The sequence below is a fragment of the Ursus americanus genome, chromosome 19 (assembly GCF_024610735.1).
Source record: "Ursus americanus isolate L20-20 chromosome 19, mUrsAme1.1.p, whole genome shotgun sequence".
NCBI lineage: Eukaryota > Metazoa > Chordata > Mammalia > Carnivora > Ursidae > Ursus > Ursus americanus.
In genome coordinates this window covers 41,428,932-41,573,110 of record NC_142145.1, presented here as the reverse complement: position 1 = coordinate 41,573,110, position 144,179 = coordinate 41,428,932, and the positions used below count along the sequence as shown (strand labels likewise).

Genomic DNA, 144,179 nt, shown 5'->3' with positions numbered 1-144,179 from the left:
CAGATTATGAGCCAAAAGATTTTAGACTGGGATGTTTCATGTCCGTGTGCTGCCAGTCAACGTTGGAAATGACTTACATATGAGATTGAATTGTTCAAATAAGTAAATGCATTGTCTATATAAAGTCTAAAGGAAATGGTGCTATGGCATGTTTGACCCTGTTTCCTTTTTATGGGCTTCTCAATTTAATATTGAGTGTCTCAAAAATCAATCTTTCTTTTTTTTTTTTTAAGATTTTATTTATTTATTCGACAGAGATAGAGACAGCCAGCGAGAGAGGGAACACAAGCAGGGGGTGTGGGAGAGGAAGAAGCAGGCTCATAGCAGAGGAGCCCGATGTAGGGCTCGATCCCACAATGCCGGGATCACGCCCTGAGCCGAAGGCAGACGCTTAACCGCTGTGCCACCCAGGTACCCCTGCTCATGTTCTTCTAAAACAGTTACAATTTTAAATAAAATAAGTAAATAAAATTTTGAAGAAGAATTTATTTGTTTGTTTTATTCCCCCTCCAAACCTCAGGCCTATTCTAATTTTTTAGTTTCCTCTTTTCATTTTTCTGTGCCTAAAGTAGATTAAATATTTGTGAATTTTGATATATGACTGATTCATCTTACTGATAAGCATTATGGTTGTACTAGAAAAGAAACCAAACCCTAAATATATGTTGTTACTATACACATGTAACTATTTATGTACTTTCCTATGTAATTAAGACTCCTTTCATTGTAGTCCAAGAGTTATTTCTTGGGCTTTTTCTCAATCTTTTCTTTCATGTTCCGTCCTACAGTCCTGGCAATGCACAGGTAATTATAACAAATATTAGCCTATTCATAAAGAATTTTCCACGTATTCTCTTTCAAAAACTATCTCAAGACAGTTTTTAGTTTTAACTTTATTTTTTGTGGGGGAGAAGAAGCAGAATTTTTAGAATTCTATATGAAGCCCTTTGATGGTAAAAAAAAATTAAATTATATGTTAAGTCAGCCTATATTTTAGTTTTTTACTGTTATATAGCAATTCTAACCATTCAAGTGGCTTAAAATAACCAGCATTTTCTTGTCTCTTCTGATTCTGTAGTTTGACGTCTGATGATTTTTCTGCTCGAAGTCATCTGGGGAATCAACTGATTTGGAAGGTCAAAGAAGATGCCTCACTTGATTTGCAGTTGGTGCTGGGTGCTCTGTGGGACCTGCCAATAGGAGCACCTTGGTTCTCCTTCTCCTGTTATTTTCCCATCTCTTGGGCTTCTTGCAGTTGCTGATTTGGTTCCAAAAAGCAGAAAGTGGAGACTCCCTGTTTTGTTAAGGCCTAGGCATGGATGTCCCCAAACACTACTCCCATTGTGCTCTACTTGCTAGAACAAATTTTGAGGCCAGCCCTGAGTCAAGGGAAAGGTAAACAACCTACACCACTTGATAGGAGCTGTCTCATGCACATACCGAGTGGGGAAGAATTATTGGAGTCTATCATTGGAAACTCATGGAGAGAAATATTTTAAAGTGTTGAGAGAAAAAAAAATCCCACCAACCTAGAATTCTGTATCATGCTAGATTAGCCTTCAAAAATGAAAGAGAAATAAAGACTTTCCTCGGAAAAAAAAGTTCCAGGAAATTATTGCTGCTAGATCTACCTTGCAAGAAATGTTAAAAACTCATCGGAGAGAAGACAAATTATACACATCAGAAACTCTGGTCTATATAAAGGAAGAACATCAGCAAATAGATAAATGAAACATCAGGGGGGCTTTCTCAACAACTGTTCAAACGTGGAGTGCAACATGGAATAGGAAGTTTTATCAGCTCAACCAGACAGTCCACTGAATAGCACCCCCTCCTCCCCAGTGTTTATTTGATACACAGAAATTGTCATAAGTGGATCTGTGGGAACAGGGGGACACATGACAACCCTAGGAGGAGAGTTTCTGCAGCAGCCTTGTCAGCTGTGTCCATAGAATCTCAGAGAAATCAGGGTGGCCAGTATGGGCTATACTAAGAGCCACCTTACCCTCTTGACAATTCCCTTGAGAGTCCTGCTGGAGAGTCAATCACTGATTAATTAGCTGGGCACCAAAAGAAAAGTTGGGTGGTGAGTAGGGGCTGTGCTGTATGAAACATGGCTATTTTAAACACTAGCTTCATTTTCAGAGTGACAAGGTTTTTTCACTGATTTGGGGCAGATGCTAATGAGGGAGAGGGATATGGCTGAGAATAGGCTTAGCATTTAATTTCTCATATAAATTTTAAAAGTATTGACTATATGTGAAGAATTATACATTGCATCTCATGCATATGTAACTGATATTAAAAAATAATATTGCTCTCAAAGAAGGAAATCTTTTTTTATTGAATTTTTAAGGAGGTCTTTTCCTCTAAGTATGCTTAGTAGTCATTTCAATGCATAAATAATAGCAAAAGTTTATTATTTTAGCTTTCTAGGAAGTACTGAATAAAATATGCTTTGACTTTTGCAAATAAAAGAATTGGTGAATTTCTTTAAAAAATTAAAAGATGATAAAGGGCATATTATTAATAACTTTATGCCAGTAAATTTGAAAACTTACATAAAATGAACAAATCTCATGACATACACGGTAACCAGTCTCTCTCTAGAAGAAATAGATAACACAAATAACCATATATCTATTAAAGAAATTGAATTTAGATAAGTGAAAACTTTCCTAAAAAGTAAACTCTGGGTCCAGATGCCATTATTGGTGAATTCTACAAAATACTTCTATATATGTGTGATACATATATCTTACTGTTTCTGCTTCTATGGTTAAATCCTACTAATCCAACATGCGATTTAATAAAGACATGTTAGGATAAGATGGCAGAATTAGATACAAAACTGGTTAATGCCAAGCATTAACAGGACAAAAAACTATAGTTTTGGGTGTTATCAGTTTCACTGATAATTATTTTCATCTCTCCAGATGAAGTTCTACAGTTTAACATGAAACTCCTCAAAATCTCAGACCTTCAAGTAATGGTAAATAGTGGGTTTAGCTAATGACATATTCTCCTAGATAACTATTGAGTGGTCTTTGCCCCTGTTGATATTGGAAGGTTATGCTGCCCATATTTTTGCATTATTTCTAAATTTTGGATAATTTATGCTAACACTTTAAATAAATTAAAAATATAATTTACAAGCTGAGATAATATATTTATGACTTATATGATTGACAAAACCTTATGTCAGGAATATACAAGTAAAATCTTTAAGTTAATGGACATATCAAGCTGTAGGAAAAAAAGCAAAAGATGTGAACATACATTTCACAAAAGGTAAATTGCATTTGGCCAGTAAATATGTGGAGAGATGTTCCACTTCATTTGTGATCAGGAAAAGGCAAATCAAGACTGTAAATAGATCCCATTTTACACCCATTTAATTTGCAAAAAATTACTAGTCTGATACTACAACACATTGGAGAGGATATGGATTAAAAAATACTTCTTGTAAGTTGTTATAAATAATCATTTTGGAAAATATTTTGCCGTTATCTTATAAAGATGAACAGCCACAGGCCAAATGACTCAAAAGAAAACATTGCACATATATACCAGAGGTCATATACAAAAATATTTTACCAGAGATATCTTTAATACAAAAACAAGAAAAAATAAAGTCAAAAAAGGAATGAATAGCCAAGTATATTCAGACAACTAAATATTATTCAACAGAGAAATAAATACACCTAGCTATCTGCAACAATATCAGTGAAACGTAACAGATTAATATCGATTTTAAAAATCAAGTCCTAGAAAATTATACCAGAGCCACTGTGTTGGGAGCATTCTGAGGGCACTATCCACATTGAATTTCATATAAAAATAACCCTCTGGATGTCTGGCAAGTATGGTTGAGTCCACTGACTACTGTATTTATCAATATGAAGGTGTTGGCTTCCTCAGTGAAAGTGATCTGCGGAATTCTGGAGACAAAGCCTGATTAGATGAGACTCAAGAAAAAAATGGGAGATGAGAAAATGCAGACTGTCTATGCAAACAATGCTTGTGAGGCATTTGCTGTAGAGGAATGCAGATATATTTCAGAGCGAGAGGCCGATGTGTTGTTATTTACGGCATCCAGGAGAAAGTTGGGAGAACTGCCAAGGGAAGACAAAAGCACTATCAGCCTGAGGAGGGAAGCCCCAGCTACTTTCTTGACTACAGCCTTACCATACCGTAGATGTTGAGAAACTCGTCGTATTAGAGAAAAAGCTTGAGTGTGCTGCTTTCAGTGTTGGGAGCCGATTGTGAGCAAAGCAAAGAGTCCATGAGAGATGCATATGCTGGTCTTTAGGACAGCCCCACTTACATGGATCCATCTAAAGAACCAGGTGGAGAGGAGTACTGTGTTTCTCCAGACAGGAGAGTTTAATTCCTTAAATGGGTAAACGGTGTATCTTTTTTTTTTTTTTTTTTGACTAGGTACAGTATACTTTATTGATGGTACATGACAAGGTAGGGATCCTTAAGCCCTTCCCCTTCATCAGGGGGTCTGGGATGGAAACCGTGTAGAGGTCAGGAGATTCTCAGTGTGTTAGTGGATGAATTGGTGCAAGGACTCCCCAGGAGCTGAGGGGCCTCTCTCTTCCTCTTGTGCTCTCATTGACATAGGATGCATCTTAAAAGAACGAAGTAAGTACAGAAACTGGAATTAGATCCTTCACTGACCCATCTTGAATGGCACAAGGACTCTGAGATCTCATCCAGAGCAACAAAGCCTGACGGCTAAGCACCATGCTTATTCCATTATACTTTCTATAACAGATATTTTCTACATTGTAGAAGTTATATCAGACATCAGGCTTGGTTATATATAAGGATTCCAGCAACTCAAGCAAGACCCAGAACTGAGGAAGATATACTTTAGCTGGTTCACCCAGTGAGTCTTAAATGTGTGAAGTATTTTACATTCCTACAAGTACAGATGTAACCCCTTGAAGGCTTGAAACAAGCTTCCAATTTAGATTCTTAACCACCTGGATTATTAGGCTCTGTAGAAATCATTTTTCTTTCTAAGACCATCTCTCTCATTAGTGATCTCTCTTCTTATCTTCTATTTATGCCTTTTAATGTCTTTTCATCTGGCCCCCTACTTTAGTTTCTTTTCTTGGCTACTTTTGCCTTTGGTTATTAACTCTAAAAATACCATTCAAATAACATTTAAAAAAATCTTGATTTGGGGGGCACCTGGGTGGCTCAGTCAGTTAAGCATCTGCCTTCAGCTCAGGTCATGATCCCAGGGTGCTGGGATCGAGTCCTGCATTGGGTGCCTTCTCAGCAGGGAGCCTGCTTCTCCCTCTCCTTGCCCCCTGCTCATGCTCTCTCTCACTATTCCTCTCTCTCTCAAATAAATAAATACAATCTTAAAAAAATCTTTATTTGGCATGTAAACTTGTCAGGAATTGCCCTTGGTGCCCTGCACCAGAGGACACCAGTGAGGAAGGTGGTGGAGCCATCCAGCTTCGCCAGGGTACAGAAACAGGATGAACACCAGAATCGAATCTGTGGTGTATGTTAGGCTTTAGATCAACCTCCTTATCAAAGCAGAAGGCCCCTTAGGACACTATCAGAAGATGGCCTGCAGGTCAATATGACAAGAGTGAGATGCGGGGTGGAAGACAGCAAAACGCAAAAGACAATGGCAAAGACACAGTGGATTGGAATTGGCGCACAGAGCTAGTCCAGTAAACATTGGAGACCATAGCAGAAGCGCATGAAATCAAAGTGTCTGAACACTCTTGATAACCAGTCAGAGTTAGCCTTATAGAATAAACCATATAGCAAGGAAGGGGAAACAAAATTTAAAGCATCTTGAGAAGATGAAGTTCAAGGGTACAGAGAAGGACATGATGTCCTCTCGGCCCTGAGCAGAGTTCCCTGCCATATAGAATAAGCAGAGGGAGAACAGGGGGATAAAATTTAAGACCAACACCTGAGGGGGCCTTGCTCACAGTCAGCATGGAACATAGTCATGGATTCCAGATATCTGGAAAAACTGCCAACCTGTGTAACAGAAAAGTTGGGCTGGGCTCTCTTCATTAATGTGTATTTATGCTTCTTCTCTTCCTTTCCTTTGAGAAATTTTTTTTCTTATTAGTATTTTCTTTTTCTTCTCTGTATCATCATCATCATCTTCTTCTTCTTCTTTGGTTTAGACTTATATAATTCAGCCTCATTATAAAGAACTCAAATTAAAATGCAAACAAAAAGAAAAGCAACCCTCAAAATAACCCTGGTTATTATTAAGTTAACAACGTTCAGACATTGGTCTCTTTATATGTGTAGTTAAGATTAGACACATGAAAAGACATCATCTGATAGTCAAAGAAAATGTTCCTAAATGGGAGTGCACCATGAAGGCTCATCTAAGAAGATTATTCAACTTATATTAACTTGATAATTGAAAATGAAAAAATTAAAGAAATTGCAAACACTTTGATAAATATTTTCTATGGATACCTCTAAATTTAGAGAAAAAAACATGAGAAAGGCTAAAAGGTTGAAATCATTGTGTTTCATTTCCTGAAACACATACTTCTGTTTTAGACAGGCACTGAAGGACATTTACTACTTTTATACATTCTCCCACCTCCCCTTCCAAAACTCTCGATTTAAAAAAATTGCAATATATGTTAATTGTCCAATTTTATAGCATTTATATTCTGTTCTATAAACATAGTCCTTGCATTTTTTTCTTATTACATTTGAGGCTTTGATTGGTTCCATTTTGTGTTAAGGTTGTTTAATTAATGAATTACTATTTAATTAATTTTTAAAAAAGATGACCTTATATGTGGTGAATTGCCTCAAGGTTAGAGTGTTTGAGAATGTCTGATGTTTACCTGACCAGAATCAGGACTCTGTCGTATGCAAATATGAGGCCACAATTTCTTTTCTTAATCCGTTACAGATCTGAGCCTTTCTTCTACCAGTCCTGTGTATTTTCTTTCTGAAACATGAAGAATCTTTTCTTTATTTAATTATTTCTTTAAACAAAGTTATACATGTAAATAATTTTAAAAGTCAAATAGCCGTATTGTGCTTACAGTGAAAGCCTAAGACTTCCTACTGACCTCTTTTAATCATTGAGGCCATATATTGAACCCTGAGAGCTGTTTCTTCTGCCAGTTGCCTCCATATTGTAAATCATGTTTAAAAAAAAATTGATTTGAGTAGAGTTGACACACAGTGTTAACATTAGTTTCAGGTGTACAACATAGTGGTCCAACGTCTCTATACATTATGCTGTTCTCAGCACAAGTGTAGCTCCCATCTGTCCCCATATGATGCCATTACCATAGCATTGACTATATTCCCTATGCTCTGCCTTTATAAGTCGCATTTTTATATTATCATTTCTTGGTCTTTCTGTTTTAGATATTATTTAATAACTTTCTATTATGAAAGATCTATATTTGCTTCTCTTTGAGGTAAATACTTTCTCTCCTCTGATGTTCTTAATGTAGTTTATATATCACTCTTTTTTTGAATTAATTTTTAATGTTCATGAATTTATGACAATGCAAATATTATTCACAGCTAAGAGAAGTATTGTACTGTGATTACAATGACTTTTCTTAGGCAATGTTTTATTTGTCGTGGAATTAATGACTGCCTTGATTTTTCATTTTCTCTGTTTCCTGTATAATTTATTAATCACCAACCTCTTTGACCTTACTGATGACCTAGAAAATACACTGAAACACCTTAGTTGCTCTATCATGAACGTTAACTTCTTGGCAGTATCCTTCCTGGAAGTCACCACCTCTGGACTGATTGTCCTCTAGGACAACTGTTTTGCAACCGTTGTCTTAGGATTTGCCTTCACCATGTTCCTATTAGTTTCCTTTGTGTATTTCTTGTATTGGATTCTGTGCTTTCTGTGCTGTCTATGTCTACCTTAGTTTAATTATTTCAACTGTAGTCAATTAATTATTTTAACTGTAGTAAATTAACTATTTTAACTGTAGTAAATCTTCCAGTTAACTTTTTACTGATAATGGATCAGAAGAGAGATTTTTTGAGGCCTTTATACATCACAAATGTTATTGTTCATCCTTCACAAGTGACTAGCAGTCTGCATAGAAAATTCTAATTTGAGATCATTTTCCCTTACAATTTTAAAGGCATTACACATTGCTATAGGTAACAGTGATTTGGATATAAAGCCCATGGGAATTCTGTATCCTGATCCTTTATTGGTTACCTGTTTCCTCTCACTTTCTCTCTTTCTTTTCTTTTCTTTTTTTTTTTTTGAAGACAAATCAAAGTTTATTGTACAAAATTAAGGCTTTCATATTTCATAGTTCACTAATGCAAAACAAAGACTTGGTATTGTTTTAAACCATTCACAAAAATTTAACCTCTCCCTCACCCCCAATTAGTAAAATGGCCCAACCAAATGTTATCGAAACAAACAGTATAAATAACACCAACTCCTATAAAGACCACTATCTCGAATGTGATTTCTTGGCATAGCTGATCTTCATGGCGTGGTATGGTGTGATTTTAAATTCCTGCAAAGCATCTCAGCAACTCCAGCCTGTTGATCATTTTCAAATTCCATGAAAGCAATGTCATGCCTCCAGGTACCAAAAGGACTTCCTTGAAACCAGGAAACTGATTACACAGCATGGATCACATCATCTCATTAGTCTCTTCTGAGAAAATATTAAGGAATAAAATACAGTGTGGAGCGTAACCAGGGACCTAAGGATCTGGTGTTCAATTTCCTTGGGTATTTGCTGCATTTGGTGTTTCTTGATCAGGCTTTTTGTGTGAAGTTGTTGCAGAGAGTTCTACAGTTTTCGCTTTTTTCTTTCCCTTGTACTTTTTCAGCAGAAGTGCCACGGACTTTAGATATTGTAACAGAATCTGGATTTTCATTCGTTTACCATAAAATGGAAATCCTTGTAACTGTCTGAAGGCATTTGTGGGTGATGCCAGTTCCTTAAAAATAACAAAGTCTTACCCCCTCATATTCACAGCCTTCAAAGCTACAATATCTACCACGTGGCCAAATTGAGAAAACAGGGCTTCTAGGGAGCTCACCAATTCTTCTTTTTTAATTTTGTCATTCATATTGTTGATATCAATTATATGATTTGGTCTGATATCCATATTTTGGATTCAAATGTTCAAATAGCCTGAAGCCCATGGTGGTCCCTCAAAAACTGAAATCCCCTCTTCTTCTTTTTTTTAAAGATTTTATTTATTTATTTGACAGAGATAGAGACAGTCGGCGAGAGAGGGAACACAAGCAGGGGGAGCGGGAGAGGAAGAAGCAGGCTCACAGCGGAGGAGCCCGATGTGGGGCTCGATCCCATAACGCCGGGATCACGCCCTGAGCCGAAGGCAGACGCCCAACCACTGTGCCACCCAGGCACCCCCCCTCTTCACTTTCTTAAGGCCATTAAGATCTTTATTTTATTCCAGAGATTCTAAAATCAAGTTATACCATCACCTAACTGTGAGTCTCTTTTCATTCATTTTGTTGCCTTCTTGGTGGAGACTTTTCATTCTGAGATTCCACATTCTTCGGCTTGATGAGATTGCATGAATTAGTTCTGTGCCAATTTTCCCCTGTCCCATTTCTCTTTTCTGAACTTTCAAACCCCGGGCTGATCCTTTATTTATTTTTTTTTTTACTTAAATTTTTTTTTCATCTTTTGTGTTTTTGCACTTTCTGGCAGGTTTCCTCAATTTTGTCCTCTGGTCCTTAGAGTTCCAGTAAACTAATCCTAATTCATGTTTTCCTTATTTCTTTCCTTGACTCAGATCATTCCTCTTGGCTGACATTCCACCTTCCTACCCCTCCCCTTCTCCGTTCAGTTCCCATAGTGGTGCCATATTGATCTTTCTAAAATTTAAGTCAAACTACGTCATTCAAAAAATGTGAAGACTTCTGGTTTTATCTCATATTAGTCTTCAGAGTATTCCTTGAGTGCAGAACAGAGGACTAGTTAATATTTTCCAAACATCCATAAACCAAGTCCTACTTTTTCTGTTTATCTGCTTCTCTTCCACCTCAATTCTTGATCTCTTTAAGACTTATCTCAAATATCATTTCAGCATGAAAAAAATATATGAAATAATGATCTCTATCTCATCTGAACCTCTATATGCATTTAGTAAATATGTATCTTATGATACTTATCATATTCTATCCTGCAATTTAGTTATTAAAACACGTGTCTTATTCTTCTCTTTGCTTTCCTCAGTGACTCTAGTTCCTTGTCTTTGTTTTCTCCATAATGCCTAGTAAAACGGTCAGTGAGCAACACATATTTATTGACTAGAATTGAAACTCAACCTATAAAGGATAGTACACTAAATATCTATTTTATTCTGAAGCATGAGAAAAAATATATTAACATGACTTCCAAAAGAAAATACCTTATAGATCAACCATGCAACTCTATCATCTATAATTAAGAAATTTATGATCCAAAAAATTGACCCTCTAATTACAGGACGTGTACCAACGAACAGCAGACTAACAGGAACCCAAGCCTGCTTTCTCTCAGGATAATGTTCAATCAGGTAAGTAAAACTGCTTCGACACAGCTGAAAATGCAGAAATGGGATCTTAGCCGTGCTGCAGCTTGCCCTCCCCCCTTCTGTTGGTCACGTGTAATATAAATCCTTCTCAGTAAATCATGTTTAAAATGCTATCAGCACACTGCTTAGTAAAGGGTGGTAAAATAAAACCAAATCACAGAATCATTTTCATCCAATTTCCTTCCAAATTAATAAAAATAGATGGGAAAGGCATTTCAAGCTTAATCAAAAGAAAGAAGCACAACCTCTTGTCTTAAGCTTAAAAAGGTGAGGGCCACAATAAACACGAATGTTTGGTGAGGCCCCAGGGGATCGTAAATCCGCTCCAATCTCCATTAGAAATGGCAAATCTATAAAATCTGAGCAGTTTTTACAATATTCCAATATTTGAAGAACAACATATGGTGTGATATTCTCTGGTATAGGATTGGTGCACTACGTGTCTGTCAGAGGAAGCTAAGTTGTAATGAGAACAATTCTGATTATTAACACAAAATTTCTGTCATCTTAATTTTGTTTCATATATTTTCAAGAGCTTCTTATCTTGTGAAAGCATCCATCATCTCTTACGCAGGTGAAGCTTAGTCACGTCAAGGGAAACAAATTTGAATTTCTTTCCATTTCACCCACACCTTACAAGTCTCTAATGGTTAGAAATATTAAATATATAACTAAAGACAAAAGAATCTTTTCACAAAACAAAATATGCAAATATATTTAAATGATTAGTTTTTAATATTTATATTTTTCAGGAATATCTGCAAAGCAGTTGAGTATAATGGTTAAAAAAAAACAGCATTTGGAATCATATATTTGGCTTCAAATCATGGTTGACCATTAATTATTGGCAAAGAAAGTTCAGGCCAGTTTAACAGCTTCTGTAGAATTCTGTTTCAGAAGAGCAATGGCTTTCTTACAGTAATGTAAGAATGAGGTGAAAGAATGTAGCAAAGCGATTAAAACAGAAAGCAGAATTCAGTAGGTGCTCAATAAATAATGGTGACTGTGATTTTCCCTGGTTAGAATTTCATTATATGAATAAAGAGTTATGCAGAAAAAAATAACTTCTTTTTCTACAGTGGACACATAAATAAAATTGTCTCAACTAACTTGGCATATTCAAATAAAAATTACCTTAAATGTTGCAAATTTTTGTCCTATTAGTATACTTTCTGTTTTGAGTTGCAGGGAGTTTGAGGTAGGAAATCCATTAGGAGCTGTTACTGAAGTCTTCCTGAGAGATAATGAGCTTCTGTTTAAGGAAGTGTATTTATGTTGTTAATTGTAAATGTTTTCAATTGGTTAATTTTAGATTTTGAAACAATCCTCGTTCAGTGGGATAAACAGGAGCTGTGTTGAAGATGGATACCATTAAAAACTTCAAGAACTCCCATCTGAAATTGTTTATAAACTGTAATGTCAGCTTAACAGCAAACTGCATTTTTTAACTTGGGGATAATTTTTGTATCTCGGTAATGTTTTGAACATTACATTATAATGAAGTTCTCACTGTATTACATTAAAGTCAAAGAATGGAAACTTTGAAAGCTTAGAAGTTCCACATTTTAAGCAGATGACAAATATAGTTAATTTTAGAGGTTTATCATTTGCTAATACCACTGAGTTCAATGCAGATTTAACATCCATTTATGATAAGCATGTTTCTAAAGCTTCTTTTAAAATATATTTTTGTCCTGAGACATTTTCATATCTCAGATAATGAATGTTTCTAGCTCCTCTAAAGTTATCTTGCTACACTATGAAAATTTCTGTTACAAATAAATTGAAATATATATGAAATAAAGGAGAGAATTGGACAGAAAACCCAAAATTACTGGGCATCAATGTGGACTTTTTCAAAATTAAGACTTATTTATTTATTTATTTATTTATTTATTTATTTATTTATTTTCTAGCAAAATTGAGGGGAAGGTACAGAGATTTTCCACGTACACCCTGCCCTCACACATGCATAACCTATCTCATTAGCAATGTCTGGTACCAGAGTGGAACCTATGTCACCACTGCTGAACCCTCCCTGACACATCATTATCACCCAAAGTCTAGCGTTTACATTATAGTTCACGCTTGCTGTTGTATATTCCATGGAGTTCAACAAATGCATAACAACATGCATCCACTTTTATAGTATTTTTACCGCCCTAAAAATACTCTCTGCTTTCTCTACTCCTCTCCCCTGGTCCTCAATCCCTGGCAACCACTGATCTTTATACTGTTTCTCTAGTTTAACATTTTCCAGAATGTTCTATGTTGTGCTTATACAATATGTAGCCTTTTCAGGTTGTCTTCTTTCACTTAGTAACATGCATTTAAGATTCCTCCACATCTTTTCATGATTTGATAGCTCATTTCTTTTTAGCACGGTATAGGATGGTTATTTCTCAAAGTCAGATTTACCTTATTAGTTCAAGTGAAGTTAAAAGTTTTTATAATTTTAAATAAGATATTTTTATATTTCATAAATATTTCTTAAAATGTACTGGATAGGAGAATTCATACTATAGTACAGATTTATTTTTAAAAATAATTCATGAGGGTGCCTGGGTGGCTCAGTCAGTTAAGCATCTGCCTTCAGCTCAGGTTCAGGTCATGACCCCAGAGTCCTGGGATTGAGTCCCGTGTTGGGCTCCCTGCTCAGTGGGGAGTCTGCTTCTCCCTCTACCCTTCCCCCCGCTCATGATCTCTCTCTCATTTTCTCTCTCTCTCTCAAATAAATAAATAAAATCTTTAAAAAAGAAAATCCAATTCTTAAAAATAAATAAATAATAAATAAATAAATAAAAATAATTCATGAAATGAATAAAACAAAAATTAATGGCTTCTTCATTAATAAACTTTTAGATGACTGATGTCTTCTAAATTAGTGTAAATTATTAAAAAGTATTTTACCTGAAAATGTTAATTTTTAAAGATCTATTTATTTATTTGATAGAGAATGTGTGATCGAGGGGAGGAGCAAAGGGAGAGGGAGAAGCAGACTCCGTCCTGGATGTGGAATCCAATGCGGAGCTTGATCCCATGACCCCGGGACCATTACCCCAGCTGAAATCAAGAGTCTAACACCCAATCGACTGAGCCATCCAGGCACCCCTGAAAATGCTAATTTAAAAAAAATGGATACATTAAAATGCTTTCCTTTACCACATAATCATTACTTTTGGAGGAAAGAAACTCAAGTTTTTTTTGTTTTTTTTTTTTCTTTGATAATCATGGGTATAGGCACATTGCAACTTAAGCAGTAGCAAAAGAGTCACACTAGGGAAGAAGAATTACCAACCAAATAGACAAAATGGCTATCTTGAACCTTATAAAACAATCTTATATTTTAGATCATTGTTCATGTGAATGAAGGGTGGCAGAACATGCCATCTTCAAATTATGTCTCCTTGGCATGAGGATTATTTTGAGGTTGATTATTTTGAGAAAGAATTCGCAGAATGATCTCTGAGAAAAAAGTAGAAATTACTTGTAAGGGAAATTTCCATTTATAAGGGAAATCCCCATTAGTAAGGATGTCTCCGTCTCTGTATCAGGCAGAAAAGGATGACTAAATCACAAGAAATTCTTATCAGTGGAGAAGACACCAACTTGAAATGTGCATAATGAACCTTACTCTTGTTTACCATACTTTTCCTGGTTAGCTCCCCACAACTGGTCCCCACACTCTTCTCTTTTTTGCTGAAGACAGTATTTAAAGCTGAATTCTAAGATACCTCTGACCATTTTCATTTTCCCCTGAGTATTTCCCATGAATGCATGACATATACATGTTAACAAACTTTCTTCCCTTGTCGATTGGTCTTTCGTTATAAGGTTCCCAGCTGAAAAATTAAAGGGTAGAGGGCAATTATTCTTTCTCCTCTATAGTTTAATGACTTCCATTGAAACCATTTTGAAATGAACTATTCTCCAGCCAAATAAATAAAAAAAAATATTTTCTGTAAACCAATGACATGGGTTTGTAAAAAAATGAAGAATGGACTACCTATAAATATTTGATCTTATTAATTAAATATTGCTAGGGGAAATATCTTACTATTTTAAAACCAGCAGAATTATCATTAACAGATGGTTTTCAAAACCCAAAATAATCTATGTCTAATCACTTCATGTGACAAGTCAATTAATTTGGTTTTCAAGGCGAGAGTATGGTATCTGAAGCTAGTTCATCTTGGTGGGTATGGTGGAAATCATATTTCTGACCATCAGATCGACTGAGAATTTTTTGACATTTCCAAGTGTCTCTTTGGATTACTGATCACTCCTGTTTTGAAAGCTTCACAGGGAAAAATAATTCTGGTCCTACTTTATGATATAAAATGCTGGGAATTTAGGACTATATTTACTCAGGTGTTGAAACAAGCCCAAAGTTATTTTCTAAAGAAAAGTCTGTATTTGAGTGTAGTCACCTGTGGCTGAAGTGCTAATCCAGTATTCTTTGCCCCCTTCATTCCAACTAGAAACTCAATTTCTAAGTGGGCATTTTGCCCACCAGCTGAAATATTTTATATCTCAGGATCACTTGAGGATAAATATAGCCAATGACCAAGTTTTGGCCGATGAGGTGTAATTGGAAGCATTGCGTGCAACTTCTAAAATATCTAATTCTTAGATCCCTTTATTTTTTCCTTCTTACTGACTAAAATGCCACACTTATACCAGAAAAATAAGCACTAATCTTGAACCACGAGACAGTACACTAACGATGCTTAGAACAGTCGAAGGAGTCCAGGACCCTGATGAACACCTCAACTGGACCGTCTACTAGGCATTTCTTTTATCTAAGAGGGAAATAAACAACCACCTTATTTTATTAACTGTTAGTTGTTGTCTCCGCATGCAGGTGAACTTAACACCTACTGAGACTATACTATTTCTGCTCTAGACTTTTACTGACACGAAGGAAAAAAAAAAAAAAACTCTGGTAGAGTATGTATGTATATGAAAACTATAGAGCTTAATGAAAGTTAAAGAAGATGAAAAAGGCCTATACAGACTTCTCTATCTGCAAATGTTTTAATAGATATTTTTAAACCTGACCGCTTCGTTCCTCGAGCTATCTTCTAACTGATGCCTGACATAAACCCAGCTGAATGTTTCAGATTTGTATTCAACTAACATTTGTCAAGTGCCCATTATGCATTAGGCACATTCTGATTCTTTAATCATATGTATTCCTCACAACGACCCTGCAGGATATGTGGTATTTTTACTATTTTACCGTGAATAAGAAGCTCAAAAAGAATATAAAGCATCTTAAATGTTCCTGCTGGTGAGCGATGGAGCTCCTTGGATCAGGTTGGAATGCATTTCCTCGACAACACTCAGAAAAGGGGTCATTCAGCTTTCCTTGAGCTTTCAGAAATGTGGTCATGAATATCACATGATGCAAATCATTTCATTCATAGAGGCAATTTTCTTAAAAAAATTCTACATATTTTATTGTAGCAAAGCAGTTTATAACTGCCAACCACAAACTTATTTTACTCTTCGGGGTCATATAAAGTACATAATCCCAGCTACTGACTAAATCATTTCAAATATGCAAGGTCAACTACCATGTCCCCTTGTAAACTTCTCTGCTTGAGTGTTTATCTTTAGTGCAATATCTTTAGTGTTTCACGATTCAGCATGTCACATGGCTTGAGTTTCTCACACTTCTAGTTTTGGTGATATAGACTAAAAGCATCTCCATTTCATTGTTGTTGGTAAGATTGTTTATTGAATCAGTTCACATTTAACTTCTTATAAGTATGATATTTCCATATAGAGTCTCCACTAATGAAAATATAATTAGATTTAACCCAAAAGAACAGCAAAGACAATAAATATGACTCTTTGTAAAAAGTAGTTTAACGACCACTGTCATGGTAAACGTAACACTTGGGAAATTAATGTGTCTGTCGGTAATTTTATTTCAAAGACTAGATCTATAATTATAATTTGAGTTTGATAGAACTCATTAAATAAGTGAATCTGTTATTCCAAGACTTGATACCTACTTGAAGCTCTGCTTGGTTACCTTTCACTTGCCAAGTATCTTTGCTCAGAATGACCAGTGCAAAATAACTTACTTCCCCACCGTTGGCAAACCCAATATAGCTATTGGGCTATATTATGTGAACTCGTGTTTCAGTGCATCCTTTCCTCACAATATTTTAGGTTACCCCCAACTCTTTCCAAACTGTGGTTTGGCATATAGGTCTCCCATCCAAGTACTAACCAGGCCCGATCCTGCTTAGCTTCTAAGATTGGAGGAGATCGGGTGCATTCAGGGTGGTATGGCCATAGACTGGTTTGGCATATAGGAACCACTAGCTGTCTCCAGTCGTCTATGAAATCAAGTGTAATATAGATAAATACATAAATAAATACACACAGGACTATCTGATGACACTCTACTGCACAGCTGTGTCAATCCAGCCTTGCACATTTATGCTGGAATCCATCTGATGACTTCATTTCACTGATCACCAACGTGCATCTTATTCGTGTATCAAAGATAGCTCAGGATCAGCTTCTTCTAAGAGGACATCTCTCCTCTTGCTCTGGCTTTCAACAACAACTTCCAGCCCTGGGTTATATAACCCTGGTACTTAGAACCGCATAACAGTCTGTAGTTTACGATACTCTATTTTGTATGATTATCCATTTCTTATTTTATCGAGTTGCTAGATCCAGACATTTGGAAGTGTTTCTGGACTCAGCATGCTCCCTGCCATCCTCACCCCCCTCTTTTCCCTTCTCAGGCAATCATTCACTAAGTCCTGTGAAGATTCTACCTCAATCTACTTTGATGTGCATGTCCTTTGTTTGTGTCTCTCATTATTTCAATGGTGTCTTTGCTTTCCCTCCCCACTCTTACGTGTTTACTTTGCAAGCTGCCAGTGAAGTTAAATTTCTAGAACAAAAATCCGATCACATCTCCTCTCTGCTTGAAGTCTTACATAGGCGCTCCTATCTGTTACCACAAACACCCAAATACCTGGTATCCCGATGCTCATTTGTCACAGTACCTACGTACACTGACCTCTCCTGTCGCTTTCTACTTTTATTACCTGCTCCAGTAGGGGACCGGAAGAAGTATTTGGAAGGCAGAATCATTACAGAGGATGTATAAAATATATTACATTTTTATCTCATTTAATCTTTGCTCAACTTTAAGAGGGAAATATAATCATTATCTCCATTTTAAAAGGAAAAAACACAGAGGCTTTGAGAAACTACCTAGTTGTCCATGTTGTCAGAAAGAATAAGTGGATGAGGTTGGAATGAAAGTCAAATCTTCTTCCTCTTAAGCTTATACTTTCATCTCCTCAGCCTTTGTGTTTTCCATGGACTGCTTTCTTTGCTCAGAATTTCTTCTTCTCTACATCTTATCTATCTAATCAACTACAATGACTCTTCCCAACTCAGCTAAAATATCATTTGTAAAGCTTTCCCAAGAAACTCTCCTTCCCACCTTAGCAGAGTTGAGGGCACCCAACTTTGTGCTCTAAAATGCCTTACAGTGATGTACTATATGCTGGCTAATTGAACATAATAATAAAAAAATTATATTAAAGGAAAAAATAAAAATAAATAAAAACACACCTTACATCTGTCTTCTGTAAACTGTATTATATTGTATTATAATTATTTACCCAGCCATCCGGTCTTCCTCACTGGATTTGATGGAGGTTGCATCTCCCTGTATTGTTTTGTTTTCTTCGTAAAACTTGCCAATATATGCATCCAGAAACGTTCTGTAGTTTATTCACTAATGCTACATAATTTGACTTAGAAGTGGTCTAAGCATCTAGAAGTAGTATCCATAAATGTTACTCAGTCAGATGGACCTTTAACATTTAACATTGCTCCAAGCAGTGATTTCCATCTGTGAAGTTAAACTCTCTCCTTGGAGGAAATAGAAGAACATCAGAATATTAGCAATATGTGCAACTTGGGCAATTTATTAGTATGATAGGTGTTTGGGAAAAGTACTATTTTCTGAATACTAGTTAGAGAATATAAATGGTAAACATGTAGTTTCAAGCTGGGGAAGGTCTCGATATGTTGATGTATAACAGGGTTCTCAGTCTATGTGTATTATAATCGAACTAAACATATTGAGAGGGGTGTGGCTGTAAACAAGTAAGCAAGAGCAACATAAAGCTCAGGTCTTTTTTGGCTGCATATTAAGGTCCCATAAAACAGGACTGACTAACAAGATTACCAACTATTCCTATGAAAAAAGCCACCAAGAATGTCAGGAATCATGTCCTAAAGAATAAAATTAACTCGATAATGTAATATTTTGATTGAGTTAAATATTTGCTACTTGCCCTGAGGTATATGCTGACACGAATGTCATGAATTTGGAGTTTAGTATTCAGGAAACATCCATAGAAACAAATCTTAATGTAGCAGTTTCAAAAAATGATTTACCAGCAATTTGGGGGAAATATGTCGTCTTTCACCCTCTTAAATGGGAACTGGTATGTATAAATGAATAAGAAAGATCTTTTGTTAACTCACCAGTCACGCTTTCTCACACAGTCTTGAAAATGCTTTCAAACATCTTTTGGTGTTGTTTTACGGTTTGATCAAGAAAACCAACATCTGTACATACATACAATGTATGTTCTTTGGGGATGGCATCTTTTGATTTTATTCTTTCTGAAACCAGCACATTAAAAAAAAAAAAAAAACTTCCTAAAACTCGGAACTTTCAGACTATGCAAAAGCCACCCCGAGTCTGGGTTGAGATTTACTTTTATAACACTGGGTATTAGCTTTCTTAGCATACTGCATTTTCCTGCTGGTTTTAAAGGCACACTGTGACTATGCTGAACCATGGGCTATGGATATATTAAAACTCTCTTAGATAAAATACCACTCCAATTCCTTTTCTGAATTGGCTTTTCACAACATTCTTTGTTTATTTTTGTTCCTAGATATCTTCCCTTCCTAGAGCATATTTCACAAAGTTTATGCAATCTCTCCTAATACCTATAAGGGTCACATTTCTATTTTCCGTGGTATTCCACACAGCCTCATCTTCATAGATAAGTCCTTCATAATGCAGTTTATATGATGATGGGGAGGATCGGTGTGACCCTGGATTTTGTTTTTGTGCAGTCTCTAAACTCTAGGATGCATTGTCTACAGAAATATTCATTTCCCCTCCAACTACTAGACCAAGGATAATGATTAGCTGAAAGGAATTTCCACCCTTGTAAATTATAGTTTTACCTAATTAGTGACAACACATAACAAGATAAATTATAAATTTAGAAAATCATTATTCGGTAAATGAATGCTTGTCAGTTGCTCTGACGGCAAATTAATCTTTGAGCATCTGAAGAAATCTTAAACAACAAGCAGTAGAACCGTTGACACCACGGTTGGACGTAGTCTCTTCCCCCTCAAACGGGTGTCCTGCCCATCAAAGTGTTTTGTTTGGCATGGTATTTGAAAAAATCCTGATTCTGGGGAAAATGTGTACATTTTGGAAGCTGCTGAAAATCAGAAGTGAACAGCATTTGTTTTGTTCAGAAATTCCAATTTTATTCTATTTTATTATTTTTAAAGATTTTATTTCTTTACTTGAGAGACAGAAACAGAGAGAAAGAGAGAGCACGAGCTGGTTGGGGGGTGGGCAGAGAGACAAGCAGTCTCCTTTCAGAGTGGGGAGCCCCATGTAGGGTTTGATCCCAGGACCCTGAGATCATGACCCGAAGGGAAGGTAGATGCCTAACTGACTGAGCTACCCAGGTACCCTTAGAAATTCTAATTTTAATAGGAGTAACATGCCATAGGTAAATGATTGCCTAGAGTAAGACATCAGGTTTCTGATTATTCAGTATGTAGACATACAGAATGTACCAAAATCTACAGGAGACTGCTTAGACCAGAACCCACTTAGATACAAGGGAATAAATGTCAGTTACTTTTCATCAGGATGGTCCGTTCTTCAGTATCATGTAACCGCCTGTCCTAGGCATGGTAGCCAATATTTGTGGTGTCCAGTAGGGTCCCCTGGTTGCCTTGCCTACAGCGCTCCATTCAGACAGACTGCCAAGGTTATTCTTTGATCAAGGATCACTATTAATTAACCCAATTTGACCCATTAGGATCAAGCTTGTAAAATAGCTTAGTACAATAATTCTGTACTTGGAAGTTCTGATCTCTGAAATAATAATAAATAATTCTGTTCTCTAAACCTATAGTAAATTACTAAGGCAAACAGAATGCATTTTTCCATAATTCTGACCAGAGAATTCAAGATGGGTTGGCCTGTTTGAGAACAAGAACTAAATCTTCAGATAGAAGATAGATGCACAATTAGAACAAATCGGTGAGGATAGGGGATTCTAGAACTGCCGTATGTGTTCATGGCTCTCTGCACCTTACGTATCTTTGCAATAATATCATTTTTCTCATTGTACATGGCATGACTCTCATTTCCATGAAACCGACATATCATATGGAGAATATCAATGATGGCGTGATGAACACTAAAGTGATTTGAACAAATATTCTCATTTGTCACATTAGGCTGAAAGGTAAGTGCCAGATTACAAATGCTTGTCTGGTCTGCACTGTTTTACAATTATAATCCAGAAGTGTTCTTCTCTCCTTATTGGCATAAATTACTTAGATCTCTCTTTTTAACTTCTTGACATGCATTTTCCCTGAGTTCTGATCACTTGGGGCTGCTGTTCTGTGTCGTGTCACCTGTGTGGACAAGGGCAATTCCTTTAACTTTTCTGGGCCTCTACAGAATGGAAGTCATGCCATCTCCTATGAAGCGTTTTTGTGAGGATTAGAGAGAGCATATGTAGCAACATTACTCTGCTTCTTGGAGGCAGTGACACGTATGGGAAACAAAAGCATTCATAACGGGTAACTTGAAAGAAAATTTCTGATCCAGAAGATCAGTAGCCATAATTTTTGCCTATATTCTTCTCCTTTGAAATTTATGACTCAGTCACCTTTTCTAAAATGTTCTTTTATTAAAGAGCTATTGCTGCATAACAAGCAACTGTAAAAGTCTCAGTGGTACACAGAGCAAAACATTTATTTCTCACTCATGGGTCTGCAGGTTGGCTGTGGTACAACAGGTCTAGCTTGGGCTTGACTGCTGGGCATTTGGGCTATGCCATCTATTTAGGTCTGCTCCAAATATCTCTCAAAATTCTGGGACCAGCAAGCATCTGGGGCATGTTCTTTTTTACAGGGATGCAAAAATGCAAGGATACAAGCTCAAACACGCAAGGTCATTTCAATCTTGCTAATATTTTCTTGGCTAAAACAAATCTCATGGCCCATCTTTAAGGCAAGAAGCAGGGGAGTATGGAGGCGGGGTGGTTAGGTGAAGTAAGTATCCTCGTCGTAGTGATCTAGTTTACTACAGTTGTCATCCGATCTAGGGATGAATTCAAAAGGTTTCCAACATTTTATTTTTAAATATGCATTATATACGTGCACCATATACACTGAGCAGTTAATGAAAGACTTTTTAACTCCAACTTACCAACATCACTGAGGATAGGTCAGGGGATGGGGAAAACTTGATGAAAAGAAATTTCAGCGTGTATGATAACCCCCACTTCAAGTTCTGTCTTGGTCTTGAAATTATAGAGGCTGCAAGAAGATAGTTCTGTGTCTGTTTTTAGAGCTCTGTGTGTCACAGCTCCTAGTTTTGTCTAGAGAAAGCTTACAGGAGTTTTACCTGATTGAGGGATTTCAAGTTATGTTCATAACTTAGTTTTGCTGATGTTTCTGCTATTAGTATCATATATATGTTTCTCATATTGTATGTATTATACATACATGTTATATATATTCAGTCTGAGTAATAAGAATTGGCACAAAATAATTTAAGGTATTACTAGTCTTTTACTAGTTTTTACTAGTAAAAACATAATATATAACATTAACATAATATCTAATTCAAATTTATGACTTCCATCTTCCATCAATTACCATTTTTTTGTCATCCCAGTTAAAGAACATTTTTAAAAGAATAATATTTCAGGGTAGAAAAGGCAAAATATATTGGGAATTAAAACCATCTTTTGACCTAAGATTTGGTAAAAATCATCGCACAAGTCTATTTTTTCTTATAGCTGTCATTTTATGAAATATACAATTAGTACTGAAGGAGGATGCAATTATGGCAAACAAAAAAGCAAAGTGAAATGACATTATTTTAGGAACTCGTATTTCAACGAAAATAGTAAATATAGTAAAAGCAAATAAATCTGGCATGATTTATTTTCTTCAAATACAGTATTTCAAAACCAGCGAGAAGATTCTTAACAGGAAAAAGAAAAGAGCAGATGAAGTTGTTTACATATTCACTTCTTCATGTATTATTTTGAAAGACTTGGTAAGGAAGTAAAGTTTATGATATTAAAAACTGGAGATAGTCTGAAAATAACTCATTATTGTATTCCATTGAAAGTCAGAGTGCTGCTTTGAAATGTACTCTATTCTTTTATGGAAATGAATATAATCTGTGAAATCATAGTTACGTTTGGAAGAGGAATGTTTTTTCGAACTCTCTGAGGTTCCAGTGTAAAAAAGAAATCAGAATCTAAACATCTTCAGAAGTTTTTTCTATTCCTTAAAATGAAAAACTGTGACAAGGATCTAGCCTGAATCAGATAGGTCAAGAAACTATAATTCTAATCCAGAAAACCATAAACATTTTATATTACTGGCTATTTGACTAAAGCTTCACAGCAGATAAAGGAAAAATAGTGCTTCTAGAGATAAAAAGTAAATCAGTCACACATGGAATATTATCTATTTCTTATTTTGTCTTTGTTGCGATTTATCTCTTATAATTTCAACAATGAAGTAAAAAATACATTGTAAAACTGGCTTTCTAAAGAATTTTCTCAGAAACTTGTATGTTGAGAGCAGTGTATGAGTTATTGTTATGACATATTTTAAGTGTTCACTAATATAAAAAAAGATGTGAAAAAACAGTCCAAGCAATGTTGTTACATGCTGTTATAAATAGTCACTATTAAATATGAATATATATTCATGTTTCTATTATATACATATGTGTGTGTGCATGCCTATAATTTTAATACATGCCATCAAAACAAAATTCTTAGAATAAAACTATCAACTTGTTTGAATGGAATAGTACCTCAATGAGGTATTATCAAGATACCTTATTAAGGTACATACTGCAAAACAAATTTTAAACATTTTTTATTTCCTGATACTCTAGAGATTCAAACATGGTCTAATTGAAATGAAATTTGCTATAATGATAATGCCAGGAATTAAGATGCATGGCCAAAATGTTATAATGTTGGACAAATCATTGAAATGATTATAGCTTCACTATCCCCCTTTATAACTGATCCCTCTACAAGAAAAAGCAGTTTTGATATAGGATGGTGGGTAAGCTGGAAGATCATTTTTCCCCATACAGCCCCTCTTCGTCTCTCTTTAAGGTAGCAGATCATTTCATTCATAGCACTTACAATCTGTAATGATTTGTGTGTTTACTTACTGTTCTTTCTCTTTCACAGCTATGTCTGTACTCCTAACATCAGACACATGGTAGACACTCAAGAAATATTGGTGGGATCCCTAGGGATACCCAAAGTGAAACTGTCAAATTGTCAAAGCCTTTCTCACCCTCTGTTCTGCTCAGGTTATTATTATACTATCTCTCGCTTTCTATTGAGCAGGAAATCTTTTCCCCTTCCCAAAACTGCATTTCTTGCTTCCATTTCTATGTTTCCCAATCACTCTTGAACGTGCAAAAACAGAGGTTTCTTCTCTTGGCTCTCCTGAAGCTGCTCCCTGAAGAACCTTACAACTCCAGGCCCCTCGGCCCTCATCTCCTTCAGTCAGGACTTGCAAATGGCCTTTCAATATTAGTTAAGGAAGTCTCACTGCTGTCACAAAGAAACCCTACAATTACAGCGGCAGTTAAACACTGTAGATGTTTAATTCTCACTCCTGTCATGGACTCATGGGGACCCAGCGGGGGTTTGGGACTGGTGTGGTCTGCTCCACACTCTCGGGCTGGGCCCAGTGTAAGAGCAGCTCTGCTGTCTGCAATATTTACCATCTTCAACAAGTTGCCTAGATTGCTCTAAGAGTTGTCATTCAGTTGGGCAAACATAGAGAAACACAGGTGGCAGATTTTATGACCCAGGTGTGGAAGTCGTGTATACCCATTTGCTCAAATTCCATTATCCAGAATTCAGTTTTATGGCTACATTAAACTGCGAGGCAGAGAGAGGAAATGTGGGCCCATGAAGAAGAAACACGGGTTTAGAGATGCAGCTCCAAGTTTCTGCCGTGCCTTGAAAAATCTCTTTTTGCTTGCCTTCCATACCACTCGGCTCTTCTGCTTAGTTCTACAGTCTCTCACTAATATGCTGGATGCCTTGGATTACATCAACAGAATGCTATGTTTTCTCAATGGCTTTATTCACTTCTGTGGCTTCAAACAATATGTACATGTGACAATTTATTTCTTGCACTGATTGATTTCTTAGGATCCAGAATCCTGTTTCTTATTGCTGGCTGCACACCCCCATCATTGCTAATCTGAGGCTCCTAAATTCTAGTTCAATGAAGAACACACCCATCACCTTCTCCTCTGACATTTTGTTTTTATTCAAGCTTGAAACATAGGAATTATATTATTCTTTCTGCCTCACTTCTGTATCTTATCTACTTCTACCATGTCTTCTGTCACTGCCCACAAACAGACATGAATTACGTTTGATTGAAATTTTCTGATGACCTCCTACCTGGTGTGCCTTCATCCAATCTCTTTTGTTCTGCTACATCTTATTTACTGCCATAAGTATTGCCTTTAAAGATTACAGATTTGTTGATGTCCCCTTTTTACCAGAAAACTCAATGACTCACAATAAAATTAAAAGTTCAAACTCTTCAATCTGACAACAATGCTTCTTTATCTAGCTCTTGGGATGCAGGTGAACCTATCATTTTAAGACAAGGAAGAGTAAGCTAACTGTGGTGAGTGAAGAAGATTTGGGGGGGAGCTTCAAAATAAATAATTATAATAATAATAACATTACTAATGGTTGACATCAGTAGAAAACTTACTATGTGCCAGGCACCATACTAAGAGGTTTGCATGAAATAGCTCATTTATCTTCCCTACAATCTTACAAATAGTCCAAGTTATTCTTTCAAATGCATAGATACAGAGGTTACCACTTGTCCAAATTTATGCTTTTAGGAAGTGCTAAAGTCATTTTGTAATTTTATCTCCAGGAGAAAAAAGGTAATCAGGTAGAAACACTATGTATCGCAAGGGTGTCTAACACCGGGAGAACCACACTAGTAATTACTTTCCTGTACTGTCTTTCCATTCAACTTTATTCAGTGGAAGTAGGAGCTGGAGAGTGCATCCTAGAATGGCGGAAGGGGAGAAAAAGGAAAAGGACGACTTATTTAAATATTCTTTTTAAAAAAGCTTTGTTTATTTATTTGAGAGAAAGAGTGATTGGGGGGGGGAGAAGGAGAGGGAGAGGGACAAGCAGATGCCTCGCTAAGTGTGGAGCCCAGTGCTGGGATCCTTGAGGGGCTCAATCTCATGACCGTGAGATCCTGACCCTGAGATCATGACCTGAGCCAAAACCAAGAGTCCGAGGCTCAACCAAGTGAGCCACCCAGGTGCCCCTAAATATTCCTGATAGTTGAGTGTATTTGTGTATTTGAGACCAGAAAGGGAGACTGAAGCAATACTATGTAGGTGACACTCAAGGTTTTTTGCAAGGAAATAAAATTGTTGGAGATGCATTATTTGGAGAACTAGTGCGGTCATGATGTGAAGATGGAATTAAATGGGTAGAGACAGGACGAAGGAAAACAAGCTACTGTAAATCCAAAGGAAAAGGTAATCATTACCTCAATTAGTGTCAATTTATATGTGATTACTATGTCAATCTTCCTGTGAAACAGATACTTCCTGGGTCCCTAAGCTGCTGGCCGCTCTGACAGCGAGCTGTGGGTCTGGTATTACACATCGTGATCTTCAGAACTGGACACCGCCATTTTGGGCCATCTACATAGTTTACTGCTTCTATATTTCTACCTCAAAATTGTCCTCAGGACACTGATTCTTAGAAAGATCCTTCTTTTGAAAAACAAATCTTGGTGAAAACTATCAATATTTTTCATTCGGATCCAAATGAAAAAGACACAGAGATATATAAATTGTAACATTATTAAAATTTATCATGCTGTGGCTTAACTGAAATTTCCAATCTGATAAGAATAATTACATATTTGTTTAAAGCAGAATCTGTCTATAGATTTCCAAGTCCATGCAAATATAAATTAATCATGATTTCCGTGTAGGTTGGAAGAATAAATTTTTTCTTAATCAAATGTGTGGGGCCGTGGGCCTGCGGGCTGACTCATTCAGTAGAGCACGCGACTTTTAATTTCAGGGTCTTGAGTTCAAGCCCCTCATTAGTGGGCATGGAGCCTACTTTAAAAAAATACATTAAAACCTTTTAAAAAAATGCATGGGGCCTTTATTTTGATATGACGCTTTTATGTATCTTCTAATTACCTCCGTCCTTTTCTTAAATTACACTGAAAAATAATTGAAAATGGTGCTCAGACTGGCACTTGTGGTAGTGACGTGAGGGACAGGGGTGCGGATAGATTGTTCTGAAACAATTGTCTCCATGGTAGAGAGAAGAGGGTGGGGAGGAAAACACTACATACAGATATCTCGGTAGCGGAATGTTCCAGTTGGTCCATTAGCCTGCATGCCATGTTGGGGGTCAGCCTCTTTAATGTTGCCTGTCGTTAAGAACTTTCAGGGATGCCCTTGGATGTGGGGAGACAAGGAGAGTATTTTGAGTGCTGAGATGAATTTGTCAGACAAGACAAATACTGTGAACAAGTCTGATTTACGTCTTTGCTCCTCTTTTGAGGGTCCGCTCCACCTCTCTCTCTTCTTGATTTCACAGATCATTGTCCTGACCGCTTCCATTGTCCTGCTCTCCACTCCATCCGTGACCCTGATAAATCTAGTGATTACTACCATTCCCAGTAGGTTCCCTAGGTTCTCTACTGAGCCCTTTATAGGCATCATTTTATTTAATCCTCACAACAACCCAGAGAGGTTGATATTATTATACCTGAGGAAATTGGTGCTCGGGAAGGCTGAAGGATTTGTTCAAAGTCATACTGTCTTCAGGTGGCAAAGTTGGTATTCATATCCATTTGGTGTGACCCAAAGCTTGGGGTCAGGATTTAAGAGTCATGGATAAACTGCTCAGAAGTCAAGACAGAACATAGTTTTAAGAAAGAAAAATAGGCTGACACAAGTTACAGTTTGTGATCTTTCCTCAGAGACATAGTCAGCTGACCAGGGCCATCCTGGGAAAAACTGTGAAGCTAGCAAAGTTTATCTTCAGCTTTTGTACTGCTTTTCATTGTCGAATCTACTTATGCTCCCGTGACAGCTGGTGACCTAATGCTGCCCCTGTGTTTCCCCTGTCATGACAAGCAGTGCTACATAAACTCGTTTTTCCTGAAGTGTCAGTGACATGAGGTTTTATCCCTGCAGGAGAAATCTGCATTTTTAAAAAGAGGGGCTATTAAAAAATCATAGAGGTTAACTTAAATGAACTACTTCCAAAGGGCGGGGCTAGACTGTGGCTGAGAAGTGAAAATTCATGTTAGGTCGGGCCATTTTCCGTGGCTTTTCAAGGCACACCCTCGATGTGATGAGCCATTGCACCGGTGTGACCGCCGGGACCGTGGCCGAGGCTGCGTACGCTCTCCTTCTCATTGCTCACTTGTGGAAAACACACTTGCTGGTCGATATTTTTGGTTGCCTTTGACCGTCATCATTATGATCCAACACACAGATTGCTCTTAAGTTTCATATAAGTCACGGAAAGACTCATCGGGTAGCACATAAACTGAATGGAAAAGTACTAAATCCTCTCCTCTTTAGGAAATAATCTAACGAAGATTTTAAGGAAAAGAAAAAGTATCCAAATGAACATTTGGCTGTAGTTTAACTTATTTAAAACTTACTGCCCACAGCATCTTGAGGTTTATGGATGGAATAATTTTTTTTAAAACCAAGATATCATTCTATGTGTATATTTGTATCTAATTGCATTTGACCCAAAGTGTGCAATGACATTTTTGATGTCTGAAGAAATTATTGGATGAATTGGATAAATGTGGTCAAAAAGTACAAACTTCTAGTTATAAAATAAGTAAGTACTAGGGTTGTAATGTATGATGTGATGACTATAGTTAGCACAGCTATATGGTGTATTTGAAAGTTATTAAGAGAGTAGAACCCATGAATTCTCAGCACAAGGAAAACATTTTTTTTCTTTTTTGTGTGTGGATTTAACTAAACTTATTGTGGTGATCATTTCACAATATACATAAATAAAGTCATTATGCTGTACACTCTAAATTTACATAGTGCCAAATATCAATTATTTATCAGTAAAGCTAGAAAAAAATCATTAAAATTTATTGAGAACAAGAATTTATTCATATGAAACCTATATATGTTTGAACTAGGGGTCCTAGTAAAATGAGTGATATAAGCCAAATTTTCTTGGTAAAGGATGTTTTGCCAGGTGAGGAGATTGGTGTAGCCTCAAATTTGTCATGCTAATAATCTGATTGAATGTATATTTACCAGTAGAAACAGGAAGTGAAAGGACATCACCAACTTCTATTTTAAAGATACCTCAACTGTGTTTTGTGTCAAGGAGGCAAAATGAATTCCCATCCGATTAAAAGAAGAGCTTTCAGTTTTCAGAATAAGTCTTGAAAAGCACCAATGCTGTTTCAAAACCTCAACAAAACCCACCACCTGCTTCCACGGCCGCCTTTCTGATTAGATAAAGTGTATAACGTATCTCACCTAAAGCAGCCGAGATGCAGAGGTCCAACAAGGGTGAATCATCACCTGGCTCACCCAGCACCTACCAGACCGAGTGATCCGTTCCCTGTCCGTCATTGCATATAGTAGCACTGGCAGTAACAGACGATGTCACATGATCCATGGATCGGAGTCTGCAAAGGAAAACCCAGGTTTGCTTTTAAGATTTATGTGGAATGAGAAAAAAAAAATACTTTTTGGCTGAAAATGTTAAGCCCGCTGGCAATGAATCCGATTCCTGCCTTAGTGAAAAGATAATTGGTTTGGGAAAAATGTGATTAGATTGTATCCCTCTCGAAATCATAGAGGATTGAACGTTTTCAATTCAGTCCGTATAGTAGACTTGTGCGAATCTAAGAGACCCCACGGCCGTAAGCATGGAGTTCTTCCATTTGCAGGTATAGAGGCCAGGACAGAAGCTGTGGCCAGAGCTGAAGCTTTTCAGACCTGCACTGTCATGTGCGCGGCTTCTGCAATTAGTAGGTAGCAGGTTGGTCAGGAAAAATGGGAGAGGAGAGGCTGGGTGGCCGCAGTGGCCTGGGCAGGAATACGATTGACAAGAAGCTGGGCAGGGACGGGAAGTAAATATGAGCTTTGAATCTTGGCCAGGTCACGGTTGGCAGGCTGAATACAAAAACAAGTGAGCAGAAGCCTCATGATAAGATTAGCCTATATGGCTTGGGGCAGGCATCGTGGACTCCATACTCCTAGGTTGAACTGTGTAGAAAATATTTTTCCAGACCTAACTGTTTCTTAATTTCAAAACTTAGGAATAGAGAAGGCATCCCTTGGGCTGTTTCTATTATTAAAAAGCACTGTCCGGGATGCATGGGAATTTGAGTTTTATTTCAAACTACCTATTTATTGCATATACTCTAGTATGGTCTCTTACAAATGTTGTCTGACATTGAACCTTCTTTTGTCTTTTCTAACTGTGCAGCTGGCTTCAACAGATGAAGTATGGAACCAAAGCTGGTATGATAATGCTCTTATTAATTCAAAGAGTATGGCATGATTCACATTTAATCTCCACAATACCTCTCACAATGTGGATTTTTGCCATAATACCCCAAGAATGAGTCCTTCCATCCTCTTTCCCTCTGCCTCTCTTAGCCTGCCTTGAAGAGGGCCTTTCTCTTTTCCATAGATTACTCAACACCAACAAGATGATGCACAGGGCTATTGTCTGTGCCTTCGTCCTTCCCTGAGAACTGAGCCATGAAACCCACTGCTGCCTTTCTCTTAGGGAGGTCTAGTCTATCCTTAAGTGGGTTCCCGATTAACTGATTAGAGAAAAAGAGTAGCAATGAATTGTCAGCATCAAAGCCTGAGACAAAATTGGTTGTGGCTGTTATGTTAAAAGAAAATTTCGAGAGTGGGAGAGTAAGCAAGGTTACTCTTTTCTGATAACATCCACTTAATACCTTTACTGTTAGGTCTGTTGCATCTAATCCCTTGAGGAAATCTAGGAACGATCCAGTGATTACTTTCAGATAATATATTGTGTCCAGGTCCCTTTAGCCCTTGATCAATAATCATTATGTCTAGTAGAATATAATCAATATTCTGAACTTCGGTCAAAATTCCTCCTCTCCACTAACTTGGGCCAGCTACCGGCAGCAGGACTTTTGCAGTGGGTGATAGGATGTACATTTTGCCCTACCCTGGAATTCCATCTTGCAAACCTAGGTTTCTGAAGTTTAAGGAAGGGAACTGGAGGAAGGAAGGGCAAGTTAAGGGGCTGTAAAGGTCCAACATGAATGCCATAGATTTTTCTTTGACTTCTTCAGCCATAATGGATGTTTTACACTCTTTCACTCATGGGCATTTCTGTGAGGTTTTCAGAGTGTTACTTGCTGTTTTTAAAGAAAGAATTATGCCCTCTCTCTTTGCCCTTGGTTACTTGGCCGTTCATTATCACTCAGATTTCCTCAGAAGGATTCCCATGGCCATCTTAAGAAAAGCCTCATTCATAAGACTCAGTGCTGGTGCCATTGTCCTCTCTTTCTTTCCACATCTGTTCCATGGAAAACGTGCGCACTTGACCTGTTAGTGGGAGTGCAATTACTTCCCAAATTGCAGCTCTCAATTCTGGTACTAAGGGCCATTTCATCCAAGCTTCTACTCTTTACTAGTCACACAGGGCACTTCTGACACTTCTGGTCACCAAATGTGTGGTCCTACACTAAGCAATTCTCCATACCACCAGCTAGATATTCTATGATTTAACTTAATTCTGACACTGTCTCCTTGGAGATAGCATCAGATCCCACCGACTAAGGGCTTAGTCCCATGAGACTGTCCCTCCCTACTTCAGATGCCTGTCATAAGGAGTAGACCTCCAGGCTAGTCACTACTGTTGTCCAGCTTGGCTACCAATTGGAGGTTCCCACGGCTCCCTACTTAGGTTTGATTAATTTGCTAGGATTTCTCACAGAACTTAAGGAAACACATTTACCAGTTTATTAAAGGATGTGAGAAAGGATACAGATGTGCCACTAGATGCAAAGACACATAGGCAGAGGCTGGGAGAGTCCCGAGAGCAAGAGCTTCTGTCCCTATGGAGTTGGGTACATCACCTTCTGGGTACGGATGTGTTTGCCAACTGGAAGTTTTCCAAATCCTGTACTTTGGGGATTTATGGAGGCTTCAGCAAACAGCCATGGTGATCAGTAACTCCATTTTCAGTTCTTCTTCCTTCTCAAGAGAATGTGTTGTAGAGTTGAAAATTCTATCATGGCTTGGTTTTTCCAATGACCATCCCTCATCCAGGAGCCATCCAGGAACCCATCCAGAGTCACCTCATTAGAACAAAAGACACTCCTATCATCCAGGAAATCACAAGGGTTTCAGGAGCTCTTTGTCAGGAATCCAGGATGAAAGACCAAATATTAGAACAAAAGATGCTTCTAGTGCCCTTATCACTTAGGAAATCGCAAGGGTTTCAGGACCTCTGTGCCAGGAACCAGGGGCAAAGACTAATATATCCTTCCTATTATCTCATGAAAGCCAAATCTGTTTTCTATCCTCCCAGCCTTCCCCTCTTTGTGCCTTCCTTTCTTCCTCCTACCCTCTGTCCCTTCCTTTCCTAGCCCCAATGTGAGATTTGCTATCTTCCCCACAATTTCTCTAGCCTGGAGATGTGGGACCCTTGTCATGCTTCCCACATCAATACATATTATTAGGGAGAAGTTCTGTAGTATGTATGTAATATATATAGCATTATGTGATATATATATATATATATATATATATATGGAAAATGACCATAAGATGAATTTTAGTACGTGCTTCTTTCCCATCCCAATTCTTTAGTTATCATTTCTGAGTTTTTGTTCCTTCTATGAATAATTTCTGTAATTAGAAAATATACAAAAGAGATTCAGGAAATTCCCAAAGGGTCATTTTAAATTCCTTTGAAATCATATAATACAGGCCAACATCTATGTCCCTTACACATAAAGCAAGGCCTCCTGGTACCTGGACCATTGAAGATGGTATCTCTAGGGTTTTCATTTATGCTCACTAACAGGCTACTGGCATAAGGCCCTCAAGTCATTTTCAGTCTTGGCCAGAGGAGAGAAATTCCTGGGGTGAAGCCTGAGGAACTATGAATCAGGGCAGCTGGATTCCTTTCCTTTTTCTAAAAGGAATAGTAAAGTTGACAACTGTAAAAAGGTACATGTAGACAGCTGGAAATAGAACCAGAGGCATTTGATTTGAAATCTTTTGTGCAAGGCTATTTGTATTGTGTCTTCCTAAATCTCATTTAGCCATGTTTCAGCAAATGTGAACACTGAAATCCAAGCACGCAAACTGGCATCTCTGTTCGTCATCAAAATTTGGAGCTATATCTTGAAACAGAAAAAGAGTATTTTTGAAAATGCTTGAAATGCATTTACAATGCAATGTTACAGTGCATTCAGGGGAAAGCATCTGAATGTATTATTTCAGCACTTGTTGTGTCCACTTTTAGTGAGATGAGGAGAAGCTGAATTTAGACATGTGTAAACTGTCTTTTCGATTACACATTCTTGTCTTCAGACATTTGTTTTTAACATGAGGGTTTGTTTTACTAGCTCTAAAATCATTGCTAGTCGAGTGTCACTTCTCACAGGCTAGGGCATAGGATTTGATGTTGTAAATGCCCGTGTCATTGTCAAGAAATAAAATTAAGAGAAAACATAATTGAAGTCAAGGACATGAGCAACTCTAAAATAGAAATAATACTGTTAACTAACAGCTATTGAATATTTACTGTGCACCTGGAAATGTTCCAAGCACTTGATCACGCCTTAACTCATTTTAACCCTACAACAAATCAAAGATTATATCTCGTAGTTGGGTGTGACTTAGTCCATGGGAGTTATCTTTGGACTTGTGTGGTTCTCCTACTTCAAGGTGAGAGTACACTCTTAACAGAGGATTTCAGAGATGGTCCAGAATGTGAGCTTACATGCCTATCTCCAGCTGCCACCATGAAGGACCTTCTTCCACTCTCTTTCTGAATAAACAGGGGAAACACAGAAAACCCAAGGATTTGTCCAAGGATTATTAATCCATAGTGGATGGGGGGGACCCACAATGGGGGCTATCATGTACTTTTTCTTATATAGCTTATTCACCTTTTAGTACCATAGACATTCTTTCATTCCTTTTCGGTCTTGCCTTTTATTGAGTCTGAATTCACTGTTGGAGATAACTGCTCTTGGGGTTTTCCTCATTCTGTTTTCCCTTCCAAGCTTTTCTCCCAGATTGGAAGACAAACAAAGAAATAAAAAACAGTGAGGTGATAAGACGTAGCTTTTGCTCTTGAAGAGTTTTCTATATTTCTCTTAAATTGAGTCCTATGCTTAGTCTGCTGGTGACCAAATTGGGTTGGAAGTTTGTAAACATTTTCTGTATATTGGGTTTTTGTTGGTTGGGTTTGTTTTGTTTTTTATATAATGGTTTTTGATTGAACCCAGACTCTGGAGCAGAATGCAGTTAAAAAATATTTCCAATATCTCAAAACTCTTGTTTTTAGTTTTCTTTCTTTCCAAGGTTATCACTTTCCAAAGCTATGGCAGGAAGTGTGCCTTTCTCTCCATTAGGCAGGAGCTCCTAGAGACCAGAGACCATCAGGGGCCCTCAAGCCTATGATGAGCTACCTGCCTCTTCCAGAACTCTCATTCTTATTACACCCAATGGAGACTGTCTGATGACTGATGGTATATTTGTGATGGTATTAAACTTATCTTTTTTTTTTCTTTTCTAGTCTTCTTCAAAGTTTCTGTGATTCAGTAGAACTCTCTACTTGCCAACTGTGACTATAATATGTAATAGCTGACAAATTTTGGTATGATCAGATGGAATTATTTTTTTTTTAATTTTTTATTTTAAAGATTTTTATTTATTTATTCGATAGAGATAGAGACAGCCAGCAAGAGAGGGAACACAAGCAGGGGGAGTGGGAGAGGAAGAAGCAGGCTCATAGCGGAGGAGCCCGATTTGGGGCTCGATCCCATAACGCCGGGATCACGCCCTGAGCCCAAGGCAGACGCTTAACCGCTGTGCCACCAAGGCGCCCCTATCAAATGGAATTCTTAATTCTCACTTTATTTCCTCTTTCCATCGACATGCATAAAACCTGCTGTTCTTTTTCTTCTCCATCTCAATAAATGGCATTATTTGGCTCAAATCAAAAAGGGATTGCTCCCTTTTCATCATTTTCTGTGTTGAGGTTGGTATCATGTGATACGGCCTAATGAATATGTTTCATTAGGGACATTTCAAGGCAAAGTTTCACAAAATCCCCTTTTTCCTTATTATCCCACCAAGAAGCACAAAATACAACTGTGCTACTGGCATGTGCACTGGGGCCATGGTCCAGGGGAAGAGACCCTGAGTCCTTCCATTTTACATTTGTAGACGCAAGCGCAGGAATAGCCTTATTCTTGAGAGATAAAAATCAAAGTCCAGACGCTAACCAGTCTGGGTTCAGATGCTAGTTGAGCAAAGAGTTTTCTGAGAAGCTCAGTTTTGTTGTAAATTCTGCTTCTATTTCTTCTCTGAAAAATTTATGTGATGAGAATACATGTAGAAGAGATTTGAGTAATTCCCAAAAGGTCATTCTTAGTCCCTCTGAAATCATAAATATGGGCCAACATGTGTGTCACTTATACATAAAGCAAGCCCTGCTGGTAGCCTGGTGTATTAGAGATGGTATCTCTAGGGCTATTATTAACTTCAGCTTTGTTAGACTTAGACTGTCAGAGAAGGAAAGTCCTCTCCAGGAGAAGCGGAGTTCCAACTACTAAATGAGGAGTCTTGCATCTCAGCTGAGGTCACAGCGAAGCAAACCTGAGTTTCAAAAGTAATTCACTATGTAGTCTAACTTGCTTCTCCATACCCACCCCCCTACACACACACACACACACACACACACACATTAAGTCCTGCTGGCTTTATTTTCAAAATTCTTTTCATTCAATTTCTTTTCATCTCATCTGCTGGCACCCCAGTTGGAATCATCATTGACTCTTACCTTGACTATAGCAGTTATTTTACAATTGGTCTTTCTTTTTACCTGCTTACCATCTTCATCTCTGGCTAAATGCCCTCTTTATCTCCTCCACTCTAACCAAATAATCCATTCTCCATAACAACCAGAATAAGTTTTAAAACTGGGAGCAGAGAACTCCACTCCCTTATCACACTCTAGTGCCTTCTTATTAGGCTTAGAACAAAATTCCATATTGTCTGTAAGATCTATGTGGTCTGACCCTGTCTACTTGTTTGACTGGGTCTCTTTTTGGTCCCTTACCAATTATGCTTTAGTCACTCTTGTCTTCTTTCTGCCCCTTGAATATTCTAAACTTGCTTTTGTTTTAAGAAATAATGTTTGCTCTTTCTTTTTTCCTGATGTCTTTGGCAATCCTATTGTTTTGGAATTAGCCATTTATTGTCATCTAGAATGTTATCAATGGATCGAGACCCTCCCTGGACAAAAGTAGTCCCCCTCCTACCCATTCTGTTCACTCTCTGTTGTAGTACATATTGTTCCCCAAAATTATTATGTTCATTTTTTTGTCTTTGCATGGTTATTATTCACCTTTCACCCATGCTAACGTATATGTTCCTTTAAGCAGGGATTATATCTGTTTTGTTAAAGGTGTATTGTATATTAGAAGGGTTTAGTAAAATTTGAAGACTATATAAGTAATTCCTATGCCATAAATGTTTGAATATATTGTTGAAATGTTGCTGTGGGTTTATGGTGATTTTAAAACATAACCTTTAAATTCTTTGACATTCTTCTTTTTAAGAGATAGAAGTATGAATTCTCTTTTCCTTTAAACTGGATTATGTTACTGGTCAGGGTTTAAGAGACTAACTTTTCCCACTTCTTATTTCTTGGGGTGCTCACTTTGGGAACCCAGCTGCCGTGGTCTAAGAAAACCAAAGTGCTAGATGGTGAGGATTGTGTAGGAATTTTGGCCACAGCCCAAGCTGAGGTTCCAATCAACACCCAACATCAACCTCCAAATCTGCGAGTGAAGAAGCTTTTTATCTCAGAGGTCAGCAAATGGTTTTTTTCGTTTGTTTGTTTTTCTGTAAAAGGCCAGCTAGTAAATATTTTCATTGCAGGCCATATAGGGCTATGATTTGCCTGTGCCACAGATTCTCAGCTCTCCTGTTACAGTGCAAAAGCAGCCAGAATGAACAAACGAGCATGGACAAATGAGCAAGGCTGTGTTCCAATAAAACTTTATTTCCAAAAATAAGCTGGTAGGTCAGATTTGGCTCCTGGGCTGTAGTTTGTCAGCCTGGACATTAGCGGACTCTTGCCCCAATCAGAAAGTTGCTTCCAGCCTCTGAGCTTCTCCTCTGGTGACACATGGGACAAAGAGAAATTTTCCCACTGAGCTTTGCCCAAATTGCAGATTCATGAGCAAAATAAATTTTAAGCCATTTTTAGTCATTTTAAGCCTTTAAGTTTGGGATGGTTTGTTCTGTGTCAGTGATGACTGGAACAGGGTTAGAGCCAATCTTTTAAAATGGCCAAATTCAGTTATATTTTATATGGTAGATGAGAGTTAACTCTCCGATCTCTGAAATGTGTCGTGCATATGTTACAAGGTGAGGTCAAATTCATGTGGCAGATTTAAAACTGGCATCTGAGCATCTTATAAGTCACAATAGTTCAATGTTAATGATGTTTTATCAGTGTTTTTAAGATGTATGATATATTCAGAATATGCATACAAAGTGTGAATGACCGACCGCATCTTCCACGTCTTAGCTTTTAAATAAAACATTCAAAAATATTCAAAGTAGAATAATTGCAGAGAAATATTAATGAGTTGATTTGGGCTATGATGAAGTTTCATGTGATTTTTCTTCCAGGAAAATACCTATTTCAATATCCTGGTCTATGGGGAAGGATATGCTCGTTTATAGTCCAAAACAGAAGAATTGAAATAGTTCTTAAGGAGTTCACAACTTTTACATGGAATGCACGTCTGTATTAGGAAAATTCATATAACCTTTGTTAAGGTTATGAACAGACTAATACATTTCCATTCTAGTACCTATGTAAAGAAAAGTACAACCTTGAGAGAGAGTTTTTGTTGGAAAGATTTTTCAGATTTTTCATTTTATTTTTCCTACATTAAGAGACTCTCAATATGGAAATTATATTTTCTTCAATAAATTAAAGGCCCTATATGAAGAAAGCTCACGCTCTTACACTTCATTTTTATACCTGGCACAGAATTTCTAAGGTTTCAGGATAGCACGCACATCACATGGGCTTCAACTGGATTTAATGTGAATTTCACAAATACCAGTCAGTTTTCATTTTGTTTGAATATCCTTGGAATGCTTTGCCTTATTAATCCTATTCCATAATGTAGAAGTATTGTCTTCCACCACTTAGATACCTAGCGGAGCAAATGCATCGGTGTAAATGTTCTAACACACACTCTCCTTTCTCCATATAGTGACTGATATTAATAGAAGTAATACCCGACCTTCACATGTTCTGTCTAGAGAGATTAATGGCAAGTGCTTTGCTTTGTAAACTGTGAGGAAACAAAGAATAAAAATAAAAAAAAAGCTCGAACAGAAATACCATTATAAATTACAAGAATCTTGAACTTTTTCAACTAAGGTAGGAAGGTTGAGAATAGTAAAAATAAAAGTGGTGTTATTTACAAATACATAGTTTTTTTTCTGGGCAATTAATAGAAAATAATGTATTGAAATCAAAATATTAAACATTTAACACTACCTATGCCTTTTAAATTCCTGAGCACTGCACAAAAGAATATATTGCCCCATCTTAAAGGTATGCATGTTTCTCAAATTTCTTTAAAGGAAAATTCAAGTGACTTGGGAAATTGTGTCAGGATAACCTGATATTTTGCTTTTAGTCTGGGTCAAATATGCATTAAACGGACAATTCAAGCAAAACCGTTCAAAATCTCACCCCTGTAGTTCTCTTGAAGTGTCACCTTCATGGTTGTCTGTTCTGACGCTTAAGGTTTTTGTGTTGCAAAGGGAAGGTGCTAACAGAATATAGGGTTTTCTGAAGTGTCCCCCCCAACCCCATTCTGCTTCTGCCTTTGTTTCAGGGGAGCTGGCAGCTGCCTTTTCGTTCTGTGATAGCTTAGGAAAACCTGCTCCGTAAGCATGTTCATTTTCTTCCTTGTAGAAAAAGCTGGCTAATCTCAGGAGGTATTGCAAAGTTTAAATTGAAGTAAATAGAAAAATTGCTAAGTTGAAAAAAAAAAACCATTCCATGCAGCTCCTGATGAGTGGGAACACATCTGCCACACAATAGAATAGGACAGCGTTCAGCTCATTGGTTTCTGAGAATGCGTGGAAGGGTGGCTGCTGTTTAGTATACATCTGCTTTGGATCACCAGCAAGTAAAGGTTTAATTACTGATCTATGTGTTACTTGCCCTGTGGATTACATAGGAGTAGTTCAGTCCCATTTTCTGCTTTTCCCCCATAGAAACTACGAAATTACTCTTCCAAAAAGATATCTTCAGAATAGCAAGGCCTGGTGTCTTCTCCTTTGCTTTCGTTGTTGTTATTGTTTGATTTTTTATTTTCTAGGAGGCAGGCTGAGAGTAGTTGATGAACCATTGAAGGACATACCTGGGTCTTAAATGCTATTCTTTTCACAAGGGTCATGCCAATGAGATCGACATGGGTGTGTATATGGGTTTGTGTCAGGGATGGATGTTAATAGTGAAAAATACATCATTTGGGGCCACTTGGCCAGTCAAAGCAGAAGGAATCCTTCCCAGCATCTTGAAAGATATGACACAAGAGTGTATCCAGATGTGGATTGTTAGCTGGTGTGGGACAACAAATATGGGGGGACAACCCAACGATGAAGAGGTCAGTCTCTGGCACAAGCAAAAGACAAACCCATCTATGTGTCCCACTTGCCACATTGTAAAGATAAATTCACCTGGTCCTAAAAAACACTAGAACTTCCAACAGAAATGTCACTGCAAAAAGTAAATAGGAATGAAGGCTCAAACAATCCAGCCAGGGTTGTTATCATCATCTTTCTGGCTGTGCTATCATCATTTCACTTACAGGAGACTTTTCTACAGAAATCTTTTTTTTTTTTTTTCTCTCAGAAAATTCAAATAGCCAAGTCAATAGACTATCAGAAATGGAATCACATTTGCATTTTTAGAGAAATTACTGGTTTGCAGAAGGATGTCCTGGTGAAGGCTAATAACTTTTTTCTTTTTAAAATAATATTTTTTCTTCCAAAATAGACACTGTAACCAGAGTAAAGAATTAAAGTTCTACTGCCTTGAGAGAAGTTAATACTATGGATTATAAATCAGTGTCTTGCTCTGCAACCAGACAGATGAAGAAAATATAAAAACTACTGAGATTTTAGTGGCCCTTTAACATTGTTTATGACCCTCTTTCCTGAAGAGACGACAATTTCACATCAATTTTCTCCTTGCTATTAAAATCTTTTCTTATTGCCTCAGTACTTCAGTATGTTCCAAGTTTTCAAATTTCCAACTGGATTCATTGATTCTTTCCACCTGCAGCGTAAAAACCATCCATCCATCCATCCATCCATCCATCCATCCATCCATCCATCCATCCGATTCAGCAACCTGCATGGTACATATAAAAAGCACATACAAAGATGGGAAACCTGCTAATCAAGTTAATAGTGGCATGTATACAAGTAAATTATACTTAAAAATAATATTGCAGTTGCCATTGGAACAAAAGAGATTCAAGAGTATAGAAAAAGAAAGAATTTTACCTGAAAGAATTCTGTTAGGCTTCACATAGAAGACAATATTTAACATTTTACAGCCATTAAAGGCTTAATGATAGCTATTTATTAAATGTTTACTATATGCCAGATAGAGTTCTAAGTAGATGAAATAGATAGGCAAATTAGACTTTACAATACCTTATAAGTTACTACCCTAATATTGCTAAACTAAAGAAACAAAGATAGAGAGAAGTTAAATAACTCACTCGGAATTGTACTGCTTATATGTGGTGGAACTAGAATTCAAATCCACCAGTTTCATTCTTGTGTCTGAGCCCTAACTCAATATGCTATGTTACAGGTGGGAAGAGGTAGACTTCCTATTCTGGTGGTATAGCAGAGTAGAGACCCTGAAAGACAACAATTGCAACAATTTTAATTGCAACAATTAAAAGGTAAGATCAAACATCATAAAACATCTTTTAAAGTGTATTGCTGAGTTAACATGAAAAAAGGTCTCTGCAGAGACCAAAAGCCAGAGAAAGTTTCCACCCTGGAGATTATATTAGATGATCCAGAAAAAGGCACCAGCCCAAACAATGGAGCAGGTATCAACAGGTGACCAAAAATAGGGTCTGTTTTTTTGGTCTTGGTGTAACCATGGGAACCACCTCCTAAGACACAAATATACTTTCAAGTTTGCTCTTCTTCATTCAAATAACTTCATTCTCCCCAGCTTTAGCCATGCTACTTTTGATGTACCCCAACATCACCACCCCAAGGAAACTCCTTGTCCCACTGCTTATATAACCATTCTGTGGTGGCTAGCCATCAGGCTGATCCCAGGGATCCCTCCTTCGGATGTTTGCACCCTTGTGTAGTCCCCTACCACAATGTACCAAAGTTTGTCCGTGTGACTAATAGAATATAGCAGAAATGATGATATGTCACTTTCTAGATTAGGTTCTAAATCGCACCTGGGATTCTCTCACTGTCTCCCTGGGGAAGTCAGCTGCCATGCCTGAAGGACATTCGGCAGCTCTGGGAGAGCAGCAACATGGAGAGGAGTGAAGATTTCCAGCCAGTGAAGAGGTGAGCTCTCCGGCTGACAGCTGGGTGAATCAGTCTTCTTAGCAGCAGACTCACAAGGCTTCAGAAGATGCAGTCCCTCTTACATCTTGACTGTAACTCATGAGGGACTCGAGTCAGAACCAGCCAGCTAGACTGCACCCAAATTTCTGACCTATAAATATGAGATAATTAACGATTGTTGTTTCAAGACATTAAGTTGAGGTAATTTGTAATATATCACAGCACAATTATCCTATTAAGCAAAATGCAGAGAATAGGTGTGTTTCATTACTCATTGTTTCTTTTCCTCAAATATAAGCATGTCAGATCTTCCATGTACCCCACTCAGGGCTCTCTTTATTCCCTGTTCCCCATCCCTAAAGCCCTGAAACTGATCTGATTATACTGTAATGGATTATTGATGTATTCATTCAGAGCACATACAGAAATAGACATGGTAATGTATTATTTGATATATAATGGAAAAAATCCTTAAATCTTCTCAATATTTGAAAATTAAGATCACTTCCCTAAAGGGTGGAATGGAAAGATACCATGCTTATTAATGCCTAATCTTGGGCATGGTGCACACATTCCATTGGCCAAGTCACACAGACAAATTCATCATGGTGGGGGAGAAGGGTTGATAAATAAACCTCAGCAACTGAATTCATATTCTAAAATCTTGGTGGAAAGGGAATGGAAAATTCTAAACATTATTGTATTTCTCATCACCTTTCTCAACATGCTCTCTCTCTCTCTCTCTCTCTCTCTCCATTTTCTTTATCCCCCAGATTAATGCTTTTAATAACTGCCTTAAGATATGCTCATCATTTCTTCTGCATAATCCATTTGATATTGAATTATATTTCCCCTGATTTAAGTAGCTTATTATTACTGCTTATTTCAAGGCATAAAACACATAAAATATTTTGTATTTCTTTGTGGTATTAAGTCCAACAGATATATATTAATTTGTCTTTTCTAATTTTCTTGCAGTCATTCTTTTCCTCCATAAGTGAAAATAAAATGTAAGTTACCTCCTTCAGTGTAACCCTCTCTGAACCTTCTTAATATTTGCAACTAATTATTGGTGTAGTAGTCCAAGTCATATACTAATGCAGACGTAGGAGTCTAGTTTTTTGTCATATAATTGGAATAATCTATAAATAAGTTCTGTTCTCTATTTGGAAATTAAATTTACCTCCCTAAATAAAAAGTACTTCTGGGTGGTACTTTTCCCAATGAATCTAACAAAAACCTTTCACGTTGAATTAGAAGAAACATTTAAATGTATATGTACCCAGACATGAACTGGGGTCTTACCCACATGTAAGTATTAAAGCAGAGTTCAAACCCAACATTTTAAGTCTCAATTCTACCAGTAGTGTATGGTGTGTTGTCTGTCTCTCTCCTTTCTTCCTCTTCCTTTCCTTTCTTATTTTTTTCCCCTTTTGTTCTTTTCTCCTTCTCTCTCCTTTCTCAAAAACATTTATTGGCTACTCTAGAGCTTTTTCATTTTATTTATTTATCTATTATTATTTTAGAGAGAGAGAGAGAGCTAGCAAGCTCGCGTGCATGTGTGCAAGCTGGAGAGAAGGGAGGGGCAGAGGAAGAGGGAGAGAGAGAATCTCAAGCAGGCTCCACACAGTGTGGAGCCCCACCCAGGCTCGATCTCAGGACCCTGAGATCATGACTTGAGCCAAAATCAAGAGTTGGAGGCTTAACCCACGGAGCCACTCAGGTGCCCCACGTAGAGCCTTTTTAAATAACAACAAATGAAAATGATATATAACAAGGAGCATATATAGCCACTTAAATATCTCAATATACCACAACACACCGTCATTACTATTTGAGTGTCAATTAGTTGTTCGCATTAACTCCTGTGAGATCGGGGTCCTAGGGATGATGGCAGAGGTCTGAACGCAGATGACTCGGAGGTAAGAGACGCGGGGACAGCCCTGCACCAAAGAAGCATGTTACCCACTTTACATTTCTGCCTTGGCTTCCCAAGCCCACATTCTATTTCTGCAGAAAGATTATTTTATCACAGAACTGCATTTTCAAAAATACTTCTGAAAGGGTTAAATATAGCCCTTTGTCAGTGAATGATTCCTGGGAATTTTAATAAAGCCCAAGCTCCTGCCATCCAGCAGATAACAGCCACTGGGATTGCTACACGCCCAGAGCTGCACCGTGCCGTGTTTTCACGGCTGCACAATTCTTCCAGAAATTGCCCCTGGAGCGAGCCGGCCTCCCAGACGACAGATCCACAAGGGGTTGCAGGAACCACCACAATGCCGAAATTCTCACTGAAGCCATCACCTTTGGATGTGGGAGCCAACTGAACTGGAAGGATGACAGTCTGACTGAAGACTTGTCGTCTCTATCCAACGGTTAAAGACAAGTGTCCCTGTGAGATGGTAGCTCAGCTGTTCTCCTTGCGCCCCCGAACCATCGAACCCTCGCTCTGTTCAGCGTCCCCGAGGGTGTGGCTAGTGAAAGAATTCCCTTCATCAGAGCACATGATACAAAGAGCCACAAATAGGGTCACTCCGGTGCTCAGCGTCCCGATGCCCGGAGTAATTAACTCCACGTGCAGCAGCTGAGGGCTGTGCCTGCCTTCAAGGCAGGTGAGGAGGTGTCCAGCCCTGAAGCGCATGGCTGCTTGACTTCTTTATTATAAACACAATGAAAAAAGTAATCGTTTTTGCTACATGGCATCACAGTGCTTCCACTCAGGAAATGAATTTTTATGTATTGGATCTCTTATGAATTCTGTGTGATTTTTGTCCCAGGAGTCTAAGAAAAACTGCTCTTTTTGTACTACTAAGTGATGCAATGTGTAGCCTAAACAGATGGAAACAGCTTGACTTTAGCATAAGTGTTAGAATATGTAGCTTAAGTGTAGAAACCCACAAGGCACAACTAACAGAAAGTCTATATCCTTTAAAAGGCCTATTGAGTTTACACTGACATCAGGATTGAGGCATTCTTGCATGAGGTTTTATTTTTTAAGTAATTTTTGTGTGAAATTGAGAATTTTAAATATCTATACCTGTAAAAAAGATAAAACATAAAAGGAAAAAGTAGTAATTGGTACAAAGTAAGTGCTTATTAAACATTAGCTGTTGTTACTTTTATTATGGTAATTAAATTGTGCTTATCTATGCAGTGTGATTATATATTAAACACTGTATTAATAGATACCAGGAACTTTCCAGGAGGATATATCCTCATGAGCCTTCTTTCCACAAAATGCAAGTTTAAAATAGTTGGTACATAATCAATTTCTAACCATTCAAATTATGTCTTGCATCATGTTATTGTCATACTTATCAATCATGCTTGTATTCAGAAGAAACACCTACAAAAGGTAAAACGTGAAATCTTAAATATGGTTTTTAGAAATCTGGTTTTGAACAGTATATCTGGTTGAAATGAATATTAGCAATACCCAAGAGGACCGAAGGCACAATTGAGAAGTTGTGAGGTTCAACTTTAGCCCCATTGCCTTGCTGTTCTGGGTCTCTCTTCATCCTGCCTCCGCTCTGGTTTTTTGTTGCTTACTCCTTCACTCATTCTTTCCCCAACCCCTAATGTTAATTTAAGGTTTAGGGTTACCAGGCTACCCTCAACAGTTCACGCCAACAAGAAAAGCTCCTGACAAGTTGAACAGATTCTGAATTACTAATTTAACATTGCTCCCCACAGAGTTATTTATATTTTAAAAGAGGATTTAGAGAAATAGGAAATGTTTAATCCAAAGGTGTGACTCACTAATCACTATCACTAATGACAGGTCAAAGATACCCTTCCCACGCTCTTTAAAAATCTCACCATCAAACCCCCTGCCATTTCACCCAGGGGGGTAAGCCCGGCCCTTGGACCAATTCTGCCATCTAAGTGTGAGGCAGGTACATTTTAATGGAACAGTTTATTCTTTAAAGCTATTTATTCTTTTAGAGTATTTATTTTATTATTTTTTTTAAAGTATTACTTTAAATACAACTGTTAGTTGAAAGAGTCAGTATTTCTTTGCAGGACCTTACCATATCAGTGGAGAACATATTAAGCCAGTGAAACTCCATCTTATTTCCAAAACTTACTGAACTTGACTTACGTTATTCGTTCTACATTTGACATTGAGTATTCTCTTCATAATTTAACTACGCCATGCCTAAAAGTGGGTAAATGATGACCCCCTCCCCCCCAAAATAATCGCACTCTTCATTTATTTGCATATACTATGAACAAACACCTAAACTATAGATAAACTGTTCAATTTGTCCTCGGAGAAAACACTTCAATCATATTAATAATCCCAACAATTATATATCTTGTAATGTTGATATATACTGTCTCTTCTCTCTCTTGCAGACTGCGATCAATAGATTATTTTGATTCAGGCTCTGTGTACATTTTCCTATGGCAAGAGCCCTTCCTAAGAACAAAGCAATAACCAACGAAATAACAAAGAGTGTGCGTGACTATGATTTCCAATACTGAGAATCAGGCAAACATGGGTGGTGAGAAAATAATGCAAGAACAACATCATGGGCAGCAAAGGCTGGGAATCTACCTAACTCAGGTTCTCTTACATAAAGGGAGAGCTCAGCTAAGGCCCAAAACTAGGCAGTGGACTGTTTCAACGGGTTTATTTTTTAATATTTACCTAAAGATGGGTCAGATTTTTATATATTTAAATGAGTGTACTAAATCAAATTTTCACGAAAAGCATAAATAGAACACTAAATGAGCTCCTAACGATCGCATGGTGTTTTAAAGAAATATGTTTTATTCATTCCAAATATTTGGGAATATTTTTTAATCATGATTTTTGATTATTTAGAAACTCCTCTCCTTTTATGGCCTTGGTTTATTAAAACATGCCTGTATATGAACTTACACTAACCTCTTTCAGATGGTTCACAAAATAGTGTTTTTTATATATCCATATATTCTTGTTACAAATTATAACGATGTCTTTTTTAATGACTGCCACCAGCAAAAACCTCAGAAAAGGCCACTGTATTGATACATTTCAGGGCAATTTCTTCCTCTAATGTGTTCTGAGGAAATAGTGTTACCTAGATTTACACATTACTTCTCATTGGCCAATATATTTTATGTTATGGATCTATATTTCATTTTACTGCTTTCCCTACAGAGAAAACCCAATCTTAAATGATTGTACTATAACACAAAACTAATAGTATAACTTTTTAAATTTAGGGAAGGGAAAGTAGCTCCACTCTACTATCTGATACATATCACCTATGTTTAATTTAGAGTATCTTCTTAATGAATTATAATTATAAGGTTTTTATTAATGATTTGCAATGTATGTGCATCTTTTCTCACAAGATAAAGTATACAAAATATAAATTATTTTTTATTTAGGAGTTTGCATGGTTCTACTAATATTAATATCTTATACCTTTTCATTATAGAATAAATGGACTACTGTAGTTTCTAGGTGCCTGTTATTTATTCAACTTCTAGTATATAAAAAACATAAATGGCAAAAGTGCTTACTATAGTCTAAGAGAAACTGGTTAAGTGTTAAAAAGAATCATAGTTCAAGAAGTGTTTGATTTCTGAGAAACTAATCTTATTTAGGGTTTGCTTAAATGCGCAAGAACTCAAGTTTTTAAGCCAATTAGAATATGGATTTATGCAAAAACTGATCACTACGTATCATCGTTTGTCTTGTATGTCCATTATGTCTGCATCTAGCATATGCTAGAGTAGTGAGACTCCAGATTTAGTTTCTTTTGCATTGAAAATAAAAATCGTAGCTTAGTGTGAACTTTTTTCCCTACAAATACCTTTGGCTTGCCTTGGCATTTATGCAGCAGCAGGAGACCATTATCCAGTGACACATTCTATCCCACTGACATTATCACTCAAAGATGGTCGATTTCATTTTCAGGAAGGTCCCAGAGAGCTACAGACAAGTTACAATCAATCACACAACCTCAGTTGCTGGGAGCGTCACATCGCTATCAGAAAGAAAGAGTAAGGAAAACACAAATGTACTAATGCATATTTAAATTTTCTATTGAGCTCTTAAAGAACGGATAAGTGGTAGCTTATCTTCACATTACCAATATCATTGTTTAAGCCACGTTCCCCCCCCCCCCGATTTATATAAATACCAAAATGAGTTTCAATGTTTTGCTGTGTGGTTGTAAAACACAGCCAGGCCAAGTGCTACGGGAAGGGTTGTAATGGTTGTATACCAGGTAATATAGGAGTGGTCTTGAGTGGAGAGTTTTGAAGTGAGTTGAGTAAGGCTAGATATGGATCAGCCTAAGCTTGAGGGTTAGTTAGAGTTAAATAAAATGCGGGTTGGAGCAAGTGGCAGGTATGAAGGGTCAATGAAATCAGCACTGAGACCAAATCAAGCTGAAGAGCACCAGAACGTGAGGGGTCGAGTCAGGGATCCAGCCTCATAGGTCTGAAAAAGCTTCAGGTAGAGGCAATCTGGCTTTCCAGAGAGTTTTTAAAGGAGGAATTTCCCTGGGCATTGTGAGAATTTCTCCATAATGGACTTCAGACTCATGCAGTGGATCAAATCCTGTCTCCATCGCCCTTTTTATGAAAGAAGCCATATTCCTATGTGCCAGCTCAAGTCTTTGAGGAGCCTTGAAACGTCCATTCTTTCCCAGAAGATTTCTGTGTTGAAAGGTGACAGTATGTCTCGTGACCTGTTGTGGAATACCATGGGGCTGTCGGTTGTAGAGGCTGCTTTTAGGCAAATGCTTGAGCAACAGAATGTAGAAAGGGCCCACAGACAGGCCAGTCAGGTGACCCGCCTCAAAATATTCAGAGGCCATAACTAACCAATGGGCTACTTACAACCAAGCACAGTTACCAAAAAAGGAAAAATTCCATACGCCATATTCACCATACCTCTTCATCTTCCCCCCCTTAAAAACAGCCCCAACCCACTGCATCCTTGCAGAGTCTCTCCTCTGCTGTCTTCCCTGCTTTTCCTTTTTGGTGTATTCCATAAACTTCTATCGCCTTTGTTTTGCCTCAGGTGAATCCTCTCACCTCCCACACTACCTGCTTACACCCAGTGGTCGCCCCACATTTGGGGGCCCCCATCCCATTGGACAGACACCACATCTATGTCATGTGATGATGGAGTGAGCTGATGGCTATCCTCCACTTCTCATTACAGAGGAGGACGATCAGAAACTTATTAAATCTTCTAAAACAACTTGAGGTGCCTTGCGCATTTCACCAGTGATGAAACCAAGACTCAACAAAGTAAAAATGCTTAAGCCATGTGTAAGCTCATTAATAAGTGAGCTGATAGCGTAGGCCTGGCCTCTTGATGTTCAGGCCAGTGATCTTTCTACTTTATCAAATGACCTCTCTATGTAGCCTATTTCACTCATTCCAGATCAGAGGTTTGGCTGGTAATAAGGCACTTGACATAAGTTTTGTGGAATTCAATTGTAGAAACATTTCCTGTGAAATAGTTATCTTACCCTTTGTAATGTAAACAGAAAGCCATCAATCTTGATTAGCTGATTAAAGAAATCGAATTGTCACAAAGTCCTCCCATTCTTATCCACCTAATTGCCAAAGGAGTTCAAAATATCCGGAGGTAGGTGTTGCTTTGTTCCACGTCACTTTTCCATTTGGACGAGCTCTTTACTTCTACTAAGATGCACATAATTTTAGTCCTTCTCTGAAGAGCTTCCAAAGAACGTGGCAGCATTTGACAGCGTTTGCAGTGTTTACCAATAAAGTCACACAGTAACATACGTGCATAAAATGAATAACACAGAAATGTTAAAGTTCTTGGACAACTTGTCTGAACAAGAATTCAGTTTCTGAAATTTCTATAATTCAGTTTTTTTAAACTATAAGATATGGGAGAATGGGGGGGGGAAGTACTGGTTAGAACAGAGATGTTATTATCAGGTTTCCTGGTTGAAATTTTTGTCCTGCCACTTATTAGGTGTGTGTCTTAAGTGCCTTTCTGATACATTAATCCTTCTCTATGTAAAATGGGACTATTACAGAATCTAGCTGATAACGTTGTTCTGAAAATGAAGTGAGTTAATATGTGAGAAAGTACTTAGATTTGGGTATTATTATTGTAGCTACTTCTAATATATATTCTTGATCTATAATTTAATAATTCCATAAATATATTCCAGATGGTGATTTTTCTTAGAAAACCTGAGTTTTGTTGTAACTAGAGGCTAAGATTTGTAATTTTCAGAAGCAGAACACCTAATTTATTCATGATTTCTATAAAAAGAATTCATTACATTCTGTTGACCATAAATATATATAACTTTAAATCAGTGATTATTAACCACCCAGAACAGTTAGATATCTGTGTTGAACGTCTGACACTCCCCCCTTACTAACACTCGTTCTCTAGGGCAGAGATATTCAGCGACGATGGGTAGGATCCAAGTCTCCTCATGAATGTGGTAGTTGGAGGTGATACCAGTACTCATCTCTACCGAAAAAATAGGACATAAAACCGCCAACTATAATTGAGAATCACTGCTTTATCTCTATTTGCAAACCCAGTTGCAAGCAGACTATGTCCAAGCTATCCCATCAATTAGCTAGTTACTAAAAAACACAAAAATACAATAAGTGGATGTGGTAATTCTTTCCTCCTTTCAAAACCGTTTGGAGTAGGCAGAGAAGGAGCCACTGACATTATCCACTTGACACAAAACAGTGGCCTTACAATCCATATGATGAGGAGATATGGCGCTGTTAAAAATCCCCAGTCAGCAAGGTGCTTTCAGCATAACTTCTCACCAGACTGGTCAATATATCTCTTACAATAACACTTCTTGATTAATATTTAATTTAATTATGCAGGTGTTCTGATCTGCCTAATACTCTACCCCATTGTCAGAAGCCTTTTCTCTATTATCTGACATACTTCTGGGCAACTGGCCAACATCAATCATCAAACAAATGTTGATAGATCATCTATCTACATGGAGCCAGGCACTACAGTAAGCACTAGAAATACAATTAGAAAAAAAAAAAAAAAGACATTGTGTCTCCCTTAAAGAACATACAGTCTTACTTAGGGAATAGGCAAGTTAACAGGCAATTAACATACATTGTAATAAGTACTATGATAGGGGCATCTAGGGGAAGCACCTAATTCTATAAGAGGAGAGTGGTAAGTAAATCAGAAATGCCTTATGGAGGTGTTGACATCTAACCTGGAACTGAAAGATAGGGTAGTGGAAGTATGTTCTAGAGAGAAGGGACAGTTATGCAGAATCTCTGAAGCAAAAGTAAGCATGCTATTTAGAGAACAACCAGTAATTTACTATGGCTGCAGCACAGAAGCTGGAGTGAGGTGTGATAGGCTATCTTTAGTGGGTAAATGTGAAGGTATAGTTAGTAATGGAGGCGAATGAATGAAACTCAGAAATATTAGGAAAGTAGGATTGGCAAGATTTAAGGGAGGGAGAAATCAAATGGATCAATCAGAGCTCTCACTGGAACAACTGAATGAAAGTTGGGATCATTACTGAGACAGGGAACTTAGGATACAGGATAGGTTTGTGGAGAAAGATTCAGCTTTCGAAATGTTGTAAGATGCCTCCAAGCTGTAGAAGAGATTATATTCAATAGAATTAAGTATACAGGGCCAAAGCAAAAGAGGAAAGTCTGGAGTGGAAATGTAGATTTGGGAGTTATCAAGAGACAGTTGGTAATTAAACAGTTGGAGTAGAGGAGGTAAATCCTGACAAACATGGTCATTTAAGAAATAAGTAGAAGATCCTGGGAAAAACAGTTAAGAGACAGAAGGCAAAGAAATAAGACATTTGGAGAGTGTGATGCTGTAGCCTCATAGGGGGCAAGGCTTCACAAAAGATGATAATAAACCTTATCCATTAAATTTAGCATCAAGTTTATTGGTGATCTTAGCAATGGTAGTTTCAGTAAAATGTTGGTAAGAAGCTAGATTATAGAATTTGAGGAGTGAATGGAAGATTAAGAAGTGAAAACATTGGGGCGCCTGGGTGGCACAGCGGTTAAGCGTCTGCCTTCAGCTCAGGGCGTGATCCTGGTGTTATGGGATCGAGCCCCGCATCAGGCTCCTCCGCTATGAGCCTGCTTCTTCCTCTCCCACTCCCCCTGCTTGTGTTCCCTCTCTCGCTGGCTGTCTCTATCTCTGTCAAATAAATAAATAAAATCTTTAAAAAATAAAAAAAAAAAAAAGAAGTGAAAACATTGAGAGTATAGGAAATGTTTTCAGGAACTTTGGCTGAGAGGAAGAGAAAGCAAGACACTTGGATTGAGAGGAGTAAACAAAAAGGAGAGAGAAAGAGATTCAAGCATGTTTAAATGCTAAATTGAAGAAACTAGAGATAAGATGCTTCCAATAGAGGAGGAAGAAAGGAATTTTGATAGCAGTAAGTTCCTTCCAGAGGAAAGAAGAAGAGGAAAAAGGGAAGTAGAAGCTTTAACATAGGGAGAGACGTTCACTTTTGACAGGAAAACAATTTTGACGAAAGGAATGGAAGCATGATGAATATACATGCATGAAACTTGGTGAGATGAGAGGAAGCAGGCAGTCTTCTTCTGATGATCCAGTTTTCTTTGTGGGGTAGGAGACTACGCTATTACCTGTGAGGAAGCGGAAGGAGGTAAACTACATTTAATGGCAGTGGGGATAATACAGAAGAGCCACTGTGGGGGCCTGAAACAGAAAGAAAGCCAATGATGGAAGAAACATGGCAGAGTGTTTCGATCCCAGAATGGCACCGAAATGCATTGAAGGCCCAACTCAAATGGGAAACAGTGAATTTGTAACGCCTCCAATTTTCAAGGTTATGCATTTTCTTCCTCTAGGATTATCCAGCATCTTTTGTATAACAGTTGAAAAAAATCAGACTTTTTGAACTTTCCGGAATTGTGATTTTTACCAGTTGAATACGATAGAAAGTCAAAGAATTAGCAGACATGTTCAGAACATTGTCAAGGGAGTGACTGAGTGATTGACAGTAAAGCCTAGGCTTCTGAGGCAAGAAAAAGGAAACAATGAAGACTTAGAGACCCAGCTTCTAAGGAACAGATGAATTAGGGGAAAATCATGTTTTAGAAATTGAAGACTAGAAGGCTGTGATCAGAGAAGAATGTTTGAATTTGAGATTCTTGAGTTTGTGAACCTTGAACATCTTGTTTATAATAGAGTTAGGTAATTGAACGTTGACCAATTTTTGCAAATGATTCTACCACACAAAAGAAAAATCTCATACTGGCAATGTTTTGAACAATATACTGGTATAAACTAATAAAACAAATGGTATCTAGAAGTTAAGCAAAAGATTAATACTTGACTATTATTTTGAAAGATGAGAAACTTTATGAGGCCAAGCCAATTCTAGGCAACCTCATTTTTCAATGCCATTGACTTCTTTCCTTTTGACAGGATTTTGCCGATGCCAAAAATAAAAATGTCGAGTCGCAATTTTCTTCTTTAAGAGATTGCTAAGCATTTCTTTTCAGATACGTTAATAGGTAGGAGAGAGACTGGTTAGCCACTGTTCTAATTCAGGAGAGCTCAGGTTGATTCCATTCTTCTGCCCAATACAGATGCACAGATTTGTGTAGTTTATCCCATCACCATGAGGTCAAGGTATAGGGACCGACTTTCATTTGAGAGATGTGCTTAAAATGTGTTAAGTTGTAGGGGCGCCTGGGTGGCACAGCGGTTAAGCGTCTGCCTTCGGCTCAGGGCGTGATCCCGGCGTTATGGGATCGAGCCCCACATCAGGCTCTTCCCCTATGAGCCTGCTTCTTCCTCTCCCACTCCCCCTGCTTGTGTTCTCTCTCTCACTGGCTGTCTCTATCTCTGTCGAATAAAAAAATAAAATAAAATAAAATCTTAAAAAAAAATGTGTTAAGTTGTAGAAGGAGACATGCATAGGAATGAATCATGTGGCGATGGAAAAAAAGAAGTTTTTATTGACAAAAAAGTAAAAACAAAAATTAATAAATACAGAAACGGATAAAGAGGGAAATAAAAACCACATACAAATTCATTTTTCTATCTATTCTCTAAAAAGGAACCTAAAATATCTTATAAGATGTGACTCATAAATTTTGTTCTGAAACTTGCCTTTTTAACTCAATAAATGATGGAAATATTGAACATTGATAAATATTTACCTAAATGGGTCATTTTAGCAGCAGCAAAGAATCCTATAACATGGTAAACTTCTTAAAATTTTATTATTATTTTTAAACTAATTTTCTATTAAGGACATTTAGGGTAATTTCATTGTTTGACATTACACATTTATGGGAGTTTGTATACAATAAGGATAATGTTTTAAATCAGTGGGGAAACAAAAAATTATATAATACTCATTAATGGGGTTGATTTTTTAAATGATGATATTCCTTTCATGTATAATAATAAATTATACATGGACCAAATATTAAAGAGTAAATTACTATAGAAATATAATAAAGAATGAGGCTTTTTTTTTTTTTTTTTAAATCTTGACTTAAGAAATCCTTCTGAAGCAAGGCTCAAAGTCCAAAACCCAGGAAGGAATAGAGAGCCCGGCTATCTAGGCTTTAGTACCCATTATCCTTATTAAGTTACTACATCTTTGTAATGTGTTTTATTTTTAATTCATTCAAGACAAATTCTTCCACAGTGGTCTTCATTTTCAAAAACCTTCCTGGCTCTTCAGAAATATTTATTCTTTTAAATAAATTTCAGACTCATTTGGTTCATGTGCTTCTCACTACCCCTAAGAGAAGTCTATCGGGATTTGGTTGGCGGTGCAGCAAGTGTATGAATTAACTGGAGTAGAATTGTCATCTTTGCAGAATTGCAATTTCTAGCCTGTGAATTGTCTTTGCCTTTGCAAATGAATGTTTCATTAAGAATCTTTAAAGAATGTTAATATGCAAGTATATAACCACCGTTTAATCAATTAAAATAGGCAGTTTATTTAGGTGAAACTGAGAGGAGTTTTCAGGCCCTTTGCAATAACCATAAGACCCTTAGTGGTTCCTATCTCACAGGTTAGGGACCATTCCATCAGAGAAGAGTCTGTTTTTTGTTCTGTGGCTTATAATTTATCTGAGGATGTGAGAGAAGTCTAGAATGCCTCTGTACCTTTGTTCAGTGGCCTGGCCTTGAGGGATTTCCCTCCATTAGAGTATGGTTTAATCCAGCTCCTGTCAAGTTTAATGTTGACAGAAACGATACGTTAAAAGGTACCTTTCCAAATCTAGGAGTTAATGATTCTCTATCTACTTATGTTTCGTCTATCTATCATCTATCTATCTATTATCTATCAACCATTATCATCTATCATCTATCTATATTGGAGGATTCAGAAAAAAGACAATTCAACCACTGCTTTTATAATTACATTCAATTTTATTGGTTTAAATACCTTTTCAGTAAATAAGAATCCACACTCCTGCATTTTCCATAGCTGAAACAGGGCCCAGTCAAAGCAGTGCTCTGATATTTCTTTTTGCAATCTGCCTCCTTGTGCAGAATGGAAGCTTATCATTATTAAGTGATTTCAAATTATGCTTTTAGGTAGTAATGTTCTAAGTCATTTGTTTTCAGAAAGAAATAATTTTCTAATCATTGTTATGAAGTTTTATGTTTTTTCATAAGTGTATTTTTTTTCATGATCAGGAAGAAAGATTAATTCAAAACTTGTTTTAACTGCTTTTCATTAAACCATAACTGAGTTTTGTTGGGTTAAATTTGGTAATTTTCCAATCTAAGTGTGTTTTAGATTGGTGCCAAGACTAATTCAATTGCTTCTTTTCTGGATTCATAGGTTTCATAAAAAGTTCATTTTATGTTAGCTTAGGGCTTTTCTGCCTAGTGAGGATTATAGCATTTGTCACAAGGGTGCCAAGATTTATTATAAGAAAAAAGAAAATGATTCGTAAATTTTACAATTGAAATGACTATGTATAGAATGCTTAATAATGGCACTTAAGAGACAACAGTGTTTGTACATTCTTATGCTAATTAGCCAATTTGCTGTTGCTTTTCTTAATTGTGAAAGGTGGTTTTAGTGCAGGGTTCTGTGCTGTGATTTATAGAACATTATGACCTTAACTTATACCGGGGCTTTCAGTGGAATTGGGACATTTTCTTCTGCACAAATGCTGTCACATCACAGGAGGCACGAAACTCATCACGTTATTTATTTATCAGAGGGTAGCTTTCACAGAATAGATATCGGAGATAGGTGGACCTATGCCTTTCCTAATGTGTTTCATTGTTTGCAAGGAAGGCTGACTGCATTGCCGTTATCATTCTGGTCACATCACAGACAGAGCTTGGAATTTTAATAACTGCCCTATTCAGTGAATTATAGTCGTTTGATGTAGCAATTTGACAGTATTGTGATTAGCCGGCTAGTGGCTACCCCATCCTCTCGGTGTCTAATAAGGCTGCTCTACCCAGGCCTGTAGGCATCTTGGATGCTGTACAAAGAGGTAACTGAAATGATGAAGTGTTGTATATTATTTATAGCCTCAATTTGCTGAACTAGCTTGTTTTGTGTTGGTTTTGAGTGAAAGGAAAGATCAGGCAACTCTAAATGATGTCCATTTGTGTCCTCTGGGTATGGTGCTCAGTTCACTGCACCCTCTAATTTAAAAGATGGCATTACTTCTCAGATGAAAGTGATTGTGCCAGAACCTGGCTCGAGCCAGCTGCAGAACTAAATGAGGTTTTGAAAAAGCCAGCGCACGTCGCTAAATGCTTTAACGCACTACCAGGGAGGGACTTTGGCAAGGGGAGGAAAGGACTTCACTTCACAATTTCATTAATCATGTTAACTTCAACAAAAACAACTGTTATTTTTATTACTCTAGGAGAATTAGTAAAACTTGTCTTAAATCATGTTGTAAGTGATCTTTATATCAGACTCTAGTCTAGTGGTAGCATGATTTTTTAATTAGAAGAGACACAAGAACGTATTTTTCTTCTCTCTCTCATTCCATCCATCTATCCTTCTATCCTTCTATGCATCCTTCCATCTATCCACCTAAGCAATGTCAACCGAACGTCTGTCGGATGCCAGTTACCCGTCTGAGCGATATTTAGTATTTATTATGTGACAGGCGGTGTGCTCAGTGCTGGGGATACAAAGATGAATAAAACCCTTGTGAAAGTCGCGGCTGAACCACACGGCCACAGGCCACGACAAGGCAAGGTGGGGAGTGGTTTGACAGTGCTACAGAAATTATGCTGTAGGTGGGTAGGTGATGGTCAGGGGCGCCCGCCAGGGAGAGGCTGTGGAATAACCAGGAAAAGCTTCCTCGAAGGGACCGTCCTTGAGTTGAGATTTGAAGGGCAGGCAGGTACTGCCAAGCGGCAATAGAGAAAACTACCCCTGGAAGAGGGAAGATCTGTGCAGGTTGTGAGCAGGAAAATGCACGCAGACGGGAAGCTACTCTTTGAGAGGCTACGGGAGTGGAGGAAGCGGACAGAATCACAGCCCAGCAGGTGAAGTGCTGCCTAGAGCTCTGCGCAAATGCCACCTTACACTCATTCTGTCTCACCTGTGCAAAACGAAAACAAAAACATATTTTTGAGATGGTCTTTTTTGTTTTCAAAGATGACTGCTTGTCAATATAAAGTTAAATAAATGTACTTTGGATTTTAATTGCAAACAGCAAACGGCCACTCTGGAGGTAATACAGTTATTCAGTAAATACTCAGGAACAGTGAGGTGATCATTATTGAAATACTAACGTGATACACCAGTGGCATCTTCTGTGGTGAATCCTTTACATTCATCATGTTATTTAATCCTCACAGCAACTCTGTGCGGTGGGAACTAACAGATTACAATAGTGTGGATTAGGACGCTGACCTCGGATAGGTTGATTAACCCACTCAGACTCACGTGGCTATGGGTCGCCCTCTTGGACTCCATCCCAGCTCTGCCCTCCTCCAGAGCCCCATGATATGCTGCCTACAACGGACCAGGCAAAGTGCTAGATGCTGGAATTGTGAGTGATGAAATTCTGGAAGGCCACAGTAGAGAATTTAGGAGCAATCTTTGAATTTCGAGGAGTGTTTAAAAGAGTTCATGAACAGTGCCTACCCGTACTGGAGGCTGGTATAATACTCCGGAGTGGCCTGGTATAGACTGTGGACATGCCTACCACTGGGAGTTACCATGAATGTTTCCCTTTGTGTCTTTGGGATAGACTTCACTATGGGACAGTGCACTTCTCTGGAATCTCAGGAAAGAAAAATTTGAGTTTGGGTAGAGAATGAGTGGACATGATCAGCATTCTTTTCTGTATTACTTGTGGTTAATGGTTTGATGCTAATATAGAAAAGTAGAATGCATTTTTATGAGGCTCTTTGCGACCCACTTGAATGAATCCGATGACATCACACTAAATATTGTTATTTTCTTACATTTTGGAGTGTGTGCTAGAGTAATATGGCTTACAGGTTACTCTTCATAACAGCAAGGCTGCTACCACCACGTTCTTACTCCACTAATAATTTTAGCAGATAGGTGCTATTTAGTATAAAACGCAGTGCTTCCCTGCCAAATATAATAGAGAAAGATTTCATGCTTTTCTAAGTTCCACAGCTATTTAAGCTTTTAGAAGGGCATCAACATAACTCCAGATGTGTTGCTTTTATTAAAGAAAGTCTACCAAGGCTTAAATGGTGTCATAAATTTTGTAGCTGCTTGCCTACGGAAATCACATGCATGATTTTAAATATTATTTTAAAAAAAGGTTTCTTGGACCAGGCTTGACCATTCCCATCATATTTCTTTTCTTTTTTTTTTTTTTAAAGATTTTATTTATTTATTCAACAGAGATAGAGACAGCCAGCGAGAGAGGGAACACAAGCAGGGGGAGTGGGAGAGGAAGAAGCAGGCTCATAGCAGAAGAGCCTGATGTGGGGCTCGATCCCATAACACCAGGATCACACCCTGAGCCGAAGGCAGACGCTTAACCCCTATGCCACCCAGGCGCCCCAACCATTCCCATCATATTTCTTGTCTCTATCTGCAATTTTAAATAGATATATGTCAACCTTCTCAATCCATCTTCCATTCTCTTAGCCTCTTTCTCATTTTCTATCTGTTTCTTTGTGCTGCATTTTGTATAATTTCTTTAGATCATTATCCCCATACATAAATTTTCCCGCCTGTGTCTTATTTGCTTTCTAACCCTCTGCTGAATTTTTAATTTCTCCTATGAAAATATTATCTTTGGTTCTTATTCAGAACTGTTTGGTCATTTTTATAATCTCTTGTCGCTCATCTACTTTTTTATTTTTTCTCCTTTTCTTTAATGTAACAAATGCATTTATTTTATATTTTATCTGGTAATTATCATATCTGGAACCTCATTCTGTTGTTTCTAGCTTATAGTGTTTGGTTTCTTTGTGTGTTTTAATTGTAATTTTTGGCTGTGCAATCAGGTTCCTTGGACCGTTGTCTCTTTCTGGGAGGGAAAGTGTGTGCAATCAGGTGACTCACGAGGAGCTTTTAGGGGATGCAAAATTTTATTTGTTAAAGTACACTGTAAGTACTTGAGCGTTCATTTTATTAGTGTATATATTACCTTGAAAGTTTTTAGCAAGTTAAAGTAGGTGCATTTTTCTGTCCCTCTGATTATTTGTAGAATCCTTAATAGCTCGAAATGAGCACTGAGATCCACTAGATATTTTGTTATTCAGAGATCCATTCAGCAGCTTCCTTGAAAAGCATTTAGCCACGCAATGAACATTTAAGGAAAGCTTCCTGAAATAGAATGGTGACTGTATTATTACATTCGATAACCAAATTGAGCAATTACTTATTAGAGTTTTTAATTATTTGAGTTCATTCAGACAGCAATAGAATTTGAACAGAGACTTACTGAGGGCAGGTATCTCAGGTGAGCCAAAGGACTCAGTCTGCATGAAGGGTTTAATTTCGAAATTAAATACGTTTTCTAAGGTAATGGTGCAGGAACCTATCTGAGGCAAAGTGAAGTCAAGAGACAAAAGATTATTAAGCAGAATAGGTGAAGACAAAGTAGAACAGGAATGAAAAGAAGTGAAGGTAGAGGTAATGGAGGGATTCCGATATGGGGTGGCTTGAATACTTTCCATAGGAAAATATTTTTGATGACTTTATTGGTTCTGCCATTAATGAAACACATCTGCTACACAAAGTTTGTTTTAAAGCACCAACTTAGGATTTTTTTAAAAAAGCTCTACACACACTATTGCCTGGGTGATAGAGTAACTGCAAAAGTGAGTTGTGTAGGAGGTAATGTCTGCTTCAGGGGACCCAGAATCTAATGATAATAAAATGTTAAGTCAGAAAGCAGTGATTAGGGTACAATAAGGTCAAATACATTGTACCTTAATGTATCAGGTGTATACACACACACACACACACACACACACACATCCACACATACCTTTTTGTGGATTTTATATTTAATTGTCTTTTGAATAGGAAGCAATTCTTAGGATTTCTTAATTATAATCTTCATTACACATATGATAAAATAAAGAAGTGAAATTATTTCCTTCCAGTAACAACCTGAGCCATGACTCAAATTTTCAGAATCCTGGCCTCATACCTACTCTACTATTTCATTTTGCCTCTTTGAGTAAATTGAAATCTATAATGGTTAAATAAAAAAATAAAAGGGATGGAGTAACAGACATTGCCTTAATATTCGATGATATATGGTATTTATGTGAGGATATCATTCACCGAGGATAAGTCACATCCTTCCTCAATTCATTTTGCTCCCAGATACACTCATTAATGGACTCCAAAATTTATTTTTTGACATCTGCAAAGTTCTTCTCAAGCCACACTTATTGCTGTCATATCACACTTCCAGATTCAACCACTTAACCCCAGACACTAAAGTTTAAAATGAACAGAGCTTGCAAAGAGATCACAAATGAGCAGAGATTACAAGAAATGATTGAGAGACAGCATGTTCTCTTGGCCGCCACTCTCAGGGCCCATCTGTTGGAATGGCATGGTGCCTGCTGGAGAGGTCAGCCTGCGTCCATGAGAGGGTCCCTACACGGGCAGCCTCCTAAACTTCATTTAATTTTGTGTCCACTGTGTGAAAACTAGTCACACAGTGTTCTATATATTTCTTCACAAAGATCAGTACAATTGAAAATATGTCAGTTGTTTGACTTATGTAAGATTTCTAAGTATTTCTAATATTCCTGTGTCATTAAGCCTTTTATTTTAATGTACTCTTTATTTTGTTCCACACTAGGTAGAAAGATTTAGAAGTGGGTAGAAATTCAAAATTAATAAGACACATCCCCCTGGAGAGTTTAGAGTCAAAGGATCAAGACAAGGTGGAAGAAATCAGTGCTATGAAAGGTATTACTCAAAGGCATCTCACTGGTGCTCTGGGAATGCAGGTTTGGGAGTGGTTAACTTTGCTGCGGAAGTTCTTTGGGGCTTCACAAAGGAAGCAGCCATTGGAAGGGTCTGGAGGACTAAGCAGAAGTTGATAAGGTTTGAGAGCTGTGAAAAGTACTTCAGTGAAAACGAGACCACGCAGAGATAAAAAGACCTAAGAGAAAGCATGGAATATTCAAGAATTGTGAGGAATTAGGGTGGCGAAGCAGCTAAGGCATAGAGGCTGCACAGCAGGGAGGGAGTGGTGGACGGAAAAGCTGGAAGGCTAGCTAGAAGCAGATTGTGAGGGTTTTTATCCATTTGAGGAGGTTGGATACCAATCTCTAGAAAATGAAGGGGGAAAAGATTATCAACTGTTTTACACAGTGACTATTGAAATCCAGTTGGTGTTTCAGAAGAATAACCTCGTTTCATTTGGGAAGATAGATCTGGAAAAGGAGAAGTGAAGAGAGATTGCTAAATACAGCCTGTCTCCAATGGTAATCCCTTACCTCTAAACCAAGAAAACAAGAGAACCAAGTAAACTGAGTGTTTGTGGCATTTTACTTCTTACAGAAACGCCCCTCAAGACGGTTGGCAAGCCCCACCCTTCAAAAGGGATTTCCGCTCTAACTCCCTTTTATTTAGACCTTCTGGAGCTGCCAAAACCAAACCAAACCAGAACACCAGTTAGAATACTACTGAAGTCATCCAAAGAAGAAATGATGGGCAGCTGCTTATGTGCTGGATAGTAACTGGAAGACACTAGAAAAAGAAAAGGAGCTGGTAAAACATGCTTATGGATCCAAAAAATAAGTGATTGGTTCTGAACATTATTATTTGCATCGGTCCATGAAGAAAACTGTGAATGGATGTTCTCAGACCATGTTTCTTCAGAAGCCAGTGTACCTTGCGTTATCCTGTCAATTACCATGACTGTTTTTCAAAGAACGAATTGATTTCTTTGTTACTCACCCTTATTATTAATGATTATGAAGATATGCTTAAGAAAAACACTTGTTACACTTGTTGCTATGAAACAATATAGCATTCTTCACATTGTCAATTGTGTACATCTCCTATGAATAGCCCGAATTAAGTCTACATTTCCATGAGCTATTAGTAAAATTTAGGCCCTTCTCTATGACTCTAAATGCTCCTTGATAATGGAGATTGCAAAGATGACAGCAAAATGAAAATGTCCTGGTTCAGTAGGCCAATAATTTTCAATGCTTTTAACATTACTTGAAGATACCTCCTTTTTTCTCAAGATATGCCAAATAATTTTATCAAAAAAAAAATTATCAGATAAATTTTATCAATTTTTTTTTTATTTGACAGAGCTAGAGGCAGCCAGCAAGGGAGGGAACACAAGCAGGGCGAGTGGGAGAGGAAGAAGCAGGCTCATAGCGGAGGAGCCTGATGTGGGGCTCGATCCCACAACGCCGGGATCACGCCCCGAGCCGAAGGCAGACGCTCAACCGCTGTGTCACCCAGGTGCCCCAATTTTGTCAAATTTTTAATCAAATTTGTATCAAAATAAATTTAAAGTAAAATCATTTTATTTATGAATTAAAAATGACAAATCATTATTTTTCTAGGGTAAGGATTATAAGAAAGGACCTAAAAGTAGTTCTATACTTTGACCCATCTAAATACATATTTAATCTATATCTACTTGTGTTGTATTGTCAGAAAAAAATGACAGGCTTTGGTCTTTTTAAAGAAAATTTTTGTCATTTTGTCGAGAGAGCCAAAATTACTAGAGTTCTTTCCTGCCATCGATGCTCCTGGCTGACCCCTCATTCTCTCTACTGCGTGTAGCCAGGTCTCCCTCCTCTGTGGCCTTCCTTCCTACGCCTTGTCACTATCTGCCATCATCTTGTCTATTTATTTGCTTAATTGCTCAGTATTTGTCCTAGGATGTCCGCTCCAGTTGGCCGCTAGTGTTCTCAGTGCCTAGGTCCCTGTCTGGGAGTGGGGACACTCAGTAAATATATGTGTAAAGTTTAAAGGAACGAGTGAATAACGTCGCCATACACGTGAAGAAAGGAGGCAGGCCAAAATGGCATAGTTTTCAGGATGGCAATTTAAGTCAGGGAAAAACATTCCATCTGTCACCTGCTACCTTTTAAGTGTCTATAGAGAAGAGAATAAAACCTACCAGTCGTTACCTAGAGAGAAAGGGAATATGGATTTTCCTTGTTAGCATTAAATTAAAACTTTGTGACGGGGAGCTGCAGGAAATGCTCTATCAGAAAAGACATATTAGGCCCATTATGTAAGTGAAATCACTCTGTCACGTGGCGAGGACTGACAGATGGTGGTATAAATCACCCTGATAGCATTCTTAACTGGGAAATTTTATATAAACCTTTGTTGGAAATCAGTAAAATTCCAGACACAAGGCCAAAATCTCCAGGGAACGATCAACAGTTGCAGCGAAATCACAAAAACGCTAGCATACCAAACCAATAATGCTCACTCTTAAAACCTGCATGAGGACGAAAACATAACCAGCACCATATTCCATCAAAGGGTTTTCTCGTCGGCTGTGCGGAGCAGGGTATGCCGCAGCATTGAGGGTCTATCAGACAGTTTGGTTTCTGGCCAGCCTGCTGTCTCTTACTACCCGGTGCAGTCTGGGCAGTTTTGCACATCAGCAGTGAGGCTGACCAGCTGGCTGCTCCCATCCACGTCCTTTGAAGCAACCACAATTGTCATTATCCATTCTCCCATTATATGTCCCATTGTTATAGCTTCTTTTTTTAATTCTCTCAGCTTTATACCAATTTCTAATTTTGCTTTCATTCATGGTTGATTGCTGTTTTTCATTTCACTTCCCTCGAACCTAGAATAGTGTGCAGGTACTCTTCTGAACCTTTGACCTCCCCCTTCCCCATTCCCTCTCCAGCACACCCCCCAAATTCACACACTGTGCCGTCTTCAAGAGCTGAGCTGCTTTGCCTCTATTTTGCACTAAATCCTAAACTGTTCCATATCCTTTTCTTTCAGTTTTTTTTCCTTTTGTTTTTAACCTTTGGGTCTCCTTTCTCTAGTATTGTGAAAATTTCTCTCTATAGCAGTCAGCGATTTAAATCTGGTGTGTATCCATGGTTGTGGGGGTGCTTGCTTGCATATTTTCAAGGCATTAACCCTAATCCCCGAATTTTTGGCCTGATGTTTTCTTTTCGCAGAGAAGTACAGGGATTCTACATAATCAATTCAAGAGTAAATTGACTGATCTTGGATGTCCTGCAGACACACTTTTGAACTCTTAATTGCCGATCGAATTAACCGGATATATGAGTTTCACATCTATTTCACCACTTAAACCTTAAGACAAATAACAAGTTAGTTAGGAGATAATGGGGTTTTGACCAGTTATGGTAATGTATGTAAGTTGCCTGAAAGTATAAACATAATCACAAACACAGCCATGGTCATTTTTTCAGTTAGCATTTATAAAAATATATATGTGATCTACATGCAAAATGAATATATTTTAATGAAATTTCACCAAATTTTAGTGTTTTGGAGGATTTGAGATCTGGTTCTAATTGTGTATGTGAAGAAACTGAGGCTCAGAGAGAGTAAATCTCTTAGCAAAGTCCAGATCTCTCTAATAAGTCCTATGCTCATTTCATTTCTCATTTGGGAACTCCGTACACCTTACACTCATGACTGACACTGTCTTAAAAAATGCGTGCAAAACCCAAGTGATACTAAAAGGTGCATGCCTACTTTATCTACAGTTTTCTTTGTTTTTGTTTTCAAAGTAGGCAAGAACTAGAATTTCGTGCAGTGATTCTATTCATGTTCTTTCTTATGTGTGGGTGTCCGTGGTCTCTGTACGCTGCATTATGTACTGTCTGTTGATTCCCCCCCTCCCCCACACCCGCATACTGAGACAATGATGTAAGAGGTGGAAACAGGAAGATAATGGATCAGATTCTCCTTTCCTGCATGGGGAGAGTGGACTTTATTATTATGAGAACTCATAAAACACAGTTGGGTAGAGGGAATCACTCCCTATAGGTCTGCTTGGAAAAGCATCTTTGTGTTTGGATCTTTTGCTTAAGCATATTTTCTCTCTTCTTTTCTTCCTTTCACAAAGGCTTATTGAACACTATGCAACAGGCATTGTGCTAGGCATTGGGGGAAAAAAAGGAATAAAATCACATTACCTATCTTCAAGGAGCTCTCAGTCTGCAGTGGGGGTAGGGAGGTGGCAAATAAATAGACAATAATAGCACGAAGTAAGTGTTACAATGATGAGAAGCACATCCACACTGGAGACACTTAGAGGGGCACCTAATCCAGACAAGGTCCAGAAAATTTTCCTTGAAGTCTCAACACCTGAGCTAAGTCTCCCAGGATTCTTAGGCATTATCTCAGTAAAGAAAGGTAAAGAGCCATTCTAGGCAGAGAATCAGATCGTCAGGGACCATATGGGCCATGGAAATGATTTTGGACTTTGTAAGCTGTGTGTCATGGCTACTTCTTAGTTAAACTCAATACCTTCCAAGGAGCAGTGGCACTCCTTAAATGTGTTGGTGTTATCCATGAGTTCATCTCACTAAACTAGGTGATTCTGCACTATAATTCAAAAATCCCAATGGCTTAACAATAAAGTTTATTTGTCAATCACACCAAGTCCCAGGCTGGACAAATGAAATTCCTCCATCTTGCAACTACACCACATGTTCATTCATCCTCCAAACATTGCAGCAGCTGCAGAAGAATGCTGGAGGATTGCCTGAGAAGCTTTGAAAGAGAAGCCTTGGAAGAGGTTACATCACCCCCTTCCATTGGCCAGAACTCAATCACATGTCCCACGCTAATTGCTAGGGAGGCTGGGGAATAGTCTCCGGGTGTGCTGGTCATACAGGAAATCGTATGGTGAATTCAGATTAATATCTCTACCATAAGCAGAGTAGCAGAATGTACTCAGAGGTGGTATCCTGAGATCCTGTTTAGAACATAGTTTTTAAAAACAGCCTATAGCTATGCCTTTTCCAAAGGTCATTCAAATTAAGTACATCTTGATTTGTACTCTATCTAAAGTAGATGGAATGTAATCACAAATGAAGAAAAATAACTAAAAACAACTAAGAATTGATGTTTTCCAGAATTAGTGAGCAGTGTTCAGCACATTTTAAGAGAAAACACTTTTTGTTCAATGAGAATACACAACTCCCAACTTTGGGTTTTCTAGAAAATCTCTTGTCACTTTATTTTATTTGAAGTCATTGAATTGATTGGTTGGGCCAAATATCTTGTCTTTGAGCAGCCTGAATCGTGGAGTTTCTGGATATCAGTTTGTGAAGATCGGGTAGGCAAAAATTCTGCTTCTGGATAACTCTGCATGCTTGCTTAATGAATCAAATGCTTTGAGGTACAACTATAGGTAAATTCTGAGTTTGGTAATATGTGGGAAAGAAAACTAAGGAAAACATTGTCCCTGTCTGCAACGTGTTTATAACCTCCAGGAAGAGTCTGAGATAAGTATTGAGAAATTGCAATATTGCACAATAGAATGAAATAATCACATTGTGGAACATTACAGAAGAAGGAATAATAAGTTAGTGCTGTGGGGGTTTGAGGAAGGTTTGAAGAAATTATGATAGCAAGGAAGTTGAATTTTGAAGAGTGAGTAAACTCTCAGTAGAAGTAGAAATGAAAACATTCTAGGATGGAGTTCTTGCTTTGTGAACTTTAAATGTATGTTGTGAAGGGTTCACTAGCTTTGCGTAGTGGAACAACAGGTGTTTGAAAGATGCAGACTCATAGAGGGAAAGGGATTTTTTGGTTTTTTTAAAGTAGACTCCACACCCAGCGTGGAGCCTGATGCAGGGATTTAACTCACAACTCCAAGCTCAAGACCCGGGCTGAGATCAAGAGTTAGATGCTCAACCGAGTCATGCAGGTGCCCCAGGAAGGGGATATTCGAAGTCTTTACAGATGGCAAGGCCAAGCTCGGGAGCCATGGTGACTAGGCCGGGGCACTCTCTTGTGTGTGTGCTGAGAGATTGAGGCTGTCCAGGCAATGCCAGGCTGGATTGCACGCAGCCAGTTATCTTCCCTCTGCTGAGACCATGGCTGAAAAAAAGTCTTCTCAAGTTAGCTAGCCAAATATATGTGTAGAGTGGGATGAGAAATGATTGTTTTTATTAACTGTCATCAGATTTTCTTATAGGAACAGCCTACTTTAGGTCATTACCTCGAGATCCAGCTAGCCTACTTAGCAAGGCTACAATCTGTGTCTGCTTCCTTCTGTGCAAAATAGAGTTATTAACTTTCTCTACCTCACAGACCACTGGGAGAACTACTGAAAATAGTGGAGTGCAGGCTACAGGATAAACATGACATGGGTGTTACTATTGTTGTTGCTGTTGTTGGGGGTGTTTCTACAGGTTGGAAGAAGAGGAATGAGAAAAAAATAATACCACCAACCAAAGGTATAAATTCTGAGTAAGACATAAACAGGAGTTTGTGGGTAGAGTAATGCAAATTGATAGAAATGGTTGAGAAACTTTTAATAATAATAATAATAATAATCTAATCCATTTAATTTATTGATTTCTTATTCTTACTTTCCAAGTACAATCTAAAAGCCAAGACAAGGGTGACTAGGGGCAAGTACAGCCCGAGAAATTTGCAGAAATCTTAGAAAGGGCCAAGGAGCCAAGGGCTTTACTCAGTGTGTAACATGGGGGAGGGCAGACCATCAAGGGATTCAGCCAGGGATCAAGGGGCAGCATACTCTTAACTGGCTTCTGCTTTCCCACACTCAGAAAACCAAAACGTATGTATGGCATTGAGTTGTTAAATTCTTCAAGTAGAAAGTCCAAAACTAATGTAAAAAAAAATTGCTTGGTTAATAATACTTAAGAAGTTTTGTTTTCCTGGGGCTCTTATATTGGTACTTTCTATTGCTATGTGCTTCAATAAAAGAATGAACTATACAAGTTTCTGTTTCAGTTTAAGTTTTATGGTCTGGTGTTGGCTTGGAACATTGCTGATTGCTAGTTTGGAAATGGATTATAAATCTGTAAGAATCAAGGAAAAGTGTTTTGGGATTCTGAGACGTAAGTTATGTCAAGTTTTTTTTTTTTTATATTAGTTATTATTATTGGTTGTTGGGGCTTAGTGGGAAGGACTGTGGACTGGAGGTAAGCAGATCTTGGACAAATTACAAGATCCAGTTGAATTATAATTTCCTTTATAGGCTACTTGCCTATTTCTCAGACTCATAGGGCTATATCCACATGCCCAGTATAACACCAGGAACATAGGTGCATTAAAACAGAAAAAGCTTATATGCACTCTTTCAACAAATATTTCTTGACTACTTATCATATTCCAAATACTGTGCTCAATGATGGGGGTAAATCAATGAATAAGATTCTACCTACCCTTGAGAAGCTTAGTTCTAGTTGGAAGTTAGAAAACACATACACACACACACACACAAATAAAATAGTTATAGGCTATAATAATTGCATGAAGAAAAACAACAAGGGGCTGAACAGAAGGTGGCATATTTTGGGTAAGCTTCCTGAATTTACCACTTACTATCAAAAGGTTACTATTTTTGAATTACATAGAGTTGACTATTGATCTAAGTGCAAAGTGGATTATATCTATCTATAATGTGTATATATATGTATATATTAAATAAGTAAATATACATATATATATATTTACCTTGCTTTTCAATTATAACATGCCACCTGTTTGGCCTTGGATAATGTCTGTTGGGTCAAAAAATCTAACAATTCGAGCGCCTGAGTGGCTCAGTCAGTTAAGCATCTGCCTTTGGCTCAAGTCACGATCTCAGGGTCCTGGGGTCCAGGACTGCATCAGGTTCCCTGCTCAGCGGGGAGCCTGCTTCTCCCTCTCCCTCTACTGCTCCCCCGGCTTGTGCACTCTCTCGCACTTGCTCTCTCTCTCAAATGAATAAATAAATAAATAAAATTTAAAAAACATCTAATAACTCAGTTGCAATGACTTAGTTTTATTGCTGGTTATGAACACGTAACTTATACCACTCCCCCTCCTACTCTGTCCAGATTTGATTAATTATTTTAGCTTGGAAAGGTAAATAATTGAAAAGTTGGGGCAACAGGGATTCGTTTGCAGATTGCTGTGATTCATAACAAAATGTGGTTATGAATCATGTGTCAAAGGAAATGTCTGCTTTGTAAGTTACAACTTTTCAAAGACTGAAACTTGGCAAATATCTGAATCTACGTATTTTTTTTTTTTTTAGTGGAAGAATAAACTGTTGGTGACTCCAGTCATCTAAATAATTTTTTTACTACTCAAACTGTTCTCCTTTCTGCTTTGCGGCAGGTTTGTTTGATTTTTTAGAACTATTTTTAGCCAGGTAATAATTTATATGGGTCCATTAAGTGGAACACATAGCTCAATTCGTAATAGGCTTTTTTTTTTTTTTTTTTTTAAGAAAGGGGGAAAAAAAAGCATGCCTAAGAGACTTGTGGAGTTACTTACCCCAATTTGACATGGGAACCTGTTGTAGAAAGATGTTATAAAGAGAAAAGAGTATGGAATTCCAATCCTGATATTAACCAGTTGGGCCTGCTATTTCTAAAACCTCAACACATCTTTTGAGTTGAGTTCAGCTGAAACTAGTCTCATGCAATGTTGGAGTTGGAAGAGATCTACAAAGAATGGTCCCTGAGCCTAACGAGTAGTCAGAATCTCCTTTTATATATTATTAAAATATGTCCATTCTTGGGTTCTATCCCAGTCGTCCTATATCAAATCCTGACAGGATGTGGCCTAGGAATGTGTACTTTTATCAAGTTCTCAAGACAATGAACAATGAAGTTTGGAAATATCTTTAAAAGGCAGTTGAGGGCACTAAGGTCCAATGTTGTAACGGGAATTTGAGATGCAAAATGTAAAGGAGAGAGTCATTAATTCATTTATTCATTTTCTTTTTCAGTGAAGAATTATTTTATCATGTAGATAGTATAAGGTAGAGGCAGGGAATGCAAAAGGGAAAAATTAGGGTTCCTGACCTCAAATATGTATTATTCTTTTTAGCACCAAAGGGCTATGGTAACATAAATAAGTATGTACACCTATTGAAAAAAGCATCAAAGAATGCATACATTTTATGTTCTTTTTGAAAAAAACCATGAGATGTAAGTACTAATATTCCCAATCCACTCTTCCTCCTTTTCTACTTTAACTCAAGTGGAAGTACAACACATGTGATCAACAAATTTCTTCCATGAGAACAATAAATTAAATATAAAAGAATAAGAGTTGACATTTATTTAGAACTTAAAATACCCTAGGCACTGAACTACATACTGTACGTGTACTAACATATAATCCTCACACCAACCTTATGAAACTAGGGCTATCATTACCTTATTTTATAACTAATAAAACCAAGGCACGGGAAGGTTAGGTGATGTGTCCCAAGTCACACAGCTTATAGGTAGTCCCGCTGGAAGTTGAGGTTCAGAGTTGGTGTGCTTATTTACCATCTGATTGGGTGTCACTGGAATAAAGGGAAAACGAAAATAATTTTTGGCATGAAAAGCCCAGTGGGACATTGTTGCTAGTGACAAATAGGACAATGGAATTCTGACATTCAGCATGACAGAATTAACTGGGATATGTATGCATTCTAAGTTCTTTGTTTCTATTTCCACAAAATACCCACTGCCACCCCCCACCCACAAAGATACTAAATACAGGCAAAGCGTATTCTCTACAGACCCTGGAGAGAAATAAATCACTTTGAGATTTGACAACAATAAATTTTTCACTACACACTAATCAAGCAGAATGGAAGAGGGCCATGGCATGTGATTTACTTAATTAAATCTTTGAGGGAGGAGAGTTAGTTCATAGAGCTGTATGCTTTACACAGTGACAGGAACTGACAATGTTGGCAGCACAAAAGGTATCACTCTAACGACGATGAATGTAAATGCTTAGGAGTTCTGTCCGCCTCTGTTAACTGTGACAGAACCTGCTTCATGTCAGAAAAATCGGGAGACCTCTATTTGGCAACCAGTGCCTGAGTCCTGTTGCTCCCATTATCCTCGGTATGCGGGGGATCATTCCTCAGGGAATTCTCCTGAGGCTCCTCATTCAACCAAAAGGGCCAGGCAGTAGTTCCTGACATAAACTCATGAATATAGACAAACTGCTTCCTTGTTCCTTGGAGTGCTTTGGTCACCTAGGATTCACGTTAGGATATTTTGGAACATGTATCAGCCTTCCCCAGTCTTCTAATGTCTCTTACACCTTGTCTGGAGTCCGATAGGGTGTGGGAACCATATCAGCCAGGATAGTCTGGGCCATGCTGTAATAACAAACAAACCTCAAACCTCAAAGGACAAGCCCAGCAAAAGTTTATATCTTGTCGCCTGTGCAGCACAAACGTGCAGGGTGGAAGGTAGGCTTCCATTTAGTTACAATCACTTAGGGACTGGGCTGGAAGAAGATCTATCTTGATGTGTGCTTTTATGATAACCACGGGGGAGGAAAAGGGAATATGGTAATTACACACCAGCTCACAAAACTTCTGTCTGGAAGAAATAAATGTCACTTCAGATTACGTTTCACTGGCCAAAGCAAGTCACATGACTGGGATTAATTTCAAAGGGAATGGGGAAATACAACACTATCATATGATGAAAATATGTGAAATAGGATCTATATCAAGCGTCCCAATGGAAAAGGACAAATGTAGCAGTCTTAGACATGCCAGTGAGTGCTAAGAATTGAGGAACACCCATGACCTGTCTCTCGGATTCCTAGTGTCTTGATTTAATGGGTAACCTGTCTTGTCTTAAGAGTCATAGGGTCAGCCTTGACCATCAAGGATATTTTCTTCTCTGCTGAATAAGAAGACAGAATTAGGAACAAAGAGTACAGAGCATGAACTTCCTGAGTAGACTATGTGAGAAGACTACGTGCTGTTTTTAAAAACGAAAGCTTAATAGCTTTCACCTAAAAAGCAAAATAGATGACAGGCGACCGTGTATGTTTCTTGCTCAGATCTTTTCAAGACTCTCCAAAAATGTCCAAAAGGCTTGCTCAGGCAATGCTTGTGGGACACCACCCCTCATCATGGCTCACTTGGCCAAATAGTTAGGGTTTTTGGTTAACTTTTTAAATTAATTGATGCACTTATTAACAGCTATGGAATGGAGTGGTGGCCACAGTCTTACTCTGCAAAGGCTGTCTTACAGAGCTGGACTTACTGTGGGAAGAATTCACCATGATTGGGCACAAATCGTGTCTCTCCAATTCCAAAAGCTGTCCCATTGCTGATATCATAGTTTCTAATTTTGAAGAAGTAAGCTAATTTCACATTGTTCTCATGTTGAATAAACACAAGAGAAATCTAACTCAATAACAATGTTTCTTTTCTTTTCTAATTACACATTTCATAAGGGTGTTTTTGGAGCGATAGATTCCATTTATCTCACCAGAAGATACAGTGCAATATTCTTGGAAAGAGGATGAAAAGAAAACAGAATGAGTATTTGTTCCTATTTACCCTTATATTTTAATTATCTTCCCTGTAAGCCCAGGAAAGAGATTGTGTTAGCACATTCCCACCAAAGTTACCACTTTTAAGTTCTCCAAAATACTTTCTCATGGTGGAAATAGTGGGCCTTGAAATCACTGTTTCACCAGGGATCCAAGCAGTACACCTTCATCCAATCCATCAGTAAGTCCTATTGGCTCTGTCTTCAAACCTTAAATTGGACATTTTCTCACCATTTACACAACAAATTCCCTAGTCCAAGCCACCATTGTTATTAAAATAGCTTCCTAAGTGGCTTCGATGAGTCTACTCCTGCTCTGCTATAAGTCTGTTATCCACCCAGCAGCCCTAGTGATCTTTTTCACAAAGTGACTCCCTGTTCATAACCATTCAATTGACTTGGAGTCCAGATAGAATGAGATCCAATCCTTCCACAATGACATGAATTTCTCTACCACTGACGCCTTGGTTTCTGACCTTACTCCTGCCACTCTTCTCTTGGTCCAACTTACTGTTCTTTAAACACAACACACATACTCCATTCGAGGTCTTTGTACATGTTTTATTCACTGCCTGAAATCTTTTCCCCCAAATATTCCCATTGTTTGCTGCTTCATTTGATTTAAGTGTCTGCCAAACATTACCTTACCAGAGAAACTTTTCTTGACCACTCTATTAGTTTTTTATTGCTGTGTAAAAAGTATCCCCAAATGTAGTGACTTAAAATGATGCTTATGTGTTATATCACATGGTCTATGGATCTGGAAGCAGCTTAGCTTGGTGGTTCCGACTCAGAGGTTTCAGCCACATCAGCCAGGGCTATAGTCACCTGAGCGCTTGACTGGGGTTCAGGTTTCTACTCTCAAGGTAGCTCACAGATCTGACAAGTTAATGCTGCTTAGGCCTCAGCTCCTCTCCATGTGGACATCTTCTAGAGATGGTTGAGTGTCTTTGCAATATGGCAACTAGCTTTCCCCAGAGTGAGGGCTCCAAGACTGAGAAAACAAAGAAGTGCCAAGTCCCAAGATTTATAACTTAATCTTCGAAGTCAACACACCTTTTCTTTCAATTTATTTAATTTGTTAGAATATGAAATCCAGCTCTCACTCAAGGGGAGAGAAATTCATCTCCACTTCCTGAAAGAAAGAATATCAAAGAATTAGTGGATATATTTTTAAATCACCATGACAAAAACTATACTCCCCATACCACCTCTCCTATGACTCTCTATCCTCTTGCCCTGATTCATTTATCTTTATACCACTTATGACACATGATACATCTTTAAAGAGGCAATATAGTGAAGTGAAGAATATGGACTATGAGACCAGACTATCTTAATTCCAATTCCAATTACACAACTCACAAGGAATAAAACCTTGGACAAACTACATAACTTCTCTGTGCCTCAGTTTTTACATCTATAAAATGGTATACTCACAGCACCCAACTTAAAGAGTAGTAGTGAGAAATAAGGGAATAGATAGATGGATAGGTGGATGGATGGATAAATAGATAGATAGATAGATGATAGAGATAGCACTTAAATCATGTTCAGCACAAAGAACTACATATTACACATTGCCTATTATTATTACTATTACTTCTACTATTTTTAGTAAACAAACAAGTATTTGTTTATTCCTTTCTTACTGAAAATGATTTGCATCAGTGTAAAAAATTTGACTGTTTGTTCACTACTGCATTCTCAGAGCCTAGAACAGGTTTTCAAAAATATGTATTAAATGAATTTATGCTCTGGAAGGGAAAGATATTTAGTTCTATATTTTAGGCTTGGTGCCTATAAATGTACTCAAATACATCCATTAATTTACCTGCTCATTCCTGCATTCAAAATGTTTTTCCTGAGTGCTTTCTAAAAGTCTGAAATATATAGTAGCAACTTTTTGGGGCCATCATATTTCCACTCAGATATGAACAAAGTGTTATATCAGGAGATGTTAGAGTTAGGGTAGAAGAAGCACAGAAGAATTGAGGAAAAAAGAGCAGTCTGGAATGCAGATAACCAGTGATCATGCCCAGAGCTGTGTGGGTTAAAATGAGATAGATGTAAGTTAAACTGCTAAATATTTTTTATGTTGCAAATTATTACCTAATTTTGAACAGTTATGAGAGAAGTGCATGGGTGAGGAATGAGAACCTTGGTATGAGATATAATTAGGTAGATGTGTTAGGGTTTGCATGTAGCTTCTCTCATTGTGGCCTACAGGGCTTTTTATAAGTTCAATTTCAATGACAACCCTAGAATTTCTTAACAAATTCATGATCCATACAAAGTGGAGATCTATTACGCATTTTCTTTCACAATTCAAAAACTGGAAGTTTAAACAAATTTGAAACATAAAATCCACGTTTTAATGACATGGTCCATGGGACTCCACAGAATCAGAATTCCCCATTTTGCCTGAACTAGGGCAAGCCAAGCAGAACGTGACTCACACAGCTGTCTTCCTTGGCCACCAACCACACACAGACCTATAGCCCAAAGCCCGTTTTGGAAGAGGTCTGAAAAACGTGTCATGCCTCTATGATAACACCACATTCACTTTTGCACATGCAGCTTGCTTTTCGGGGTTGTTTAATGGAAACTTCAAGTCCCCTTCCACCAAGCGCAGTCGAAGGAAGGGTGGCTATGCTGTACCAGAGGGCATGCCTGTTGACAAGCACCTCAACCACAGGCGTGGCCAGGGACTCGAGCGAGTCTGTCTTCAGTCAGGAAAACAACAAAACAGCACACTCCTTTTTAATTGAAGGCTTCTAGTAAGAAACCTGGTGGCGAGGGAACAGGCCTAAGCAATGTCTAGCATGCATCGACCTTTCTGATTTACATGAAGTCACTGCTGCTTCCTCTGAATGTATTATGCTACTTTCTTTTTGCTGCTCGTGCGAACCCACAGAACAGGGTGCCATCTACATTTGTTTTGTCTCGCATTATGGATTAAAATGATAGTTGCAAAATTACACTAAGCTTTAAGCAAGGAATACATAAATTAAGTAGGTTTCTGCCTATTGTAAAGAAAAAGGGGTACTGGTCTTCTAAATGAGGTATTTATGCAAAAGAAGTAACACAAGTATCTTTTAAATAAGGTACTTATGGAAGACAGATAACTTAAAATTTGGATCGCTTTATGGAGATATTACAGAAAGATCAAGTGGTGAGTACATGATTGATTATAGAAATGTTTTAATTTTGATATATTGTGAGCACATTAGAAAACAAAGAGGAAGATATCACACTATTTTCCTTTCATGATTTCATTTAATAAATATATATAATGGTACATATTAGTAAGGTCTGGCATGTGCCGGGCATTGAGGATACAAGGTAGACAAAACATAAATCGTCTATGAACCCTGGGTGCTTACGTCAACCTTGGGTGTAGGGAAAGCAAATGTTAAACAAACAATCACACTAAACATGGAGGAATGTCTGTGCAAATGCCTTGAGAGACAAGTATAGTGACATATTCATTTAAACAATATTAGGGCCCATTATGTGCGCCCTTCCCCTTGCAGGTATATAGTAGTAAACAAAATAGGCAAAAATCTGTTTTTTTTTTTTTTTATTAGAACAGACAAAATCTTTCCTTTTAGAGAAGCAATAAACAAAATAAATGGGTACATTCTACGGAAGGATGTAATAAGCAGAGGTGTGGTGAGTAGCGGGGAGAGAAAGGTCAGAGAGGTCCCGAGTTAAGGTAACGGCATGGGTGAAGTAGGGCCTTCGAACGGATTTCAAAAGTTCGCTTTTCCCCTGTTAGATGGGAAGCTTCGGCAGACTCTAAGGAGTGGTATGGTCTGACATGTCCTAAAAAGTTGACTCTGGCTCTAAGGAGCAAAGGTAGAAGCAGGGAGACCCATGAGAAGTCAATTTGATAGTCCAGGAACAAACCAGAAGCAGCATTACAGGTATTGAAGAGTGGCTGCATTCTGGATATAATTTCGCGGTAGAGTAACAGAGTTAGCTGCTAGGCTGGGCAACGAATAGAAAAGAGAGGCGTCAGGGAGAACTCTAGGAAACTTTGAAATAATGAGGGTTTTAAGAAAGTGTTCCTTGACAGAGTGACAATTGAGTGGAGATTTGAAGGGACAATAGGAATTATTCAGTAAAAGAGTAAGGATGGAAAGAACACAGAGGCCGATGATTGATTACGTTCCTAGGAGGATAAAAGGAAGACACTTCTTTTTTTATTGAGCTATTGATTAACAAAATACCCTGAAATTAGAGTAGACTGATTACACTTGCAAAACTTTTAGGGAAAATATGACATTTGACACTTTGTACTATAAAAGCAGGACATTTGACATTGCTTTCATCACAAATTCTTCAGTTAGACTCTACATCCATTAGGTTTATTGCACATACATTTAATACATTTTATTTCAGGATTACTATTATGGGAGATCTCTTCTGACACTATTCATCTGTACCTGAGCAAGAGGACAAAAGCATAGCTGTTTATTTCCACAATTGCACGGCAACACTGTTAACAACAACAGTGGGGAATGGAGAACAGCACACACAGTGTGTTGGTGCAATGACCTGACCCATCTGGAAGCTTCAACTGTAAATAAATTAGGAAATTTCCAGCCTCTTTATAAAGATTCAAACCACGCATTTAACCTGGATATGAACTCTATTAAATCCGGTCACATATTAAATAACAAATCAAAGCATCTATGTACAGGATCAGCAAATACATGTAATAATCTCAAACATTTTCTTTTTCTGTTAAATATTTACACAAATTTAATAGTTTCATGTTAAAAAATAGTGTCATGTTTATTTTACTTATTAAGTAGTCACTCATCTCTTTTCTGTCTCTTACACACACTATTTCTACAAAAGAAGTCACAATAAAAGGCAGTCCATCTTCGTTGTGTTTAATGTATTTTAAAGCAGGGCATTTACACTTTTATTTTCCTTCAGTTTTCATGGTGTGTGTTCCCATTTTTAAGAGTAGCTTCTAGAAGTACTTAGAGGAGTTATTAAGCGCATTCAAAAAATGAGGTTCTTCAAACTGCCCAAAGCAATGAAAATAAAAGACATCAAAGGCTTTGTATTCTGCTATTTTTAAAACTAGGACCTTCAAGTTTGGTTTGATTTTTCTAAAGGAGGAAATCAGAAGTATCAGGGCAGGATGTATAGAATGACGACCGCGAAGCTGTCCCAGCACGGAGCAGATAGAATAAAGGAAACCCTGGCAGGAGCACATCTGGCCATGCCTCTCACTCTAAAGTGGGGCATGGAGTCTTCTAGTTTGAAACTGTGGTCAATTACCTCCATCACATTCTCCATGGCTTTCCAAATGGAGATACACTTTTGGGAGAAGAAGTAGGTTCCATTTTTTCCTTCTGTGTTCGAGTCACACTGAGGTGACTGTGTGATGATCCTACACAGAGTGAATTCAGGGACATCAGTCATTTAATCGGTCATTTTAGCCATTCGAGAAGCAATAGTGGTCAGCATCACATAGAAAGATAACGTATATGTTTATATATTATATACATATAATTTTTACTCGATTTTTCTGGGGTGTGTGTGTTCTCAGTGAAGACAGTTTTTTTTTTCTTTTTTTTCAGATTTTATTTATTTATTTGAAAGAGAGAGAGCATGAGAGAAGAGTGTGTGAGAGGCAGAGAGTGAGAGACTGAGAGTGAGAGACAAAGAGCACGAACAGGGGCGGGGGAAGGGCAGGCAGAGGCAGAGGCAGGGGGAGAAGCAGACTCACTGCTGAGCAGGAAACCTGATGCGGAATTTGATCCCAGGACCCCAGGATCATGACCTGAGCCAAAGGCAGACGCTTAACCGACGGAGCCACCCAGGTGCCCTGAAGACAGTTTTCTCTAGGCTAAAGCCAGAATACCATCCCGGTGACTCTTGCAATTCTTTCACGGCTGGGAATTTTCTTAGGGCATTGTTCTGAAGAGAGGCATTTGCCACAGGAAGACGGGAGCAGCCATTGTTGCGGCTGACTCCTGCACAGGCTATAAAAGTTGATTTAATACAACTGCCTAGACCACAGCTCTGGCTTAATACTACCAGGACACCTCTAAGAACTGTGAGATGCCAGACCCATTTTATCTTAAGATTTTATTATGATCCAAAAAATAAAAATGATTTGCAAATTGTAAAACCTACAAAAACCATAAAGTGGATGCTAGCCATGTCCAATTCCTTGTTTATGCTTATTTTTATGAGTTCCAACGACATCCGTCTCACAGAGTGCACCTCATTCACTGTGACGCCTGCCAAGTGTGGTTCCACCAAGAGCAAGCTCTCTTGTAAAAGCAGGTAATAGTAATAATCAGCTAACATTCACACGCTAGCCTCTAGTTTTATAATTGCTTTTTAGTGTTGTTCATACAAGAGATCCCTGGAGAAGAAATGGAATATCTGATCATCCCCATTTGACTGATGAGAAAAATGGAGGTCTTAGGGCTATTGAATCTACTCACTGAAACTACTTTGAATTCTTCTCTGTCGACATGAGGTGACCTATTGTGACATTGATTATTACTATTATTACTACCCTTTTGCAATTGGGGCTTTTCACAGAAGCGTAATCATACTGCATACTTTTGCCCAAGTGAAAGTATTTCCCTTTTGAAGTTTTCTGTGCAAAGTCTATTTATCGCGGGCTTTCTTTCATCTACTTGAAGCATGCTTGACGAGCCCTCCAAGCAGGGATTGCTAACGGCTTTTATAAAGGACTATCTGTCAGCTTTTGCATTCTTTACACATCGTTGAGTTTTAAAGTGTGGGACTGCGGCAGCTTACTACATAACATGGTCTCAATAAACCTATCAATTGGAACTTGGCTCGGCAGCATTTCAAAAGCCTTACACTGGCCCCAGGTACATTTGAGGAAAATGTCCCCTCTCAGCAGGCACGTGTAAAAATCTAAATGCAGTGTTGGCCCTGGTTAGAGGAAAGGCCCCGGAAACATCAAGGATTACTGAATGTGTGAATCTAAATCTTTCTTTAAACCTGTTTTAACAACTCCCATTCAACTCTGTGAGGAGTCGAAAATATCGCATCTAGGGTCAGCTGGGTTTTATGTTCTTAAATAATGCTGGCGACCTTCATTCAGGAGTGAGATCTGCTAAGGGCAACCGTTTAGATGGAGGAAACTCACTTGCTGTAACAGCACATTGGGAATGAGGAGTTACAGCCTATTGGCAAACAGACACAATTTAGGTGTGGGCTTCTGTACTAAAGAATAGCGCCATCTTGGCATCTGAGGCTCAAAGTTCACCTTTGTATTCAAATTTCGTGTTACCAGCTTCTTCCTGGTTCCATCACTAGATGGGTAGAGTAGTGACCTGTTCCCTGAAAGATACTTTGGCTCTTAGAACATACTGGTTTCTCTCTGGCTACTGGCAACTCACATATCTGTTTTTCTCCAGCAAGAGACTTGTTAGTCTTGCTCTGTGCACAGCTGCAGGATGGTTCATGTGGAGGCAGAGTAGATGGGTAAATATCACCTGATAAAAGAAGGACACAAAGGCCTCTCTTTCCAGATATGTCTTCCATTTGCTGATGTCTTCTCCTAGAGTTCCCACTTTCGCAGGGGTCATTGTACTCCAATGTATTAATTTGTATGTGATTTTTAGCACTCACTATCAAAACATTATAAATCAAGTTATCCAATGATCTGATTGCCAGGGTTACAAGGAGATATCAACAAAAGTAAGTTTTGATTAGGAAACGGAAGGGCATAGAAATAGGACATTCTGTGCAAGGAAGCCAAATTCAGGTAAAGGTCTTTGAACAGGTAGAACATTTCTTCCATTCCTTTCATTTGCCCCTAAATTATGCAACTCTCATCTTTCAATGCATATTTAATGACATTCAAGGCACTGTTGTGTTGGAAGATAAAAGCATTTTATTTATATTATCTGCCTTTAGAGAGATGAGATGTATAGGGATATAAAAGGATACACACACACGTAAATTCATTTGTGGGTGTGTGTGTGTCTAATACGAGGGAAATACTGTCAATGAAATCACAGTGATTGAAGTATTGTGTGTGAGCAGAGGAATTAAAGACTAATCCTTTCTGAGGTCCAGGTTCAGAAGGGAGCTGGCATTTGTGCTCTGCTTTGATGAGTACCTAAGATCATGAAAGCCAGGGAGGAAGGAATCCTAGGAAGAGAAATGAGGGCGGAAGCATGAATGTAAGGAAGGGGATGTTGTGGGAAATGTCAAGTAATTCCTGTTTCCTGGAAAAGTCAAGTTCTATAAAGATGCGGAAAGAGGGTGCCTGGGTGGCTCAGTCAGTTAAGCATCTGCCTTCAGCTCGGGTCTTGATTCTGGAGTCCCAGGATTGAGCCCCACGTAGGGCTCCCTGCTCAGTGGGGAGTCTGCTTCTCCCTCTGACCTTCCTCCCCCTGGTGCTTTCTCTCTCTCACATTCTCTCTCTCTCAAATAAATAAATAAATAAATAAATAAATAAATAAATAAAATCTTTAAAAAAAAGATGCAGGAATAAAACAGATCAGAAGGGTTAGAGGGTTGGAAAGTCATTATAAGGCTTTTGGGATTAACCATGTAGATATGGGGAATTAATGAAAGGATTATAGACAGAGGAGGGATGTGATCATTTCTGTGTGCTCCGAAGAGCTGGCAAAGAGAATATGACTTGGGGAGCAGCGCAGAGGCTGTTGCAATGGTTTAGTCAAGGAAAGATGTGAAAAGAAAATGTAACTATGAGCGACCGGCCAGGGCAAAGTAAAGGGAAATGCACTAGGATATAACACCAAGAGGATTTTACAACTTAACAAAATGTAGGCACTGGAGCAATAGGGTCCCCTGAAAGAAAAATATGCAAAAGAGAGTATGAATATGTAAATATATAAATATGAAGAATTTGTAAACATGTACTGCTGATAGGAAATGTAATAAAAATGTTTTTTTTTGAAATTAACCCTTAAGGGTCTCCTTGTTGATAGAATAACAATGATATTGATAATAGTATTCAATAGCTGGTGAGTGATTATCCTTCAGCCTCACGACAAGCCTGATAAATGGATAATATTATTGAGATTTTATAGATGACACAGCAGGTACAGAAGGGTTAAGTGTGTTAGCTAATAGAGAAATTTAGGTAGCCGAGAAGTTACAAAAAGGCGTCAAGATCAGAGGTTTTCATTCCAAGTTTAATCTTGTGCACATCCTATCAGAGTGACCTCAGATGCGCATTATTGCATTCAGGGTAGCCAGCAGATACACGAGCAGTATGAAATGTTCTTAATTGATGGAGGGGAGTTCTTACTATGGAAACACTACAAGGCAATTTTTCTGCTCCGCCTGGAGTAGGAAAAATAAAGGCCAACAAACAGACAAACAAAGGCATAAAAGGTTAAAACACTGGAGGTAAAAGATTAAAGAAAGTTAGATATAAGCTCCATTGGTCTGTTAATTAACATTGCAAGTACTGTTTGGATCCTGGAAGGAGGGATGTAGTCTGTTATTCCCTTGAATTCAGCACCTAACATTGGCTTATATTTCAATAGTAAATGATAGTATAAAAATATTTCCACATTTCACTGTAAATTGTGTTTGTTGATTTTATTATGTTATCCTCAAAACAACCATTTTTAGTAGTTAGGGCTTTTTTTTTTTTTTTAAAGATTTTTATTTATTTATTTGACAGAGATAGAGACAGCCAGCGAGAGAGGGAACACAAGCAGGGGGAGCGGGAGAGGAAGAAGCAGGCTCATAGCGGAGGAGCCCGATGTGGGGCTCGATCCCATAACGCCGGGATCACGCCCTGAGCCGAAGGCAGATGCTCAACCGCTGTGCCACCCAGGCGCCCCAGGGCTGTTTTTTTTTTAATGTGCATGTTGATAGGTAAGAAAATTGAGAATTTTCCTCATAGCTATTAGACGAAAAAACCAGAAGTTGAATCTTAATCTTCTGATTCAATGTCCGAGATTCTTTCCCTGATCCCACATTACCTACAACAAGGATGTAGGTAAAATAATTGAAGACGAGCAGTTTCTATGATGAGGAAAGAAATTGAGAGTTAATTTTTTAAACTGCTTTTCCATCTCTGAAAGGTTCTAGAGAGGAAGCCACAAGCTGGGAATGCTTCATTTATCTTATCTCTCTGACAAGGAAGAAGATGTATTCTGGAATTCCCGGGAGCCCGTGAAGTGTACTAGGCACGAACAGAGCTTCCTGTAATTAAAGGCTACATTAGATTTGTATGGAAGTGGCAAAGTCGCTTCTGGAAGCACATAGCCAGATGCAAGCCTTAATTTAATAAAAGAGAAATCAGAAATCAATCAAAAATGAGATTTGTTAGGATTAAGATGTTAAATAAAGCCATGCTCAGGGCAGAGTTGACAAAATCTTTCTCTGAGGTGGTTTAAGGAGAGGAGCTGCTACGCTCACACGCAGGATTTTATTTTAGAAGTGGGAGAAAAAGAAGAGGGATCATTTGTTGGTCTGAGCTGGAAGTCTACAGAACTTTTCAAAAGATTTGGTGAACAGATGCTTTTAAAAGCTCTTACCAACTCAGCCTTCACTACTAGTAATTTCAAACAAAGCAGGAGGTCGGAGCATTAATGCTATTTTCCTTCCTTTGTCTGTCGTCCCCTTGGCTAACCACTGACAGGGAACAGCCTGGAGCAGACTCGAGAAGCCCCCATGGTGAAAACACATCAATGTCAGCTTTTAAACTGGGAGCTTGTTGTCAGCTCGAACTAATTTTTCCAGTTTCTCCCCAACTTTACCTCTTCCTAAACACATTAAAATAGAGGCAATACCCATGACCTTTCTCCAAAGATAGGCAATGTTGTTGGGGTTTGTATCATGAATTTGTCATTTCTTACCCATGCTGAATTCTATATATGTTTTCATGAATAATGAGACAAGATGGCATATGAGGAACTAGTGATGGCTTTTGCGAGAGATGTTACATCCTACCATAAAGATGCTTCTTAGAGCGGGATTCCCCAGAAGCAGATCTTGAGATGAGGATCCATGGGCTAGAGATTCATTAAGCACCTGACTCCTTCCTGGGGTCTCTGTTAGGGAGGGGCTGAAGCTGGGTAAGGAAAAGAAAGAAGCCAGAAAAGTGCAATTGTTTAGCAAATTCTGCCTGAGGGTGACCTGGGAGTGCCGTTCTCCACAGGGAAAACTGGCTTTTCCATTAATCCTCGGAGATCCCCACCTTGAAGTCAGGGAGGTAGGCTTTCTACTCCCTCACCTCCTGCTCACAGGTTAGGAAAGTTTGCCCCTTTGGGGTTGGGGACTCTGGGAAATGCCAGCTCCAGGAGCCTGAGGGCAAGCCTAGCAGCAGAGTCCTAGAGGCAAGTTGGAGCAAATATTTTCCAAAGCTAGGGGAGGTAATCAGAGAAACACTGAAAAAGGTCCAAGGGGAACTCGGCGGACCACTGACTATGGACACACCAGATGGTTTAAGAGAAATTGGCTAGAGCTGTGCCGGAGATTTTAATTTTCCCCTAATCTACAAAAATTTTTTAAGGTTGATTATGAAACAAATGATAATGAACAGCCCTGGAGTAGAAACAGGTCTTAGGAAAATTGTGAATGGAGAGGTTTGAAGTACTGGGAAAGACAGGGAGAGGGAGGCAGGGTTCACTTGCAGGAGTCGAAGTGGCAGCAAGGTTTGCTGCTACAGTGTATGCGGTAAATAGCATCCTTTGGGAGAAGTTAATTCTACTTCTTAAGCGGCTCATTTGAAATACCTATTACTATTTTTACCCAAACTCTCCTGACAGCCAAAAAAACCCAATGACAATGGCAATTTCTGCTCTTTTAGGAGCAAGCAGTAGTTTATTCTTTTTCTCCCTGGCATTTTAAGAATGTGTAGGCTTCCTTAATCTGGTGTTCTGCATTTTTTCTCTCTTAGAGAAATTAGAGCTATTACTAACTAAGGTTACTAGTGCAGTATATTACTAACTCTATGTCTAGAGAGTACGCATACCAACAGCTTTGTATCTCCAGTGAACAGCTCTCCTTGCTATACCTCTACCCGATCCTGTGTGCTGGTCCGATTCAGACCATGGCTGAGGACAGGATTTGTAAACACCTGTTAAAGAATGGGCAGAGCAGAGACCTTGCAAATAAGATCTTCTCCAAAATAATCATCATTGGATCTGCAACTACATAATAATAACATTGCCAAAGTGTCAATTTCCTAAATAAAGACTAAAAACATGCATTTCGAAATCTGGAAAACAGCCTATTAAAGATGGATGGTATCCAGGCTGAGAGTGTTTTAGCTGCTTCTTTCTGTCTGCAACAACCAGGGAATACTGCTTGTGCGTGCATGTGCGTGTGCGTGTGCGTGTGTAATAGTTTGCACCAACTCCCTGCCCGCTGGAGGGCATCGGAGGACTCTGCCCTCTGGCTTCGGTTTAACTGGCCCAGGAGAGGCGGTGGGAGGAGACAGCCAGAGGGGAGGAGAGTGAGATTGGAGGGTTCCTTCCCAAGCTCCCTCCCTCCTGGGCTGTGCAGGGCTGCTACAGCTTTCTCTTTGGGATTTGGTAGTTGTTCCTTCCCCCTTGAAACTTTAAGGGCTGCTAAGGTGTTCTTCCTATTGTTAGCTGTTTCCCCCCACTGTTTCACAGTATTCCAATGTTGTCTGCCCTGAGGGGGCCCAAGGTGGGGGAGGGAAAGCTTGCACATCTTTTGCTGTTTCCCTGAATCTTGCTCAAACCTCTCCCTGTGATTAGTTCCTTTACTTTACTCTCCTCAACCTCCCCGTTTGAGCACACCTTCTGGAACTTGACGGAAAAGAGCAGAATTGCTTTACCCTGAAGACATGTCTGTTCGTAATCGACGGTTCTCACACAGTTCCCTTATCCCTGAATAAGAACTAGACTATTCCTTAGCAGCAGAACTGCGCTCTGACCCAGGCAGGTGGGGTCCTTGTTCCAGGCCCCATGCTTTCAAAGCCTCACTCACAACACACATTCACAAAAATTGAAATCATGAAAAAAGACCCGAGTCCCTCCGCCACTTGAAATCCAATTCTCAGCACTGGTGAGGCACCGCCTGGAAGGCTGAACATCTGCTCGGGTGCCTAGCGATGTCAGGCCCCAAGGAAGTAGTGCTGCATATTTTTGCTGTAGCCCTGAGACAGCAAAATACAGTTGTCCAAACCTTTGAACGTTTAGAGATGTGCTTCTGCCAACGTGAGAGACAGAAGCTGCGGTGGCAACGGTTGAGCGGTGGAAGCGTACAGGTAGGTGAGAAGAAAAACTCACTTATCAAATCCTTTCTCTCAAGTATGAGCGCAGCAATTTCTCACGTAATGAACTTTCACTTCCTAGTAGTGCAAAGTACCCGCTTTCTTTTTTTCTCTTCCTAGTCTAATGTGTAATTCTGGAGTTCATTATAAATTAGTATGACAGGGTCCCAACAGTTGCACAGAATGGCGGAAGAGACAGTAGTGATACTAAATAATTCCTATTTCTTTTACATTTGTATTTATGTAGATCTAGACTTAACATGCATACAGCCACTGGCAAGTAAGTAGACACTGAAAACTGGAATTGCAAATAATCATATATTTATAAAAATACGTTGTACAATTAAGTAAAATTTTGAAAATAAATAGTGCAGTTTTATTTAAATACTCTTCTTTAGACATTGATGTTTATTTATTATAATTACGTTTCTTTTTTATTTTAGTATATAATTTTAAGTATTTTAGAAGAAAAAGATTTTGAAAATGATATTATTTCAATTTTAACATTTCCTTTATATTTTGATGAAGAATATATTTAAAGGTGTAACCGTTAATGAAATCCCATTTTAGTTTTTCATTCTTCAGATCAAGGATTGACAAACTTTTTCTGTAAAGGACCGGGTGTTAAATATTTTAGGGTTTGCACGTCGTCTAGTCTCGTTACAACTAAGTCCTGCCGCTGAATCAGAAAAGCAGGCAGAAGCGTTGTGTAAATGAACGGGTAAGGCTGTGTTCCAGTAAATCTTTATTTACAAAAACAGCCAGCCAGCCCACTAGCTTGAGTTTGCCAACCATTGCTTTAGTCCATTTCATAGTAGGGTAAAAATTATGTGAAAAATCATATTATCATAATATATTAGTAATTTTGCTTTTATTTTATTAAATCAGTGTAAATGATTTATCGTTTACGTAATTTATCAATTACGTCTTTATATCTTTACTCCGAACAGTGTGATCCATCAGCAAAACATACAGACATGCTAATAGTAATTAAATTTGGTCTTATAATACTTTGGCTACTTTTAGCCATAAAAAAACCATAGTTATACACGAATATTAAAAATATTGTGTTGTTTAAGAGTATATTTACCAAGACTGCCTTAAAGAAGATACTTGACTTAATAGTTCATTAGTTTTATTTATATCTTACAAATACTTAGACATATGGCATATAAGACTTCGACCTTACTCTTGCCTCAGATGCCAGTCAATTTGGAGGTTGTGCTTGGTTAGTTGTTTTCCTCTCTAGGAGAAGCCTTATTAAAAGATGAAGTTGCCACTGCTCCAGAAATTGCAAACTGACCAGCTTCAGGTTATGTTTGGCTTACCCATCTTGGATCTGCCCAGTGTTTACACAATGTAAATTAGTTGCAAATTAATTTCAGGTAAAAATCTCGATGTCCGGCTTCTATTTAAAAATCTTGCAAAACTGGATCCCCTTTGGAGGGCTCAGTGGCCACCTTTGGACAGGGCGTTTCCTCTCCAGTTTGCCAAAGTCCCCATCACGAGGGATGGGGTCCCCAACCCAGCCGGCCCACATCTCCATTAAGATTACCGGCCTGCCTTCCGGAGCATTTGGTTTTTGAAGCGATTCCAGAGCACTGGAGACTGGTCTTTTTCTGCTTTATATCCTCATTGCAGTAATTGCCCCTACCCCAAACAAAGCACACGAACATGAACCCAATTAACTAAACAACGGTGTGATCCTTTTTCATCCTGAGCACCACCGGGCTCTTGATTCTGCTTTAGGACGCATTGCTGGTGGTACTGCTCCCGCTGCTTCCAGCTCCTTAACTCTAATGAATAGAAGGAAAGAGAAAATGAGCGAGACCAACACAGTTTGCACCAATCTTTCATATTTTCCAAAACAATACTGCAACGTAATCATCACAGAACCACAATCAGTAACAACCGTTGAGTAAGTAGTCTAGCTTCTGACAATATACCTGATAAAATGATGTTACCTGGGGCGCCTGGGTGGCTCAGTCGGTTGAGCATCTGCCTTCAGCTCGGGTCATGATCTCAGGGTCCTGGGATCGAGCCCCACATTGGTCTCCTTGCTCAGCAGGCAGTCTGCTTCTCCCTCTCCCTGTCCCTCTGTGGTCTCTCTCTCTTTCAAATAAATAAATAAAATCTTTAAAAGAAATGACATTACCTAATGTTCATGTCAATTAATAATATAAGAAGAAATCACCCTTTCCACTAAAAAAATACTAAGGAGAGAAAAGGGACTTTGACTAAGAATTTAATGGGTAAGCAACGGACTCCTTTTTTTCAGCAAGGCTCACAGAAGAATGATTTGGAATTTGGAATGAAAAGGAGATAATGGATAAAAATTAACCACTACTCTTTATAGCATTACAATGTCATCCTATAGTGACCCAACTGAGATCAATGCTTTGAAAATTAAGTTGGGAAAATGTCTTTCCTACTTAATGGTTTAGTCTTTGTGTGTGTGTGTGTGTGTGTGTGCGTGTGTGTGTGTGTTGTATGTCCCAGTGCTTATCTGCTACATTGACTTTCAACATTTGACCAAAGCTTAAATTAAGAAGTACATTTTATATTATGACTATATATAAACACACACACACACACACACACACACACACACACAATTCTATAATTTTGGAAGAACATTTCATAAAACAATACCTCCTGTTATACTGTTTGTGATACACACTGACATTTTCTATTCTTTCTCAGGCTCATGTGAAAAAAATGCTAATAGAAATCCCCTAAATCAAGCCTTCTCAATGGGAGTGATATTGTCCCCAAGGAGGTAAAAATGGGTTTTGGGGGGCAAGGGAAACCTAGGCAGCATGTGGTTTGGGGCCCTCCCCAGGGTCACAGCACAGAAATGAGTATACAGTCTGTCTGTGGTATTAACATTTCATGTTAGAAAAAAGAGATGTCTGAAAAGTTTCCTTGGGGGCAACTGAAAAGAAGGTTGGGAAACACTGCAAAACGGACCTGCAATTTGAAAAACTACTTGTTTAAAAATGCAGGTGAACAAAGCAACTGTGCCTGAAAGTCATGTTGTTAGAGACAGGGCAGAGTGGACTAAATGTGTAGAACATTTATTCAAGACTCAGAAACCCCAAATCCGGGTCCCTCTCTTTCTAGGGAATTTAGGACGTCAGCCGCCTTTCGGAAACTACCACTTCTCCCCATCGTGTAAGCCCAGATTAAGCACATTCCCTCCCCTTTCCAGCAAGAAGTCAGGATCCCAGCTCCAGTTTGACTGAGGGAAGGGAAGAAAGGAGATTATTTTAACAGAGTTTGAGCTTAAAACTTTAAGTTGGGCTGATCTGAGGAACTGAAAGAGATCCTAAAACTATAGGAAACTCCCCAAGATATCATTTAAGATAAAGAAAAGGAAGCAATGCAGAATGTTTAAGACAGCCAGCAGGGAGAAATGAGCTTCTTTTGCGTTTATATCACAATAAACTGATAACATTTGTCAAGGTTTGGGGTTTTGTTTATTTGTTTGTTTTCCCTGCTTTTTTCTTCCTATTACCCATTCTTCTCTTTTGGTCCCTGTGTTTCTACTGCTGGACCCTTCCATTGGTGAGCTCCATGGTATAGAAAAACAATGAATATCTTTCATAGTCTCAAATTAGAAAAAAGAAAAACTTCAAGCAAGGTTTCTTTCTACCCAAATCTAATATCCAAAAACATGTGGAAATAAGGTAACACGTTCATCAAGCGAATTTGGATATACTTAAAATTTACTGCAAGAAATGACACCAATTTTGTAGCAATATCTGCAAATAACTGTGCTTTACAGGGCCAGTGTGCACTACCCTCAGCCCCTAGAAATCTGTAATTGAGATAACAGACGAATAGGAGCCGAGCAAGAGAAGAAAAGGTAATGTGCGCACCAGTGTCTCCTACTCGTATGTTGATTAAGCTATTCAAAGCTCTAGGCACCAAATGGAAATGTTTGTTAGCGTTTTAGTCAATGCAATTTCTGTTAGAGGTTTGGAGGTGGTTTGTACGCCTGGGCTGAACTGGGAGGCAAGGAAAATGCCATCAAATTGTGTCTTGCACCTGCTATGTTCAGTGGATGGCAGAAATGCTGAGGCACAGAGATGGCCCAAAAGCCAAATCACAGGTGGAGTGGGAGTGGGGAGACGAAGCATAAGGCTGCTTTTACCGGGAAAATGTATGTTTTCAAAGGGTGGGAAATTTGTGTTCTTTTTCTAAGAATATACAGGGAAAAGTTGACGTTAAAGCCTTCTGTGAATAGACCATTTCCTGTAAAATGCCTTTCTCTGCCTCTTTTGTTTCAGCTTTTAGTGCTTCATGGCCCCAGACTGACATTTTGAAGTATTCAAGTTGATTTACTCTTTTCTAAAACTAATGTTTTATTGTCACTTTAAAAAATGGCAGCTGACATCCAGATCCAAGACAATGAAAAATTCTGTTTTTCATAGTATCATTATAGATATTTTTATTCAGTAAATCAGTTTATTTGGTAATGATACAGTATGATTTATAATAAAGTTCCATGTAAGGATTTTTTTCCAGAAATCCATGCCCTTAGTACAACGCTGGAAGTACCATTCGAAATGGGGTCTGGGACTCGTCTTCAAGTAAATAAGAGTAAATAAGCAAACTCATACATACACTGTCCCCTTGAACACTCAGAGAAGAGTTCACAAAATGTTATTATTACAATATCAGTATTATTCATCAGATGAACCTTCCAAATTTTCTTTAAACCATCAATATCTCTTTTCCTGTATGCATTTTCTTCTGTATCTCTTATTGCTTGAGATGTGTGACTCTTACCAAATTCAGGGAAAAGAACAAGGTAGAAGGGAATCTAATCCAGATAACTGAATTTTCTTTAGGCTGGAAACCTCTTGTAACATAAGGTTACCTCTAATGGAAGATCTTTATACGTATCATGATACCGCCTTTAGGTATCCGTTGAATAAATTATAAACATATGGCTTGCTTATATTTTTAAAGAAGTTAACTTTTCCTAATTGGTAGAGTTGTATTTTTTCACTTATAATTCACATTAAAAAAAAAAAGGAGTTTCAGACATAAGACTATGCTAGTTAATGGCTACATTGATACTTTCCCATTCCTTTTGAAGACAGATCATCCCTTTTCAACTAGTTTTGTTAGCTGGGGAAGCTAACAGTGAGGATCGCTGTTAGAACAGCTCTATTTCAGCAGTCACTTGCATTCGAGGGAGTATTGACACTTGCTACCCATCAATTAATCCGATTCGAACATTTATCACTCTAGACTTATTGGAGGAGATGGCAAAGCCCTCCTAGCTACACAATAGTTTAAATAATCTTTTCTATTTTTTTTTCCTTTGCAATTTCAGGTTGCTTTCAGCTGAGAAATTATGAAATAGACACATTTTTAGTTTTAACTCCTTAAAACAATCTCATTTTGGTATCTAATTGAGGTTTTTTCTTTCTTGGCTTATTCTGTAATACATCATCTTGTATCCTATTATTGTATTCTGGCTTGTCTGGACAATACTGCAATAAATTGTGATGGCTGACAGAGCATTAAGTGAATTTCAATAAATTATGAGAAACTTCATTCTGCCAGCTATGCAAAAAAAAAAAAAAAGTACTTGACACCTCAATAAAAGGCAAGAGGAGGAGCTTTAAAACTGGATCTCTGAAATTTAAATGTTAGACCTATTTTTTTTCCCTACGCAATTGTTCTATGTAGAGAGGAGAACTGAATAAACATTTTTCAAAACTGTCAGGGTATGCCTATCTTTTTATAAAGTCCTTGAAAACTGAGTTTATTCAAAATTTTAAGATATATTTTTTCTTTTTAAAATTGTTTAACATGTAAAGTGGCTAGAATAGGTTTAGATTGATGATTGTCAAAATTTATCATTGTCCATGCCATATTTGGTCCCTGGCCAATAAAAGATTATAATTTCCTTGAGGCTCTATGGAGGACTCAACTCTCAGTACGATGTATTTTACATGGAGTAAAATAGTCCATTTTACAGGGAGTTTATACATAGTCATGGCACTCATGTAATTTATCTGTCAAAAAGGACACTTTGAGAGAGTAAGGGGTTCCATTCAGATGGGAAGTCCGGAGCAACACTGAAAGCCAGCGTCGCCAAGAATAAGGCAGCATGGAGTTTCCAATGCATCTTCGATGCCCAAAGCATTAATTTTTTATTTTTAAATATCTGTTGCTGATTCTGACACGTATTTCCAATGGTGGCTTTAAACTGTTACTTTTTCAAGCTTTCTACAATAAACCCACTATTTACTGTGCTGGGAGGGGGGGGAAGAATATGTTTAACATATTTGCTCTTATTTTAATAATTTTAATTCTAATCTTTCACTTCTATTTATACGTTTCTTTGAATAAGCCTTTTGTTTTTCCCCTTTCTCCCTTTTTTCCTTCCTCCTCTCCTTGAATTTCACGCCTGGGTGATGGTAGGTTGGGATGGAACAAAATGTCTGACAACTGAAATTATGAGAGAAGGTGGACGGTGTGACCGGAGACATTGGGAGGGAGAGGGGCTTCTTCCTGGGTGGTGGTGTCCTTGCCCCGCGGGCTTGGAATGGGGACCCAGGCAACCAGCTCCTCTCTCTGTATACATTCTCTTCCCAGTTAGAGCTTCGCCACTGCCCCATGTGTGACGGCGTGAATCCAAGACGCAAGGTCCTAGGGATCTAAAGAGGAAACCTGTATCTCCACCAAAGGTCTATGCACCAAAGGTCTATGCTTCAAACATGTTTTGAGGTACCTTATCTGCTACTGTCTCTCATTCTCATTTCTTGGTTCTTGTGGTTGTGCACTTTTCAAATTCCTTTAGTTTTGCTTTAAAGTTCTGGTAGGGAAAAGAGTTGAACAATTGTATATTTTTCCATTTCCTTCAAACTTAAGTCTTTCAGAATAATAGTTTCAGAGCTTAAATCATTTTGCTTAGTGAAAAAAAGAAACTTAATTCTAATTCCAGTGTAGTTAAACCTAGAGTGTTATATTAGTTTCAGATATAATATAGTGATTCAACATTTCCATACATTATTCAGCACTCCTCAAGATAAGTGCACTCTTAATCCTTCACCTGTTTCCCCATCCCCCCCAACCCACCTCCATCTGCTTATTCTCTATAGCTAAGAGTCTGTTCTTTGGTTTCTCTCTCTTCCTTTGTTCATTTGTTTTGTGTCTTAAATTCCACATATGAGTGAAATCATACAGTATTTGCCTTTCTCTTACTGACTTATTTCACTTAGCATTATACTCTCTAGATCCATCTATGTTGGTGCAAATGGCAAGATTTCATTCTTTTTTATGAAATCTTTTAATATTGCGTCTGAACGATCTGACTTTGGACTTCTCTTCATTGTCCTATCAAACCTTTCCCCTATTCTCTGCTACACACAGACACACACACACACACACACACACACACACACACACACACACACACAGATCTTTTTGGGTTCCTTCAATATGCTGTGCTTTTTCTGCCACAGTCTTTATTCCTTCTGAAGATAGCTCTTCTTAGCTCTTTCCATCTTTGAATTTTTATGGGATTTATTTATTCACCTATCATCTATCTATCTATCTATCTATCTATCTATCTATCTATCTATCTATCATCTATCTATCTACGTATTTGAAGAAGGGAGATTACAGAAATACAATGTGTTTTGATTGTAATCTTTATTGAGACAATTGTAGATCTATACGCAGTTGTAAGAAATAATACAACAGATCCTTTGTGCCTTTTACCCACTTCTCCCAGTTACAACATTTTATAAAGTAAGGTGCAATATTATAACCATATTGAACTTAGTCCACTTATCTTACTTGTATTTCCCCAGTTTTACTTAGGCTCATTTACCTGTGTGTGTGTGTGTGTGTGTGTGTGTGTGTGTGTGTGTATGTATTTAATTCTATACTGGTTTTTGTTTTTTGGGTTTTTTGTTTTGTTTTGTTTTGTTTTGTTTTTGTTTTTGTTTTTGTTTTGTTTTTTTGGTAGTTAGTTTGACCCCTTCTTATGCCCCTTCAGCCTTAGTGGGAGCACTGGTTTCTGGCTCTCACTTCACCATCCAGCTTGGCTTCCTAGCTCTTCCAGCACCTGGGTAACCAATTCCTTATCCTAAATGATCTGTGTTTAAATACTAAGTAAAATACTTGGCTGGAACTTGACCACAACAGGAAATGATCCCAGATAGGTTAGGCAGAGGAGTTCTGTCTCTCTGTCTCTTTACTTTTTTAATATAAAATTCTATAGGATTTTATTACATGTATAAGTTCATGTAAACACCACCGCAGATAAGATCTTGACTATTTCTCTCACCACAAGGATCCCTTGTGCCGTCTTTTTCTAACACAGCTACCTTCCTCCTATCCCCTGGCAACCGCGAAACAGCTGTCAATTTCTAAAATTTGGTCATTTCAAAAAATATATAAATGGAATCATGCATTATGTAATCTTTTGGGAATGACTCAGCATAATTCCTTGGAGATTCATCCAAGTTTTGACATGTATCAAATAGTTTGTTCTTTTTTATTGCTGAGTAGTATTTATTAGTGAGTGGTACTTATGTATTAAAGTTTGTTTAAACATTCATATGTTGCTGGACATCTGGTCTGTTCCAGCTTTGGGCTTCTATAAATAAAGCTATTGTGAACACTCGTGTACAGGTATTTTGTGTGACCGCCCTTAACTCTTCCAGTTAAGACTTAGCTCAGGGCAGGTTTGCTTTCATTGCAGTGTATCCTTTCCCTCATGGCACTTACCGCAGTTATAATTTTACATCTATGTGTTTGTGATAATTCAATTATGGTTAATGTATGCTATTGGAACCTAAACTCCATGGGGACAGGAATTATGTCTGTTTTTCTCATCATTTTCCTAGTGTCTAAAAGGTGACTGGCAGGCACATAAATATTTGGGAAATGAATTGTTGACTGGCTGAACAGATCATAATGATAGATAATTATGCATATTACTTATCTAGTTCTATAACATCCCTGAAATTTAGAAATCTAGAAATCTTATCTTACAGATGAAGAAAATTAGGGCAAGTAATTAATCTGAATTACTCTGTGGGAAGGTAAGCAAGCTAGACGTCAGGCACATATCTGTTTGACTTCAAAACTTTGAACTGTACTATCCTTTTCTTGCAGCTATGAAACTATTTCTCCTTTTCTCTGTTGAAGCAATTCAGTTGCAACCTCAGACACAGCTGTGAAAAAATACTGCATTCAACTGATAACCTAATACAATGATAAGATGAAATGAAATCCAACCCCACTGCCTTTTGTTTTAGGGTAGACCACATGAAGAAAGCATATACAGCAGCTATGTAATTTGCAGTTTGCAGGTGTGGGAATCTCTATGTCATAAGACACAAATAAGTCTGGACATATTTGGTAATTACTGTGTTAATACAGAGTAATTGCACAGCTATTTCTTTCTTACAAATTATACGGTAGTTATACTTGGAATTACCATAAAAAATGAAAAACTTCTAGTTGCCAGTAAATGATTGCTTTATAATTACAAAATAATTACATAGTTATTTTGGCTTAGAAATATAAAGCATTGTACAAAATCCATATACTTTGCTGCCAGAGCTGCCAAGGTCCAAGGCTATCAGTCCTTTTAGGAATTGCCCTTAGGACTTTCTGAAATTCTCGAAAACTTTAACTTCTCTGGGAAGAAAAAAAATGTGTCACAAGAGAAATAGCCTTCCTCATTAAACAAGAATTTTTAGTGACCCCAAAGCGATTGCACTGTAAAAATTATGTCTGTAATGGTAATAACAGAACTATTTTGCCTACTTTTGATGAGACCTGTTTGACTGTGATTACTCAAGAGGAGCCAGTTAATTTAGCAAAAGCTTTATGCATTTCTATGTGTCACTGAGTCAACTTGCTACATGGAGTTGTGGCAATTATTAATTTATTCAACTTTTCTGTCACTTAAAATATTGACTTTGGTATGTTTGCTATTTATACTATATTTTATCATCTCATACTTTTTGCTCTTTGTGCTATTAAAACATAATTTCATGTGAATGTTAGAATATTACGCACATAGATGGTTATTTATGATACCAATTCTACTACTCTGAATGCTTGAAAGAAAACTTTTTTAAGGAAGTCAAAGATAAAAACAAATAGATGTGTAATTTTAAGTTATGGAATTGAGAACTACTGGAGAAAATAATTTCAACCACAGGTTTAGGATATTCAGGTAATGTTTTTAGTTTATTTATTTATTTTTTAGTAATCTCTACACCCAATGTGGGGTTTAAACTCACAATCGCAAGATCAAGAGCTGAATGATCTTCTGACTGAGCCAGCCAGATCCCCCTCCCCTCGGTAGTTAGTGTTTTTAATCAATTACTTCTACATTGAGATAGAACGCTTTACTATTGTAAAGAAAGAAAATATGTTTAATTTAAATTTTTGAATCTGAATTTTTTTCTCTGATTAAAACAGATAGTGCTGAAACACTTTAGAGATTCATTTAGAAAAAAATAACCCAAAAAGCACTATGGAAATTCCTGTCCCAGAAATAATTAACTGGTGTAAGATGTTGTTCTAAATAAATAGGTTTTAAATTGGGACTCCCCCCCAAAATGTATGAAGTTTCTATCTTCAGACAGTAACAACAAACAGTCCCTGCCTGTGATCCTTGAGAGAAGGAGAAAACATGAAGCAAGCTCCACTACCCCCCAACTTTCTGCCTGAGGCACTTCGCACCCAGCATAGGATAGGGGATTCAAACTGAGAGTAACAGCCTTGTTGGGCAGAGAGAAAGGAGATCAGATATAAGGGTTGAGGAAGTGACTGGAATTTTCAAGTAGAATTTCAAGTAGAATACTCATAATACTAAAAATTTCAAGTAGAATGCTTAAAAGAAGAATATAGTCTAGAACAGAAGTTCCAGCAATATGCTTCGAAGTCTCCTTAAATTTTTGGTCAGATACTCACATGCACACGGACAATGTGAAACTCTATGGTCCTTACCAGAAAACCACTACTGGGGGTCTTGTGGACTGAGACAAGATTCCAGACTTCATACAGTACTAACAATTATTAGAGTTCCAACCATTCAGAGTGGGAAAATGAGGGCCTGAATCTTTTAAGTATTCATTGGTGTGTCTAGAAAAATCATACCTAACCATGGAGGAAAGACCTTTTCTCAACATACCGGTACTCTGAAGTCAAAACTCATCTCTCCACAACATAAAACAGATCTATTAGGAATGTACCGGCTATCAGAGGAAGATGCAAAGCTGTTTATGGGAAGTTAATAAAACCTACATGTTCCACAATATTGCATGTGCAATGTCCACGTTACATTAAAAACAATTAAAATGTGTAGAATTAGGAAAATGTGGCCCATACCCAAGAAAAATAAGAAAAACATATCAGTGCATGATACAGATGTTGGTATTTGAAGACAAAGGCTCTAAAGCAGATACTATAAACACATGCCAGGATTTAAAGAAAAGTCATACAAAATAAATAAACGGATGTGTTTTCTTAAAAGAAAAATAGAAATTATATAAAAGGAAATTATAGAACTAAAAAATGCAATTTCTGAAATAAAAATGACACTAAATAGGCTTAAAAGAAACTTTGACATTGCAAAAGAGTAGATAAGTGAATTTAAAAAGAGTCAAATAAAATTATCAAGACTGAAGCATAGAGAGGGAAAGAAGATGAGGGAAAAAGCCTCCCTGAACTTTGAGACAACATCAGGAAGTCTGACAAACAAGTAACTGAGGTCCAGATGGAAAAACAGAGAAAGACTTGGGCAGAAAAAAATTTTTTTTTGAATAAATAATAGCCATTTTCCAAATTTGACTGAAAAATTATCTAATTAGTTCAGCAAGCCCCAAATAAGAAAGGCACACCCAAGAATATAATAATCAATTGTTAAAAACCAAAAGTAAAAAAAAAATCTTAAAAGCAAGCAGAGTTTAAAAATACATTATATATGGAGACTGCTACCCAGTTATTTGAAACATTGCAAGGCAAGAGACAGTGGGACCATATGTTTTTAAATGCTGAATGGGGAAATCAAAATACCTTCTACCTAGAATTCTATATCCTTCACAAATGTTACATAAAATATCCTTCAACACATTGTGCAAAAATCCTTCAAAAATATTCTTTAAAAATGGCAAGGAAATGAAAACATTTTAGAGTAGCAACACCTGATTAAAAAAAATTGTTAAACATTAAAAAGAAATTATTCATCTTAAAGAAAATAATACTAGATAAAAACTTTGAGTCACACAAAGGCACGGAGAATGCCAGAAATTCTAAATATGTGAGTATACTTATTTTTTAGATTTGTTTCCTGTATCTTAATTTATTTAAGAGATAACCAACTGTGAAAAATTAATGTGATATCAATGTATTTGTGGAGTTATAATATATTTAACAAATATGTATGACAGAAATAATACCAAATGTGGGAGGGAATAAATGGAACTACTCTGTTGTAAGATTAGTATGTTACATCTGAAGTGAAACAGTATTAGTGTGTCCTTAATTCTCCTAAAAGATGATAGGAAAGGAGATAATGTGATATAAATACTAAATGGGACAAGGAAAAAACAAATAGCAAGGTAGTAGACATAAATTCAACCATATCAACATTTGCAGATAATGTAGGTAATCTATATGTTCCACTGAAAAGAGATTTCATTTTAGATTTTTAATAAAGCAAGAACCACTTTATGCTATTTGTAAGAGATACACTTGAAATATGAAGACAAGGACTGGTTTTATGTAAAAGGATAGAAAAACATATACCAGGAAAACACTAATATATGAAAGTTGAATTCTCTTTATTAATATCAGGCAAAATAGACTTCAAGACAAGGCATATAACCAGAGAAAAATAAAAAATATTCCATAATGGCAAATGAGTCAATTCTTCAAAAACACATAATACACCTAAATGTGTACTCATCATAAAACGGAGCTTTAAAATATTTGAAGCAAAAACTGACAGAAGTCAAAGGAGAAATAGAAAAATAAACAAATGCAATTAGATTTTAAAATTTCAAGATTTCAAATGAAAGAATGATCCATACACTTAACCTAGTTCACATTATAGAATGTCTCACCCCGTGGTCATAGACTCCATATTATTTTTGTATGGAGCATTCTCCATGGTGCACCATATGTTTTATCATAAATAATTTTCAGTAAATCTCAGAGCATTGAAATAACTCAGAGGATATTCTCTGACCAGAAGAGTACAGAAAATTATTCATAGGAGCTTTACTCATTAAAGCCCCAAACTGAGGGGAAAATGTTCATCAGTAGGAAAAGAAAGCATATTGTGGAATCTTTACACAGAGAAATACTAGTCAGCAATGAAAATTAACAAACTACAGATATATACAATAACATGGATGAATTGCAAAAATATGCTAAGGAAAGAGAAGCAGGGACAGAGAGGAAGAAAAAGATGAACGAATGGACTGGTATGGACTGAGTGTTTGTGTCTCCCTTTCCACCCAAGTTAACATGTTGAACACCTCACCCCCTATGTGATATTTGCAGATGAGGTTTTGGTAAGTAATAGTAGTTGGATGAAGTCATGAGGATGGGTTCCTTATGACAGGATTAAGAGAATGGACACTAGAGAAGTCTCTCCCTCCCTGCCCCCTTCCAATCTTTTTCTCTCTCCTCATATATGCACCAAAGAAAAGCCATGTGAGCACACAGGGAGAAGCCAGCCATCTGCAAATCAGGAAGAAAACCCTTCCTAGAATTTGCAATCTGATCTTGGAATTCTAGCCTCCAGAACTATGAGAAATAAATCCCTATTGTTTAATCCACCCAATCTATGGTATTTTGTTATGGCGGCTCAAGTAGACTACCACAGAGACAAAAACATTGTATAAGTCCGTTTATATAAAATTTTTAAACACTCAAATTATCCTAATGGAAATGAGTAGAATGGTTGTTTCTATTTGGGGGGTGTGGTAGAATTGCCTGGGAAAGTGTTTAAGGGGACTTTCAGGGGCAATGGAAATGTTCTGCATCTTAGTGGGGTGTGGTTAGATGGATAGATATATGGATTTGTCAAAGCTCATTTAACTGTACACATAGCTCTATGCAATTGATTGTATGTAAATTATACCTCAATGAAAATTTAAATATACTCAAAGTGAAAATAAATGAATTTTTAGTTAATGTTCAACTTTGCTAAAATATTGCCAATTTTATTTCCTTTATTTTTAGTTTTATGTTTGAACTTTTCTCTGTTCTGATAAAATGATCGATAGGGTTAACCCAAATTCAATAAAAATCACAGAAGACCCTTTTTTACAATAGAAATCAACAAGCTGATAATAAAATGTATACAGAAATGCAAAGGATTTAGAACTGATAAAACAATCTTGACTGAGGCGCCTGGGTGGCTCAGTCGTTAAATGTCTGCCTTTGGCTCTGGGCATGATCCCAGTGTTATGGGATCGAGTCCTGCATCGGGCTTCCTGCTCCACCGGGAGCCTGCTTCTTCCTCTCCCACTCCCCCTGTTTGTGTTCCCTCTCTCGCTGGCTGTCTCCCTCTATGTCAAATGAATAAATAAAATCTTAAAAAAAAAAAATCTTGGCCAAAAAAATTGGAGGATTTATCCTAGAGACTTCAATACTTTCTATAAAGCTACAATAATTAGATTAGTATGGTAGAAATCATGGTTTGACTTCATACCGTAACAAATGAGCTGAAACAATAATTGTGAGTTATTGAATTAATCATCAATAGATTTCCTTTTTGAGAAATCTTAAATATATTAGTTTAGAAGATGCAGATAGGCCTAACCATATAAGACATAAAAACAAGATACACATTTTAAATATTTAATAATGTGATTTATGGACCCCGCTTTTATAAAGATGTACACAATTAAGTGTTTACGGTAGATAGCCTCTTTGTTTTCTAATTCATATCTCTCTTAAGTACTGCAATTCATTTTTGAAACTTCTTTTTATGGTGATGAACAAAGACACTCAGAGGTATTACAAATATTTAAAAGGAAAACATATTGCTCAAAGAAGCCCATTTTCTAGTTGTCAGAACAGAATTGTTCTCAGTAAGGTGAAGGAATTTATGTTTTAAATTTCTCAGTAGTAGATATTTTCTTAAAATGCTACAAAAGCACGGCATGGATTCAAAGGGTAATAAGAGATTCGAACATCTAATGTGAAAGATTCAGTATGCTCTAAGTAAACTTTTAAAAAAACAAATATAAGAAAATGTCTATATACTACCTGTTCTGTCGAATGACAAGTTTTGATCTTTGCTCCAAGAGACCAGAAAATATGACTATTTTTCTAACCTCTGCATCTGAAGTGACAAAAACAGTGCCTATTATCAATTTCTTTCTTCATTCAATTAATAATGATTTATCAAATAACTGCTATATGCTAAGCACTTTCAGACACTGGCACTATTAACTACATAGAATGCACTCAATAAATTTTCATCCTATTTATGTATGAATCAATAAAGAAGCACAGGTGCATACGTAACCTAGGCTGAAAAGGTAAGCAACCACAGAAACATGATCAGAATCCAACTTAAAAGGATACAACTGTAGTGAACACTTTCATTAATGATTACAATGTTCTCTGATCTCATGCTACAGATCAATGTAAGCTGAGAAGAAGTAATTTTTAAATATATTTTTACTTTCAACTTGATTACTTCGAGGACTGTGGTAGCTTTAAAAGTATAGGTTTTTATTTCTTTTTCCATGACTTTTTCTGTTTAACAGGTTCATTGACATTTATTAACATATAGTAAACTGCACATTATAAATGTTGTAAGTTTTAACATATCTATATACGCCTATAAAACCAGCACCACAATCAAGATAACAAATATATCCATCACACCCAGAAAGTTCCTCATCAGCCTTTGTCATTCCTTCTTCCTGATTCTTCTTCTTCCTGTTCACTTCACCCCCTCATGTCATATACAAAATGTCATGTCATATACAAAAATTAACTTTAAATGGATCAATGAACTAAATACAAGAGCTAAAATTATAAAGTTCTTGAAAAAAGAGTAAATTTTTCCAACCTTAGGTTTTTTTTTTTAAATATTTTATTTATTTATTCGACAGAAATAGAGACAGCCAGCGAGAGAGGGAACACAAGCAGGGGGAGTGGGAGAGGAAGAAGCAGGCTCATAGTGGAGGAGCCTGATGTGGGACTCGATCCTGTAATGCCGGGATCACACCCTGAGCCGAAGGCAGACGCTTAACCACTGTGCCACCCAGGTGCCACCCAACCTTAGATTTTTTTAATGGACTTTTATTTGACACCAAAAGCACAAGAAACAACAGAAAAAAAATAGATAAATTGGACTTCATCCAATAAAAAACTTTGTGTATCAAGAACATTATTGAGGGGCGCCTGAGTGGCACAGCGGTTAAGCGTCTGCCTTCGGCTCAGGGCGTGATCCCGGCGTTATGGGATTGAGCCCCACATCAGGCTCCTCCACTATGAGCCTGCTTCTTCTTCTCCCACTCCCCCTGCTTGTGTTCCCTCTCTTGCTGGCTGTCTTTATCTCTGTCGAATAAATAAATAAAATATTAAAAAAAAAAGAACATTATTGAAAATAAAAAGACAACCTACAGAATGGGATTAAGTATTTGTAAATCACATATTTGACTAAAGTCTAATATTTAGAACTTATAAAACACTCTTACAACTCAACAACAAAAAGACAATCCAATTTAAAAATGGGTAAAGGACTTGAATAGATACTTTTTCAAAGAAAATATACAAATTGCCAATAAGTGATTTGATGATGTTCAACATCATTGGTCATTAAGGAACTGCCTTCATTTTTGAAAGACAATTTTACATGGTATAGAATTCTAGGTTGGGAGCTCCATTTCTGGCATGACAGTGTAAGGAGTTTTGCAGATATGTTGTCCATCAAAACTGGTAAAATTATTTTTTGAAAAATAACAATTTGAAGTCTTAATGGCCTTAAGGGCATACAACAAATGAAGAATATTTATTCAAGAAAATATACTACAACTTGTTAAGAAATGCAAGGGTCAGTGGTGTATGAACTAAAGCCCACACAGTAGCTCTCACTTTCCTGCTCAATAAGGCGGAATGTCCACTCCAGATTGGTATGGAACTACAATTGGAGAACACAGTGATTATTCTTCATCCAGCTCCCAGTTAGAAGGCTATCTTCCTAAGGGTGGCAGGACATGATTTCTTATCTTGTCTCTAGCTACATATTGCTAAGACTAAGTTGGAATGCAACTGAAAATTAGGGGCTCCCTTCTCTCCCTAGCCCCCTCAGATTGGACAGAGGCTCTACCTTTGATGTGGCACTTGATAATAATGGGACCCCAATCACCGTTGGTTTGAATCACGGGATCAGGGTGCCATCTTGAGAGACACAAGCCAAAGAGACCTGGGGCTTCTGCTCCTACATCTACTGAGAGCTCAGCTCCTAAATGGGGGATATCACTCAGACAGAAATACATTATTGAACCATCTCAAGCACCAGGATGGTGGTTCATAGATTTTGCTTGGAAGAAGAAAAGGTTGTAGGAGAGAGACCACCAAATTCCTCACCAAAGGAATTGACTTCATTTGCAGCAGAACTTAGAGAACTTTAAGAGCGTTCTTCAAAGACAGTGGCTATTTGGGTGCAAGGCATTGAGAAGAGATTGACAGATTCATTGGAGATATAGGCTGAATTGTGGGCTGGGGGAACTGGGAAAAATAGCCCTCCTGGGGTTGGGGAAATCTCAAGCACTGATTTGTGGAACCATCAGTTTGTAGTTGTCTCTGTTTGATTGAATTGTATGCCCTGCAATTTATGACCTAAATGCATTGTTCAAACAAGAGAGCAATGGTGAAAATTAGAGATGTTACCACACAGCTAGAAGAAGTAATAAAAATATAGGACTAAAAAAGCCCTGCCAAAGCCTTTGTCTTTCCAGGTTTTTTGTGGGTATACCTATGGCTGCTTGCCCCAAAGGTCAACATCATAGGTTTGATACTATAAGGCAGAGGTGGTGAAGGAAGTAAACTGCTAAAGTAATCCAACCAATCACTAAAGATGTAAACAAAAAAATAACAATAACAAGGTGGGAAGGGGGGAGTGCTGTTACCAGTACATACAGTTGCTACAATTACCTAAATATTACCTAAATGTCCAGTTCCCAAAAAAACATAAAGAGATATGTAAAGATACAGGAAAGTCTGGTCCATGCACTGGAAAAAAGCAGACAAAAAAAAATATTACCTAAATGTCCAGTTCCCAAAAAAACATAAAGAGATATGTAAAGATACAGGAAAGTCTGGTCCATGCACTGGAAAAAAGCAGACAAAAAAAAAAAAAATGCATGTGAGAGTGACCAGATGCTAGATTTAATGGATGAAGACTTCAGCCATGATAAATATGTTCAAAGAATTAGAGTGCACTGGACTACATTAAAAATCAACAGCAGAAAGAAATTTGAAAATCTCCCAGATATGAAAAAAAGTTTAAAGCATACCCTTAAAAAACCCAGTACATCAAAAAGGAAATCAAAGGAGAAATTAGAAAATACTTTGAGGCAAGTAAAACCACTTTGTGGTGAATGAAAACAACATAGAGAAACTATGGGATGCAGCTAAAGTAGGGCATAGAGGGAAATTCATAGCTGTAAACTCCTCTAATAAAAAAAGAAGAAATCCTAAATTAATAAGCCAACCTACCATTGTAAGACACTGAAAAGTAAAAGAACAAACAAAACCCAAAGCCAGAAGGAAGAAAATAATAAAAATGAGAATGAAAATTAATGAACTAAGAATAGAAAATACAGTAGGAAAACTAATGTACACTTATGAAGGTAAAACCCTTCTGAGTGCCCTTCTGGATGCCCTTTGAAGTATGAACTTTTGTGCTATGGCTGGTGGAACTAGGCACTATTCCCAGCCGTGTGTAAGCTTCTAATTCTTTCAGGTGGCTCTTTTCCAGACTTGGTAGTTTCTTCATAGGCACGTATGATCAGTAATCTGCTGAAGACCTTACTGCAGATCTCTATTATTTTGTTTTTGTGAGATCTCCTTTGACTGATACTCTGCCCTTTAACACTAGCTTCCTTGGTCTCCCCAGACTCCGGTTTGCATCTCCTAAACTGAAGGTGACCACAGGATTCCACCTGAGCCTCTCTGCCTGAACCACAACCTGAAAACGTCCTCCAAGACTCCAACTGGGGCCACCATGGGGCTCACATCATTTGTTTCCATCTCTCAGGATCACTGCTTTGTTATCTGGTGTCCATATATTGTTTCGCCTCTTTTGTCTGCTATTTATATTCATATATTTTGTTTGTTTGTTTTAAAGTTCATGTACTTCATCTGGTTCATTAATTGTTGCAGGCAGGAAGGCAGACTGGGTCTCTTTTACTCCATTCTGTGTGGTAGCAGAAACTAATATAAACCTTTTGATTTCTGGAATTATATCAACTCCTCTTCTTCTATTTTCTACTTTAAAACATTCAAAACTACTGTGAGGATGATGCATTGTCCTCCATTCTTTTAATTTTTCTTGTACAGTGTGGTGGTAGTTGAGTTATGGTGGGCATAATTTTTTTGTGTGAAATTTTTAAATAAAATAAATATCAAAGTTTGAGGAAATTTGACACGTCGCTTCTTTACCCATCTCCTTTGAGCTTGAAATGTTACCTGAATTTTGAATCTCTTATTTTGCTGGGTGCTCTATTTTTAAAATAGCCAGGGATTGACATGACACTAACAACTCATTAATATTAGTGATCTCGAAGTCAACTCTAGTTTCAGACAATTCTCATTCTTCTTCAAACCCACTGGTTCCCCTGCCGTGGTTGTCTCTTTCTGTTTCATCTGTGTAGCAGATCTTTGACTCCTGCCTTTTCAGTATAATTGCTATTTTCCCTGTGAGTCTGGTCCTGATCATGACTAAAGATGGCATTTATAGTATGAGAATAAAATATGAGTGAGAGAGGAGTCCCTGGGTGGTTCAGTCAGTTAAATGTCTGCCTTCTGCTCAGGTCATGATCCGGGTCCTGAGATAGAGCCCCACAATGTGCTCCCTGCTCAGTGCAGACCTGCTTCTCCTTCTCCTCCCCATTCCTGCTATCTCTGTCGCTATCTCTGTCTTTCTCTCAAAATAAATAAATAAAATCTTAAAAAAAAAAGAAAACAAGTCAGAGAGCATGATTGCTCTTTGGGATTTTAGTGTAGAAGTAAAATTATATGTCTTTCTGTCGTTTGCCGTACTTTGAGAACAAGATGATCATTGCAGAGGATCTTCCTAAGCTTTGCAAGAGTTTGGAACTACTGAAATTTTATGATTAAACATAAGTTTGCACTTGACATACTACTTAGTGTCACTAATTTATTTGTATTAATTCTATAATTAATTCCTTTGCTCAGCTTTTCTGTCCTTCTACTAAAACTCAATTTTTAAAATTTATTGCTTCACTTGTCATATTCTGAACTCAAAGAATGTAATTTTGCCTTGGGGCTTAGTTCTTTTTAATTTTCATTTTCCTCTTTCTTTGCATGCCATATTCAGGAGATACAACAATGTCTAGTGAAACTAATAAATTAATTAACAATATTTTTTCCTAAATTTAAATGTCCAACAATAGCAGACTGATTAAAAAAGTTGTGGTAACCCTCTCAACATAATATTATGCATTAAATCATGTTTTCTAATATCCTTAATAAAATGGAAAATTATCATAATATATTGCTAAGTGTGAGCATATGGATGGAAAGATATGATTTGATATTCTTATTAACATATTTTATTGTTCTTTAAAAAACATGTATTAATTTTATTAACAGTAAATTTAAAAATTCATAAAATTCATAAAATGATTTTCAGAAATTGGTAGAGGAAAATACTGTTTTCCTATATGTCCCCCTGTTATTGTGGGATAATTTACTTAGGTTTCATGTGTGGTAAAGTGTGAATTTTAAAAATTGGTATCTATTCCAAACATTTTCCAAGGACAGCTAAGTGAATTTGGTAAAATAATAACTGTCTTCTAAATCATAATCTTCATTCAGTGACAGGTGAATAGGGTGACAGATTCTGAGAAATTAAATATTTGGGGCTAATGGAGAAGACATTAAACTGTAAGATTGATATTCATTAGCTAAAATTATTTTGCATGGGATTTGCTTAGCTAATATCACGTTTAATATTCCCTTGAAAAGAAGTTTTAAAAATTAATTTCCATCCTCTGCAAAACAGACCTTTACTTATTTTTCCACCTGCTTAATAATGGAGTTTTTTTAACTGATATATAACCAATCAACTTTACTGCATTTCAGTATAAGCTCTTTGAATCTCTTTTCTGCCTTAATTTCTATAATACTGAACATTATTGCTAAAACAATGAATAAGTTCATTCATGTGATTTTAGATCAACACATACCAGAAGCACTAATGTTGGACAAGCCCCAAGTTTTGACTTTTAACATAATGTATCTGAATTTCTTTAAAAAGGCATAAATTACTGATTTCTTTTCCTCAATTCTATAAACCAGAAACATTATACCATTTTGTTTCAGAGGACTATTTTTTCCACAGAGAAAAAAAAAATGAGATTAGAAAAATAAAATTAGAGATGGGGATTCACACTTTGGCACCTCATTTAGGATGCTAGACAACAGCTTAGAATGCATTTGTTTTTATGGGAAAAACTTTAGATCTTAAAACTGTGTGACTGATTTTTAATTTGTGATGCTTGGGCATTAGTTCATTTTATAATCAGGCCAAGTAGCACTTTTTAAAAAATACGTATTTATTTATCTGAGAGAAAGACAAAGTATGAGTGGGGGGGAGGGTCAGAGAGAGAGGGAGAAGCAGGCTTCCCACTATGTAGGGAGCTTGATGGGGCCCTGGATCCCAGGACCCTGAGATCATGACCTGAGCCAAAGGCAGACACTTAATGGACTAACCACCCAGGTGTCCCCCAACTAGCACTTTCTTTCCCAGTTTAAACATCAATGCCATCAGAAGCTCAGTAAAATTATCTTGGTTTCTTCTCTTACATCAATAAGATGTAAACATATTTGTCAATTGATGCTTGAAAGCTTATTTGGACTAAATGATAAAGTGGGATGTCAATAAGCATTTATCAATATTCTCCCTGGTATCAATACACGTTCCTTGAAAGAGAATTCCATCAGTCTGGAGTCAATCAATCTTATCCACAAAAAAGATCGAAACTTGCTCTCAAGTAGGCACAGTTGTCTACATTTCAGAGCAAAGGCAGTTCAAAGTCAACAAGTAGTTGCACAGCTGTAGGTTTTTCACTGGTTAGGATTTAACAGAGAACATGACAGTGACAAAGACAGCACTTCACCTCTGCCATGGCTGCTTCAAAGTCATAGAAACGAGCCTGTGGCTTGTGGCAGGTGCTCCCTTGGTTATATTCCAGTATTTCCCAAAGGAAAGCATAGCCAGATAGATGCAGGTGCGATTCTGAAATATTTTGGGGGCAATTATGAGCCTGTGTATTGGGGGTATCTAAATGAGTAGCTTGGTGAATATTGGAATTATATTATCTCATAAAACTTTGATTGATGGTTAATTGGAAGAAGTTAAGAGATTCTTTGGAACTTCACATAAATATCTTAAGGCAAATTCTGGGTAGAATTTCAATATCCTAAATTTTAAAGTAAATTTGGTCTCACTCAAAGCATTTTGCTTGTTGTTTTCCTCAGCGAATAATTCCCACAGAAAAACTACTTTACTCTAGGGATCTGATTAGAAGCTGTAAACAAGCACAGATATAATAAATGCCATCCTATCAAGCACTTAAATCAGAGAATCAGAATGTAACCGAGGTGTGATGGGAGAAGGTTAGCAAAGTTTCAGCCCCATTTCATGGATAAGTTAGCAGAAAACTTAACTAAATGCATTCCACAACATCTGTTTGTGTGGGTGTGTGTTGAAATCAAAGTTTTAGAAGAAAAGCAGATTATGCCAAATCGATCTCTTTACTCATGTGGGAATAAAAATGTAGAGACAATCTTTTAGTGCTTAGGGGGTCCGATTTGAGGAACCACTTTTCTAATGCACTATCCTTAGGGTTCTGGTTTAGTCTCAATTCAGTGTTGAAAACACAGTGAGGATGACCTATTTAAAGCAGAAGGAATTTTTAGAAATATATTTCTCTGGCTTGAGCATTACTAATGGCTTTTTTAAAATGTTAATTTTAGTTTCTGAAGAACTGTACCAAAACCACTCTCCACCAAAGCAAACAATAGGTAAAAAATATCTATTACTCAGAAAAGGAAGCATTCTGATGTTTTTCTTTGAATTTGGTCTCAGAAGATAGAACTTTTTTTCAGAGCATCTTTAAAATTGTTCTCATTTAAGCCTTACAAAATGAATCCTGCAGCCATGAATGCTTACTTTAAGGAAACTATACTATAGAGCGAGATGTCAGAATATTTTAAGATATCTGATATCAGCTTTCAATGCTTTCGATTTTCTTCTAAGAGCAAGCCATTGTCTCCTCACCTGCCAACCCATAACGCTTATTGATTATGTTGCTTGTTTGGCCTGTAGCATAAGCAGACTTCGTTGCGATCTATCTGTTCTTTATTGGCTCCTCCTTGATGTCAAGAACAAAGTGCTGATTCCTCTGGACCCCTCCTTGCACAGAATAGTATCTCTTGTGAAGCTGCTGATCCACAATTTGTTTTTTTTCACCTTTAATCTCTTCTTAGAATCAAAAACCACACATTACAAAAAGTGGAACTGTATTTGAGGCCAAAATTCCAAGCACCACGTATTTTTTTTTATTTGTTTGTTTGAAAACCCAGTGGGGTGGGATGTCTATGTGTCTTTGTGTAACAGCTTTCTTTAATTGTGGGTCAACATCATCCAATGAGCTTACTGTATTAGGAAAGAGCGTATCATTCATTGAAATTACACTCTCCATTGAAAATGGTCAAATGCTTCTGACAAGAAGAAGGCTGTGATAGCGTATTATCCTGGAATGAAGATGGTCAGCTGACAGCATCGTGTTTTATTTTAATGGGTGGCAATAGTGCATTAAATGCTATTTTATTAAAAGTTAATATTTATTTTCGAATAAGTGGATTTAGGTAGGCAAAAAGAAAAATCATTACTTAGGTTTAAATCACTTTTGTATTATCCCAAGCAAAATCTTCACACTAAGTGTATGTAAATCACTGACTTTCAGAGCACCAAAGGGAATGTACTTTACACTATAACATAAATACTAATGAAATCAACTGAAAATGATAGTCATTAGTCAACTGTGCCTTGATAGGGCTCCCTGTGGACTGACATAAAGTCACCATTAGAAATGGATTTTTTCAGTCTATAGTGTTATTTTTTTTCTTCAAAGCAGATTTAAATTTGATATTTAATGCATTTTTTTTTAATTTTAGAAGGCATGGTTTTGCACTTGCAACTTGTATTTAATCTTCAAATGCTATCAGCCTGTGTGAAAGTATAAAATAGATGGTAATAATAATCATCAGTGGAGATATACTAATTATTAAAAAAGGCTCAGACCAAATTCTAGTGGGAGCAAAATGTATTCATATAAACAACTTGAACCGATTTAGAAGATCTGTAGAAATTAGAGAGCCGATATGCATAATATTATTACATCTTTCAAGGTTAGGAAATAGTTAAACATTTTTTTTAGGTTTTGATATTGAAAATGGTGTTAACAGAGGTGGGGAAGGGTGAAATAAGGGGATCAAGAGTACACTTATCCTGAGGAGCACTGAGTAAAGTACAGAATTGTTGAATCACTCTATTGTACACCTGAAACTAACATAACACAACACTGTATGTTAATTACATTTTAATTTTTTAAAAAAGAAAGGAAAACGTGCTAATGGTTACAAATTCATCATGTGATAATTCTATAGCAGTGCAAATGTATGAAAATATACATATGTGTGTTGTTTTGGGTGTGATAGGAGATGCAAATTTCAAACCCATCTGTTCAAATATATTGAGAACAAATAAGGACAAGAGATAAGGTAAGAAAAACCATTTAAAGTTATATATAGTTGTCATCGCAGAAAATAAATTTGAAAAATTAATATAGCGTGTCTTGCTATATAGCTACAATAAAAATTCAGTGAGATACCCAATCTTTGACATTGTTCAGGAAGTTTAGCTTTTAGAATTTCAGTAGAAAAATTTCAATATGAATTTGTAGCAAAAAACACCCAAATGGCTTTATTAGAAACACTTTGAATTAATTTCATTTCCTTCCACGTTGTGCATAAAAATATAACTACTTTATCTCAGTATCCAAATTGCCTTCTGGGACGCTAGAAGGGTGTTTAACTCTTTCTGGTCAGTATAGTATTAAAAAGTATAATGATGGATGTCATCTGTATATTTCGAAAACTAACAGTTTTATATACTTTTCATACAGTGTTAGCAATTGAACTTTAGAGAAAAGTTTGTATAACATTTTCCGTAATTCTTGCAATATTTTTCCTGGCTCTACAAGTTGCTAATATAAAACACGCTGTTCGATTTCACCATTGCTCTTCAGCAATAAAGAGTGAAAAATTTTCTCACAATAAGATGGAAATAAACACAAATAGGCAAATAAATCAAAGGGATGAGCAAGTAACTCACAGACGAAGAGAGTAAGCATATTAAAAAGATTCATAATTTTAGTTGTATATTAATGCAAAAAAATGTCATAAGGAGACGCTAGTTACAACTATTCATTTATATATATTTTTAAATTACTGGTATGTAATAGCTAGGTTGTGTTGATGTATATTTAATATGTAAACATATACACATGTGAATTTACATAGAGAATTGATGACTAGTTTAACTGAATAGACATCTTTTGAAAAATTATTTTTACCCTTTAACTCCCACGCTTAAGAAGTTTTCCTGAGGAAGTAACAAAGTTATCTATCATGATTGGTTTCCATACAACACTTTGTAATCACCTCTTTATTCTTAAAAGAATAGCATCGAAATTTTTTTTAAAGGTTTTATTTATTCATTTGAGAGAGCGAGACAGAGACAGAGAGAGCACAAGCAAGGGGAGAGGCAGAATGAGAGGGAGAAGCAGATTCCCTGCTGAGCTGGGAGCCCAACATGGGGCTCGATCTCAAGACCTGGAGGTCATGACCTGAGCTGAAGGCAGGTGCTTGACCATCTGAGCCACTCAGGTGCCCCAAGCATCGAAATTTTTATATTGGGTTGTAATCTTTTAATGTAAAATAAAGGGGAAAACAAGTGAAATGACAATAAAGAATATTGTATATATAAAATTTGTAAGCATTACAGCCAGGTGTTCTACTCCCAGCTATGGGAAGTGCTGGCTTGGCCCAAATTTCTAAATTCCACATACTTGGCCCCCAGAAGCCACCTCAACCATTCTGAGATCCTTGGTAGAAAGCCACATTACTAATAAGAGGGTGTTTTATCCCTGTGCGTTCTGTGAGAGACAAAACTGATGAACTCAGATGACAAGCCGGAACCCAAGCTTTGCCCACACTGATGCCTTTATCACACAAGGCAGAACTGCCAGCAGCAGTTGAAAATCCGAGAGGCTGCCAGCACACCTCTGAGCTCCTCTCCAGCCTCCTGAGCACCTCTTGATTTCCTTCTTTTGTCTTTTCTGAGAAAGCTGTTGAGGCATTGAAGGGATGTATTCGAGAAAATTAAGAGGCGATCAGGAAAAAGGTGAAGTGACCAAAGATATGATCATATATTGTGAGGGATAGAGGGGACATCCCTAGCTATCTGACACTGCTTAAAGTTATAGCTTCTCAAATATCATAGATTTCATAGCCTATTAGTGTCTGCTCTGCAGAGTTTGCATGGAAAAGCCATGCGTACGCCAATTGTGGTTGTATAAAGGGGAGAATGGATGCAGAAATAATGCCCACAAAAGAGCCTCAGTGTTAGGACAAGGTCTGTATTAGTAAGGAAAACAAGAAAAATAATGTTGTGGACTATCAGAAGCTTCTCTGTCTGCTGGGGCACATTTCCTGCAGCTCCATTATAATAAGGGGTCATTTCACCCAGGGCTTGAGGATGATCGTATTTCATTTATAGTAGGGCTCCTTTGAATCATCTGGCCTCTGCCCCTGGAAAGCTGCCCACAAAGCGGAGAATTGAAAAGATGACAAAATTTCAAAAGGAATATTGAATATCTGATAAAGTCTTCTTTTGCTCTCCTCCTTGAATTTATAGTTCATGCTAGATTTTCTAGAAGGAAAGGACAAAAACAAATTTCTACTCGTTAAGTGTCAGAGCAAAAACACTGAGGTATGGGGGGACGTGATACTGAATTTGAATTTATATATCATTAATAAAAGTTGCCAGTGAATGAATTAAGATGAAATCAATGCTTTTTTTTTTTTTTTTTTTACAAAATAGAAACGCAATAGGTATCAGCATCGTTTCAGTGCTCTTTTGTCTTTTTGGCTCTTTTTTCTTTCACCAAGCACAAGTATATTCTGGAAATATCTTAGTGAACCAAATATTTTGTTATCAGCAATCTCCTTTCAGAGCTGGCTTGTCTACAAATGTGGGACATGAATATGTAATAGCTGCATTTTTGAATTAAACCTGTCACCTGAAGTGTTGGCTGTGGCTTGCAGCTCTGAGAAGGCATGGGGAACTGTTAAAACCCAACGTGAAGACGGATGAGGACACTGGATAGCAACAACCCCAGCTCCTCATCTGATAATTTGTGCGGTAATGATGCAAGACACAGTGGCACGCAGGGGGCCTGCTCCCTCCCCACGTCGTGGAACTGGCAGAGCTGATCACAGTAAGTCCCCTGCTCATGTCAGAGAGCTAAGAGGATAAAACTGGGAAGACCCAGCAAAGCAGAGGTGTTAACACCAAAGCAACAGCTACGTTTTGTCTATCACAACAGCAAAAGCTACCTTCCTAAATCTTACAGGTGTGTGGCTGTGAACATCCCAGTTTCCCCTTCAGTTCACTATCTCTATGGTTTATGCTTCTGTGGCCTTTGGCGCTTTTTTCTACTGCTGCCACAGTTCCTAAGTCTAGCTGCTCTGAAATGCTTTTCTTCTTCCCCCCTTTAAAATATTTCCATTCACTTTTTAGCAGAGGAGTCGAGTCACAGGAACCTTAGAAGAAGCAGAAAAGCCAAAGAACTTGGCTAGATTTGCTGCTTGGGGGAGCTTTACGCGTTGGCCTGCGGACCACTGTGATATGGGCGGCGTAATTGAACAGAGCAGCCGTGCTGATAACGGGATCGAGGAGAAAACTGCCCTGGGAGTCTCTGTATAATGGGTAAGAGAGAGACAGAGAGGCAGGCACCGGGTCCTCTAAAGTCACATCCTTCACTCCCACAGACTTGCTTCAGCAGTCAACTGCATTACCTCCTCACGACTGGGAGCCACTTAAATCACATTCTGTTAGTTTCATGTCATCACGAAATTGAAAATGGGGAGTTCGGAGTTATAACAGAAATCATGAATTCTCTGAATAGGTCAGAACCCTGCACTAGGCAGGACTTTGCATTTTCTTTTGCAGTAAATTGCCCTGCACCAGAGTGAGAAATCATGTCATATTTTATTACGAAACCTGGGAACTCAAATCAAGAATCAATGAGACTTCAAAAAGTAGACTTATTAAGAGTTGGCAGCGGCACATAAGGCCACAAGGCTTCAAAAGCTTTACCTTACTTTCTTTGTTTTTCTCAACTTTTTCATTTCGGACCGTCTTCTCACAAAGTGTTCACAAATATTAGAAGAGGCAGTTATGAAACCCAGGTGCTAAGATGAAGTCAACCTAAAATGCTCCTAAATATGGATTTTTCCAAAGACCTTTTGAAGAACTCTACTTAAAATCACAGTATTTTCATTTTAGGCAGATGAAAGGACAATAGTTATTTTTAAATCATTGCAAAATTACTGGGAACATTCAAAAAATTTATATAAATGCCACGTAAATACTTCCAAAAATTTCCACAAGACACTCAATTTTTTTGATTTTACTCTCCCACTTTGAGTTTTTAATCTACATTAGGCCTTTATCAATGTGTTATGAAATTGTAATATAATCCTCTTTATTGGGCTTCCGAAGTTGTTTTGTTTCCATAATCTAATAGGGTTCACAATAGGGAACGTCATTCACACTCTATGCTGATGGGCAATGAAAATCAGTAGCCTTCCTTCAATCTTGTCTAATTTGAATGCTTTCATCCCTATAAGGGTCGATTATACTTTAAACATTTGTAGAAAAAGGCACAGTTGGTTTTGAGAAAACTTACGACTAGTTTCCACATTGATTCATATACATACACATATATTGGAACATACACATTTGCCTTGATATATTAATTTATACCCTCGGTCAAAATAAATTGTTGATTCTCATACTTACAGCTTGTCTTATGCAAGAGGAGTGTCAAATACTGTCAGTTAAATTAGCAAGCACATTTTCAAGGAAATTGATTTCTAGAGTCTGAAATCTCTGAAATCACTCAAAGGCCTTGTTGCTTTTTAGGTGCCCCATTAATCTTTATAGGACTCTGTGGACATTGGTGGCAGCTGCTTGGCGTGCGGTGCTTAGGGTAGATGTGAGCAGAACACCATGGCCCAGGGATTCAGGTCTAATTCAATAGAACTCACGTTAGACCTTTAAACTAAACAAAAAATGATATAGAAGGGATTTGTAAAGACAGGGGTGTAAATTACAGCCATGGCGCTGAACCATTCCCTGATGGGGCTGATTTCAGAGAAGAGCTTGTTTCTTGAATTACCTACTTTGCCATTTTAGGCAGCTTGAAATTTAATAACAGCATGCCTCAAAGCCGAGGAAGTATTTCTCATGCAAATGCTGCCTCCTCTGCTAAATGTTGAGGAATTTGGGCAGCAGCTAGGACTGGAATTGTTGGTAGGGGAAAAAAAAGAAAAAAAGAAAATGGACCCAAATCCACAGACCCCAGGTATGGAGATAAAAGGAGCAATTGATGAAATTGAAGTTTAAAGTACTACAGAGGGTAAAACCATATAAATTGCTACACTGTGACAACGCTCTCTTCTTAAATGCAAGGTGGAGCCATACTGGATCATCTGAGCCCAATTTGATGATGGTCCTACAAAAGAGTCCTTCTCTTCTGAGGGAAAGACAGATGAAAAGTTGCTCTGGATTTTCAGAACTTTTAATAATAGCTGTAGTTTTCTCACAGGTAAAAAGAATAAAAGAAAAATATTGAGAAGCAGGTTTGAAAACTGTTGGAATTATTTCCAAAAAACAAAGTCTGTGGCTAGTTTCCTCTCTGGCTTATCGCTTTCACACTCTGTCGCCATCATGGCGTCTTATATTCAGTTCTCAGAGTAGAGCGATCATTGCCCATGTATTTGTGAATCTAGGACGCTCCAACTGACTCTTTCTGTCCTCATATTCTAATTTATGCACACAATTTAGATGGTGTCGTTCGAAATATTGACGATTTACTGAAAATATGAGCGATTCTGCAGCAAACATTTAAAAATAACTAAGGCAAAAGGCATGGTTTGGATGGTGAACAACAAAAGACCATAATGATTATAGCGATGACATTACCCCAGTGCCTGGGAAATCAGAATAAGTATGTTAAACCTTGAGATACAATCCTTTTCTCCAAAGCAGCATCCTCTTTCATGTGAAAATGAGAGAAATTAAATATAGACAGACAGATAAAAAGGATTTACTCCATTTTCAAGGTAATTTATTTTCAGTGCTTACTTTCTCAGCTTTATTTTCTGTATTAAACTCTATAAAAGCTCTCTTGATTAAGTTCCCCCAAGCATCTCTCAGTGAAGCAGTCCAAAACATACATGGATTTGGTCATAAAGTGCATTTTATTCCTCTTGTCAAAACAACAAAAAGAGTCAGGAGGATATCTGAAATCACATAAAACAGACTCGAGGGAAGGAGAGATGTGTTAAAATCTTCTAATATCTGACACTCCTAGAGAATAACTGTGTGAGGATGATTCAGACACTTATGCTTAGAATTAAGCTGGAAAAAAATATTTACTTTCTGTTTTAAGAATTATATGTAGATAGGCTTGATTTACCATTCTTCCTCTGGGTATACTGATAAAGTAGATAAAACAATAGAATATTCAAACTTACTCATCATTTTGCCGGAAAGGATGGGCATGCCTATGTGGCTTTCACAGCACCGCCACTTTAAATAAATGCTGGATGAAAGAAAATTTGGATGTATGGTCTCATCGAAATTTTTTAATATAAAAATTTTAATAAAAAATGTTAATATAAAAATTCTACACATGGGCAAGAGTTCTCTAAACAACTTCAACACTGATCTTCATACACATCCACCAGGGCTAGCCTGTGACTTTGATAAACTCTGTGATCACCCAGGACATGACAGGCAGGGTGTAGACATGACCGCACAGAGCTCTACCGTAGGCAGGAAAGGTCTTCTGTAAGTGAGAACCACAGCCAAAGTTCCAACCTTGGATGGACCATAACACTTTCAATGAGCTTTCCAGTATACAAAATAAATGGATTTGAGTTCATATAATCCTTGTAACAACTCAATGGATCAAATTAGGTGGGTGGTATTTGTCTTCCTGTTACTGATGGGGAGGGAAAAAATGAGGTTTGGGGACATTATGTGACTTACATAATGTTACAGACCTGACAAATAACCTCCCTGGGATAAGACAACCATCTTCACGCTACTAGGTTAATGATCTTTCCATTACACAAGTTTTTCTCAATCTTTTTTACCACCCCTGGTTTTTTTTTTTTTTTCCTTTTGTTGTGTGGATTTTGTATGTTTTTAAAGATTTTATTTATTTATTGGAGACAGAGAGAGAGAGAGCACGAGCAGGGGGAGGGACAAAGGGAGAGGGGGAAGCAGACTCCTTGGCTGACTGGGAACCATTGGGACTCAAACCCAGGACCCTGAGATCATGACCTGAGCCAAAGGCAGACCCTTAACTGACTGAGCCACCCAGGTGCCCCATGGATTTTGTATTTTAAAAAATGTCAACTAAATGAAATAAACAGCCTCTATAGCTTTTTTTTTTAATATTATTTATTTGTTTGATAGAGAGATACAGACAGCCAGCGAGAGAGGGAACACAAGCAGGGGGAGTGGGAGAGGAAGAAGCAGGCTCCCAGCAGAGCATGGAGCCCAATGTGGGGCTCAATCCCAGGACCCCGGGATCATGCCCTGAGCTGAAGGCAGAAGCTTAATGACTGAGCCACCCAGGTACCCCAGCCTCTATAGCTCTACCTTCAGTAAATGTGGACTTTCTTTTGTGCTCTTGAATATGAAGCAGCCTGTATAAACTTACTATGTCAGGGCACTCTGAGACTCACTGTACCATAACCATCCCACTTACTCCTGGGAGGACAACCTCCAGGCCTACCAGCCCTTCACACAACCATCTCATTGTGACAGGTTTTCTTCTGCTGCTCATGAAGCCCGGGCATGGTATTTGGATGAAAGTAGAGGGAAACGAAAAATTTCAGAACAGCTAGCTGCCTGGTTAAAGACTACCGGAAGCAGGGAGAATGAGGATATTGCATACTTCACGGTTTTTCCTGCTGCTGACCTTGCTTCATATACAAAATGAAAAACAGCAATGAAACAATCGTTGTAATTTAATGATTAAAGTAAATAGTTCACTGCAGGTCAGACAGGTTATTTTTAGCCTTCATAATGAGCAAGTCAAATCATTGCTTGATTCATATGGTCAAAGGATACACACTTGACTGTAAAAATAACTGAACATGACAGATAATTTGTGCCCAGTTAGCAACGACATGATTTTGTGCTGAATTCATAAAGGCATTTTGCTATAGAGCCACAGTGGTAAACCTCTACACAGACATTAAAGAAGCAGCAGGCTCACCCTCGACCAGAACATTCTGAAAATGCAGTATGCTCAATGATAAATAGGAAAATTAGGAGGCCTCTGACTGACACAGTTCTGGTCCTAATATGAAGTTAGGAATTGTAAATCTACTTTATTAATCGATTACATTTTATGAAATACTGTTATAACTGAAGTTAGCAATTGCATTCACACAAATAGCAAATCTGATATTCACAAGCTTTATAGTTTTTGCCTTTTCTTTTGCACCTTTAACAATTTTTATTTTATATAATCCAAATACTTGGGCATATCAGTCTTATAACATGGATTGCCAAATACCATTACTGTCTCATTTAAAAACCTCTAGTCATACAAAATGACTTGAGATTCTCTTGGTCTTGCCTTGTCACTTCAAGTCATTACATCTTTTCCACAGGACTGTCCCTCTTACCTTTAAATCCATCCAACACTTATCAACTTGATGAATTCCTATTTATCATTCATGATCTTTGCAAAGTCTTTCATTATCTCTCATCTTTCTCTCCACTTCAGCTAGATTTGCACTTCCCTTTAATCCTGTAGCCTTTTTTTTTTTTAATAAAGAGCCTCTATTATGGTCTTTTTCATATTTCATTAACTGTCTACAAACTGTCCCTCCCTCAAACCCAATCTCAGAAAGAAAGAACCAGGGGCGCCTGGGTGGCACAGCGGTTGAGCATCTGCCTTCGGCTCAGGGCGTGATCCCGGCGTTATGGGATCGAGCCCCACATCAGGCTCCTCTGCTATGAGCCTGCTTCTTCCTCTCCCACTCCCCCTGCTTGTGTTCCCTCTCTCGCTGGCTGTCTCTCTGTCGAATAAATAAATAAAATCTTTTAAAAAAAAAAAAAGAAAGAACCATAGTTTACTGGTTTCTGAATCCCTAGAGTTTAGCTTAAAACCTGACACAAAATTAGGTGTTCAATAAATATTTGTCGAATAAATAACTTAGTTCAGGTTGGCTAGAACCAGATCCTGAAACCAAAATTATTGTGCAATAGTTAACTGAGGGGAGGTCTCAGGACAAAGTGCAAATGCAGGATAAGATGCAGAGAAGGGAACTAGCAAATGTGATCAGTACAGGTCTTGCCTTAGCTGCTCTCTGAGGGACACCCCACAGTTGTTCTCTCTTGAGGCAAGAGGGTTGGCCTTCTGTACCCTATATCATTCTGTTATTAGCTGTGGGGCTCCTGGGAAAAGGGAGAACATGAAAAACCCCAGACCTTTCCAAGCAAGGCATCTCAGTCTATCCAGCAAGTCTCTGGGGAAGGGGTACAGTTGTGTGAAGTTAGCTGTCATCCCTCAGAGCAAACACGGGGTGGGTGCACCAGCCCAAGAGAAGGGCCAGGATAGAGTAACAACAGTGTTACCTAAAAAAAAAAAAAAAAAAAATACAGACCCATTCTCCAACGTATTGTGGATAATGACTCATGTGGAAGAGAATGATTCCTGTAAAACACCAGCAGGAATTCAAGCTTGGGACTCAGACACTAGGTGCATATCCGTGTTGCCTTGTAACCCCGGGGCAGGTCACTGCACCAATCTCAGTCTGTTTTCTCCTCCGAGAAACAATGATGACAAGGACTATTTCATATGGTTCTGCTAAAAGTTTAGACAGAGTGGATATAAAGGAACAAACAGAGGGCTTAGCAAGGAGCCAGACTAGTCTTATCATCTATCATTTCATTTTACTCATCTACCACTCTCAAACATGAATACAGCTTTGGCAGAAAATTCTACCGAGACTTTTTTTTTTTTTTGACGATGAGAGTCCTCTTCGGTGTGTTAGGAGTATTTTTAAAATAGAGGGTGCGCAGCAGAGAAGAAAGCGGTTCTCAGTTTCTACTCAAAAACCTCATCCAACAACCTCAGCTAAAGTCTCCCCTTCCTTGAATCCCTCGTCGCCATTTTTCTCATTTGCTTTCTTCAGAGTACTACTCACTATTTACAATTGTCCAGCTGTATTACCTCTTTGGTTTTAGCATCTGCTTCTCTCCAGTAAAATCTAATCCCTTTAAGGGCAGCTACCTTTTTTCTTGTTCAATGCAGCTTCCTTGGCATAAAACCCTGCCAGGCCCATTGTCGGTAGCAAATAAATAACTGTCTTACTGCTATTTTAAATTATTTTATCAAAATAGGCTTGGTTTAACTTACGGGCAGGGTTAAATGTGTTTCCACTTAGCAGAGATCAGAGGCCACACCTGCTAGAGCTGTGCGGTGACCTATGTGAGCACACTTAGTCTCAAAGAGACACGTATGTCGCTAGTCTTATTATTCACTTAGCCATTAATTATGACAACGTGTAGCTGACTCATATTTCAGATTCCCAATTCCAGCGAAGTTTCGGAAGTTCTGTGCATTTTCAAATATTACTACTACTCTATATAGTCGGGAGACAAGATGAAGAATTGTCATATAGTTCTTGAACAAGTATGATAACATAAAAACGATGCCGCATATTTGTATCTTATTTCTATGTGCCTTATCTTACTTTATCCTGTGAACGTTTCTGGACATAGTCATATGCTGTTTATTCATTTTACTTTTCAGAATTTGCTTCCGGCCTCTCACCGGCTTTGTCTCTAAGGTCTTGAAGCATAGATAAATAAGAATTCATTTTTTTCTAAATTATGAGATCTTTGAAATGTTGTGGGTTCTTAATCTGCCTCATTGTGTTTGAAGTTAGATGTGAACAGCCACCCTACCCACTTTGCTTCCTGTATTGCTTGATGCGATGTATCTGAACTTGAAACCCTGGATGACTAAAGTGTGAGTTGTTTCTAATGCCAACATCTGTCAGAACAAAAAAAGAAGAGGTTGGAGGTTTTATATAATTACATAAATGCATGCGTGGATACCTGAGGACTTCTGAGGTTGACTTGTATTTACTAGTAATGTAGTCACCGGTGGGTGTAAATATATCAGTGGTAACAGATTCTCATTGGTTTTCTTCCTTCCTTCTCTCCCTGCTGATATACCTGCAAGAAATGATTCAACTTTGCTGCAAAAGATGAAGAAAATCAAAGAATATGGAATAATTGCCTGAGAAATAGTTTTTTCTTTCATGTCCAATGTTAATGTTCTTTTTATAGTAACATTATACAAAGGGTTGTATTCCCTCTATGCGTTTTAATAATCTTTTTGATACATATAGAAAATCTGACAAAATTCAAACATACTGAAGACCAGATCAAATGTGGGGTCATGTATTACCAGGTGGTTTATCAAATATTTGTTGAGAAAACAAAATGTTTTCAACGATTTAAGGATGACACATGGAGTTAATTCTATTTTCAGTCTCACATCTAAATTTGAAATATGCATGTTGAATAACTAGACTCTATTTCATTTAAAACCTAGAATGTCTGCTCATTCCAAAGTGATGGATAAATTATGTAAAGTATAACTGAGTCCATAACTTCTGAGTGAGAAAAGTGTTTCTCCTCATATACCAAATTAGTTCTCAGTGACAATGGGTAAAGGGGGAAGAGAACACTAAAAAGGAAAGTGAGAGCTTTTGTAGGCTCTCAGAATGAATGAGGAAGGACTTTTGCAGATGAATGTCTTGGACTCTCAATGAAAAAGCACCTGATTTTAAAAACTGAGGGCTTCAGAGGGGAGGGGGGAGGGGATTGGAATAGACCAGTGATGGGTATTAAGGAGGGCACGTATTGCATGGAGCACTGGGTGTTATACGCAAACAATGAATCATGGAACACTATATCAAAAACTAAGGATGTACTGTATAGTGACTAACATAACATAATAAAAAATTATTTTAAAAAAATGAATGCTTAATACTGGAATAAAGTTAAATCCCCCACATCCCTGCTAAAAATTTCATTGTATTTCCAAATTGAACAACTCTTTCAGGTACTGCCCAATGTGTCAGTCACCTTTAATAATTGAATTTGCTCCAAGAAATAAGCAAATGAGCCGCTGATGCTTTTTATTCTATGTCTTCATCACACTGGAAGACTTCAAATTCTGAAATTTAATTTGATCCTTTGTTCCCTAGAATCCCTTTTTGGTTTCATGGGCTTAAAAATAGGAACTGAATTTATTTCAACATTGACTTTACCCAGTTACTATGGTGCAGATCAAAGTACCAAACAGAAAGATTTTGGAATCGTGTACATGAGGGCCACACTGACCGTCCGTCTCGTCCACCGCTTCCGAATCTGCAAACATCTCTTTTTACATCCCACCTTCAAAGTTTCCTGTGCTGTGTTAGCTTGCCAAGTTAGCTTCAGAATGTCCCTTCGATCTAAAAGACAAATACTAAGAAAAATACCACATTAGATGGTCTGCAGGTTTGGGGATAGTATTTGTAGTTTTTTTTTGTTTTTTTTTAATATAAATTCCTACCCTCCAAGTAAAAAATCATGTAAAGGGATCTCATTAAACTTTCAAAACAGGTACCTAATAGATCTTGTAAGTGGTATTTACCTTTGTTGGTTTATGTTGAATAGTGTGTGTTTGGTTCATTCTAATCTATATTTACATACACATGAAGCATATTATTTTATAGGCCAAGTAATTTTTTTTGGACAAATGAAAGGTTTCTGTAAATAAGCCATTATACTTAATTGGATTTTCTTTTATTTAACTTATACTCCTCCTCACTTTTCCTTTATTAAATGAGATACAGCCAATAACAACAACAAATTGAAACGAAGAAAAAAATCACAGACACAAGTCCAAAGGCCACTGGCCACAATCACATAAGAGTTTTCCTCTCAGTAACAGCTACAAAGCTGCGTTTCCAACTCAGACACATTTCTAACTCATTTTGCCTCCCTTCAAGTCTTTATCAGCCTTAGCTGGATTGAAAGAGTTCTTCCCTACATGAGGTAATTTTCACACTATGAAGACTGACAATTTATTTTAAGATATACCCTTGTTTTCTTATTACAAAGGCAATGTATATTTTGTTAAACATTTAATAAACATGGGGGCCCCTGGGTGGTTCAGTTGGTTAAACGTGTCCAACTCTTGGTTTTGGCTAAGGTCCTGATCTCCTGGGTTGTGAGATCGAGTCCTCTGTCAGGCTCCCTGCTCAATGGGGAGTCTGTTTGAGATTCTCTCCCTCTGCCCCTCCCCCTGCCCCCCTCAAATGAATAAATAGATCTTAAAAAATTTAATAAGCATAGACAAGAACAAAATAGGGAAAATGTACTCTGATTACTCATTACCATAGAAAATCACCACTGATGTTCCCATTGTATAACTTTGTCTTATGAGCACACATAATTTGCAAAAACAGCTTTATGTGGTACATTCTGTTTTGTTAACTATCTTTGGCACTTAATCTGTTATGAAGATGATTCTAATTGAATTAGTTTATTCACTCCAACAGTTGGTATTTATTATCACAACGCTGCACGGTCCTATCTGTGACTAAGTCATCCTTGAAGGAAGCCTGATGGTGCTTTGATCAGCACCCTGATCTTATAATCTTGTCTTTTGCTTGATTTTGTCTGGTATATTTCATGCTCCCTTAACTTGCATTCTCAGCTAACTTACCTACCCAGGACAATTTGATCCTGTTCTCTTTTGACTATTAATTTTTTCCCATTTGTTCTGTATTTTCTTCAGACGTTTAGACCATCTGGGTGTTGGATCTCTTTTGTCACTTCATTATCACATGCTCTCAGGTCTGTCATTTTTGTGACCCTTTATTCCCACATCTTGGAAAAGCTTCTTAAACATGTTTCCTACGTGACAGATTTGGGGTTTTTTTCAATCGTGGTCGATTCCTTCAATGCTTTTCCTAATATAATGTATAAAGTTCTGCTTAGACATTGTCCCATTTCTTTCTTGAACTTTTTCAGCCATTTTAAAAATTCATTATCAAAGCGTTCTAATCTCTTTTTCATGGAAATCATGTGTACCTACTTCCTTAGAGCGAAAACGTGGTTCCATCGAATTTTACTTTCATTTCTGAATATATTTTTAGAAACCATGTTCTTTATCTGCTTTTTAAATACCTTGTCTTTTTTTATATTATAGAATAATTTTAATAAGTCCTCTGTTGCTACTTTCTTCAGTGAAAAGATAGCACCTTGACTTGTATCTTGCTTCTAAATATCGTACATGCATAATCTTTACATCTGTTCGCTCTATCGGTATCCTATGTTCAGATACAAAGCCTTAGAGTAAACCTGAGTCTGGGGAAAGGGAGGAGTATTTGAGCCGGATAGTGACCCTGAACAGAAAATCCTTCTCTGTGTTAAAACTACTTTCAGACACTAGTTTTCATCACCTAAATTTCTATGCACCCTGGCCTCCGTTCTAGGAATACACTACAGTGGCATTGGGCTTTGCTCAAGGGACTGTTGTCGAGGACTGTTCATGAGGGGAGAGCATTACTGTACCAGAGAGAAGCTCTGACACATCACGTGAGGTGCCACCAAATCAGAGGAGAGCCCGCAATGCAAAACCCTTTTAGGAGAAACTCGGCTCTTGTGGGCAATCTGTATGGTCCTCCCAGCAGAGAGGTTGTGAGTGCTGTTGAATATCTACCAGCATTCACCTGGCACAGGACATGAGAAATAAGATTTATACCTTTCATGTTTACAATCTTACAGCTGTTTTCCAAATGGATAAATAAATGGACCAATGAAAGGAGGATGTTCAATAAGACTCTTCTATAGTTCATATTAAAATTAGGCCGTGACTTTTTTTTCTCTTCACTTTCTTGTATAACATTTAATTTTCACCCGTGTCTTATAGCTTTTCTTTCCTCTGATTGGCAAAACAATAAAATCATCTTGGTCTGAAGTTTCTGGTCCTTTATTTTTTTCAATGCAGTAATATATATGTATCTCTCTTTGTATTAGTATATAGAAATATATATAAGCATATACAAGTAAATGTACATACACATATATAGCCTTTATACCACGTTTACTATTTTTTTTAAAAAGTTGATTTCATGTATATTTATAAAATTATTTAATAACTGATAATAAAATAATAAGTGATGAATCACTCAATAGTACACCTGAAACTAATATTGCACTGTATGTTAGCTAACTGGGATTTAAATAAAAACTTGGAAAGGAAAAAAAAAGAAAAAAAACCTGATTATAATATAGAATTAGTTTAAAACTTTCCATTTTTCAATGAGCATTTGATTTAATTTTTAATTTCCTGGAAACCACAGTAAATAGAAATATATATGTTATGGTCAATGGAAACATACCAATAATTTAGATTAAGAAATTTTTTTAAACTAAATTCTAAAATTATACATTATGATATAGGTTTGATTCACTGGCCATTATGCAACATAATAAATTACATTTAATTTTGTGAAAAATGTCAAGTTAAGAATATTAAGCCCCTTTAATTATAATTCACTTTGGTGATCCTGTGTGATAAGTCTAAAGGATTTAAGATAAAGTTTGTAAGGGATAATAATAGTTCTGCTACCTGGAATATAACTTCATGTATTTATTGCTTAAAAGATGAGGTGCCATAACATTAGCTAAACAATCACCAGGATGGCAGACACGACACACACATGCTTACTTACTTACTACACGTTGGTTCAGTGGTTCTCAAACTTTGGTGTGCCTTCGAATTCTCTGGAAGGCTTTGTTAAAACTCAGATTTCGGGCCCCATCCCCAGAGCGTCTGATTTAGTAGGTCTGAGGTGTTTGCATTGTTAACAGATACCAGATGCTGCTGAGGCTGCTGATCTCAGACCACAGTTTCGTAATTACGGTTCCAGGATATTCTGCTTTGGAGGAAATGTAGTGAGACAATAGACTTGGAATTAGTGTGGATGTAGAGGCAAAAGGATGCACTAACCTCACAGGGTCAGCTCAAATTTATTTCTCGTAGAAAACTTCTATTTCTTTTTCTCTTTTCTCCCTCCAGTCAAACACATACAGAATAGGGAGTTTTCTAACAGGTAGGACAGTGTTATGGTGGAATATTAAGAAGCAATGGCTGCTTCACTCCAGATCCACTGTGCTTTCTCTCTCTTCTGTAAGCCAGGGTTGATGCTCTGGGAGTCAACAGGCTTCTGATAAAAGTAAAGTACAAAAGATGCCAAAGGAAATAGTAAAACATATGCAATCATATCTCAGCTGGAGGGAAAAAAGGACTGGCATGAAAATAATGTGCCATGTGTGCTTTGCAAATATTCAAGACTGTGATGGATGCAGTGAAATGTGTTCAAACCTCCTTCTTATTCTACCTTACAGTGTAGGTGGCAAATGGATTCTATTACATTAGAAGACAGGGGCATAGAAAGAAAGAAAGAAAGAAAGAAAGAAAGAAAGAAAGAAAGAAAGAAAGAAAGAAAGAAAGAAAGAAAGAAAAAGAGAGGGAAAGAAAGAAAGAAAAACAGGGAGAGGGAGAAAATGAAGACTAGCCAACCTATGAATAGTGTCAATGACCACGCAGGTAAAATCAGATTATTCAACAGTTTGCTTTGTTTTAGACTACCACGCTAGAGACAAATCTATACACATTCTAATTTCATTGTATGTGGCTTCTGAATTTGAACAAAACATGTTAAATCAAATTAAGGTTACAAAGTTAAGGGATTTCAAACCACCATAGATCACTCCCTTTTTAAAAAAAAATTAACTCTATGAATTATTTGATTTGGTGTTCAATATAATAAAATACGAGATTGGTGTGTTGCATTAATCCTCAGATTTACGTTATGTTGAAAATAGTGACAAGTGACAAAAATTCTTTAATTGTGTGAAAAAATAAGGAGGAATGTGAGTATTACTCAGCCTTCTAAATGTGCATTTCGGATTTGCCAATTTTTACTCTATTTTTATCCATTTACATGACCATCTCCCAAATAAACTGTTAACTCCTAGAAAGCAAGGATCTTTGATATTCCCAGCTCCTAACTTTTATTTTTATTTATTTTTATTTTTTTAAAAAGATTTTATTTATTTATTTGACAGAGAGAGAGACAGCCAGTGAGAGAGGGAACACAGCAGGGGAGTGGGAGAGGAAGAAGCAGGCTCCCAGCAGAGGAGCCCGATGTGGGACTCGATCCCAGAACGCCAGGATCACTCCCTGAGCCGAAGGCAGATGCCTAACCGCTGTGCCACCCAGGCGCCCCTCAGCTCCTAACTTTTAGTACTCGATATATGTTTATGGAACGAAGTGCACACGATTGGGTCATTTTAAACAGTTCTGTGTTTTCCCAGGAAGGAAACCATGCAAGTGATGCAATTGGAAAACATCAAGTCTCATAAAAGAAAGCTTCGGTCTTCTGAATTTGAGTCAGGTTCTAGAAACTAAAAAAATTAATACTAGGTCCACTCAGGATTGATTTTGAAAGTTTGGTATGAAAGCACCATTCGGATTAGGCTTGACGGGAAAGGGAACATTTGTAATGCATTCAATACCTGAACCCACATTTCTGATTCTTTTTCCAAAATTGGAGTGGCTCTTAACATTTCTAATTCTGACAAATAGCCCTACTTGAACACAATTCAGCGTTCAACTTCAAAGCTCTAACCTTTGTGTTTGCCGTCTGTCCCGTCTTCAGTCACATACGTATGTGGCTCATGCTTTCTCTTCCTTCAGCTCCTTGATCAAATATTACCTCAACCAAAGTCTTTCCTAACCACCCTGCCACAAAGCATCCCTTCGCTGCTGGATTCTTTACCCCTTATCCTGCTCCCTTTTTATAGAGTATCAGCCCAGGGTAAATGTTTTACCCTGAGGTAAAAGTCAAATATTTAACTATCAGGGTTAGCGCAGGGATGCCGATCTCATCAATCAGAGTGGATGCTCACCGGGCTCCAACTGGGCCAGACATTCTGCCTTTAGTGCCTAGATCAAAAGGAAAGCTGGAGATTCCCCAGGAAGGTTGAGAGAGACCACTGCAAGGGGAATGCGCTTGGGGAACTGTTTGCTGTGTAGTATAGAAATATTTCAATATTTCAGTCTGTACAGCCATCCCAGCGCATCCCAGCAGAATATCAGCCTTGAATGTACTTAACATTTTTGTTGATACTTTTGAATCTGGATCCCCTACCTCTAGAATGCAAACTCTATAAGAATAGGGGCTCTATCTTGCTCATTCATGTAGCCTCAGAGCCTGGAAGAGTATCTGCCACCGTTCCAGCGTACAGTCGGTACACTGTAAATATCTGTTGAAAGAATGAATAAATGAATGATGTTTACATGATACAAGGGGAAAGAAATCTGTCAGAATTTAGCATTTCTTTCCTAAGTATTACAGATAAAAAAGCTCATAAAAATCTATTTGTAGTGGCTTAATATTATTTTCTAATATTTGAGAATAATATTTTCTATTTTAGTAGCATAATGAATTCTCAATTCTAGATGTGCAGATGGCTGCACAGCTGAATTCTGAAAGGAGTGATAGCCAAACACTTTGAACACAGCATTCCAGGGGGCACCTGGCTGGCTCAGTCCGTAGAGTATGTGACTCTTGATCTGGGGTTTGTGAGTTTGAGCCCCATGTTGGGTGTGGAGATTACTTAAAAATAAAAATCTTTAAAAAAAATACAGCATTTCATTGTTAAAATGTTTTGAGCCCACAACATATGCATACATATTTATTTAAAAATCATGGGTGTGTTCTACTAATTAGATATGTTTTATATGTAGGTGTGTTCTAACTATTATGTAAAACACATGGCAAAATAGAAATATCAAAATAGGAGATAAAGATGAACTGAGAGATATTCCACATTATGTTTTATTTATTTCTGTCCTTAATGTTTTCATTTTTAAAACACCATTGATACCTAATCAAAGTGACATTTAGTGCTAGAAACATTATTTACGTTTTCCTTTTTTCTGGAAAATATTGCTATAATACTTTGTGATACAGCTGAATAAAATTTCTAGTTGTAAGTTAACTTAGTTTTCATGGATCTCATAGCTAAAAATGATAACCTTACCCTGACATGAAGATCCAAATACAAAAAGAAATCAACAGTGACACTTATCAAATCATAATATTTATTTTTAAATTTTATCTATGTGAGGAATTATGGAAAGGATTTTCTTGAAATTCTGCTTGTCAATCTTCCCTAATGTCCACCGACTAGTTGTTCAAACAACTTAGAACAGGTTAAATGGTTCTATTTTGACCAAATGGGTTTAAAGCCTTCTGAAACTCCTCGCTTTAAAAATTTGGTTTTTAGTGGTTTCATACTGATGCATAAATGATGACATCCTTAGGTGAATCTTGGAAATTAATAACCTAACTAGGCAAACTTCTCCAAACAACTGTTTTCAAAGTGCTCTCTTCACAGCATGGATAGTTTTGGAAAAACCTTACTTTCTTGTCATTTTAAAACATTGCTTTTACCTTGAATGGGCAAATTCAGTGTGTTGACTTTTCTCTAAATATCTTCTAGGTACAATATGGTGGGGTTTAAGACATGCTACCCCAAAATATGGCTCCTTGGCATATATTAAGTATCTTAAGCTGTTGGAATTTAAAACAAACAACAAAAAAACAAAAACAAAAACAAAACAAAACAAAAAACAATAGCAGAAACAGCAAGGTTACTCTGACCACCCCCCCTCAGCCCCTCTGCCCCTCATCCCTCAAACAGGTCACAAAACTCCCATGTGAAAGGTCCCCTCCCTATACCAGGAGGAAGGAAAACATTTTCATCACCAGAGATAGAGTACTGGGGGCCAAGGACTCTGCTGCAACTCAACCTTGTTAAACTAACTCTTATCTTTCCACTTACTTCTTCACCATATACCACTCCTCCCCCAAACCCTTTGTCTTGCCAGTTCTTTACAAACGTATTGTTTCTTTGTTTAAAAGGTATAAAAGCTTTCTGCTCTGGTCATGCCTTTGAGTCTTCATTCTCTTGTGACGTTTCCATTAACATGTGAAAGTTCAAAAGAATGTATACCCTTTTCTCCTGTTACTCTGTCTTTGTCAGTTTAACTTTCAGACCCAGTCAGGGACATTAGGTGGGTGAAGGAAACTATTTTCTTCCCCTGCAGCCACTATTGGCCACCACGAAACTTGAAATACTTGCCTTATGTAACTTTACACGATCACTCCTTATCTCCTCACAGTGTTGTGAGGATACCATGATTTAGGTTGGTAGAATTACGAAGCCCCAGAAACTGGCATAGGTAAGCAGCAGTGTGCCCCTGGGCACTGGAGGGGAGTGGCTGAGCGACTGCGTGCTGCCTTCCACACTCCTCCCAGCCCCTTCTTCCCTCTGCGAAACTTGAGCATGGAGGTGATAAGTGACTCTCTGACAAACAGTTTCATTTAGGAACATCAAGGTCAGTGCATTAATTAAATTAGAATGAAGCTTCATTCTTTCGTCGTGTTCAGGAAAAAAGTCAGAATGGAATTTCTAGCACTTACTTCCCATACCCCAAAGGAACAGTTTGCACGTATTTCTGTGAGTGTACACCCCACCCTGGAGATAGCCATCTGGAGTCTAAAGATACAGCCGCCATTTACCATGACTAAATATTATGACTTTGTGGAAATTCGAATTCAAAACAGATTCTCTTTCTTTGCAAAATAAATCCACTTGATAAAATTAAGCCTTCACTTTTCTTTCTCTCCAAAATATTAGCTAGACAATCCTCCTTTGTATAAGGAAAAAAAAACCAAAACAGATTCAGACCTATGTTTTTAGATTAATATGTAATATTAATCAACTTCATTAGCTCCAGGTTATTTATTCAGGTTTTCATATTAAAAAAAAAAAACGCTTTAGGGAAGATTACATAGATGGAGATTAGAACTGATATGTACTAATGTCAACTTTTATATTCTATTCTTAAGTTTTTTCTTCTAATATCTCTTCTTCACTTTACTAAGCTTTAAAATTTTCAGTGTCAAAAAATAAAATGAAATAAAATTTTCGGTGTCATCATACAATATACTGATATGAGTGTCTAAATATGGAGTCCAGCTGTATCTTTTGTTACTTTCAGCCTCTGGCGCTTCGATGTTTTCAAATCAATTTCCTTTTTTTTATTTATATATTTATAGATATCCTCTATTTTAAGTATCATGGTAACTTCCATATTTTATTAAGGATGGCTAAGATTGTAGGTACAAAAATATCGCAAGTTGTGACTAGGTAGGATCCCTTCATCTCCTCTTTCAGAGCTTCCCCAGGAATGAGAAGAGGCAGCTATTTAATTGACAAGTTGTTGTAAGCCTCCAAACTGTCAGAATAATTTGAAGGCAGATTAGTTTTACAGATTGTTTATTAACATACTGGCAAAGGGGCCATGACAAGGGGCTTGTTTCCTACCTGGCTCTGCATAAATTGGATCCTCTTGTGAAAAAGCTTTTCTGTGAAATGGGGGGTGGGAAGTGGGCTCGGGAAGGAGCAAAGCAAACATATTCCGCAGTTCAGAGCGGCACTGTGGGACCTTCACGTAAGACCTTTAGCAAGCAAAGCTAAACTAAAACTTTTTCTGATGAACTCAATCAAACTCACATTTTCCCCTTGACTATTTACATAAAACATGCCTGTGCGGGGTAAAAATCTGAAAAAAAAGTGTTTCTGTTTTTATCAGTGTGTGTCCACACACGTACTCTGGTGTGTGCATGCCTGTGTGGGAGGGATGTTTATGCATTTAGTGGAAAACTTATTTTTCTAATGTGGTTTATACAATCCAAGCCAAGACAAGCACAGCGTTAGCAACTATATCTTCCACCACCTAAGAAGACAATGTACGAAAATGAAAGCCACACATTACACTTTGGCTCGATATTAGTTGAGTTTGTTTTGGTTTTAGTATTTTAGGATTCCAGTTTGCCCTATGCCCAGCCCAGGCCTTGCCATGGAATTTCTGCCTATTGAAACATTGAGGTAACGGTGGCAAGCCAGAAAGATGGGGTATTTTTCAAATCTCTGCTTAAGATTTTGCAAGTCTTTATACAGTTTTGCCTCAACAACATGAACCCAAAAGGTGGAGGACACCAAAAGTCGTGGGTCAGCAAGGAAGTAACCCCTGGAGGTCTGGCTCATGCTGCGTCCATTCCCTGCTTAAGCACTGATAGAATCTAAACTCACTTCGAACTTTGCCTATTTCCCAAGCGTCAGACCAGGTTTTCATTTTTGATTCACTTTCTTATATGTATTTGACCTTTACTATTACCTACAAAACAGCTGCAGACATTTGTCTAGGGAAGTGACATAGCATTAGCATAACAGTTGGAAAAGTGAGACTCTCTTCCATCCCAGCCAAAGCATTAGGCCTTAGATATAATGAGGGTCTAAGAAGAGAAGCTCAAATATACGAGAGAATTAAAAATTAAGTAAAAAGAGGACTGCCGTAGGGGGTAATACATCACAGATTTAGGGAAGATGTTTCGATTCAGTACAGGGAACTAAGGCTGGATTCGTGGGATCTAGCCAATATTAGGTGTTCTAGCAAAGAATCTATAAAGAATGTGGGAGAAACATAAAATTAGGTACAAACTAACTTGGGGTACTCTATTTATAAGGACTAAAATGCTCTTAAAAGTGTCAGTTCAGGCTTTGTAATAATTAACTCAATAAACTTCATTAAGTTGTTTAAGCTCTCTGTTCCTTAGTTCTGATTCCTGCTTTTAAAATAATATTAATTGCTTTTAGATCATAACGGCACACCTCCGAGGATAAGATAAAAGATGTGCAGAACTTTCGATATAAAAATGCTGAGTTCAGTAAAAGTGCATGTAATCTTCCAAGAACCTGAACACTTGAAGGGAAGATATAGAAATATATATATATTTAAATCTCTGCTCTCCTTACTAGGTTTTTGAAATATCTGTGCTTAAAATGAAGCATATTACTTCTCAGGCCTTCATTAAATACCTTACCTAGTCTTTTTAAGTTTAGTCATGTTAAATTTTTACAAAATTTTTGTAATGTTTTTCATTTTAGAAAGGACCTTTTCTAAAGGGGGAGAAGTTTTTAGAAACAGACACAATGACAGAGGAAATAACAGATCCTCAAAAGAAAAAGCCTTAAAAACTAAAAAATAAGCATGGAAATGTACTACAAAGAGAAAAATAGCTGTGTTTGAAACCTTGACAAGGAATCACTAAAAATATTAAAATTCTACATAGTGTTCTTCTTTAAAAAAAAAAAAGGTAAGAAATGTGTAATATATTTGTGTTAAAATAATCATGATTTTTAAGTGACATTTGAGTTTTTGATTATTTTTTATCTTCTGAGAGATTCAGGTATGTTGACCTCAATTCTTAATGGCTGTATGAGTAATGAAATATCGCTGAATTATTAAAGTCGTCAATTATCCTCGTAAATCTTATACATGTGGATTACCTATGACAAATTCCTAATTGTGAATCAGGTTTTATATCAGCATCTAGAATTCTCATAACTTCCCCTTCCCCTTATTCAAGTAAAATGCATTCAGGAATGTAAGCATGCCTTAATATTAATCAAACAAATATATTTAAAAGAAGTCAGCTGCCTATGCAAATATGTGACTTATTACTCTCGTTAAGTGATCGAAAACTGATTTTACCAATAATGGAAGCATCATTCTGTATATGTGGGGTCCTGACCCCAGTGGTGTCCTAATTAGGCAACAAATAACCTACACACCATTAGTCTCAAGTCATAGTCATGTTCCTCTACAGTCTTCTCCACATGGACTCAGTTACCTCCCAAAGGAGTGGACAAGACAGGATCCTCCTGGACACAGTGGTGAGGAGGCTTCTGTGTCAGCTACCTGGGAGCTGGATGTCCTCCTCACTTACTTGCTATCACCAAGAACCATTAGACATTAGTCCAGTGGTCATATTTTGAACACCTGTTATTCCAAGTATTACATTAGTAATGTAAGGTCACAGCTCAGGAAATGATCTAACAGGGTTCTCTAGACTTCAAAGCCTGTGTTCTTTCTATTATTCAAATATGGGACTTTTTCCTGCTGAGACTGTAGAACAGTCTATGTGCTGATTTCAGGGGAGTGGAGACTCAGGCACAACAATACCTTGCTTTCTGTGACCACCCCTGTGACATGAAGATGGGGTGGGAAATGCTGTTAGGAGAAAAAGGAAGCATATGAATAATGATTAATTTTAAGGAAGTAGAATAAAAGAAATATAAAAATGAGAAATCTCATTATTTCCTTTATTATTTTTCTCACAGAATGACCTCATGTAAGGTAAAATGTAAGTAATATCGGATGGCCTCCAGAGGAGAACTGCACTCTAAGTACAATTTATGATGAAATGGAAGAAACGTAATCTTAAATTTCTCAGAAAAATTATATTAAGTATAGTGAAGTTAAAATTAAGTTCTAGTAAACTGCAAATTATATAGACTCACAAGATATTTCATATATAGGTCTTCCTCATCTTTTGATGGGGTTATTGTAAACTGAAAATATCATTAAGTCGATAATGCATTTAATATACCTAATTTACCGAACATCATAGCTTAGCCTCGCTTACCTTAAATGTTCTCAGAACACTGACATTAGCCAGCAGTGGGGTGAAATCATGTAACACGAAGCCTATTTTATAACAAAATGTTGAATATCTCATGCAATTTAATGAAAACTGTACTGAATGTGAAAAAACAGAATGACTGTGTGGGTCCAGAATGGTTTTAAGTGTATCATTGTTCACTTTCTTGTTCTCAGGGCTGACTGGGAGCTGTGGTATCATGGGACATTGTACTGGATACCACTGACCCAGAAAAAGAGCAGAATTCAAAATTTGAAGTATGGTTTCTACTGAGTACATATCACTTTCACACCATCATAAAGTAAAAAAAAAAAAATTTAAGTTGAACCATTGTAAGTCAGGGACCATGTCTGTACAAATATGTTGTAGATATAGTTTGTGTTTAAAAACACAACTTAGCAGTAATTATTATTTTAAAAAATCATAACAAGAATTCATTGAATAGTGTTTATGTGTAAATACTTCAAAGAGCTTTACGTGATCTTTCATTTAATACTCATGTTGGTCATATGAAGTGGGTATTTTTAGTACTCTCTTTTTACATGTGATGAAAATGAGATCTACTATATATGGACAATTTGCCTAGGTTCTCCACAGATTACATAGAACACATTCAGAATTTGAACCCAGGTCTGTCAGATTTCAGAACCTGCACTTTTTATATTTTTTAATAAGTGACATTTTCTATACATTACTAAAGTCCTATTCTATAAAATCAAAATATGAGTTAAGAATGTAAAACAATGGATGTGGTAGGTACTCAAATGAAATAGTTGCTGAATAAATGATTGAATGAATAGTGGCATTAATCTCTTAAAAGTATCAAACTTCGGGGGCACCTGGATGCCTCCGTTGGTTGAGCGATGAACTCTTGATTTCAGCTCAGGTGATGATCTCAGGGTTGTGAGATCGAGCCCTGCATTGGGCTCCATGCGAAGCATGGAGTCTGCTTGAGATTCTCTCTCTCTCTCTCTCTTTCCCCCACTGCTTCTCCCCCAGCTCACACACACACACTCTCTTTCTAAAATAAGTAAATAAATCTTTAAAAAAATCAAACTTTATACAGACAAATACAGTAGTACCTCCATGAATAATAGAATTTATACAACCGTCAAGTTTCTAAACTGCTTATCATACATTTAATCTTACTGATTCATGGCAACATCCCTGTGAGGTGGGCATTTATATTCTCATTCCACTTCATTGATGAAAAAACTGAAGCTCAATTTTCTTACAAAGTTAATCCACTACCAGGTGGTGGAATCAGAACTTAAGTCAAAACCCTACGACAACACAACCAATCTGCGTTCTAGTACACACGTTGGCCTTGGGAATCAATCACACCAAATGTATCATCTTCCTCTTTCCTGACTTCTAGTTTGTTCAGAACACATATATTTTAGAAGCAAAAAACAAAAACACAATAAACAAACCTTTTTACCTCCCGTTAGAATCCTATGTGGTCACTCCATTTTATAATCCGAGCCATTATATCATTGCTGTGCCAGTCCTTCTCCACTGCTCAGAAGCCCAAAGCTATTCTGGGACTATATTCCTGCTCTATATATAGGCCATTCCTTTGAAAATTGGATGAGCGGTAACCTTATTAATATTTCATATTCTCAATCCTGCTTGAATTGATAATGTTGCAATAATTTCAGTGTGAAATAATGTAACATAATATGCATGGGGAGTAAGCAGTCCTGTCAGAGAATTAATAAAACTTAGTTGCGAGAGAAAAAAAAAAATTCTCACTTTTTTAACCCCAATTCAGGAGGCTGTAGCCTTTCTCTCTGCCCTCTGCAAGCTGCCACATTACTAAATAAAGCATCTTTTGTGCTGGAGTGTAAAGAAAAGCTAGCGTCACTATTCTCCACAGCGGAATATGGAATTGCTGTGTGCTGGGTGGCCTTGCGGAAGCGCTCAGGAATCCGCAAACCAAGGCAGAGTTCATGGAGACCCACGCGTAGGGCTGCGTCGGCAAGATGCCGCCCTCCAATGGAGGTGGCTTCGTGGAAGGGCAAGCACACACCTCCATCCATCCTTTAAGATAAATATCAGTGTCCTTGGTTCTATAGATGATCGGAGTGCCAATTCCCAGTGAACAGAGGGGATGAGCTCTCTTCCCATGTAAAGAGGCGAACAGTGTGCACTCTAGGTCGCATTCACCCTTCTCCCCGTCCAGCACGGTGCCCCACTCCTCTGAGCTCATTTAAACCAGCACAGAGATAACTTCCTCCACTTTTTGGTTGCATTTCTCATCATCCTGACTTTCCACTTTCCTGGCTCCTGTTCCTTCAGTAGATACCAGCTTCTGGTCCCTCCCCATTTTCTGGTGAACTCTTTGCCTTATCTTACCTGGCATATTGATCTGCAACTTCATTTTATTCTTCCTTCTGGATAGTCCTGTAATTTTTGTGTTCTTTTGCAGCTTTAGGCAAAAAGCATTGCTCTGCCAAGCCTGTCCAGTCAGCATGATACCTCCTGCAGAGCTGGCTGCTAACATCCAGCAGGAGAAAGCGTGGTCTTCTCCAGTTACAAAAGAATATGAACCTTTCTAAAGATTTGAAAAAATATATTGAATTTTTTAAGTTTTTATTGTAAGTCTTCTGAAAGTGTGGAGAATTTGAACATTTACAGATATTTTATTACTTTTATGGAATTCTCATTGCAGGTAGAAAATGTTTATTCTTTCCCTGATTATTTCTTAATGAAGTCCCAAACATTAAAAAAAAAAAATTGGCAAATTAAAGATGAGTTACTGGTAATATGTAGCTAATTTTATACATAAAAGGGTTCAGAAAGTAAAACAGACAAATCATTGTTCCTCCAGCCGTCTAAATTTACAGACTCTCATTTTCACATAGTATCTCAGAATCTTCTTAGAGATATACTAATTGATTCATTCCAAAGATCCAAACACTGATCAAAGGATACATTTAGTTTGAGTATGGCTCAAGCTCAAATTTCTGTGCTGTTTCCATCCTTCAAATAAATAACAGTCATTAACAATGAATTTGAAAGCCTTTTCAAATAAAAGTATCTATTTTGACTTGAGCATGTTCTGATACTCATTTTTCCCATTCATTCTTCAGTTTATATAAGTCTCTCACATTTATAAGCTTATCATATATTTCTGAGTGCCATTGTTCATGTTCAATTGTATGTCATCATACTCGCTATTTTCTAAATATTGAAATATTGTATGTCTCATCATACTGCACATATTTCTACCTTAACCCACATTTGCACCTTTGGATGTTGGAAGAGAGAGGAAGGGGGAGAGAAGAGTAACTTCCGTAAACTGTGTAACATAGTGAACCAGAGAGCAGCTGTGAGCTTCAGTGAGGCAGTGACGAGAAGACTGAAAGGCTATGTGACTTTCAAGGATCTCCAAGGCAGATACACTGCATGGCTACAGGATTCTTCAGCAGGACAAGAGGATTGCACAAGGTGGGGTCCCAGTGTCCTCCAGCAAGATATTAATTTATTAAATTATTTTAGGGATTTAATTTTGATGTCTCACCTTAGAAGAGTTCATTTCTGTTCTCTAATCTCTGTTAAGGTCTTCTGAATATTTTGGAATGTCTAAAGCTCAGCTTAGAACTTGTCATAAAGACCAGTTGTCCTAAACATTTGAAAGAACTGATATGCTGTCCCAAGTTTCTCCTGCTACCAGGTGCGACTCAGCCATTGAAGAGAGAAGCCATGCAGGTAGCCATGGAGAGGTGAGGATAGCTTTCCAAAGTGTATAATGTTTTTTATTGTTTTTTTTAAAAGATTTATTTATTTATTTGAGAGAGAGAGCATGTGAACAGAGGAAGAAGCAGAGGGAGAGGAGAGGGAGAGAACCAGACTCCCTGCTGAGCATGGAGCCTGACCCAGGGCTCAGTCTCACGACCCTGAGGTCATGACCTGATCTAAAATCAGAGTCTATGCTCAACCGACTAGCCAAACAGGCGCCCCAACATTTTTCATTGTTGCATTTAATCAGGTAGTTAAAATAAACTGCAACTTTCTACTCCTTGTGACCAGGGGAGCATTTCCTTATAATTTTCTCCATCATGCTCCTGGCTCTCTGATGGACCTGTGTGCCTGGATCTGGCCAATGCGTCATGCCAGACCATTTAATTGCTAATGTGAAACCACCCAAATTTATTTTTTCTTTCTTCTAAGGACACGGCAAAATTTCAAACAGTGGTTCTTCCATACACCTGGGTCCTCCACTAGGGACAAACTGTGCAGAGAGATCCCTAGTCAACCCACGATGAACACATATCATGAGTGATAAATAACCCCTCGTTGTGTTGAGACACTGAGAATTGGGTTTGTGGAGGCTGCTGCATGCCCTCATCTGTCCTAACTGACACAGCATGTAACTCAAACATTCCAGTATGCTTTCAAAGTTGCAATTTTATCCTTTAAAATGCCTTAATAGGGCAACATTGCTCATTTTCTAATATCTGAATTCTGTAAAGATAGTTTCAATGGTTAAATGTTTTCCCAATCATGGATGAAAGATCATGTGTTTTAACGATCTGCAGGGTTTATCCTGAACTTTGACAAGGCACAATGACATTAAACATCAATCACATGGTAATTTGCAGTTATCATTGGGCTGTTATTGTGTCTGTATTAGAGGCAAAAACTTCAAATACATGGGAGAAGTCATTTTTGCATTCTAATACTATTATGCTTGTATGCTCAAAAATAAACTTGGGAGTCGATAATTCCACTGGGAGGTAGGCATTAAAATACATGAGTACATGCTGCTGGTTCAGGATTTTGACACAAGTGCATTTGTTTTTCCATGTATCACTATGTTAAATATAGTTCAGTGCATGCATGAGATGTCTAGAACAGGGACATTTTGGTCAGGCAGCTGCTGATGGCTCTTCAGTTTTACCTCCACACTTGATTCTGTTCATGATGAAAATCACTTAATGAGCTCACATTTCTTTTCTGGGTGGGGAAGAGCCACGTCTCTGGCAAGCCCTTCGCTCTGTTATGTCTGAAAGCTCCCCAGGTAGGCCTCTACTTTCAAATCGTATCCACCTCATCTCCCATCTGTTGTGTTTGGCGATGAAGAAATATAGCAAAACAACTCCCATCTTATTCTAAATTTAAGGATTTAAAATTCAATCTTGCAACTTTGTCTTTTGAAAGGTATCGTGCCCTGTGAATCGCACTTTCTCGCAGGGCCTCAAGTAACTGCTCTAGCTCGTTCATGTATGCTTTCCAAAATCGAGGGGCCGTCCTCTCTTCAGATATTTGAAGGTTTCTTGTGCAAATCATGGTGGAGGCCAGAAGGTAGTGGGAAATAAAAGGACTGAAGATTAAAAGCGTCAGATCTTATGATGCAGAAAATCAGCTATAATTTCATGGGAGAAAAGTTAAAGTACACAGTTGAAAAGAGCAAGAGGTAATCATCATACATGGAAAAGCAAAGAGTGAGAATTGGTTAAATTAATATTTAGAAGTCTAACACACAAGCGAGTTTGGTAGAGTAGCTGTAAATTTGTTTAATTGAATCCTCTAAATATTAACATTCCGAGATCGTCTGAAGAACTAGGGTGATGCCAGGCACGATGAGGCCTCGTGAAGGGCTGACTCATACCAGTCCATCGGTGCATTCATTGTGAAGATCATTTTTTTTTTTTTGAAAGAGAGAGAGGAAAGAAAAAAAATCAAAATAAAGTTCTGACATTTCATTTTCCAAGCGAGAGAAAGCATACATGTTATCCTCTTTTCATACAAATTTTTAAAAGGTTCTAATTTGTGATGTGTTGTGCACTGTGATGAAAAAGGAAAATTAAGGGCACATCATGTGCTTTATAAAGGGCATTTCAGAAGGAAGAGACACTTATTTGTGGGGGACTGACCAATATAAAGGTAATATTTCAAAATGTCCTTTTATGCAAAGGCAAAGTGTTGGTAGGCTTTCTTGCTTCTGTGGCTGCATGTAACTCACAGAGGTTGCTATCGCCATAGGAAAGGCAGGCTCCTTCATGGCAAATCTAATAGAATGGAAATCATCATGATAGAAATGGGAGAGCATGATACAGAGAGCAGGGTTGTAACTGACATGCATCTACTAGGCAATTTTATTTTGCAAGCCACTAGGATCCACAGAAAACATGTGGGTTTTTTTTAAGACTTTTGCAGCAGAAGTGTGTCTGGCATTTCTCTTAAGATATTCCTAATCACATCTCAAGATATTTCTCACATCTTAAGATGTCCCATTCAGATGTGACTTTGAGATACAGTGAGTGAATCCTGAGCCACCCAATGGATCTGGTCCTGTTAAATGTGATAGGCGTGATAATTTGTTGCACGGTCTACCATAGTTAATGCTTCCCTGTCCCATTGCTCTTCTCTCTAGAAGGTCAGGTCTCCCTACTGTATTGAACTCAGGCATCACCATTCTACTTATTTGAGCCAATGGACCATGAGTTAGTGAAATGGAACACTGTCAATGTCTTAGAGTGAAGAAAACATCAATCAGAGTCTCAGCCAACCCAAGGTGCATGAGAAATAAATGCATTTTTTATTGTAAATCACATTGTTGGAACTTATAAAAAAGAAGGAAGTCTTGCCATTTGTGACAACATGGATGGACCTTAAGGGCCTTATGCTAAGTGCTATACAGGAAGACAAATACTGTATAATTTTTCTCACATGTACGTCCTAAGAATGACCAAACAAACAGTGTCAACAACAAAACCCCAAACTCATAAGTACAGAAAACAAATGGTGGTTGGCAAGAGGGGGCAGTGATGGGTGAAGGTGGTCAAAAAGCACAAGCTTCCAGTTGTAAAATAAATGAATCCTAGAGATGTAATGTACAGCATGGTGACTATGGTTAATACCGTACAGCATATTTGAAAGTTGCTAAGAGAGAAGATCTTAAAAGTTCTCATTCCGAGAAAAACATTTCTTTCTATGTGTGGTGATAGATATTAACTAGACTTACTGTGGTGATAATTTCATAATATCAAATCTGACACAATGTTAAGTGTTAATTTTATCTTGGTTTAAAATATTTTGCCACAAAAATAAAGGCCTTTTTTTCAAGGTGCAGTTGGAGCCCACAGAATGGGTTATGTGACTTTGGGTGTGTCAGGGGAGTCAGTTTCAGTCCTGATAAAGGGGCGGAGGACAGGCTGAGATGCTGAGCACCATGATTGGCTCAGAGAATGTCCAATCAGGACAGAGCCTCTGAAGCAACAGCCACTCTTCCCAGATTCTTAGGGAAGGGGGGATCTTGGGAGCTCTCTGGGCCTGGCAGGAAAGTCATGGTGTAAGAAACACGTCCTGCTCCAGGTCCCAGAGGCCCCTAGTGTCAGATGCCTCCACAAGGAATTTGGCTGGTGGATGACTTGCCCCACCCTCCACTCAGAGTCTCTGCGTGGCAGCCCCTCACTCAGAGGCCCCCCCGAGGGCAGCGGAGGGACTTTCCGAGGCCATAATGGAGGATTGAACCACAAATCTACAGCCTTGCAGGAACCGAAAGGGCCCCAGGCAGTCGGACTGGCTTCTGGCAAGGAATGTCGGACCCCAATCCTCCTGCTAAGGTCCAAGGCTGCAGCAAACTAATCCTAAAGAGGACGTGCCATAGCACATCCCCAGGGCCAGTTGGCCCTGCCCGCAGCTGTGTGCAAGAGGTTTGTAATGGCAGCCCAACCCACCTACTCTGCCGAGAAATCCAGACATCAACAGCAAACACGGGATGGTGCAACAACAGCAAAGCCGCGCCACGTGGCCCTCGCTTTGGAAATGCGGCGTCGGCAGTGAAAACAATTATGATGAGAAGCTATAAAAATGGTTATTCATGTTATACGGTGGGAAATCATTTTAAAAAAACTATTGCCCGAGATGAAGTAAAAGGTAGATAATGTCCCTAATGAGCTTATCACTTTAGATTAAAAAAAAAAAAAAGTAGAAAAAGAGACTGCTTGTAACGTGAATTAGTTTCTATTGAATTATTTTTTAAAGGTAATATAACAAAGAGGTGATCTCAAAAAACAAATAGATTGGCCTGTTTACAAAAAAGGAATAGAAGAGCATTTTGACACTTCAGAAATCCAGGGACGTGCAGGGTTGAACGATGCCATTGGTTCTCATCAAATCAGTACAAGATAAAACTGAGGGCCCCTTGAGGGACAGCCTCAGGCAAGGGCAACATCTTGATGTTGCCCCCTGCGTCCTTAGCTAACTTCATAAATGAGTCAAAAAGAATCCAGGAAAGCCTTTCAGGTGGCTGGAGAAACAACGGCGTAGGGAACAGAGGTTCTCCCAAGGAAGCCTTTTAGGCTCAAGTTATCCACAATTAAATCTATAGAAAGGGACCTGAGTGCTCCCACCTGGAAGAGACAGCAGGAATCAAATATTAAATATCCAATTATACTGGAAATTTTATTGATTACATTATATTTACTGAGTATTATCATCTGTTTGTTCCACTATTGAATATTGTGTGTGTGGGGGGGGGGTGGTCCAGCAGCTCATCCTTTCCGGTTCCTAGGTCTCTGAAAGAGGAAGAGCCATAGGCAGACCTGAAGGGATGTCACTCAGAGATCCTGGTCTTTGAACTCAAAGCAGAGACTGCCTGGGGCTATTGCATTGTTTCGCTGAGTCAGAGGAAGGAAAGCTAATATTGGTTGTGGCCTCCGGGGCCTATAATCTACTCACCCTGGTGAAGACATAGCGATACAGAACAC

The 144,179-nt window shown here is 37.7% G+C and overlaps 1 pseudogene; it reads right to left on the bottom strand.

Annotated features, from left to right (window-relative positions):
• Nucleotides 1-8,468: 8,468 nt before the first annotated feature.
• On the bottom strand, nt 8,469-9,138 carry LOC123782016 (U2 small nuclear ribonucleoprotein B'' pseudogene; annotated as a pseudogene).
• Nucleotides 9,139-144,179: the final 135,041 nt, after the last annotated feature.